This window comes from Chiloscyllium punctatum, chromosome 1, assembly GCF_047496795.1.
Source record: "Chiloscyllium punctatum isolate Juve2018m chromosome 1, sChiPun1.3, whole genome shotgun sequence".
In the NCBI taxonomy this organism is placed as follows: Eukaryota; Metazoa; Chordata; class Chondrichthyes; order Orectolobiformes; family Hemiscylliidae; genus Chiloscyllium; species Chiloscyllium punctatum.
The window spans coordinates 67,332,150-67,466,685 of NC_092739.1; the positions used below are offsets into that span (position 1 = coordinate 67,332,150).

The 134,536-nt window shown below is 40.3% G+C and overlaps 1 protein-coding gene across 1 annotated transcript; it reads left to right on the forward strand.

Moving 5' to 3' along the window:
* The first annotated feature begins 19,141 nt into the window (after positions 1-19,141).
* On the forward strand, positions 19,142-120,277 carry ube2kb (ubiquitin-conjugating enzyme E2Kb (UBC1 homolog, yeast)). The gene is made up of 7 exons (XM_072567815.1): positions 19,142-19,316; positions 50,704-50,797; positions 90,705-90,763; positions 93,919-94,001; positions 104,038-104,137; positions 106,828-106,956; positions 119,138-120,277. Exons 1-7 carry the CDS (start codon positions 19,254-19,256, stop codon positions 119,210-119,212), a joined length of 603 nt encoding a protein of 200 aa, XP_072423916.1. The 5' UTR covers positions 19,142-19,253; the 3' UTR covers positions 119,213-120,277.
* The last annotated feature ends 14,259 nt before the right edge of the window (positions 120,278-134,536 follow it).

A 134,536-nucleotide genomic window follows, 5' to 3' on the forward strand; every position in this document is an offset into this window, starting at 1 on the left:
TTTCTGAAGACTAAGATTCATACAGCACAGAAGCAGACCCTTCAGTCTAATCAGTCCGTGCGAATCATAATCCCAAACTAAACTAGCCTCACCAGCCTGCCCTTGGCCTATTTTGCTCCAAACATTTCTTATTCATGTACTTATTTAAGTGACTTTTAAATATGTACCTGTACATACATCCACCACTTCCTCTGGAGGTTCATTCCACACATGAACCACCCTGTGTAAGAGAATTGCCCCTCATGTTTTTATTAAATCTTTCTCCTTTCATCTTAAAACTATGTCCCCAGTCTTAAAATTTCCCATCCTAGCGAATGACACCTGCCATTCACCTTATGTATACCTCCCATGATTTTATAAATCTGTATAAAGGTGACTTCTCAATCTCCTACATGCTAGTGAAAAAAATCCCAGCCTCTCCTTATAACTCAAACCCTCCATTCCCAGCAATGGCATGGTAAATCTCTTCTGCATCCTATCCAGGTCAATAACATCCTTCCTATAAACAGGGAGACCAGAACTGGGCACAGTACTCTCGAAGAGGCCTCACCAAATTCCTGTACAACCTCAACATAATGTCCCAACTCCTATACTCAAAGTTCTGCTCAATGAAGGCAAGCATGCTAAATGCCTTCTTAACCACCATACCTATGTGATGCAAACTTTAAAGAATTACGTACCTGAGTCCCTAGGTCTGTCTGTCCTATAACACCAGCGAAGGCCTTACTTTCAATTGTATAAGTTTTTCCTTTATTGTTTTATCAAAATGCAATACCTTGCATTTATCCAAATTAAACTTCATCTGCCACTCTTCAGCCCATTGACCCAACTAATCAAGGTATATTTGTAATCTTAGATAACCTTCTTTGCTGTCCCCTAGACCACCAACTATACTTTACACCCTTGTTAATAAAGATATTCTGAAAATCCTGAGGCCACATTAAAAATATTGAAAACATCACTTGTTATAATCCATCATTTAGAGAACAAACCTTCTCTCTCCAATCTCCCAACTATGTATCAGTACATGTCACATGATTACCTCCAATCCAATGTTTCTATTTATTATATTTGCAATAATCTTATAAGTGGAACTTTATCAAATATTTTTGGAAATCCACATAGACACTGCCTTATCCACTGTACTAAATTTGACTGGACGTTTCTGTTCAAAAACTAATTGAAGGGAAAAATCAAAATGTTGATAGAAAATATTACTACAATATTTTTAAATGAATCATCAGATCTCTCATGATGCTGTTGGTTAGTTGGATGATACATTGTTTCATAACAATGAGACTGTTCTGTTATATAATGTGAAATGTTTTGTTTTCCTGCAATGTAGCTGAATTTAATTGACCTTAACCTTTAAGGTCACAAATATAATTATTCCAACTAGACACACACAAATGTCAATTTAAAATTAAATGTTGGCATTAGAAATTTCAGAGTAACTACTGTTTCTAAATTTAGAAGAAGCCAACATACAATGAATTAATTTCTTTCTTTTTGTATTATTCTTCCAACATTCTGAAATAAAATGTCTGAATTCTGATGGACAACACAAGACTCAAGCGTTTGCTATATAAATCGAGAAATGGTTTAAAGTTCTGCAACAATTATCATGATTTGTGTTTTATGAATATGATAAAACATTGTCGCACTTCACGAACATTTTTTTCCTACAGCCAGTAGATAGTAAGGACGATATTCAAAAACCTATATATAGAAATAAGAGGTAATGACTCAGATTGTTCCAAAAATGTATGATAAATTCAGGATGCTCTTAGGAAGGAGATTAAATTCAAGGACATTGACACAAACATATCAAGTGGACAGAATAAACATTGGTGGCTTTAAATAAAAATTACTAAAAATACAAAATATGTTTGCAAAATATTATTAAAAAATGTTTAGTGATAGGGTTCCACAATGAGTATTTGGGGAACCAAATTGTGTTATAAAAAAGTCGCAATATTTGTCATGTATTCACTCTGAGGTGTCTACTTCCTAGTTATCATCTTACTTCCAGTTTGGAAACTTCAGGATGTTTAATCACTGATTTTTTTTTTCACCAACATCTTGTCACCACTGAAATCAATGTGAAACACTACGTTTGAGAAATCAACATTATCCTTTTTTCAAAGCTGAAGAAAATGAAAATAATGTGTTATTAATAATCAAAGCAAAATATGACAGATGCTGGAAATCTGAAACAAATAACAGAGAATGCTGGAGAAACTCACTTGTGGAGATAGAAACTTCATGATTTACTTTTAACTTGACTTTTAACACAAATGTTCCTAGATCCAGCATTCTTTTTGTTTGTTTCACTGTACTGTATTAGCCGGGATTCAAGATTAACAGAAAAATATCATTTTTGGTACAAAAATGAGAATGTGATATATGCTGGAAATCTAAAATAAAAACAGAAAATGCTGGAAATACATTCCAGTAGTATTGGTGGGAAATGAAAAGGAGAGAACATTTCAGGTCAATGACTTGTCAATAGAACATTTTCAGTACATCAGTAATGAAAAAAGATGCAGACATTTATTTTTCGGACATGATTTTTAAGTCATTTGTATCAATAAAATGCAGTTGTCTACCCAAACATTGAAAGAATGACCAGATAACAAGGATAAATAGTGGTGCATAGACTGCATGGACGAATACATACATGTTGCAGACACTATAAAACTTCGGGAAAAACTATATGGAATTTTGGCCATCATTCTTCTCAAAAACGACAGGCAGAGGAAAGGACACAGAAAGAGGAATGGAGAAATTCCCAGGTATTAGACCATTGGAAATGGTTAAATATTTTAAAATATTTTAAACACTAAAATTCAATCTTCTATCTACAATTTGCAAAATAAATTATTGGAAATATATTCCGCTCTGAAGAAGTGGCATCCTTTATTCTGATGTGTTTAATTGTTAGTCATCAGAAAGCTACAGAAAACATCATAGATGCTGGTTGTTGATAGAGGATGCTACATTGTTTGGCATTGTTGAGACAGAATATGCAAAAAAAAGTTTCTCCAGCCAGTGCTGCATGATAGTAATTTTCCAATAGTAGGGATGGTGGCAGATTGTCCTTTTATCTTTTTTTTCTTTTTTTCTTTTCTTTCTTTTTTTTTCTTTTTCACAGTCCTACACTGATCCAATTTCTCCAAAAAGGGGGAAAACACTCGAGTGGCCAGTCACAACTCCAGATTGTCCTTTTACCCTGAGACCAATTAAGCCACTGAATTAGTTAATTAATGGTCTCATCCCACCCCCACTATGTTTCACTTAAAATAGGGGGTACTTCACTGCATGGGGTTACCTGCCAAGTAAAACCTGGTGGCCTCCAGGCCAAGTAGTCTTCCTTATCCAGCTGTCCTTGGCTTTCCAATGTACAAGGCTACCTCTATATTTTCACCCCATTACCAAGACCACCCAATAACTCCAAACTTTTGTGGGCTCAACTTTACAGGCCCAGATGCCTCCAGACCCCAGTTTGTTTGTTGTGGTATGCACATTAATTGATATGTACTCTTACTCCAGATGCAGCCCCAGCAGTGGCCATTGATTCTAAGGGCTCTGTTCAGGCTGCTGGTCCTCTGACTGACTATCACTTCTTGGGTGGGATGTAGCCAAGCCTTGCTAACTACCAAAGTTGGTTTTGTCCCACCATCCCCAATTTTGGACCTGATTACTGGAGTTCCTAAATCCAGGTGTCACAATATATCAGATAGAGAGTTTACTGCCCTGAAAAGCATTGGCATTCCTTAATGTTACTTTATCTGTCTAATTTTACCTTGTAACAGTCCTCTAAAATTCTTTAATGTTTTATTACCTTGAGAAGTTTTATATTAGCGATGATGCCACTTTGACAAATGAGTATTCAGAAGGGAGATCAATTGTTCTCTCATGTGATATCGTAAATGTGACATTTAAGGTACAGTTGGAATAATGAGTGAAGGCACTGGTTTTGTTGCTTACTCACCTGTCCCATAGAGCTCTGATTCTGTTATCCTCAAATCTGAGGTTGCTTGATGACAGAGATTTCTCCATTTGAATCAGTCCAGGCTTTTTCTCCCCACGTAGAGTATCCAACCTAAAGGCTTTGTGATTTGGTTTCAGAATGTCAACGTATACAGATCGTTCTGCTGTAACGCGTGTTTTGTTAACGTGAATTCGCTGTAACACGATTGATGAATTGGGGACACTTTCTAAAGACTTTCAAACTTTTAAAACGTGTGTTGGCTATAACGCGATTGTATCGCCAACACTTTAAGCGCTGTTTCTAAAGCACAATTTTTCTATAATTCGGGGTTGCGCAAGAATGCAACCATTGTGTTACAGAAGAATTACCTTATGAATTTGGGATATCCTCGGGTGCAGGTGATTATGCTTTCTGACCATAAAATACCACCTTTGGAATGTGGAAATCCTCCAAATGAATAAGACTGTGACCCAGCAGAGCTGAGTTCTGATATATATGTTCTTTATACAAGGTATGGAACATCCTGCAAGAACTTTAGTATTCTATTAATTGATGTTGCACATAGATCTTCAGCAATCTCTCCTGTTGTCTTTTGAGATCAAGGTACATTTTCCATGTAACACAGCCAGATGGAGAATTTTTGATTCACTCAGGTTATGTGGCTGACTCTTGTGGGGTCATAATTTATTGCTCATCCACAATTGTACTGGAGAGTGTGGTAGTGAGCTACCTTTTTGTAAAATGCTGAAGTCCTTGGGATGTAGGTACATGCATAGTTATTTTAGGAAGGGCACACCAAGATTTTAATACAGCAACATTGAAGGAATGCTGACATAGTTCCAGGTCAGGTGGTGTGTGGGATTATGGGGGAATTTGCATGTGTTCCCATGCAGCTGCAAAATCAAAAGATGCTGTTGAAGAGCCACAGTTAGTTATTGCGTTGTATCTTCTGGATAGTATATGCTGCTGCCGCATATTGGAGGTGAAGGGCACGAATGTTGAAGGTGCTATGAAAACACTCAAGTAAATCCATGTAAATACTAGGTTAAATAAAACTCAAACAGTTCAAGTCTCTATGGTTCTGGCCAATTACTGAGTATCCAGGCAGGGTTAAACCTGCATTCAGAAGTTTAAACATCCCTTATATGTACTGTAGTTGTACTTTTTATGGTACCAAGACTGATCAGTGATAGAAGTTGAATTGGAGGCTTCACCCATATTGGAAAAATGGGCAATCACACTTTGCACTCAAAATTTTGGAGCTTCATTGAGTTTATTTCTTTCCACTGTCCATGTGACTGTTGGATAAAAAACATTGACCCTGATATTGCAACAGCCAGATAGTCTTTAGATCAGCACAGTGTGGAGTTTCATATAGGGACTGTGCAGCAGCTCATAGGCAGCCGATTATCTAGAAATTGCCTGGGAAATTGAAGATTCTGATGGACAATTCTCCTGAATCAGGAACTCGCCAAATAATCAATTAAAGATGAATTTGAGGTTTCTACTTCAGTTAACCTAATGGTTACCCAGAAAATGTTACATGTTTTAAAACTTAAGTCTAATACCTAGATAATTGTTTTAGCTAACCACTGACTCATGACACGCCATCACAATAACTCCTCCAACTGCACCCCTCCCAATCACTTTCCCACCAAGACCCTCCACATGTTTCTACCCCCACCCCAAATTAGCTTATATCTCCAGGACCCCAAATCCTTCCCCAACCTTTGCTGCTGGTTTGGATTCCCACTGGTCTCAACATTCTCCTTAGCTGCTGCTGGCCCCAGAACCCAACGCTGTCACTGGCAGTCCAGATATCACCCCTCCCCACTACCCCAACCACTGCAAGTCCTGGCACTACCATCTCCCTAACCGTACCTACCTGGCTTCCTAAATCCTTAGTCAACTGCCATTGTAATCCCATACTTAGGTTACATATTTAGCCTTTCACATCAGCTGTCAAAGTGGCTGGCTGAACAGCTGGACATTTAAATTTCAGTGAGTTGAGGTATCTGGTCGGTATGGATGAGTTGGACGAAAGGGTCTGTTTCTGTGCTGTACATCTCTATGACTATGATATGGCAGAGTGATTGCTGAAAAAGAGGTTGTGATTTAACTTTCCCTTAATGTCCTGCATTTTTGGGAGAACTGTTTGATTTCACATACAATTCCCATTTCTCAAGAAGCTAGGATTGGGATTTCCGGTTCGAAAGGCAGAGCTCACTGCCAATGGAAATGTAATGGGAGAGGAATCTGACTGTGATTGCTATTCCTGTAATATCTGGATTATTGTTACTTGACACCTGACTGCAATGCCATCTCAGGATATATATTCACGCAATTAGTTCCTTGTTCTTTTTGGATAATATGAACATCCTCCTTTTAAAAAAAAGTTTCCTCTAAATCAATATAATTGTTCCAATCATTAACTTGTGAATACACCGAACATATTAACAGAGTGTGGTGCTGGAAAATTCAGCAGGTTAAATAAACTCAGTTCAAGTCTCCATGGTTCTGAGGAGCAACAGAATTGACATTTCAGACATAAGCCTGATGAAGGGCTTATGCCCAAAATGTCAATTCTCCTGCTCCTCCAATGCTGCCTGACCTGCTGTGCTTTTCTAGCACCACACTCTTGACTGTAATCTCCAGCATCTGCAGTCCTCATGTTGTTCTAGAACATATTAACAGTCTTTTTTAGTTTGTTTTTGTTTCCTTCCTTACATTATTCACAGTATCACTTAGGTAGTTAGATGTTATGCTAAATTTTGCAAATTTGACATTCATTTCTCCCAGTGGTGTGTTAACATAAGCATTATTTTGCCTGTTGCTCCTTTAAGGAGTTGGAGAAACATAGAAACTAGGAGTGGGAGTTGACCAATAAGCCATCGCGTCTGCCCTGCCATTCATATGACCCATGGATGACCATTGAACTCAATATCCTGTTCCCACTTTTCTTCCACATCTTTTGATCCCTTTAGCCCCAAGTGCTACATCCAACTCCTTTTTGCAATCGTAAATGTTTTGATCTTGACTGCTTTCAGTGGTAGCGAATCCCACAGGCTGACCATTCTCTGGGTGAAGAAATTTCTCCTCATCTCAGTTCTAAATGGTTTATCTTTAGACTCTGGCCCCTGATCTGGACTCCCCCACCACCAGGAATGTCCTCCTGCATTTACCCTGTCTAGATCTTGTAGGTTTCTATGAGATCAGCCCCCTTAATTGTTCTGAACTCCAGTGAATATAATCCTACCAATTCAATCTCTTCTCACCCTGCCATCCCAGGAATCAGTCTGGCAAACATTTGCTGCACTACCTCCATAGTAAGAACACCCTACCTGAGATGAAAACTGACAATTCTCATGTGGTCTCACCAAGACTCTATAATTGTAGCAAGATATTCCTGCTCCTCTACATGTATCCTGTCACAATGATGGCCAACATACCACTTGCCTTCTTGGCCATTTTCTGCACCCTGCATGCTTACCTTCAGTGACTAATGTATGAGGACACCTAAGTTTCATTGTATATTTCCTTTTTTCAATTCAGATAATCCTCCATCCTGATTTTGCTCCCAAGGTAGATAGCCTCATTTTAACCAAATTGGACTGTGTCTACCACGCATTTGCCCATTCACTCATCTTGTCCAAATCATTGAAGAATTTCTGTCCCCTCCTCACAGCTTATCTTTTGTGTTATTTGCAAACTTGTAGATATTACATTTAGTTCCCTCATTCAAATTATTGTATATATTTTGAATAGCTGTGGTCCTAGCATGGATCCCTGCGGTACCCACGAGCCGCTGCCTGCCACTCAGAAAAAGACCAATTTGTTCTTAGTATTTGTTTCCATCTGCAAATCCGTTTTCTATCCATCTCAATGTGCTACCTCCAAACCCATGTACTTTAATTTTACACATGAATTGCTTATATAAGACTTTGTCAAAAGCCTTCTGAAAGTCCAAATGAACCACCTCCACTGGCTCCCCCTCATCAACTCTGAGTCATATCCTCAAAGAATTCCCATAGATTTGTCAAGCATGGTTTTGTAAAACCATGCTGATGTGTCCGATCTTGCCACTGTTTTCCAAGTGCTATTAAAGCTTTTATAATTGACTCTAGAATTTTCCCCTACTGATGTTAGGCTGACTGTTTATTATTCCCTGTCTTCTCTCTCCCTCCTGTTTTAAATAGAAGAGTTACATCACCTACCCTCAATTTGTAGGAACTTTCCAGAGTCTATAGAATCTTGGAAGATGAGTGCCAATGTATTCAATATTTCTCAAATTACTTCCTTAAGTACCTGGGATATAGATGATCAGGCCCTGAGGATTTATCAGACTTCAGTGCCATCAATTTCACTAATATCATGCCCCTATTAATTAATATCCTTCAGTTCCTTCCTCTCACCAAACCCTCTGTTCCCCAACATTTCTAGTATGTTATTTGTGTCCTCCTTTGTGAACATGGAACCAAAATGTGTACTTAGTTGGTCAGGTATTTTTCATTCCCCATTTTCAATTCCTTATTTCCGACTGTAAAGGACATACATTTGACGTCTCCAATTTTTTTCATGCTTGATGTTGCTAATATTATTACTTGTTGATATTGCACCACTTTTGGTGATACTTTTGATATTATCTCACTGGTTAGTAATGTTGCTCATACTGTTAATGATCTTTTCAGTCTTTCCAGCTCAGGTGTGGGTCAAATGGCCATTGTTCCATCTTAGTTCATTACTGGTTTCAAACTCGGTGATGTATGACCATGGATCTTCTACTTCACTAACTATATTTACTAGGTCCCAGGACTGTCCATGTATGACATGATCTGCTCATATTTAAGCTCTGACCTCTCCTTTCTGCTGTGTGCATAAGGCATTCATTGCATGTAGACATAATTCTTATGATTCTTTGTAGATGCCTATCCAGTACACTGTTGATCTGACTGTAAGCTTTCACTCGCTATTACCATATAGCCTTCAAGTATCTTCTACTGAGGTTCTTCCTGCATTGTTTTGGGAATGATTATTCAGGATTCAAAAAGGAGTCAACTCATACTTCTGAGTTATCAACTCTAATAGACCATTACTGCAATATTGTTGGCTGTGTTGTACCTTATCAAGTATCCCTGAATCACCTGTTGAGAAACCATTTGTAACTCTTCATTTTTGTTGGTTACTTCACTAATTTGACACCGACTTGGTCATGTTATATCCCCTAGGTAAAGAAACTTTATACCTAGACCTTTTCTCTCTTGATTTAAGTTCCAGGTCTTTGTGACTTCTCAACCCTGAAACAGCAGGTTTCAATGGTTCATTTTTCAGTGATTCTTTTGCATATCCCTCTAATTTGGGTTGTTCCTAGTATGCTGTTAGAATGGCATTTCTTGGTTTCAAAGCATATTTCCTTGGATAAATACTTTCTTTTAATTTTTTGGCAAAGATCATCTGGTACAGGCTGACTCAGATGATGTTAACCTCTGCTCCAGTTTCAAGCTTTAGATTTATGGATGTTGAAAATCTGCAACAAAAACAAAGTGCTGATGAAACTTTATGGGTCTGGCAGCATCTGAGGGGAGAAAGCAAAATTAATGTTTTGAGTCTAGTGATTCTTCATCAGAACTGAGAGCAGCTAGGAAAATGTGGTATTTATACTGGAGGTGAGGCAGCAGGCAGTAGATAGGTGGAGATGGAGCCGAGAGAGAGAAAGATATGAAAGGGATAGGCAGATGAGACGATTATTGATAATAGGCCAGGATAGAAGAGAAGCAATAACAATAACAATGAGAGCTAAGTGAGGGAGAGAATGGGTTGGCTGTATTGAAAGCAACCCACGTCACATGTTAATAGAACTCAGAGCAAGTGAGAATGGGTTGGTTGTGCTGAGAGCAATCCATATCATGACAGGACCAGGGTGTGGGATGAATAAAAAAAAATGGAGGGAATAAATCAAGCTCTAAAGTCATTGAACTTGATGTGGTGTCCTTGAGACTGCCAGACCAGCTGAGTTTCACCAGCAGTTTCTGTTTAGATTTATGTCCCATCCTCTTCCTGATTAAAGTGACTGTGTAAATGTATTTTCCCAGAAGCTATCCCATTTTAAATGATTGTATGTTCCTATTCCCATTGTGTCCCCATATGCTCTGTAATTTTCCAGGGCATTAGTGATTTGATTTCATTTCCTTCTTCTTTACCCACTTACTTTCTGGTAATTTGTTGATCCTTTTTGTTCTGCATATATAATTTTCCCAATTGATCCACAAGTGGGACATTTTCTCCTGCCTGTGTATTTATGCGATCATTCACATTTCTTGCTCATCTTTATCTGTTTGGTGTGTACTCTTTCATTGCTGTTTCACTGCAATAACCCTTCTGCCTTTCCCTGACTTAACTGGAAAATAGCTGTTTGAATTGTTAGCATCTTCATCTGTCAACTTGTGGCTTCATGTATTTTGGCAGTGTCTATAGCCTGCAGTATTGTGAACTTGCACTGTCCAATTAAATCTTTTGTGCAGCAAGGTATGCAGAATCCCAAAATATGGTGATCAGCAGCTTTTAATCTGTCCCCTTAAGTTTATATTTTATGGGCTGGACTTTTTAATCTTGCGATAAAATTGTTAACAGGCTCACCTGATTCCTGCCTTAGACCTTGAATTTTAAATTGGCAACTCCAATTATTTGACATTGGGTGGAGGTATGTGCTGAGTCTTCCAAAAAATTGCCTGTGTTTCTGCTGTCATCTTCACTCAGCTCTCAGTTACTAAACAAATTTAGCATTTTCTCTCATGCTCACGTAAGGATGTTGCTGACCCTTTCCTCTTCATAAATGTCTTTTGGAAAGAAACTGAATGCCAGTCTTCACTTTTGTGTGAGTTTCTGTTATGCTTTCAAGAACTATCCTCTAATTCATCATGGCTAGAGGTAATTAATTAATGAGATGCCTCTTTTGATTAGATTAGATTACTTACAGTGTGGAAACAGGCCCTTCAGCCGTACAAGCCCACACCGAACCTCCAAAGAGCAACCCACCCAGACCCATTCCCCTACATATAACACTACGGGCAATTTAGCATGGCCAATTCACCTAGCCTGCACATTTTTGGACTGTGGGAGGAAACCGGAGTACCCGGAAGAAACCCACGCAGACAAGGGGAGAATGTGCAAACTTCACACAGACAGTTGCCTGAGGTGGGAATTGAACCCGGGTTTCTGGTGCTGTGAGGCAACAGTGCTAACCACTGTGCCACCCTTTTGTTTTTAAAAGATTCACAGTTTTTCTAATTTCTCCATCTAAAAGCACAAATTTGGAATTTTAAATATTTAATTCAATATAATTTTTAAAAAATGTTTAGCTTTACAATACAGCAAATTATGCTGCCAGAATGGCAAAAGAGGAGCATAACTGTAAGCATGCAACCCACTATTTTGTGAGAATATTGTAAAACAAAATTCTTGCTGTTTCAACAGCAATTTTATGATTTCTATTAATAAAGTAATATTAAATGCACCATAAAAATACTTCATTTTAGCAAAAGTAGTCCCTTTTCCTTAATTATACAAGTGATATCAGAAGTGTGCATGATAACTTAAATATAGGTGCAGACGTGGATAGGGTTCTTAATGAGTACTTTGTCTGCATCATCCTCTCCTTTGTGAAGAAAGAGACATTTGAGTTAAAGAGGGCTAAGGTGATTAAATAAACATAATGAGAGGGAATTAATGGAGGGACTAACTTCCTTGATAAATCACCAGGGTCAGGTGAATTGCATCCTAGACTGTTAAAAGAAGCCAGGGAGGAAGTGCTATGAGAATAATTTTCCAATCCTTGTCAGACAGTAGTAAGGTACTAGAAGATTGGAGGTCCGCAAATATTATACCATTATTCAAAAAGGATGCCAGGCAAAGGTCAAATAAAATTATAGGATGGTCAGTCTGACTTCAATGGTGAACAGCTTTCTAGAATCAATATTGGCTATATCATTAACAGTAACTTAGATGGTTACAGATTAATTAGGGACATTCAGCATAATTTGCCTGCCTTACTAACTTAATATAACCTTTTTTGAGGAAAAAGTGAAGAGGATTCATGAGAGTAGTGCAAAGGGTGTTAGATTAGATTTCCTAATGTGGAAACAGGCCCTTCGGCCCAACCAGTCTGCACAGACCCTCCAAAGAGTAACCCTAACAGACCTATTTCCCTCTGACATTTGCACCTAACACTGTCGACAATTTAACATGTCCAATTCACCTGACCTGCACATCTTTGGACTGTGCAAAGAAACCAGAGCACCCAGAGGAAACCCACACAGACACAGGGAGAATGTACAAACTCCACACAGACCGGAGTCTGAAGGCTGGAATCAAACCTGGGATCCTGGAGCTGTGAGGTAGCAGTGCTAACCACTGAACCGCCATATCTAGATTTTTGAATTTTTATTGAATTCAATTTTCACCATCTGACATGACATTATGGACCAGGCCAGACCCCCTCAAAACATTTCAAGAAAGTAGGCCAGACCCGAACTTTGCTAGTTGTTTTAAGCAGATGTAACATGGATATTCCAGGAGGAGTGCAGTTGGTCAAACAACGTAGTTTTAAACAAAACCGAATTTATTTACAAGATTATCAAATGAAACACAAACAAAAGAGAACAGGTTATTGAATAACCTAACCCATCCGAAATCCCAACAGATCATCCCAACTTAAAGATGTTGTTCCAAATACTTGCAACAATCCCCATGAACAGCCCTTGGAACAAAAGGTAGAATCAAACAACGGGTCTTACAGGAGAAAGGAGGATCAGCCTGGACCTGTTTCTTTGGGTCCAGCAGCTTTGACAATTGCCTGACTGCTTTCAGTGAATAGCCACACTGCTAAAAAACTAAATCAAACCAGAAAAAAGCAGAGCTAGGATAGCTGGCCACTCATTCATTGTACAAGTGTTGTTTTAAAACCTGGATGCCTTTTGCCTGAGGCAGTATCCGTTAACTATAATCAAATTGGCCCATCCAAGCCCAAACTTTTCAGAACCTGTGTTTTTATCTCCTGAAAAAAACCCAAGGACAACATAACCTCGTTAAAGGAGCAGCATTATCACAGACAGGATTCGAACACAAATGATGAAAGGATTCTGCATTTATGGTCCAAATACATTATCTCCATGTCATTGCCACTCAAAAATGTTAGCCTGGGATTCTGGATTGCTAGTCCACTACCCAGGACCCAGGCACCCCTCTCCACACTACCACCTCCCCCCCCACAAAGGATGTTGTTGACATGAATTTAGTAAGGCATTTGACAAGATCCCATATGGCAGACTGATCCGAAGAATTAAAGTCCATTGGATAAAGGATTATGTGGTGAATTGGATTCAAACTTGGCTCAGTAACAGGAAACAAATGCTAATGGTTGATGGATAATTTTGAGAATGGGAAGCTGTTTCCAGCTTTGTATTGGGTCCCTTGCTGGCTATGTAGTTGAAAATGAAAAAGGATGACTGTCAACTTTAGGATGATATCAATGCTTGGTTTGTGGGTGGAAAAATGGTAAATAGAATTCAATCCATACAGGATTATGTGTTTGGGGAGGGCAAATAGAGCAAGGGAATACATGATAAATAGGAGGATATTGAAGTGGAAGTGAGAGATCTTGGAAAGCGTGTTTATAGTTCCCATAAGGTAGCAGGGCAGTTAGATATATGATAATGGAGGTATATGGAATGCTTTCCTTCACTAGACAAGTATCGAATATAAGAGCAGGGATGTAATGTTGTACCTAAATATGAACTGTTTTGGTCACCACATTACAGAAAGGAAGAATGTTGCCAGATCTGAAAATTGCAGTAATGATTAAAGATTAGAAAGCTGGAGTTATTTTCCTGACAACAGAGCAGGCTGAGGGGTGAGTGAGGTGTACAAAATAATAAAGGACTTGGTGGAAAAATCTGATTTCCCATGGGAGGGGAAGTCAGTTATCAGAAACATAACATTAAAATGATTGGTAGGATTAAAGAGGACATGACAAATGATTTTTTCATTCTGATGGCGGTGGGTATCTGGAATTTGCTGTCAAGTGTGATGATGGTCATGGATACCCTGAATTCTCTGAATTCAGACAGAGAGTCATAGAGATGTATAGCATGGAAACAGACCCTTCAATGACAACTCATCCATGCTGACCAGTTATCCTAAGTTAATTCTGTCCCATTTGCCAGCACTTGGCCCATATCCCTCGAAACCCTTCCTATTCATGTACCCATCCAGATGCCTTTTAAATATTGCAATCATAATAGGTCCTCTAAACCAGGTCCTCTAGCAGCTCATTCCATAGATGGATCACCTTTTGCGTGAAAAAGTAGCCCCTTAGGCCCGTCTCACCCTAAACCTATGCCATCTAGTTCTCGACACCCCCAACCCAGGGAAAAGACCTTGTCTATTTGCCATATCCATGCCCCTCATGATTCTATAAGCCTCTATAAGGTCACTCCTCAGCCTCCAACGTTCCAAGAAAAACAGCCCCTGCCTAAATAGCCTCTCAAAAATAGCTCAAATCCTCCAACTCTGGCAACATCCTTGTCAATCCTTTCTGAACCCTTTCATGTTTCACAACATCCTTCAGATAAGGAGGGAAACTAGAATTGCGTACAATATTCCAAAAGTGACTTAACCAATGTCCTGTACAGCCGCAACATGACCTCACAACTCCTGTACTCAATGCTCTAACCAATAAAGGAAAGCACACTAAATGCCTTCTTCACTATCCTATGATCCTCCTTCATCTATCTGTGACTCTACTCTCTTTGTTCAGCAACACTCCCCAGGACCTTACCATTAAGTGTATAAGTCCTGTCCTGATTTGTTTTTCCAAAATGCAGTACCTCACATTTATCTAAACTCCATCTGATCAAGATCCCATTGTACTCTGAGGTAACCTTCTTTGCTGTCCACTACACCTTTAATTTTGGTGTCATCTGCAAACTTGGTAACTATACCTCCTATGTTCACTTCCAAATAATTTTTATTAATGACGAAAAGCAGTGGACCCACCACCTATCCTTGTGGCATACCATTGGTCACAGGGCTCCAGTCTGAAAAGCAACCCTCCACCACCACTCTCTGTCTTCTATCTTTGAGCCAGTTCTGTATCCAAATGGCTACTTCTCCCTGTATTCCATGTTATTTAAGCTTGCTAATCATCTACCACAAGGAACTTTGCCGAATGCCTTACTGAAGTCCATCTAGATCACGCCCACCGCTCTGCCCTCATCAATCCTCCTCATTGCTTCTTCAAAAAACTCAATCAAGTTAGTGAGAGGTGATTTCCCACGCACAAGGCCATGTTGACTATCCCTAATCAGTCCTTGCCTAACCAAATACATGTAAGTCCTGTCCGTCAGGATTTCCTCCAACAACGTGCCCACCACTGACATCAGGCTCACCAGTCTTTCAGTTCCCTGGATTTTCCTTACCACCTTTCTTAAATAGTGGCACAATGTTAGCCAACCTCCAGTCTTCCAGCACCTCACCTGTAACTATTGATGATACAAATATCTCAATAAGGAACCCAGCAATCACTTCCCTAGCTTCTCACAGTGTTTTAGGGTACACCTCATCTGATCCTCGGGATTTATCCACTCTTATGCATTTCAAGACATGCAGCATTTCCTCCATTGTTATATGGATATTTTTCAAGATGTCACCATCTTTTCCCAACATTCTGTATCTTCCATGTCCTTCTCTATTGATGCAAAGTACTGGTTTAGTATCTCCCCCATCTCCTGCGGTTCCACAAAAAGGCTGCCTTGCTGATCCTTGAGGGGTTCCATTCTCTCCCTAATTACCCATTTGTCCTTAACATATTTATAAAATCCCTTTGGGTTCTCCTTAACCCTATTTGCCCAAGTTATCTCATGTCCTGTTTTTGCCCTCCTGAATTTCCCTCTTAAGTATACTCCTACTGCCTTTGTACTCTCCTAAGGATTCACGTGATCTCTGCTGTCTATGCCTGACATATGCTGCCTTCTTTTTTAAAAGAAACCTGTATCTAAACTTGAAGAACTATAACTTGTAAAACACAAACCATGTGTTATAAAATGAGATTAAAATACACAGCTAGGGTGCAGATATGATGGGCTGAATGGCCTTTTCTTTGCAAAATGTTTCTATAGTCCTACGTTGATCTACAGACATTCCTATTGTTACAAACAGGAGTGTACTGTGTATTGTCAGCTAAGTCCCACATCAAAGTGAAAACCAACAGAGTTCAGATACTAAATGTATGGCTGACCAATCTGCAGTAGAGCTCAAGGAAGAAACACAATACTCCAGAAGAGTCCTCATCAACGTCCTGTACTACATCAACATGACTTCCCAACTCCAATTCACAAAAGTCTGAGGAATGAAAGCAAGAGTGCTAAATGCCTTCTTAACTATCCTGCCTACATAAAAAGCTTCAAAGAATTATATCCCTGAACCACTGGTTGTGTCTCTTCTACAACACTACCCAAGACACTACTTTTAATTGTATAAGTCCTGCCCTTGTTTGTTTTACCAAAATTCCTCACATTTATCCAAATTAAACCCCATCTGCCACTCCTCAGCCCATTGATCCAATCGATCATGATCTCTTTGCAATCTTCGATAACTTTCGTCACTGCCCAGTATTAAAAAACAATTTTGATGTCATCCGTAAATCTACTATGCATGCTTTCTATATTCTCATCCAAGTCATTTCTATAAATGACAAACAAAAGTGGACCTGGCACCAATCCCTGTGGAACATTGCTGGTAACAGGCCTCCAGTCTGAAAAACAACCCTCCACTACTACTCTCTTGTTTCCTGCCGTTAAGCCAACTTTATATCCAATTGATAAGCTCATCCTGAATCCCATTTGATCTAACTTTACTAACTAGACCACCATGCGAAACCTTGTCAAAAGCTTTACTAAAGTCCAAGTAAACATTTACCACTCTGCCCTCATCAATTTTTTTGTTTACTTCCACAAAATCTCACTCAAGTTTGTGAGATATGATTTCACAAAACCATGCTGACTATGCTTTATCATTCCTTGCTTTTCTAAATGCATATAAATCCTATCTTTCAAAATCACCTTCACCAACTCATCCACCATTGAAATCAGACTCACAGGTCTATAGTTCTTAGGCTTCTGCATTTAACCCTTTTTAAAGAAGGGCACAACATTAGCCAGTCTCCAGTCAAGCTTGACCTCACCCTTAGTTTCATATAAGAATTTTTGAAAAGGACGCTACAATTTCCTAACTTCCTAAAATGTGTTGGGATACACTAGATCAGATCCTGGAGATTTATTCAATTTTATATTTTCTAAGCTCTCCAGCACTTCCTTGAAGTGTTTTCAAAATGTCAATATTTATTTCCCAGGGTTCTCTAGCCTCCATTTCTTTCTCCACAGTTAAAACTGACATGGCATACTCATTTAATATCCCTCCCATCTTTTGAGGTTCAGCACAAAGACAATTTCTTTCAGGAGCCCTACTCTGTCTCTAGTTGCTGTCTTAATATACGGTCTGCTCCATTCAACTTTTGAAAGTTCTTATCTCATACCATTAAAATTTGCCTTACTCCAATGAAAAACTTTAAATTTTATGGAAGGATTATCCTTTTCCATGAACATTTTAAAACTAATAGAATTATGATCACTAGACCCACAGTGTTCCCCTATTATCTGGTCAGCATGGACGAGGTGTACTGAAGGGTCTGTTTCCATGCTGTACATCTCTCTGCCAATGACTCTTACTATCACCTCAGTCATTTGCCCTCCATTAATGTCAAGAAGTCAATTTTTGGTCCTTCTGTAGTAGGAACATTTACATATTTATGAAGAAAAATTTCTTTAACACAGTTGATAAATTCTTCACCACCCAAACCATTACCATGGGGAATTCAGGGTTGGAGTCTGAGTGGGATGTTCATCAGAAGGTCAGTGTGGAGTTGATAAGGCCAAACAGCCTGCTTCCACACTGTTGGGATTGTAATGAAACTATGGTAGTCCCAGTCAACGTTTGTAAAATTAAAATCCCCTACTATTACAACTTCATTATTCTTACATCTGAGATCCCTCTCCATGATCATTCTTTTTTTATTTCTAATTTCGACCCATATACTTTCATTGGACGATTTTTCAGAAATATCTTCTCTAGATACAGCAGTAATGTTTTCCTTAATCAAAAACACCATCCCTCCTCCTCTCTTGCCTCCCATTCTATCCTTCTTATAACATCTAAAACCTGGTACATTGAGCCTCCAGTCCTGTCCATCCCTCAGCCAATTTTCTCTAATAGCTATGACGTCTTGATCCCATGTTCCCAAACATGCTGAGCTCTTGCAAGACCTCTTGTATTGAAATAAATGCAGTTTAATACTTCAGACCTACTTCTTTCTTTGGCTTGCTCTTGTCTATCTTTTCTAATTAGCTTGCTCGTTTCAGATTCATAACCATCCTCACACATATTTCTATTTACGTTACTTAGCCCCCTCTGTAATAGTTCATAGTCTCCCTTAATAGAACTAGCAAACCTCCCTGCTACGATATTGGTCAATTTCCAGTTCTGGTGAAATAATCCTTTTTGAACAATGTCAATATAAACGTTGATATATTTCTCTTAATTTTTCAAAATGCAAAAATCCACACCCGAAGAATTCTTACACCAATTAAACTGAGTTTACAATCCAGAATATATGGGGCATGAAAGGATGTTACTTCCCAGCAGAAAATCGTCATGAGCAAACTACTTTCTTTTCACAAACGCCTTGAGACAAGAGTGAGGCTGGGGAGTTCAGATGGGGAGGGGAGGAGGGGTTTGCAAAGATGGACGTTAGTTAATGTATATGGCCCCCTCACAAGAGACCTAACATATCCTCCTCAGTGAGCCGCAATAATACGCCAACAGGTCGGGGAAATAAGTGGGTGAGCATTATGACAAGTAGACTTGCAGGGGATGTCATTTGACGCGTGTGAGGGGTAAGGTTTGGCCCTGTCCAGGTGTACACGGGTCAGTAGTACTGACAGCCTCAGTGTACTCAATGAAGATTACAGCCGAGCAGGTCCACACCGTTCCAACGTTCGCCGTCACCACCACCCGCTCGCGCTTTTCGCCGACCCCATTCGCCCGCCAGAGCGGTTGGAGTGCGCCTGCGCGGAAGCGCCGCCATTTTGGCCGTGCTGATAGTCTGATGTTGTAAGGAAGGCTGAGCCGAGGCCGAGCAGCGCGTCGCGAAATGGCCAATATCGCAGTGCAGCGAATTAAACGAGAGTTTAAGGAGGTTTTGAAGAGCGAAGAGGTAAGAGTCGCTCCCAACCTTATCTCTCCTAATCTGTTTATACCTTCTCTCCTTGGTTGGTTGGCCGCCGACGGGAGAGGAGAGTCCGGGGAGTTTCATGGTGATGGACACGGGACCGGGTGATGGACAGGCGCCAGAGGCGGTTTCGGGAAAGTCCAGGGAGCGGTTGCGGGATTTACTACAAGTAATTTTTTTTTTAAAAAAGCTATAAATGTCGAATCTGCCATTTATCAGTGTCGTGGCAATGGCGTGGTTGATGTGAAGCGCTTCAAATGCCGGATTTTGGGAGGTCTGGGTGATACCTTGAGCATTCAGGTTGTTGCTAGGCTTGTAGGCGTGTAACATTCTTCCACCACCGTGCGAGACACCTACCTCCACATCGATGTACAGGGGTACGTTTTGTGCGGCTGAGTTCATGTTGGATGGAATTGAGATGTACAATTTTATTTCATGTTATTGCTAAGGTTTATTCTTGTACTTTTCTTTGTTTAGAACTGTATTGGTATCGGATGATATCGTTTGGTTCGGTGATATCTGGTTTCCACAATTGACATTTGGTTATTTTGCTGTGTTAGCATGTTTTTGATTTCAGATTTACATTTGCTCTATCATATCCACCTTTGTTTTTGACAGAAAAGGGAATGTAGGATCTGTGGTAACATTAAGCTAAATGGCTGATAAAATGTATAATGTTATGATTTTAAATTGCCTTAGTCACTGAGTTGGTCAAATATTAGTTGTCTGCACATGGTTAGACTCCAGCTGGCAGGTCATCTTTCTGAAGATTGCACTTGTTCATCAGGCATAAAACATTGACCAATTGTTTTATCATCTTGGAATACTAATGCTAAAAGTAAAATTCTTTCAGAAAACTATGTGCAATTCAAAGATGCTCAGTCCGTACCTACTGTGAACAGATTTTGCAAGTACTTTTTAACATAGGTACACAAGTATGGCATTGCTACATTAAAATTAGTGCTGCACTCAGTTCGTTAGTAGTAAAATAATATTATATGTTATTGACCCCCTCAGTCCTCTGGATAAAAATTATTTTCCCCAAATTCCCTCTTGTCTTTCACCTTAAAATTATGTCCCCTTGTTGACTTTTCAACTAATGTGAATAGCTGCTTTTAGTCACCATGTTTATGCTCTTCATAACCTTATACACCACTATTAGATTCCATCTTACTTTGTGTTCTAAAGAAAACAATTTCACATTATTCAGCTTTTCAGCATAGCTGAAATACTTCAGCCTTGGCAACATCCTAGTGAATCTTCTCTGCACCCTCCACTGTAATCACATCCTTCCTATTGTGTAGTGACTTGAACTGCATATGATGCTCTAGTTGTGGTCTAACCAAACTTTTATACAGCTCCAACATGATCTCCTTGTGCTTATAATCATTGCCATGACTGATAAAGGCAAGCATCATATATGCCTTCTTAACTACCCTCTTAACTGGTCCTGCCACCTTCAGTGCCCTGTGGGAAAGCACCCTTCAGTGCCCTGTTCTGGGCTTCCCAGTATCCTGTCATTCATTGGGTATCCCCTTGTCTTGTTTCTTCTTCCAAAGTACATCACCTTACGTTTACTAGTGTTAAGTTCCATCTGCCATTGACCGACTCATCTGACCAGTCCATTTATATCCTGTGACCTAACAACTTCCTCCTCACAGTCAATTACCTAAACAATCTTTGTGCCATCTGTAAACTAACTTATCACCTCACCCCCTGTCAACTTTCATGTGTGTTCTCATCTGCAGCATTTTTGAATATCAAAACAATAAAGCTTCCAGTGCTAATCCTCACTTATGCCACTACATACTGGACTTCTATTAAAACAAATAGCTTTCTAACACCACCTTCTGTCTCTGGAGCTGCTACAGTTCATGTGGTATAGATTCATCTGTGATGATGACAGAGCCAGTTCCAGGATTTTTAACCTGATGGTGATAGACATGTAACCATTCTGTGTCAGAATGATGTGTGGCGCAGGAAGGGACTTGTAGTTGGTGTTCTGTGCATCAGTTACATTTATCCTCCCAGGTGGTACAGGTTTCGTGTTTGAAAGTTGAAGGGTTTGTAGTTGTTGTCGTACACATTCTAGTTGTAACATTTTGTCACTGTGCATCAGTGGTGGGGAAAGTGAATGTTTAATAAGTTGGTTAGAGGGCTGGTCAAAGGATGTACTTTGTCCTAGATTGTGTTGAGCTTCTTAACTGTTTTGGAGTTGCACTTGACTGGGAAAAATGAGAGATTTCTATCACACTCTTAACTAATCCCTTTTTGGTGGAAGGGCTTTGGGCTGTCAAGATTTGAGATACTTGTAGAATTCCCAGCCTCTGACCTGTTCTCATAATCAATGTCTGGTCATTAAAATGTTGATGGTAGGAATTTAGAAATGGCAGTGCCATTAAACCTTGAGATGGTTAGATTCTGTTTGGAAGTCATAATTATCTAGCATTTGTGACATTAGTGTTATTTTCCATTTATGCCTGAATTTACCCAGGTCTGCCTTTAAGAAGGCATGGCTGTGACCATATCTGAGAAATAGCAAAGGGTGCTGAACAGAATACTTCCAATTTCTGAGCTGTTTTAATTGAGGAATGTTGGTGATGAAACTGCAGGAAATATTTAGGGATGACTGATTTTTTTTTCTCTTCCCAGCGCCGCCGCCCCCCCCCCCCCCCCCCCCAAAAGAATCTTCTGTATGCTAGGTATGACTCCAGCATGTGGAGTGTGTGTTCCCTGGAATGCCATTGAGTTCAATTTTGCAACACCTCATTCACGCCACACTCTGCCCTGGAGATAAAGGCAGTACTTGACAACCATTTGCCTTGCATCTGAAATTCAGTTCTTTTTCCAAATGTTTTGGCCAAGACTAATGATGTCTGGAGCAGAATCCCAACTAAACATTGGTGAGCAACTTATTGCTGAGTAAGTCATCTTCCACCATGTCAGTAATATCTTTCCATCATTGGTGCTGATGATTAAGAGTAACCTTTTGGGAAAATAATTGTGTTGACTGGATTTGAGCAGATGGTACTTGGGATGAGTTTTGATTTTGTTTTTTGATCATTACAGGAATGTAAGAATTGGAGGTGATGGTGTTCCAATAGATTTGTTGCCTTTGTCCTTCTAAGAAATAGTGGTTGTGGGTTGTGCTGAGGAGTTAGGTGAATTTCTGCAGTGCATCTTCTAGAGAGTACACAGCTTCTACTCTATGGATGGAGGGAGTAAATATTTGTGGATGTGGTGCTAAGCAAGAGGGTTGTTTTGCTTTCGATGGTGTTCCATTGAATTGATTCCATACAAATTGATTTTGACCCACTTGTCAGCATTTATGCACCTGCACACCTAGGTCTCTGTTTAATAACATTCCCCAGAGACCTACTATTAACTGTATAAGTCCTATCCTGATTTGCCTGACCAAAGTGCAACACCTCACATTTTCTAAATTAAATTCATATCTACCACTCTTTGGTCAATTGGCCCATCTCGTACAATCATATAGATGTATAGCACAGAACCAAACTTCACTCCAACTTGTCCATGTCGACCAGATATCCTAAACTCATCTAATCCCATTTGCCAGCATTTGGCCTGAAACTCCCTCAAACCTTCCTATGTGAGTACCCATCCAGATGCCTTTCAAATGTTGTTGTACCAACATCCACCCCCTCTGGCAGCTCATTCCATACATGTACCACCTTTTGCATGGAAAACGTTGACCTTCAGGACCCTGTTTTTATATCTTTCCCATCTCAGTTTAAAACTATGCCCTCTGGTTTTGGACTCGCCTGGAGAAAATTCCTTGGCTATTTAACATATTTGTGCCCCTCATAACATTATAAACCTCTAGAAGGTCACCCCTCAGCCCCTGACGCTACAAGGAAAATAGCAGCCTATTCAGTCTCTTCCTGTAGCTCAAACCCTCCAACCCTGGCAACATTCTTTTAAATCTTTTTTGAACCTTTTCAAGTTTCACAACATCTTTTCTACAGTTCGGAGACTAGATTGAATTCCAGAATTGGGCAAACCAATGTCCTGCACAGCTGAAACATGACCCCCCAACTCCAAAACGCAATGCATTGACCAATAAAAGAAAATGTACCAAATGCCTTCTTCACCAACCTATCTACCTCAGAGACTTTCAAGGAACTACATACCTGAACTCCAAGGTCTCTTGGTTTGACAACACTTCCCAGGATCCTGGCATCAATTGTATAAGTCCTGCCCTGATTTGCCTTTTCAAAATGCAGCACCTCACATTTATCTAAATTAAACTTCATCCTCCGCTCCCCAACCCTTTATCCCATCTGATCAAGATCCCGTTGTACACTGAGATAACCTCAGCTGTCCACTACACCATCTATTTTGGTGTCACTTGCAACCTTACTTCCCTACATTCACATACAAATCATTTATACTAATGACAAGCAGTGGACCCAGCATTGATCCTTATGAAACATTACTGGGCACAGGCCTCCAGTCTGAAAACAGCCCTTCACCACCACCCTCAGTCTCTTACCTTCAAGCCAATTTTGTATCCAGTTGGCGAGCATCCTCTGGATTCCATGTGATCTGACCTTGCTAACCAGTCTATCATGCGTAACCTTGTCAAATGCCTTGCTGAAGCCTATATCGACAATGTCTACCACACTGGCTTCATCAGTTGTCTTTATCACTTCTTCAAAAAACTCAATCAAATTTGTCTTGTTGGAGTTGCGCCCATCCAGGTAAGGGGGAGTATTCCATTACACTGCTGACTTGTGCCTTATAACTGGTGGATAGGCTTTGGGAAGTCAGGAGGTGAGTTATATGCTACAACGTTCCTAGCCTCTGACCTGCTCTTGCAGCCAACATATTTATGTGTGAGTTCATTTGATTTTCTGGTTAATGTAACTCTAAGGATGTTGTTAGTGCGGCATTCAGTGATTGTAACATGATTGAATATTAAGGAGAGAAAGGTAGTTCAACTCTAAGGAACTCCAGAGATATCCTGGAGCTGAGATGACTGACCTACAACTACAACCTTTTTCTAATGTACTAACTATGACTGACTAGCCAGTGATACTCATTGACTCCAGTTTTGCTAGGGCTGTTGGATGCCACACTCAGCCAAATGCAGTCTTGATGTCAAAGGCTGTCGCTCTTATCTCTGGAATTCAGTTCTTTTGCCAAGGTTTGAACCAAGACTGAAATGAGGTCCGGAGTGAAATGGCCTGGCGGAACCAAAACTGGGCATCACTGAGCAGGTACTGCTTGATAGCACTGTTGATGACACCTTCCATCACTTTACTGATGATCAAGAGTAAACTGATGGGGTGGTAATTGGCTGGGTTGGATTTGTCTGACTGTGTGTAGAAGACATACCTGGGCAATTTTCCATATTGAGTGGATGCCAGTATTGTAGTTATACTGGAGCAGATTGGCTAGGCGACTGGTAAGTCATAGCTGTCAGCATGGAAACAGGCCCTTTGGTCCAACCTGTCAGTGCCACCAAGTTTCCAAAACTAAATCAATCCCACTTGCCTGTGTTTGGCCCATATCCCTCTAAACCTTTCCAATTCATATACTTACCAAATGTCTTTTAAATGTTGTAACTGTACCTGCATCTACTACTTCCTCTGGCAGTTCATTCCACATATGAACCACTCTGTGGAAAAACTTACCCCACAAGTCCCTTTTAAATCTCCTCTCACCTTAAAGATGTGCCCCCTAGTTTTGAGCTTTTCCACCCTAGAAAAAAAATCTTTGCTGTTCACCTTATCTATTCTCCTCATGATTTTAAAAATCTCTGAGGTCACCCTTCAACTTCCAATGTTTCAGTGAAAAACATTCTGGCCTATCCAGCCTTTCCCTATAACTCAAATCCTGCTGTCCTGGCAACATCCTGGTACATATTTTCTGAGCCCTCACCAATTTAAGAATGTCCTTCCTATAGCAGGAAAAGCAGATCTGTACACCATTCCAAACATTCCGGAGCACAATTCTTCAGTACTATTGCAGAATATTGTCAGCACCCATAGCCTTTGCAGTACCCAGTGCCTTCAGCCCTTTCCTTGATATCAAGTGGAGTGAATTGAGTTGGCTGACGATTGGTATTTATAATGCTATGGACTGCTGGAGGAGGCTGCAATGGATCATTTGCTTGTCACTTCTTGCTGAAGATTGCTGAAAATGCTTTAGCCTTACCTTTTGCACTAATGTTTTGGGCTCTTCCATTATTAAGGATGGAGAAATTTGAGGAACCAACTCCTCCAGTGAGTTGTTTAATCGTCTAACACCATTCATGATTTGAATGTGGCAAGACTGCAGAGCTTAGATCTGATTGGTTGTATTTGAGATTGTTTCATTCTGTATATCACTTGCTATTTAGCAAGCAAGTAGTCCTGTTTAGCTGTTTCAGGTTGACGTCTCATTTTTAGGTATGCCTGGTCCTGCTCCTGCTATACCCTACTTTACTCATCATTGAACCAGGGTTGATCCCTTATATTGAGTGGCGGATATGCTGGGCTATGAGGTGGCAGGTTGTGCTGGAATACAAATCACTTGCTATCGATAACCCCCAGCTCTTCATGATGCCCACTTTTTAGTTGCTAGATATGTCCAAAATTTGTCCCATTTAACATGGTGATTGTACCACACAATATTATGGATGGTATTCTCAATTGTGAAGGTGGAATTTGGTCTCCACAATTACCATGCGATGGTCACTCTTTCCCACACTGTCATGAACAGATGCATGCAGCCTACAGATTGGTTAGTATGCGGTCAAGCATGGTTTTCTTTTCCCCTTTGTGGTCCCCTCACCACCTTGCACAGACCCAGTCCAGCAGCTGTGCCCTTTAGTTTGATCAGCAGTGCTGCTGTTGAGCCACTCTTGGTGGTGGACATTGAAATCCCCCACCAAGGATTGTTCAACATGGAGGAATACTGATTCATCAGCAAAGGAAGGATGGTATGTAGTAATCAGGAGGTTTCCTTGCCCATGTTTATCTTGAAGCCATGAGACTTCGTGGGATCTAGAGTCAGTGTTGAGGACTCTGAGATAACTCCTGTTTGTGTACCACTATCACCTCTGCCAAGTCTGTCTTGCCAGTGGGACAGGACATATCCAGGCATGGTGATAGTTTCTGGGATGTTATCTATCAGTTTGATAAGTATTACTATGTCAGGCTGTTGCTTGACGAGTCTGTGAGGCTGCTCTCCCAATTTTGACAGTAGCCCCAGATTTTGGAAAGGAGGATTTTGCAGGGTTGACAGGGCTGTTCTTGTTCTTTCCGGTGCCTAGTTGCTTCCAGGTGGTCTATCCAGTTTCCTTTCTCTGAGATTTTAGAACGATTGATATATTTGAATGGCTTACTAGGCCATTCAGAGGGCACTTAACAGTCACTTTGCAGTGGCTCTGGAATCACCTATTCACTAGACAAGATGAGGAGGGTAAATGAACTTAGGGCTTAGATTGGTGCCTGGGAGTATGATGTTATTGTGATCAGAGATTTGATTGAAGGCAGGGCATGATTGGCAAGTAAATGTTCCAGGGTATAGACACTTCAGACAGGATAGGGAGGGAAGTAGGTGGGGAGAGGATTTCATTGCTGGTCAGGGATGATATCACTGTTGTGCTAAAGGAGGACATTATGGAGGGCTTGAGTAGTGAGGCGTTATGGGTGGAGCTGAGAAATAAGAAGGGTACAGTTACATTGTTGGGGCTGTATTACAGGCCTCCCAACAGTGAGTGTGAGGTAGAAGAACAAATAGGTAAACAGATTATGGAAAGATGTAGAGGCAACAGGGTGGTGATGATGGGAGATTTTAACTTTGCCAACATTGACTGATATATACTTAGTGTCAGAGGTCTGGATGGGGCAGAATTTGAAAGAACTATCCAGGAGAGTTTTCTGAAGCAGTATGTCAATAGTCTGAGGGAAGTCGCCATATTGGACCTGGTGTTGGGGAATGAGCCAGGCCATGTGGTAGAAGTTGTGGTGGGGGATTTCTTTGGGAACAATGACTACGATTCTGAGAGTTTTAGAATACTCATTGACAAAGATGAGTGGTCCTAAGGGATGAGTATTAAACTGGCCCAAGGCCAATTATATCAAAATTAGGCAGGAGCTGGAAAATGTGGGTTGGACACAGCTATTTTAAGGTAAGTCCACTTAAATGTATGGTTATCCACTTTGGTTGCAAGAACAGGAAGGCAGATTACTACCTAAATGTAATCAAGTTAGGTAAAGGGGCAGTACAAAGAGACCTGGGTGTTCTTGTACATCAGTCAATGAAGGCAAGCATGCAGGTACAGCACGTAGTGAAGAAAGCTAATAGCATGCTGGCCTTCATAACAAGAGGGATTGAGTATAGAAACAAAGAGGTTCTTCTACAGCTGTACAGGGCCCTGGTGAGACCGCACCTGGAATATTGTGTGCAGTTCCGGTCTCCAAATTTGAGGAAAGACATTCTGGCTATTGAGGGTGGCAGTGTAGGTTCATGAGGTCAATTCCTGGAATGACGGGACTATCTTATGTTGAAAGATTGGAGCGACTGGGCTTGTATACCCTTGAGTTTAGAAGACTGAGAGGGGATCTGATTGAGACATAAGATTATTAAAGGATTGGACACTCTGGTGGCAGGAAACATGTTTCTGCTGATGGGTGAGTCTCGAACCAGAGGACACAGCTTAAAAATAAGGGGTAGGCCATTTAGGACAGAGATGAGGAGAAACTTCTTCACCCAGAGAGTGGTGGTGTGTGGAATGCTCTGCCCCAGGAGGCAGTGGAGGCCCAGTCTCTGGATTCATTTAAGAAAGAGTTGGATAGAGCTCTCAAGGATAGTGGAATCAAGGGTTATGGAGATAAGGCAGGAACAGGATACTGATTGAGGATGATCAGCCATGATCATAATGAATGGTGGTGCAGGCTTGAAGGGCAGAATGGCCTACTCCTGCACCTATTATCTATTGTAGTGCAGGATAGGCATGTATGGTTGAAAGCAAAGGATAGGAAGGGCAAGATTTGTGAGTCGTGAATGACAGGAGAAATCATACAACTAGCCAAGAGGAAAAGGGAAGCGTACATAAGGTTCATGCAGCTAAGGACAGAATGGGCCCTGGAGGAATATTGGGCCAGTAGGGCCAGTCTTAAACGAGGAATCAAGTGGGCTAAAATGGATCATGAAATAGCTTTCGCAAGCAGAATTAAGGAAAATCCCAAAGCCTTTTATTCTTATATAAGAAGCAAGCGGGTAACTAAAGAAAGGATTGGTCCACTAAAGGATAAGGAAGGAAGGCTGTGTGTTAAAGCTGAGAAAATGGGTGAGATTCTGAATGATTACTTTGCATCAGTGTTCACCTGAGGAGAGGGACATGATGAATGTTGAGATTAGAGATAGAAGTTTGGTTACTCTGGATCATGTTGACATGACTAGGGAAGGTGTGTTGGGGAGGCTAGAGGTTATTAAAGTGGACAAATTTCCAGGACCAGGTGGTATCTCTCCCAGGTTGCTGAGGGAGGCGAGAGAGGAAATAGCTGGGGCCCTGACAGATCTCTTTGTGGCATCCTTAAATACAGGTGAGGTGCCAGAGGCCTGGAAGGTTGCTCATGTTGTCCCCTTGTACAAGAAGGGTAGTAGATATTCTACAGACCAGTGAGTCTGACATCGGTGGTGGGAAAGTTGCTGGAGGAGTACTGAGGGATAAAATCTATTTATATTTTGGGGGGAGAAAATGAGCTTATCAGTGATGGGTAACATGGTTTTGTGCAGGGGAGATCGTGCATTGACAATTTAAGAGTCCTTTGAGGAAGTGTCCAAGTTGATGAATGAAAGAGGGGCTGTAGATATCATATACATGGACTTTAGTAAGGCATTTGATAAGGTTCCCCATGGTAAACTAATGGAGAAAATGCACTTACATGGTGTGTAGGGTGTTCTAGCTAGGTGGATAAAGAACTGGTTTAGCAACAGGAGACAGTAGTTGAAGGGAGTTTCTCGAAATCGAGAAAGGTAACTAGTGGTGTTTCACAGGGATCAGTGCTGGGGTCACTGTTGGTTGCAATATACATAGATGTTCTGGAAGAGGGCACTGTTGGTATGATCAAGTTTGCAGATGACACCAAGGTTGGTGGAGTAGCAGAAAGCATAGGGGGACTGTCAAAGAATACAGGAAAATATAGACAGACTGGAGAGTTGGGCAGATGGAGTTCAATCGAGGCAAATGTGAGGTGATGCATTTTGGGAAGTCTAATTCTAGAGCGAACTATACTGTAAACAGAAGAGACTTGGGAAAAGTTGATGAGCAGAGAGAGCTGGGCATTCAGTTCCATTGTACCCCGAAGGTGGCTGCACAAGTGGATAGAGTGGTCAGGAAGGCTTATAGTATACTTTCCTTCATCGGACAGGGTATTGAATATAAGAGCTGGCAGGTTATATTAAAATTGTACAAGACATTGGTTTGGTTACATTTAGAATACTGTGTACAGTTCTGCTAGCCACATTACCAAAAGGATGTGGACGCTTTGGAGAGGGTGCAGAGAAGGTTTACGAGGATGTTGCCTGGAATGGAAGGCGCTAGCTGTGAAGAGAGGTTGAATAGGTTAGGATTGTTTTTATTAGAAAAGAGGAGATTGAGGGGGGGGAACCTGATTGAAGTCTACAAAATCATTTGTAAGCAGGGTAGATAGAGATAAGCTTTTTCCCAGGGTGAAGGATTCAGTAACAAGAGGTCATGCTTTCAAGGTGAGAGGTGAAAAGTTTAAGGGGGATACACGCGGCAAATACTTTTACATAGAGGGTGGTGAGTGTCTGGAACACATTGCCAGCAGAGGTGATAGAGGCAGGCACGGTAGATTCATTTAGGATGAGGCTGGACAGATGCATGGGCAGGTGAGGGATACAGATGCTTAGGAATTGGGCGACAGGTTTATACAGTAGATTTGGATTGGCTCAGGCTTGGTGGGCTGAAAGGCTTGTACCTGAGCTGTAAATTTTCTTTGTTCCTGTTCTTTAGTAGATTTTCTTCCCTGAAGGACAAGAGTGAACCAAATAGGTTTTCCTGACAATTGACAGTGGTTTTGTGGTTTTCAGTAGATTCTTGATTCCTGATATTTTATGTTGAATTCAAATTCCATCTTCTGTCCTGACGAGCTTTGGATCTGGGTTCCCCGAGCATTAACTGAGTTTCTGGATTAATAATGTAGTAATAATATCACTTGGCCATCTGAATATTATGTAATCATCAGCAAATATCAGCAATTGACCTTATAATGGAGTGCACGTCATTAAAGCAGCTGAAGGTGGTTGAACCTATGACTCTACCTTGGGTAGGCGATGACCTAGTGGTATTATCGCTGGGCTGTTAATCCAGAAACCCAGGTAATGTTCATAGAACCTAACAGCGCAGAACAGGCCCTTCTGCCCTCTGTTATGCTGACCTATTAAAATAATCTGATGATCATCTGTCCTACACCATTTCATTATTATCCTTATGTATGTCCAATGCCAATTTAAATGCCCTTTAATGTTGGCGAGTCTACTACTGTTGCAGGCAGGCTGTTCCACGTCCCTACTACTTTGTGAAGAAACTACCCCATATATCTGTCCTAACTCTATCACCCCTCAATTTAAAGCTATATCCCCATGTGTTAGCCTTCACCATCCGAGGAAGAAGACTCTCACTGTCCACCCATCTAACCTGTTTATCTTATATGTATTGACTAAGTTACTTCTCAACCTTCTTCTCTCCAACGAAAACAGCCTCAGTTCCCTCAGCCTTTCATCATAGACCTTCCTTCCATACCAGCCAACATCCTAGTAAAATTCTTCTGAACCTTTTCTAAAGCTTCCTCATCCTTCCTATAATGTGGTGACCAGAACTGCATGCAATACTCCAGGTGTGGCCTCACCAGTGTCTTGTACATCTGAAGCATGGCCTCGTGGCTCTGAAACTCAATCACTCTACCAATAAGTGCCAGTGCACCATATGCCTCCTTAACAACCCTATCACCTTGGTGGCAACTTTCAGGGATTTATGCAGCATGACACAGATCTCTCTGTTCATCTACACTGCCAAGAATTTTACTATTAGCCCAGTACTCTGCATTCCTGTTACTACTACCGAAGTGAACTACCTCACACTTTTCTGCTAAACTCCAGTTGCCACTTCTCAGCCCAGCTCTGCATCTTACCTATGTCCCTCTGTAACATCCTTCGGCACTATCCACAACTCTGCTACCTTAGTGTCATCTGCAAATTCGCTAACCCAAACTTTTACGTTGACATCCAGATCATTTATAAAAATGACAAATAGCAGAGGCCCCAAAACAGATCCTTGCGGCTCACCACTAGTAACTAAGCTCCAGGATGAACACTTCCCATCGACCACCACCCTCTGTCTTCTTTCAGCTAGCAAATTTATGATCCAAACCGCTAAATCACTTTCAATCCCAAAACTCTGTATTTTGTGCAATACTGGATTAGTGGTGCTGGAAGAGCACAGCAGTTCAGGCAGCATCCAACGAGCAGCGAAATCGACGTTTCGGGCAAAAGCCCTTCCTGATGAAGGGCTTTTGCCCGAAACGTCGATTTCGCTGCTCGTTGGATGCTGCCTGAACTGCTGTGCTCTTCCAGCACCACTAATCCAGTATTTGGTTTTCAGCATCTGCAGTCATTGTTTTTACCATTTTGTGCAATAGCCTACCGTGTGGAACCTTATCAAATGCCTTGCTGAAGTCCATATACGCCACATCAACCACTTTACCTTCATCCACTCGTTTTGTCACCTCCTCGAAGAACTCAATAAGGTTAGTTTGATATAACCTACTCCTCATAAAACCATGTTGATGATCCTCGATCAAATTATTCCTTTTCAGATGACTGTAAATCCTACCTCTTCTAACCTTTTCCAACAGCTTACCCACAACCGAAGTAAGGCTCTCTGGCCTATAATTACCAGGGTTATTCCAACTCCCCTTCTTAAACAAGGGAACAACATTTGCTATCCTCCAGTCTTCTGGCACTACTCCTGTTGACAATGATGACATAAAGATCGAAACTAAAGGCTCTGCAATCTCCTTCCTGGCTTCCCAGAGAATCCGAGAATAAATCCCATCCAGCCCAGAGGTCTTATCTATTTTCAGATCTTCCAAAATTGCTAAAATCTTCTCTGTCGCCTCAATCCCGTCTAATTTTGTAGTCTGTATCTCCATATTCTCACTAACAATATCCTTTTCCAATATGAATACCGATGAAAAGTATTCATTAAGCGCTTCCCCTTTGTCCTCAGATCCCACATGGCCCTAATCTTATTCCAGTCGTTCTTTTATTCCTGATATAGAGACCGTAGGATTTTCCTTGATCCTACCCACTAACAACTACTCATGTGACCTCGTGCCTCTTCTTAGTCCTCTCTTCAGAATTTTTTTCTGGATAACTTCAAAATCTCTCGCCCTGTAACTGAGCCTTCACATCTCATGCTCACATAAGCCACCGCCTTCCTCTTGACGAGAGCTTCAACTTCTTCAGTTAACCACGACTCCCTCTCTTGACCATTTCATCCCTGCCTGACAGGTACATACTTATCAAGGATACGCGGTAGCTGTTGCTTGAATAAGCTCCACATTTCAATTGTGCGCATCCCCTGCAGTTTCCTTCCCCATCCTATGCATTCTAAGTCTTATCAAATCTCATCATAATTGCCTTTTCCCCAGTTATAACTCTTGCCCTGCAGCCTATACTTATCCCTTTTTGTCACTAAAGTAAACATAACCGAATTATGATCACCATTATCAAAATGCTCACCTATCTCCAAATCTAACACCTGGCTGAGTTTATTTCCAGCACCAAATCCAATATGGCACCTCCCCTTGTTGACTTGTCTAATAAGCATCAAAGATGTTGTGGGGACCTAAGTTCAAATCCTATCATGGCAGGTGTGAAATTTGAATTCAATTTTAAAACGATTTCTAGAATTAAGAGTCTGGCCATGAAACCATTGTCAATTGTCAGAAAACCTCAACTGATTCACTAATGTCCCCGAAACGTCGATTTCGAAGCTACTTGGATACTGCCTGAACTGCTGTGCTCTTCCAGCACCACTAATCCAGAATCTGGTTTCCAGCATCTGCAGTCATTGTTTTTACCTCGTTGATTCACTAATGTCCTTGGGGGAAGGAAGTTGCCATCCTTACCTAGTCTAGCCTACATGTGACTGCAGACCCGCAGTAATGTGGTTGGCTCTGAACTGCCCTCTGGGCAACTCGGGATGGGTGATGCTCTCGTTCTGTGAATGAATAATAACAAAGATGTCCTGGATCTGAGATAATGACAAGCAAAGGAAGAAGACTGTGGTTTTTACTATGTTGCACCTATTCTAAAATAGCTTTTGCAAATAAAGAACAAGAACAAAAAAATTTACAACACAGGAATATAGGCTCTTCGGCCCTCCAAGCCTGCACTGATCCAGATCCTCTATCAAAACCTGTTGCCTACTTTCCAAGGATCTGTATTTCTCTGCTCCCTGCCCATTCATGCACCTGTCTTGATGCATCTTAATTGATGCTATCATGCCTGTCTCTACCACCTCCACTAGCAATGCATTCCAGACACCCACTACTCTCTGTATAAAGAACTTTCTACGCATATCTCCCTTAAACTTTTCCCCTCTCACTTTGAATTCATGGCCCCTACTAATTGAGTCCCCCACTCTGGGGGAATCCACGCTGTCTATACCTCCCATGAGTTTGTAGACCTCCATCAGGTCTCCCCTCAACCTCCATCTTTCTAATGAAAATAGTCCTAATCTACTCGACGTCTCTTCACAGCTAGTGCCTGCCATACCAGGCAACATCCTGATGAACCTCCTCTGCACTCTCTCCAAAGCATCCACATCCTTTTGGTAATGTGGCGACCAGAACTATACGCAGTATTCCAAATGTGGCTGGACCAAAGTCCTATGCAACTGTAAAATGACCTGCCAACTCTTGTACTCAATACCCCATCCAATAAAGGAAAGCGTGCCGAATGCCTCCTTGACCACTCTATCGACCTACATTGTCACCTTCCCTATACAATGGACCTGAACACCCAGATCCCACCATCAGTTTTCCTCAGGGCTGTTTCATTTACCATATAATTTGCCCAGATTGTACTCCATCTGTCATTTCTTCGCCCAACTCTCCAATCCATCTATATTCTGTTGCATTCTCTGACAGTCCCCTTCATTATCTGCTACTCCACCAATCTTAGTGTCATCTGAAAACTTGCTAATCAGATCTCCTGTACCATCCTCCAGATCATTTATGTATATCACAAACGACAGTGGTCCCAACATGGATCCCTGTGAAACACCACTGGTCACAGTTCTCCATTTTGAGACTATTCCTTTCCACTATTACTCTGTCTCCTGCTGCCCAGCCATTTCTCTAGCTAGCATACGCTGGACGCCACACACTTTCTCCATCAGCCTACCATGGGGAACCTTATCAAACACCTTACTGAAGTCCATGTATGTGACATCTACTGCCCTTCATTCATCAATCAACTTTGTCAATTCCTCTAAGAATTCTATTAAGTTGGTAAGACATAACCTTTCTGCACACAACCATGTTGCGCATCACTGATAAGCCCATTTTCTTCCAAATATAAATAGATCCGATCCCTCAGTATCTTCTCCAGCTTCCTTACCAGTGATGTCAGGCTCACTGTTCTATAATTGCCTGGATTATCCCTGTTACCCTTAAACAAGGGGGCAACATTAGCAATTCTCCAGTCCTCCAGGACCTTACCTGTGTTCAAGGATGTTGCAGAGATATCTGTTAAGGCCCCAGCTATTTCATCTTTCTTCCCTCAGTAACATGTGATAGATCCCATACGAACCTGAGGACTTGTCCGCCTTTAATGCCTTTTAGAATATGCAACACTTTCTCCTTCCTTATGCCACCTTGACTTGGAGTAATCAAACAGCTATCCCTAACCTCAACATAAGTCATGTCCGTTTGTTCTGTGAATACTGACGCAAAGTACTCATTAAGAACCTTACCCATTTTCTCTGACTCCACGTACAACTTACTTCCCTTGTCCTGAGTGGGCCAACCCTTTCTCTAGTTACTCTCATTGTCAATACTCCTGGGTCGCAAGTTTTCAGAATGATAGATGTTGACCTGACCTACAGCCTTTTGCTGTATCCAGCGCCTCCAGCTACTTGATGATCGTATTTGAAGTTTGGAATCCAAATTGATTGTGTGCATTGGAAGAGTCCACGATGAAACATACACTGAGCTCTTTTGAAAGAACATGGTTTCAAAAGCTTCAGTCTTGTTCTGTGCAATGACTTGGTAGGCTCTCACTGCATTCAGAATTGGGGATATTTATGAACAGCTTCCAGTTTACATTTGATTGTCTCGCCTCATTCAAGACTAGGTCTCCCTCCTATCGGAAGGATGTTGTGAAACTTGAAAGGGTTCAGAAAAGATTTACAAGGAAGTTGTCAAGGTTGGAGGATTTGAGCTGGAGGGAGAGGTTGAACAGGCTGTGGCCATTGTCCCTGGAGTGTTGGAGGCTAAGGGGTGACCTTATAGAGGTTTATAAAATCATGAGGGGTGTGGATAGATAAATAGGCAAGGTCTTTTTCCCTGGGGTGGGGGTGTCCAGAACTAGAGGGCATAGGTTTAGGGTGAGAAGGGGAAAACTTAAAAGGGACCAAAGGGGCAACTTTTTCATACAGAGGTTGGTGTACGCTTGGAACATATATATATGGAGTAGGTTTTTCCTGCTGGCTGGTTCCTTCAGTGTCTGCCAGAGGAAGTGGAGGAGGCTGGTACAATTACAATATTTAAAATGCTTCTGGATGGATATATGAATAGGAAGGGTTTAGAAGGATATTGGCCAAGTGTTGGCAGATGGGACTAGATTAATTCAGGTGGACGAGTTGGACTGAAGGGTCTGTTTCCGTGCTGTACATCTCTGACTGAATGACTAGATGTAGCAGGGCTGCACAGCTTTGAACATATGTTTGTTGTGGAATCACCTGCCTCTCTTTTAACCTGTTATGGCTTCTATTTAGCATTCAATAAGTCATGTATTATATCTTAACAAAGTTGACACTGCGTTTTCAGATGTGCCAGGGTGCTGCTGGCATGCTGTCTTTCATTCCTCACTGAATCAAGGTTGGTCTTCCATCTTGCTGATAGTGCAGGATATGAGATTACAGATAGTGGTTTAATGTAATTTTGTTGCTGTCAATAACCATGAAGCACTTCGAGCTTTGAGTTGCAGTTCAGATTTGAGTCTGTTCCATTCAGCGCTGTAGTAGTTCTGCACATCTCATGGAGATGTACAGAAAGGCAAAGGACCCTTCGGTCCAACTCATCCATGCCGACCAGGTATCCTCAGTTAGTCCAGTCCCATTTGCCTGCATTTGGTCCCTATCACTCTATTATACATTTTTGTTGTGTTTATGAAGATAGATATGAGGTGGTCACTTCTACCAACTCACTGGCTGACGAGTGCATCAGAAACTCTTATATGGAGTAGGTTTTTCCTGCTGGTTGGTTCCTTCAGTGTCTTGGCAGATATGTCTTTAAGGATTGAGGCAGCACTGCTCTCATTTTCAAATGGAAAGTCATTGCTTCTTTTGAAAGTACTTAACAACTTTGAAAATTTGTCAGAATTTTCCAGAGATGTTTGTCTGTTCTGCCTTTTGTGTAAAATGTACATTAACTTAAAATCTCAGCAGCAAAGGTTTCAACAGAAAATAATTCTGTTTTACATTGCAAAACTTATTTATACATCTCTATCATACTGACTTTCCAGCTCTTTTTAATGACTAAAGTTAGATTTTTATCCAGTTTTCTCTGGTTCCAACCTGTTTAAACATTAGCTTACCCAGAATATTGCAATCTGTATACTTGTTCATATTTTCTGTATTGCTCACCTTGGCCAAACGTCTTCATGCTCATGGAGTGATCTCAATCAAAGCTTACCCTGAAATCTACTAGTTGCTTGTACATCCACTGATTCTATGTTTGCTTGCTTGTTCTCTAGTTTACCATTACTGTCTAGAACTTCAGCATATTGACCGTGGCATTTTTTCCCTTTTAAATAACCTTGGAGATATTCCTCTTCAGTTGTGTTTTTACCTCTCTTGCTCCTCTTTTCCTACCTCTCTTCTAATTGAGGTCTACCATCATGCAGAGACATTTTTTACTTGAAATGTAATGGACGTGTAAGACATAGAACATAAACATTATAACTTCGGCCCTTGATGTTGTGCCGACCTGTGGAGCCAATCTGAAGCCTGTCTATCTTGCCCTATTCAATTTTCATCCATCTGTTTATCCAGTGACCATTTAAATACCCTTAAAACTGGCGAGTCTATGACAATTGCAGGCATGGCATTTCACGCCCCTGCTACTGAGTAAAGAAACCACCTCTGACATCTGTCCTATATCTATCACCCCTCAATTTAAAGCTATGACCCTTCATGCTAGCCATCACCATCCGAGGAAAAAGGCTCTCACTGTCCACCCTATCTAATCCTATGATTATCTTTTTATGTCTCAATCAAGTCCCCTCTTAACCTTCTTCTCTCTAATAACAGCCTCAAGTCCCTCAGCCTTTCCTCATAAGACCTTCCCTCCATATTAGGCAACAAATTGTAAATCTCCCCTGAATACTTTCCAAAGTTTCCATATCTTTCCTTTTAAATCATTGACCAGAACTGTACTCAATACTCTTTAAGTGTGACCGCACCAGAGTTTTGTACAGCTGCAACATGACTTTGTGGCTTTGAAACACAACTAAATCCCTCTACCAATAAAAGCTGCCATACAGTATGCTATCTTAACAACACTGTTGAACTGGGTGGCAACTTTCAGGGATCTATGTACATGGGCACCGAGATCTCTGTTCATCTACACTGCCAAGAATCTTGCCATTAGCCCAGTGCTCTTTATTCCTGTTGCTCCTTCCAAAGTGAATCGCCTCACACCTTTCCGTATTAAATTCCATTTGCCACCTCTCAGCCCAGCTCAACAGCTTATCTATGTCTCTCTGTAACCTGCAACATCCTTCGGCAGAGTCCACAACTCCACTATATTCCATGCTTTCGTAGTTTGTGCAATAACCTACCATGGGGAACCTTATCAAATGCTTACTGAAATTTATATACACCACATCAACTGCTTTATCCTCATCCACCTGTTTGTTCACCTTCTCCAAAGAACTCGAAGGTTTGTGAGACGCGACCTACCCTTCACCAAACCATGTTGACGATCCCTAATCAACTTGTTCCTCTCCAGATGATTATAAATCCTACCTCTTATAACCTTTTCCAACACTTTACTCGCAACTGAAGTAAGGCTTACTGGTGTATAATTGCCAAGGTTGTCCCTACTCCCCTTCTTGAACAAGTGGACAACGTTTTCTATCCTCCAGTCTTCTAGCACTGTTCCTTTAGACAATGATGACATAAAGATCAAAGCCAAAGACTCTGCAATCTCCTCCCTAGCTTCCCAGCAAATCCTAGGATAAATCCTGGCCAGCCCAGGGGACTTCTGTTTTTTCCATACTTTCCAGAATTGCTAACACCTTCCCCCTAGTGAACCTCAATTCCGTCTAGTCTAGTAACCTGTATCCCAGTATTCTCCTTGACACCATTGCTATTTTTCTAGTATGAATACTGATGAAAAATATTTATTTAATGCTTCTCCTATCTCCTTGGACTCTGGGCGGCACAGTGCTTAGCACTGCTGCCTCAGCGCCAGAGACCAGAGTTCAATTCCTGCCTCAGGGAACTGTCTGTATGGAGTTTGCACATTCGCCCAGTGTCTGCGTGGGTTTCCTCTGGGTGCTCCAGTTTCCTCCCACAGTCCAAAAATGTGCAGGTTAGGTGAATTGGCCATGCTAAATTGCCCGTAGTGTTAGGTGAAGGGGTAAATGTAGGGCAATGGGTCTGGGTGGGTTGCTCTTTGGAGGGTCAGTGTGGACTTGTTGGGCCGAAGGGCCTGTTTCCACACTGTAGGGAATCTAACCTAATCACCCACAACTTCCCACTACTGCCCTTGATTGCCTAATCTACTCTAGTCATTCTTTTTATTCCTGATATTCCCTATAGAAAGTCTTATGGTTTTCCTTGATCCTATCTGCCAAAGACTTCTCGTGTCCCCTCCTGGCTTTTCTTAGCTCTCTCTTTAGGTCTTTCCTGGCTAACTTGTAACTCTCAGGCCCACTAACTGAGGCTTCATGCCTCATCCTCACATAAGCCTCCTTCCACTTGACAAGGTTAAACTTCCTTAGTAAACCACGGCTCTCCCTCTCGACCACTTCCTCCCTGCCTAACAGGTACATACTTATCAAGGACACTCAGTAGCTGTTCTTTGAATAAAGCTCCACATTTCAATTGTGCCCATCCCCTGCAGTTTCCTTCCCCATCCTGTGCATTCTACGTCTTGTCTTAACGGCATCATAGTTGCCTTTTCCCCAGTTATAACTCTTGCCCTGCGGTCTATACTTATCCCTTTTTGTCACTAAAGTAAACATAACCGAATTGTGGTTGCTATCACCAAAGTGCTCACCGACCTCCAAACCTAACACCTAGCTGGTTCATTCCCCAGTACCAAATCCAATGTGGCCTCAAGCCTCGATAAACCTCCTGCACACATTGGGCAAAAATTGACCAATCTAAACTACTTGAATTATAGTATTTCCGGTCAGTATTTGGAAAGATAACAACTATCCTGTTACAGTTGCTCCTATCCAGAATCATCTTTGCAATCCTTTCCTCTGCATCTCTGGAACTATTCCTGCTGGCTGGTGCACTTCTGCGACCTTCAAATCATATTTCTGACGCCTGGACACTGGAACTACAATTTAACTTCCCATCCCCCTGCTGAAATTAGTTTAAACCCTCCCGAAGAGCATTAGCAAATTCCACCCCTCAGGATATTGGTACCCTTCTAGTTCAGGTGTATATCATCCTGTTTGTAGAGGTCTCACCTACTCCAGAATGACCCCCCAATTATCCAGGTATCCGAAAACCACCCTCCTGCACTGTTCCTATAGCCACGTGTTCAACTCCTCTTTCTTCCTATTCCTTGCCTCGCCAAACTTTGGCATGAGTAACAAACTAGAGATTATAACGCTGTTTGTTCTAGCTCCAAGCTTCCACCCTAGCTCCCTGAATTTCTGTCTTAAAGCCCCATCACTTTTACTACCTATGTAGTTTGTTCTCTTGTGGACCACAACTTGGGGCTGCTGCACCACGTCCTCCCACTCGATGATCCCAGAAGCACGAACCCTGGCATCTGGGAGGCAACACACAGTGAGTCTTCCTCGTTCCCACAGAACCTCCTATCTGTCATCCTAACTGTGGAGTCCCGAATGTCTAATGTTCTGCTCCTCTATCCCCTTCACTTCTTAGCAACAGGGACAGACTCTGTCCCTGATACATAAACTGGAAGAAAATAACCTTCTTTGTCAAATTTAAGCCAGTCTGGTATTTTGGAACTATTTTTGTCAGTTGACAGGTACTGTTGTATAGTAATTTGACTGTTGCTTGTGGATTCTGAGTTTCAGTTGTTTTATCTATGGACATGATTCTGATTGTGATTTCAAATGTAACTTGCAGCATAGAATTCTGATTCCTCTACTTTGGAGTCCCAATTATGTTTTGGGCCCAACATAACCTTTTCACTTACAAATTTTTGTCAAAATAACTTTTTGCGTGAATAAGTTTCACTCAATAATAGAATAATACTCTAATTTTAATGGGAATTCACAAGGGAAAATGAAATTTGTCCCTTGCAAATTTACCTATACAGCAAGTTGGATGTTCTGTTGGTCAAAACTTTCCAGCAATGTCACCATATTCTTCATGTCACTAAGCAAAGGGAAGACAGTAGCACAGTTACAATTTCACTGTCCTAGTAATCCAGATTCCAAATAGGTTTAAGCCCCCCGATGGAAGCTGGTGGAATTTAAATTCTATTAATCTGGTATTAAAATATAATTTCGTAGTCAACATTAGTGATTATCGCTGACATTAAAAATTCACCTGGATCACAACTGTCCTATGGGGAAGAAACCTGTCATCCTTACCCTGTTGGGCTTATGTGACTTCAGATCCAGTATAATGTGATTGACTCTTAACTGCCCTATCAAATCACATTTTCTTTCCAACCACAGACTGGGACTGCCATAGTGTTAAGGGTTTAGATGGAGTGGAATTTAAGTGTATACAAGACAATTTTCTGATTCAGTATGTGGATGTACCTGTTAGAGCAGGTGCAAAACTTGACTTACTCTTGGGAAATAAGGCAGGGCACGTGACTGAGGTGTCAGTGAGGGAGCACTTTGGGGCTAGCAACCATAATTCTATTAGATTTAAAATAATGACGGAAAAGGATAGACCAGATCTAAAAGTTGAAGTTCCAAAAGCTGAGAAAGGCCAGTTTTGACAGTATTAGGCAAAACTTTCGAAAGCTTATTGGGGGCAGATGTTCGCAGGTAGAGGGACGGCTGAAAATGGGAAGCCTTCAGAAATGGTATTCCTGTCAGGGTGAAAGGGAGGGCTGGTAGGTATCGGGAATGCTGGATGACTAAAGAAATTTGAGGGTTTGGTTAAGAAAAAGGAGGAATCATATGTAAGGTATAGACAAGATAGATAGAGTGAATCCTTAGAGTATAAAGGAAATAGAAATATACTTAAGAGGGAGATCAGGAGGGCAGAAAGGGAACATGAGATAGCTTTGGCAAATAGAATTAAGGAGAACCCAAAGGGCTTTTACATTAAGGACAAAAGGTTAACTAGGGAGAGAATAGGGCCCCTCAAAGGTTAGCAAGGCGGCCTTTGTGTGGAGCCGCAGAAAATGGGGGAGATACGAAATGAGTATTTTGCATCAGTATTTACTTTGGAAGAGGATATGGAAGATATAGACTGCAGGGAAATAGATGGTGACATCTTGCAAAATATCCATATTACAGAGGAGGAAGTGCTGGATGTCTTGAAACTGGTAAAAGTGGATAAATCCCCAGGACCTGATCAGGTGTACCCTAGAAATCTGTGGGAAGCTAGAGAAGTGATTGCTGGGCTTTTTGCTGAGATATTTGTATCATCGATAGTCACAGATGAGTTGCTGGAAGACTGTTTAAGAACAGTGATAAGGACAAGCCAGGGAACTATAGACCAGTGAGCCTGACGTTGGTGTGGGCAAGATGTTGGAGGGAATCCTGAGGGACAGGATATACATGTATTTGGAAAGGCAAGGACTGATTCAGGATAGTCAACATGGCTTTGTGCGTGGGAAATCATGTCTCAAACTTGATTGAGTTTTTTTGAGGAAGTAACAAAGAGGATTGATGAGGGTAGAGTGGTAGATGTGATTCATGTGGACTTTGCTAAGATGTTCCACAAGGTTCCCCATGGGAGACTGGTTAGCAAGGTTAGATCTCATGGAATACAGGAAGAACTAGCCATTTGGATACAGAACTGCTCAAAGGTAGAAGACAGAGGGTGGTGGTGGAGGGTTTTTTTTCAGACTGGAGGCCTGTGACCAGTGGAGTGCCACAAGGATCGGTGCTGTGTCCTCTGCTTTTTGTCATTTACATAAATGATTTGGATGCGAGCATGAGATATACAGTTTGTTAGTTTGCAGATGACCCCAAAATTGGAGGTGTAGTGGACAGCGAAGAGGGTTACCTCAGATTACAACAGGATCTGGACCAGATGGGCCAATGGGCTGGGAAGTGGCAGATGGAGTTTAATTCAGATAAATGCGAGGTGCTTCATTTTGGGAAAGCAAGTGTTAGCAGGACTTAGACACTTAATAATAAGATCCTAGGGAGTGTTGCTGAACAAATAGACCTTGGAGTGCAGGTTCATAGCTCCTTGAAAGTGGAGTTGCAGGTAGATAGGATAGTGAAGAAGGAGTTTGGTATGCCTACCTTTATGGTCAGAGTATTGAGTACAGGAGTTGGGAGGTCATGTTGCGGCAATACAGGACATTGGTTAGGCCACTGTTGGAATATTGCGTGCAATTCTGGTCTCCTTCCTATCAGAAAGATGTTGTGAAACTTGAAAGGGTTCAGAAAAGATTTACAAGGATGTTGCCAAGGTTGGAGAAGTTGAGCTATAGGGAGAGGCTAAATAGGCCGGGGCTGTTTTCCCTGCAGCGTCGGAGGCTGAGGGGTGACCTTTATAGAGGTTTACAAAATTATGAGGGGCATGGATGGGGTAAATAGGCAAAGTCTTTTCCCTGGGATTGTGGAGTCCAGAACTAGAGGGCATAGGTTTAGGGTGAGAGGGGAAAGATAGAAAAGAGACCTAAGGGGCAACTTTTTCACACAGAGGGTGGTATGTGTATGGAACGAGCTGCCAGAGGACGTGGTGGAGGCTGGTACAATTGCAACATTTAAGAGGCATTTGGATCGGTATATGAATAGGAAGGGTTTGGAGGAATATGGGCTGGGTGCTGGCAGGTGGGACTAGATTGGGTTGGAATATCTAGTCGGCATGGACGGGTTGGACTGAAGGGTCTGTTTCCATGTTGTACATCTCTATGACTCTATGGCTCAAGGGCAATTAAGGATGAACAACAAACGCCAGTCTTACCAGTGCAGCCCACACCTTGTGAAAAAATAATGGGAGAAGAAAAGACATTTTACGAATGCAGTTTACAGGTTCTTGTGTTATTATTTTCAATATTTAACAGTAGAAAAATTTCTCAAGAAGTAATCGTGCAATTGGCTCAGTTTAATAAGTAATGATTTAATTTTACCTAATTTGTTGTTACCATCTTTTCTCCCTGGTGTGTAAAGCTCAGTTGTGATGTTCAATTGCTAATCTGTTTCTGTTCAAAAGGCAGTTGAATAAGCACACCAGGTTGGCTAAAGGCTAATTACTGTTAGAAATTTTCATAAGTTGGTAAGTGCTTGCTATCTCTTGAAGAGATGAGATTATCCTCAAGGTCAAATAATCACAAAAATGCCTGGTTTTCATTAATGCTGTGCATTGATGTTGTTGAGTTGTGACTTGATATTTTAAAGTGTTAGATGTAGTCTATGAACAATACATTGGAAAAACCTTGCAAGGTCCCATGGTTGCATTCCTCCCCCACGTTTTTGCTTTGAACTATGTTTCAGCACTACTACTTTGCCTTGCAGCAATGTTTAAGAATGTGAGTAAAGTGTACCAGTGATGGTTGACATTGATCTGTAGACCTTATTTGTCTAAACAACACTAAGTCGTTCAGACCTAAAATGTGAATCTTTGACCATGGGGCAAGTGAGGAAATATTTTTGAGTCTGTTTTTGTTGCCTTGTTTGTTTTCTTACTTCTGTTGTAATGTTTAAAAAAAATTCCTCAAAATTTGTTTATTTTGTGGCATTACAAAGTGCACATAACTAACTCCTTCTATGTGAGTTTAAATTTGTTCTCCAAGCCACCATGTAAATAAGGTCTCCAAATCCAAATCAAACTTGATAGTTTGTTCTGTTCCTATCACTGTAGGATTAGTGCCCCTGTAAGCAAACTGAGGATATGTCAATAGTAGTTGACATATTTTCTAAAGTTTTCTGAAAATTATTTTAGTATCTTCCTAAATTATTTGACGATCAGACGGAGATGAATGTTTTGAGGTGCCGTACCATACAAGGCTACAGGCGAAGACCTAAAAAATGGGATTTGAAAAGATGGATATTTAGAGTCATTTAGAGTACAGCATGGGGACAGACCCTCTGGTCCAACCCATCCATGCTGACCAGATATCCTAACTAATCTAGTCCCATTTGCCAGTGCTTGGCCCATATCCCTCTTAAACCCTTCCTATTTTAAACCCTTCTACCCATCTGGAAGCCTTCTAAATCTTTAGCCTCTGGCAGCTCATTCCATAAATGCACTACCCTTTGTGTGAAAACATTGCTCCTTAAGTCCCTTGTAAGCTTTCCTCCCCTTATCCATAACCTATGCCCTCTAGTTCTGAACTCTTCCACCCCAGGGAAAAGACCTTGTCTATTTAGTCTATCTGTGCCCCTCATGATTTTATAAACCTCTCTAAGGTCACCCTCAACGTCTGACGCACCAGGAACAACAGCCCCAGCCTATTCGGCCTCTCTCTATAGCTCAAACCATCCAACCCTGGCAACATCCTTGTAAATCTTCTCTGAACCCTTTCAAATTTCACAACACCCTTCCGATAGGAGGGAGACCAGAATTGCATGCAATATTCCAAAAGTGGCTTAACCAATGTCCTGTACAGCCGCAAACTGACCTGCCAACTGCTATACTCCATGCTCTGATCAATACAGGAAAGCATACCAAACGCCGCCTTCACTATCCTATCTAACTGCGACTCCACTTTCAAGGAACTATGAACCTGCGCTCCGAGGACTCTCTGTTCAGCAACACTCCCCAGGACCTTACCATTAAGTGTATAAGTCCAGCCATGATTTGTCTTTGCAAAATGCAGCACCTCATATTTATTTAAATTAAACTCCATCTGCCACTCGGTCCATTGGCCCGTCTGATCAAGATCCTCTTGTACTTTGAGGTTACCTTCTTTGATGTCCAGTACACTTCCAATTTTAGTGTCGTCTGCAATCTTGGTAATTATACCTCCTATGTTCTCATTTAAATTATTTATATAAATGACTAGAAGCAGTGGACCCAGCACCAATCCTTGTGGCACATTGCTGGTCGCAGGCCTCCAGTTTGAAAGGCCACACTCTGTCTTTGAATCAGATTTGTATCCTAATATCTAGTTCTTCCTGTATTCCAACTGATTTAATCTTGGTAACCAGTCTATTGTGAAGAACTTTGTCAAATTCCTTACTGATGTCAAATAGATCATGTCCACCGCTCTGCCCTTAACAATCTTCTTTGTTATTTCTTCAAAAACTGAAATAATTGCGATGTTGGAATGCAGAAATTGCTGAAAAATCTCAGCATGTCTCATAGCATCTGTGGAAAGAAATCAGAGTTAACGCTTCAGATCCAGTGACCCTCAGTTCTGAGGAAAGGTCACTGGACTCTAAGCGTTAACTCTACTTTCTCTGCGTAGATGCTGCTAGACCTGAGCTTTTGTAGCGATTTCTGCTTTGGTTTGTGATGAATATTTGAAGACTGGTGTGGACGTGATGAGCTCACATGCCTCTTGTTGTAAAGAAGAAAAAACTCTGACTCTCTATGACTCTATGGACTATGCTTCTCTATAGGCAGCACCTTGCCCTGACTAATGATAGAGGCATTCTCATGTGAAGTTGAGGCTGTAGGTGTTGATTGGTGCTAAAATGGGATGTATGATGTCTAACAACTTGGCCAAATAGTATCTCACTCTTAAAAACCAAAGAACTGTAGATGCTGGAAAATAGAAACAAAAACAGAAATTCCTGGAAAAACTCAGGATGTCTGGCGACAGGGCAGAGTTGATGTTTCAGGTCCAATGAGCCTTTTCCAAACAGGTTCTGATGACTGGTCATTGGACCTAGAGCAGAATTATTGCTTCGTCTCCAGAGATGCTGCCAGTCCTCCTGAGCTTTACCGGTAATTTGTTTTGTTTCTAATATCCTATTCTTGCTATTCGTGCTTCATGCCAGTCAGTGCGTAAAATGTTTTAGAATCTATTGTTGAGACTCCTTTAACAATACATTAGGAAGTCACACTGGGAGCCAAGTCTGAAACTGATGCAAACTGTTCTTATGTATACTGCTGTGACAAAGGCAGGTCAGAGGTAAGTGTTCTGCGCCAAGTAACACTCCTTCTGTTTTCTACGTACCAGTTCACTGTCTGCAATGCACAAATCTGGAGTATGATAGAATCCTTTCCACTAGTCTGGATGGATGAGGCTCCACCAACACTTGATGTGGGACAAAGCAGGATAAGTCTGCTTGTTTGGCACCCTACTCATCACTGTCAGTGTTAACTTTCTTTGCCACTGCCACACAATGGCAGGTGAGTGTGCCATCTGCAAGATGCACAGCAGAAATTCATTAAGGCTCTTTTTAACAACACCTTCCAAATCTGTGACCTCTACCACTTGGAAGGGCAATGTAACAGATGCGTGGGAACACTATTGCCTGCAAGTTTCCCTCAAAGCCTCTCACCATCCTGACTTGGAACTATTTTATCATTCCTTCACTGTGACTGGATCAGAATCCTTAAACTTAGTGTCTAATAACTCTGTGAGTGAGTCTCAAGGATCGCAGTGGTTTCGAGAAAGATGCTCACCACCATCTATAGGGCTATTAAGAAAGAACAGTAAATGCTTTTATGCTAGAGGTATCCACATTCCCATGGATTAATTTAAAAAATCAGCCTAATGTTTACAAAACACATTAAAAATTTTGTGACAAAACTACTAGGAGGTCAAGGAAAATAGTATAAGACTTGAATTTTCAAAAAGCGTTTGATAAGATGTGGTGCAAAAGGTTAATGTGCAGCATTTGGGCTTATAGAGCTGGGATTACTAATTTAGCATAATTGGGGGATTGATTGCTGGCAGAGTGCAGGAGAGTTTCCTGACACAATATGTAGATAAGCCAACAAGAGGTGAGGCCATACTGGATTTGGTTCTGGGTAACGAACCAGGCCAGGTATTAGAACTAGAGGTAGGTGAGCACTTTGGGGACAGTGACCACAATTCGGTGATTTTTACTCTAGTGATGGAGAGGGATAAGTGTGTACTACAGGGCAAGAGTTATAGCTGGGGGCAGGGAAATTATGATGCGTTGAGGCATGACTTAGGATGTGTGGATTGGAAAAGTAGATTCCAAGGCAAGAGCGTAATTGATATGTGGAACTTGTTCAAGGAGCAACTATTGAGTGTCCTTGATAAGTACGTACCTATCAGGCAGGGAGGAAAGGGTCGTGTGAGGGAGCCGTGGTTTAATAAGGAGTTGGAATCCCTTGTTAAATGGAAGAGGGCGGCCTTTGTAAAGATGAGGCGTGAAGGTTCAATAGGGGCGATTGAGAGTTATAAGGTAGCCCGGAAGGACCTGAAGAGAGAGCTAAGAGCAGCAAGGAGGGGACATGAAAGGTCCTTAGTTGGTAGGATTAGGGAAAACCCTAAGGCTTTCTATAGGTATGTTAGGAATAAAAGAATGACTAGGGAAGGAATAAGTCCAATCAAGGATAGTAATGGGAAGTTGCGTGTGGAGGCTGAAGAGTTTGGGGAGGCGCTGAATGAATACTTTTCGTCAGTATTCACTCAGGAACAGGACATTGTTGTCGATATGAATACTGAGGCACGAATAAGTAGAATGGATGGCTTTGAGATATGTAGAGAAGAGGTGTTGGAAATTCTGGCAAGGGTGAAAATAGATAAGTCCCCTGGGCCTGATGGCATTTATCCTAGGATTCTCTGGGAAGCAAGGGAGGAGATTGCAGAGCCATTGGCCTTGATTTTTGTGTCCTCTTTGTCGACAGGAGTAGTGCCAGAGGACTGGAGGCTAGCAAACGTGGTTCCCTTGTTCAAGAAGGGGAGTAGGGATAATCCTAGTAACTATAGGCCAGTGAGTCTCACTTCTGTTGTGGGCAAAGTCTTAGAGAGAATTGTAAGGGATAGGATTTATGCACATCTGGATAAGAATGATGTGATCAAGGATAGTCAGCATGGTTTTGTGAAGGGCAGGTCGTGCCTCACAAACCTTATTGAATTCTTTGAGAAGGTGACTAAGGAGGTAGATGAGGGGAAAGCGGTAGATGTGGTATATATGGATTTTAATAAGGCGTTTGATAAGGTCCCCCATGGTAGGCTACTGCAGAAAATACAGAGATATGGCATAGAGGGTGAGTTGGAGGTTTGGATTAGGAATTGGCTCTCTGGAAGAAGACAGAGGGTAGTAGTTGATGGCAAAGGTTCATCTTGGAGTGCCGTCACTAGCGGTGTTCCGCAAGGATCTGTTTTGGGACCATTGCTGTTTGTCATTTTTATAAATGACCTGGAGGAAGGGTTAGAAGGTTGGGTGAGCAAGTTTGCGGATGATACGAAAGTCGGAGGAGTTGTAGACAGTGAGGAAGGATATGGTAGGTTACAGCGGGATATAGAGAAGCTGCAGAGCTGGGCAGAAAGGTGGCAAATGGAGTTCAATGTAGTTAAGTGTGAAGTGATTCACTTTGGTAAGAGTAATAAAAAGATGGATTACTGGGCTAATGGTAGACTACTTGGTAGTGTGGAAGAGCAGAGGGATCTTGGTGTCCATGTACACAGATCTCTGAAAGTTGCCACCCAGGTAAATAGTGCAGTGAAGAAGGCATATGGCGTACTGGCTTTTATTGGTAGAGGAATTGAGTTCCGGAGTCCTGAGGTCATGCTGCAGTTGTATAGGACTCTGGTGCGGCCGCATCTGGAATATTGTGTGCAGTTTTGGTCGCCATACTATAGGAAGGATGTGGAGGCACTGGAACGGGTGCAGAGGAAGTTTACCAGGATGTTGCCTGGTATGGTAGGAAAATCCTATGAGGAAAGGCTGAGGCACTTGGGGTTGTTTTCATTGGAGAAAAGAAGGTTTAGGGGTGATTTGATAGAGGTGTACAAGATGATTAGGGGGTTAGATAGGGTTGACAGTGAGAACCTTTTTCCACGTATGGAGTCAGCTATTACAAGGGGGCATAGCTTTAAATTAAGGAGGGGTAGATATAGGACTGATGTTAGGGGTAGGTTCTTCACTCAGCGAGTTGTAAGTTCATGGAATGCCCTGCCAGTAGCAGTAGTGGACTCTCCCTCTTTATGGGTATTTAAGCAGGCATTGGATAGGTATATGGAGGATAGTGGGTTAGTGTAGGTTAGGTGGGCTTTGATCGGCGCAACATCGAGGGCTGAAGGGCCTGTACTGCGCTGTATTCTTCTATGTTCTATGTTCTATAAGAGTATGAATAAATTGTGCATTTCAAATTGGCAAGCTCAACATCCCTTTTCCTCCCCTCTCTTCTTGCTCTTGTTCCCCTTGCTGTCCTTCCCCTGACTTTGTAGTTTTATTTTCTGTTTTCTGACATTTTATTTTTAGCTTACTTTATCACAATCCAAAACTTCACAGAATCTCTGGACAGCATTAGTGCAAAATAATGCAACTTCCAAACACACTCTTGTTTGAAGTTGCTTCTCAATTATTTCAGTAAAAATACACCCTAAAATGATGCAACTGTGTTTCCTTGTTAATCATCAATAAGTCTAAGAAACATGTTGCAGTTTATTCATTTAATTAGTTTCTGAATTCCTGTTGCATTCTCTTCTTATTTATGAATAGTTGGATTATATTAACATGATCTGTGTGCTGCTGGCCTTCTGTGACTGAAACAAAAATCTTATGAGTACAGAATAAGAAAAATGTCATTAAAACATGCTTTTTCATTAATGTTTTGGAATTTTAACTTTTATCTTTTTTTTGTGTTTTTAAGACGAGCAAAAATCAAATCAAAGTAGAACTCGTAGATGAAAACTTTACAGAATTGAGGGGCGAGATTGCAGGGCCTCCTGACACACCATATGAAGGTAAATGCCAGTGGTATTCTCTGAATTGTAAGTATGGATACTAAAGACTAATTAAAATTAGTTGATATGTTTGTACCCTATTCATCTGTATGTAAAGAACACTGAAGTTTTTCCCTGATGTTTGATGGAAATAAAAGGTAACTCTTCAGTGACTCATTTTTGTAGAAGAATAGGTTGTTAAATTGTTGAAATTAATCTTAAACAAGTTTATGCTGCTTTTTGGGAAGACCTCTTTGTGGCTTCCTTCTTCTAAAAAAAAGGATGTTTTTAAGGAAGGAGGCATTTGGTACGCTTGTCTTTATTGGTCAATGCATTGAGTAAAGGAGTTGAAAGGTCCTGCTGTGGCTGTACAGGGCATGGGTTAGACCACTTTTGGAATACTGTGTTCAATTCTGGTCTCCCTGCTATCGGAAGGATGTTGTCAAACTTGAAAGATTTCAGGAAAGATTTACAAGGATGTTGTCGGTTGGAGGGTTTGAGCTATAGAGAGGCAAAATAGGCTGTGGCTATTTTCCCTCGAGTGTTGAAGACTGAGGAGTGACCTTACAGGGGTTTATAAAATCATGAGGGGCATGGATAGGATGAATAGCCAAGGCCTTTCCCCGAGGTAGGTGGAGTCCAAAACTAGAGAGCTTAGGTTTAAGGTGACAGGGGAAAGATTTAAAAGGGACCTAAGGAACAACCTATCCATGCAGAGGGTCGCACATGTATGGAATGAGCTGCGAGAGGAAGTGGGGAGGTTGGTACAATTACATGATTTAAAAGGCATCTGGATGGGTATGTGAATAAGAAGGTTTTAGAGGGATATGAACCAATCGCTGGTAAATGGGACTAGATTAATTTAGGATATCTGGTCGGCATGGATGAGTTGGACCAAAGGGTCAGTTTCTATGATGTACAGTTATATGACTCAAATAGAAAAGTCATTAGGCCGCATGATACATGTCCAAGGAGATTGAAAAATGTTTGAGGATGAAGAGAGAAGCAATGGCGGAGATCATATATTTTCCAGAAACTTTTGAAAATCTGAAATGACGCATTGAACTAGAGAATGGCAAATATTACATCTGAGTAAACACGAGAAAAGGATAATCCTGTCATCCATCGGCCAAATTAGTCTAGTTTTCATTGTGGATAAGTATCAATATTCTATAAGGAAATTAATAAGCATCGCTTAAAAATAAAAGCTAATCAGATTTTTAAGAGTTGTTGTTTTTGGTTCATATTTTTTCAGAAAATCTTGTACAAATGTTCGCATTCCCCAAATCCTTGATTCATGGTAACAGCATATAATGTAGGCTGAAAAGTCTGTGTAATCCTGAAAGAGACAGGTGCTGTGCTGTCAGCAACACTGACTTTTTGGTGTGACTTCAAACTGAGGGATATTTAGTGAGTTTTGAGAAGATTTGTAGCTCAGCTTGATGATAAGTTAGCTCGCTGAGCTTGAAGGTTTGTATTCAGACATTTCTTCACCATATTAGGTAACATCATCACTGAGAGGGACTGTATCTTGGTGTCAGTAGAAGACCATCTGGCATTATACAAAGGCGACCAAAGGAATGTTCAGTGTTCTGGCCAACAGTTGATTCTTGACAAACATCGTCAAAAATTAGATTGACTAGTCATTTATCTCATTAAGTCATTCTGTTCAGTCAGTTATGATGAATGATTGTAAGATCTTCAGGACAAGTAATAGGGGAAGCTAGAGATATCCTAAAATTATTAGAACACGAAACTATTTTAAGCAGATAATACTGAAATTCTTGCATCATTTACAAAGAGAACAAATGTATGACAAAAGGCAAAGGAATTGGTTTGAGTAGATATTTCCACTTGAAGAGATGCCACAAACATGCTTGAATGGCTGTTCCTTGAACTGGAATTGTATGTTTGCACTTAACAGATACCTTCTTTGTGGGTGCTGGGTGTTTGAATTTGTGTTTAGCTTTTAAGATTACATTCTAAGCTTCATCCTCATCCCCAGCCTAATTATGAATGTGTACAATGAAAATTATGCATAATTACTTTTCAGACATCCAAATATTTAACACATACGGAAGGTTATATTCATTGGGGAGTAAACTATGCAAAGCACCAAGCCCTGTAGTCAGGTTGATTTGAAAGGGACAGAAAAAAGGAAAGCCGTAGACTCCGATTTAGTCTACAGTATGTTCTTAGTTTTATCTTCCTGATGTGAAACTGACTACCAAACGACCTAAAGGGCCCACGTTTCATCTGTGATCTAAGCTAAACTAGCAATCTCGTCATCTTGGCTCATTCTGCCTTACATGTAACAGTTTATCTCATGAGCCTGGTAAAAAAACTTTCTCATCAACTTGTTCAGAGATAACATTACACACCTCTGGAGCAGGTGGGACTTGAACGCTGGCCTCCTGGCCCATAGCTTGAGATACTACCAGTGCATCATGAACTCTTTTTAGTTGAGTATTGACCCACTAGAAGATGAAGAAAATCCCAAGTTGCTTCAGCTTGTACTGAGTTAATTGATCTCACCAGGTGCAGTAATGTAGCTCGGATTTCATCAGCTTGTATTGTTAACTGATCTTTACTAGTGTGGTACTTAACTCCACACACAATAAGGTGGTGCTGCAGTTCATTCTCTGTGTTGAATGAGGATTGTTTGGACACTGAGTCACGTGGATTGGACAGATTCTATTCTCAGCCTTTGCAGAGTTATCTGACCTTGGATGCTATTTAAAAGAATGTACAGGAGAAGAAATATTTTTAGGTTCCAATTCTGATTGTTAATATACTGGTTTTGGAGCCAATGGGCTTAGTGGCAAGATCTGTACAAAATTATTTTGGAGGAAGGGGAGAGTAATCAAGATTTAATAGTTTTTGAGTGAAATATGTATTGACTTCCCTTGATGTTGACATTGGGACCATTATTTTTGATATAAATATAATCACCTGGCCTCTCGGTATATAGACAAGAATTTCATTTGATACAAAATTTGTAGTTGAAGTAAATAATGAAGTATTGACACATTTCAGTTGATAAAAAGTGGAAAGAAAGATTGTTGGGACATGAGGAAAATTTTCTTTTCTGTTCTCCCGTTTGCAATTCATTGCCTGAAAGTAGCAGAAACTCATTTTGAAGGTGTCTGGATATGCAGCTCAAGTTCAGTAACAAGTAGGGGTACTGACCAAAAAAACCCAGAATGTGTGATTGGGCTGGCAGGCTCATTTTTCAACTGTGCAGACATGATCCAACTGGAAACTTGGATTATTTCTAAGTTTTAATTTGTATTAGTTAGTCTGACAGATGTGTTCTCTTTTTTGAAATTTGATGGAACTTCACTGGATCTTTACTTTGTGTTGTTAATGCTCCTAAATGTGTTGTTCCAATCATGAAATATGTAAGGCTGAGCATGTCCGCACGTAGTACCTTCTAGCCATTGTTGTGGTTCTGTTTGCCGAGCTGGGAATTTGTCTTGCAAACATTTCGTCCCCTGTCTAGGTGACATCCTCAGTGCTTGGAAGCCTCCTGTGAAGCGCTTCTGTGCTGTTTCCTCCGGCATTTATAGTGGCCTGTCTCTGCCGCTTCCGGTTGTCAGTTCGAGCTGTCCACTGTAGTGGCCGGTATATTGGGTCCAGGTCGATGTGTTTGTTGATAGAGTCTGTGGATGAGTGCCATGCCTCTAGGAATTCCCTGGCTGTTCTCTGTTTGGCTTGCCCTATAATGGTAGTGTTGTCCCAGTCGAATTCATGTTGCTTGTCGTCTGTGTGTGTGGCTACTAAGGATAGCTGGTCGTGTCGTTTCGTGGCTAGTTGGTGTTCGTGTATACGGATCATTAACTGTCTTCCTGTTTGTCCGATGTAGTGTTTTGTGCAGTCCTTGCATGGGATTTTGTACACTACATTAGTTTTGCTCATGTTGGGTATCGGGTCCTTTGTTCTGGTGAGTTGTTGTCTGAGCGTGGCTGTTGGTTTGTGTGCTGTTATGAGTCCTAGTGGTCGCAGTAGTCTGGCTGTCAGTTCAAAAATGCTCCTGATGTATGGTAGTGTGGCTAGTCCTTTAGGTTGCGGCATGTCCTTGTTCCGTTGTCTCTCCCTTAGGCATCTGTTGATGAAATTGCGAGGGTATCCGTTTTTGGCGAATACTTTGTATAGGTGTTCCTCTTCCTCTTTTTGTAGTTCTGGTGTGCTGCAGTGTGTTGTGGCCCTTTTGAATAGTGTCCTGATGCAACTTCGTTTGTGTGTGTTGGGGTGGTTGCTTTCATAGTTTAGGACTTGGTCTGTGTGTGTGGCTTTCCTGTAAACCTTTGTGGTGAATTCTCCGTTCGGTCTTCTCCCAAACTTTGAACCTTCTAGCCATGATAGTAGGCGGTGTGATTGATCTTTAGGATAATTTTTTTTCTTGCACACTCCAGTATAGTACTGTTGTTCACTGCTACCACTACTCTCGACATTTGCATTTATCTTTACATTGTCAGATGAGGAGAAATTACCTTAACTTAAGTAAATATTGGGAACACTGAAGCCACTGCTTTCAGTTCCAATCACAAGCTTTGCTCCCTAGCTGCTGATGCTGCCCCTTAACCCGAGCTACTGTCTGAGCTGAACCATTTCATAAATACAGGGTGAACTCCAACCACATCTGTACAGTTACTAAGGTGGCCAATTTCCATTCCGCAACCCTGTTGCTCCACTTGTTCTGCCTCCACCTTCAGTTCATGCATTGAAGCCCACCTTTATGCTTTTGCTACTTCTGGCTTTGGTTATTCTGATGCTGTCCTGGCAAACGTCCCACATTCTATCCTCCTATAAATGGGAGGTCATCCAAAACTCAGCAGCTATGTTCCTACTTGCACCAAATTCTGTTCACCCAGTCCTTGCTGACCTTTCCTTGGCTCCAAGTAAATCAATGTTTTGATTTCAAAATTACTATCAATGTTTTAAAATTACTACTGTACTAGTATCTCTAATCTCCTCCAGCCCTAAAACTTCCAAGATGTCTGCATGCTACCATGGGGTATTTGAGGGAAATGATTTTCACAAGGATTAATTTTTAACAACTGTTTTGGGGAGTGGCTTATTTTTTATTTTCTCTAACTATTATGTGATGCCATTTTGTGCACAACTCCTGAAAGTAGAAAATTTGATAATGCCATTTATTCTGTTTTCAGATTGTGCCCTTAATTTGGATGGTGAAGGGGAATTAATTTGTTAAGGATTTGGTGATGCAACATTTTTTTTCTCGTCATGGTCTATTTCCAACCTATGGCTTGTGGAAGAGGTGCTCGACCTTTCTCTTGGCTTGAACAGTACTCCACAGAACAATAGTTGAGTAGCCTTAAATCCAGTTTTCATTGTAATTAGGGTTTGATAGGCCTGCAAATACAAAACCAGATTGCCAATCTTAATCAGATGGGCCACTTGTATAGTAGGTGGGTAAAATGAAAACATCACATTATGCCAATATAGGTAGTTCTTCTATAATGTTCTTGTGCAACCCTGCATTATAAAAAAATCGTGCTTTAGAAACAGCGCTTAAAGTGTTGGTGTTGTAATTGCGTTACAGCCAACACATGTTTTAAACATTTGTGCTCGAGAAAGTGTCCCTAATTTGGCAATCGAGCTACAGCGAATTTGCATTAATGAAATGCTCGTTATAGCAGAGCGACCTTTAGTCCTTACTTGAAATAGTCAGGCTCCAACTCTACTTATGTAAAATTTGTTCACTGATGGATAGTTGCCTATATATGTGCTTTGATTAGATTTTCTTCGGGTTCCTTCTGTGGGGTGAAGACAAGAGAATGGAGTTAAGAAACAATTATTATTGAATGGTGGAGCAGACTCGATGGGCGAAATGGCGTAATTCTGCTCCTGTATCTTAGTCTTATGTACTATGGTTGCAGAAAGTGTTAGGATTAAGATCAGCTTTTACAGTGGTTGTTGAACCAAGCATTAGCAGAATACTCTGAATAAGACCTGGAGTATTTTATAAGCAACTGAAGCAACATTTCTGAGGGTTTGATCCAGCATTGTAGTATGTGAGATGACCTGCACCATGACCTGAGTGACAGGGTGGTTAAGTGGGTAGCACTGCTTTCTCAGCACCAGAGATCCACGTGTGATTCCACCCTTGGGTGATTGTGTGGAGTTTGCACTTTCTCCATGTGTCTGCATGGGTTTTCTCAGGTGCTCTGGTTTCTTCCTACAGTCCAAAGATGTGCAAGTTAGGTGGATTGGCCATGCTAAATTGCCCATAGTCCAGGGATGTGCAGGCTAGGAGAATTAGCCATGGGAATTTCAGGATTCCAGGGGTAGGGCAGGGGGATGGTCTGAGGGGGATGCTCCTCGAAGGGTCGATGTGGACTTGATTGGCTGAATGGCTTGCTTCCATACTGTGGGAATTCTGTGATTCTATTGCACAACACTCCAGAAGCCCACAATCTGCAATATGGACAATTGTCTCCTCCAAACAAGAAGAGAAATATTCAAGAGCAAAAGCTGTATTTGCATCCTGGCTGGTAATGGGGAGAAAACTTAACCTACGTTATCTACAGTCAATCTGCTTTTGAATGAGATTTGAAGTGGGGCAGTTTCATTGGAGCAGCAAGCACTGAAAAGACACAGTCTGTCTTTGGTGGATTAACTTCCTCACTGACCTTTATCTCCTGTGCTTGTTACTCTATCCATCAAAAGACTACTAATTTTAGCCTCTTAAACATCCCTATTTTTAGTAGCTATACCATTGATGAAGGACCTTAAGCTGCTTGGGCCTTAAACTCTGGAAACTGCATTCCAAAGCCCCCTAATTGTTTGCCTGTACATTTTTGATGCTCCTTAAACTTCTTATCGATCAAACCTTTGACTTCTTCCTGAGTATGACCGTAGAAGGGTTGATGTCTACTACAGCATGAAGAAACAAAATGAAAACACCTTGGGGTGTTCTATTCCTTTTAAGGGCTACTATATAAATGTAGTTTGTTACCTCTATGTTTGATTATTCCAGTGCACTCCTGCTCCACCAGCTACTTTCCACACTATGTAAATATCTTGTCATCCAAAGCTCTGCTCTCTATGCTGGAATTTGGAGCAGATCCTTGATATCTGACAGTACTTTGGTTATAACCTCATATGTTAACAGTGCAGGTGGAAGTCATTTGGCCCATGCCCATGTCAATCAATAAGGATTGGACTATACTAAGTCAGTTCAATACACAGGCAATGAGTTCCAGACTCTCTCCATACTAAGTGAAAGAAAAGTTCTCTTCATTCCTCATAGTCTTCTACCTACTTAAATGGATGCTCTCTGGTTATTGACCCCTCTATGAATGGAAAAAATTGACTTCCCGTTCACCCTATCTACACCCCTCATGCTCTTATAAATGGCTGTCAGGTCTTGTCTCAACTTGCTGTGCTCTGAGGAGAATCTAAACAAATATTTCCTCATAGCTCAGGCCCTCTAGCCAAGCAGCGTCCTTGTAAATATCCTTTGAACCTTTTTAACTGCCATCACACACACTTTACAGTATGACTGGACTGTGCGTACAACTCCAGTTGTGGCCTCACCAATGTTTTATCTAGTTCTGGTATAACTACTCTGCTTTTGCATTTTATTTTTACTTCAGCTATTAAAGGAAAGTATCCCATGTGCCTTCTAAAACACCTTGTCAATCTGCCTTGCTGTGTTACCTTAAGGGATCTGTGGATGTGTTGGTTCCTGGTTCATCAATGCTTTGATTTTAAAATTCTAATTTTTCACAAATTCTTTCATAACCTTTCCTCTGCATCCTTCTCTAACCTTTTCCATAGCCCTCTTGAGATGTTTGTGGTGGTGTGCTTCAGATTACTTGGAATCAGAGTTATGTGCCAGCATGCTGTCTTATGTACATCTTGTAGTCTGGAGGTATGGATGGAGGTGGTAGGGGCTAAGCTGATTCATTTTGACTAACCAGGAATTTTTCTCACTCTTGGTGCCAGCTGTTGGTGTGTTTTAAAAGGATTTTCACATTTGTAATTGACCTGTTTGGACATCCAGTCCTGGGATGGGACTTGAGCCTGGAACTTCTGACCCAGGCAAGGATGCTACCCATTGACCCTTAAGATGCCCACTTGAGATATATGTGCTTTTAATCCTGGCTTCTTGTGCATCTGTATTTTAATCACTACGCAGTTGGTGACTGTGTCCTCAACTGTTTGACTCCCAAGTTCTGGAGTTTCCTTCCTAACTCTTTGTCTTAATGTCTTTCTAATATGCTTCTTCAAGCCCATCTCTTTGACTAAACTTTTGGAAATGTACCCTAGTATCTCTATGTGGTTTGTTGTCAATACAATTGTACAGTATTCAATACAATAGAATGCAATTCAGCACAGGAACATACCCTTCGGCCACTAAACCTGTGCCAGTTCCTAATCCTCATTTCGATCCACTATTTATTTACTATAAAAGCATGGCTTTTATCCCTCTGTTCATATGTCTATCAAGATATACCTTAAACATTGCTAACATGCCTGCTTCCACCGCCTCCACTGTGTGTTCCAGGCACCCACCACCATGTGAAAAATTTTCCCTGCACTTCTCCCCTAAACCTTTCCCCTCATCTTGAACCTGTGCCCTCTTGTAGTTGATCTTCCCCTGCCTCCCAGGAGAAATGCCTCTGACTATCCACCATATCTATGCATCTCAGACTTTTGTAAATCTCTATCAGGTCTCTCTCTTCCCCACTCCCTGGTCTCCGTCTGGAGAACAATACAAATTTATCCAACCTCTCCTCATAACTAAAACTCTCCCAGGCAACAAACATCCTGGTAAACCTTGTCTGAACCCTCTTCAAAGCATCCAAGTCCTTCTGGTAGTGTGGCACCCAGAACTGCAGGCAGTATTCCGAATGTATTCCTAACTAAACTTTTGTGCAGCTGTAACATAATTTATATTCAATGCCCTGGCCAATTGAAGGAGAATGTGCTGTATGCTGCCTTGACCACCTTGTCCATCTGTATTGCCACTTTAGAGGTCTGGGACCTGTACACTCAAATCTCTCTGTCAGTGCTTCTAAGGGTTCTGTCATTTATTGGCACCTGAATTTGATCTTCTAAAACGTATCATCTTGCATTTGTCCAAATTAAACTCCACCTTTCATTTCTGTGCCAAAAATCTGCAATCTATCTATATCCCATGCTTTGACAATCCTCCTCACTATCTGCAACTTTGCCAATTTTGGTGTCATCTGCAAACTTGTTAATCCTACAACCTACATTTTCCTCTAGGTAATTATATATATTGCAAACAACAAAGGCCACAGTACTGATGCCTGCGGAACACCATTAGCTACTGATCTCCATTATGAAAAGCACCCTTCCACTGCGACTCTGTTTTCTATGACCAAGATGTGGAGGTGCTGGTATTGGACAGGGGACATAGTTAAAAATCACACAACACTAGATTGTAGTCCAACAGGTTTATTTGGAAGTACATACAACAATCTTGGTTTGTTCAATATAATGCTTTGGTTGCTTGACACTGACCTTATGCGATAAATTCTGTCTTCTGATCCTGCTACAGCTACCTGATGAAGGAGCAGCACTTCGAAAGCATGTAATTCCAAATAAACCTGTTGGACTGCAATCTTGTGTTGTGATTTTTAACTCCTATGACCAAGCCAGTTTTGTATCTATCGAGCCATCTCACCCCGGAACCCGTGAGACTATACTTTTCGATACCAGTCTGCATTGAGGTACCTTATCAAAAGCCTTACTGAAGTCTATATAGATAACATCCAGTGCCCTTCCCTCCTCACTCATTCTCGTCACTTCAAAAAACTGAATCAAATTAATGAGATAGGACCTTCCCTGCACAAACCCATGCTGTCTATCAGTAACAAGACCATTCGCTTTCAAATGTGAATAAATCCTATGTCCCATTACCTTCACCAACAGCTTCCCAACCACTGATGTCAGGCTCATTGGCCTGTAATTACATGGATTATCTTAATGAGAAACAACATTGGCCATTCTGCAGTCCTCTCGAGCCTCGCGTGTTTTGCATTGCCCATGAAGTGCCTCAAGGCATTTTGTTATATTTAAGGTGCTGTATAAATAAATGTCTAGTTGGCTCCACCTCATCTCTGTTTTAAATGTGTGACCCCTTCTTGTGAGATAGTGCCCTCTGGCCCTGGGCTCCCTCACAAGGGTAAACAGTCACTCAGCATCTAATGTGTCAAGTCCCCAAAAAATCTTGTATGTTTCATTGACGTTGCCTCTCATTCTTCTATATTCCAATGAGTATAAGCCCAACCTACTCAACCTTTCCTCATTAACCACTCCCTGCATACCTGGGATCTGCTTAGTGTACCATCTCTGAACTTCCAGTGCCAGAATATCTTTCCTTTGATATATGGGCCGAAAACTGTTTACTATCTACCAGCTGTGATCTGACCAGTGCCCTCTATGGTTTTAGAAAAACCTCCTACTTTTATATGCTATTTCCTTTGAAATAAAGGCCAATATTTTATTTGTCTTCCCTATTACCTGCAGAAGTTGGATGCTAGCTCCTTGTAATTCCTGGGCAAGTAGTCCCAAATCCCTCTGTTCTCTGGCTTTCTGCAACCTTTCCTTATTTAAATAATATTCAGCTCCTCTATACTTGCTGTCAAATTACATGACCACACATTTTCACACATTATGTTCCCATCTGCTAAGATTTTCCTCATTCATTTAACCTGTCTCTCTCTCTGAGTCTCTTTGTTGTCCTCTATATAGATAACTGGATGTTATCTATATAGACTTCAGTTAGGCTTTTGATAAGGTACCTCAATGCAGACTGGTATCGAAAAGTATAGTCTCATGGGTTCCGGGGTGAGATGGCTCGATAGATACAAAACTGGCTTGGTCATAGGAGTTAAAAATCACAACACAAGATTGCAGTCCAACAGGTTTATTTGGAATTACATGCTTTCGAATAGAAATAAACATTCCTATTTATTTTTGTGAAATCTGTCTTTATCCAACTTGGCCTATATCTTACATGAGACCGACAACAATGTGATTTTTCTCTTAACCAGTCACTCAATTATAGCCAAGAAAGCTGACTTGCCACCACTTTCTCAAAGATGCCTCATGCTATAAACATTCAACAATGTTCTAGAAAAAAAGGTTTATTTCATAAAAGTAATTTGAACAGATTTTTAATCTTTATCTCGTTGGAATATCTCATACCAATGAAGTTAACTAGAGCATCTCTAAAGCATGGAAGACAATCTGTGATTCCACATTGCAAGTTTCTTAAGGAAGGTTTAGTATATAGTTATACCTAATAAAAACTGAAAGAACTGAGGACGTTCTGAGGATGGGTTACTGGACCCAAAATGTCAGTTCGGATTTCTCTCCACAGATGCTGTTGGATTTGCTGTGCTTTTCCAGTAATTTCTGTTTTTGATACAGTTATACCCCTTTCCTCACTTGACAGCTATAAATATTTTGACTAGTCGTTCATAGCTGTGAGATTAGCTGTTTTCAAGGATGCTATATTGAAATGCTTTGCTCACTTTTTGCTGTCCTCCAGCTCTCTTTATGTTTTGGGTCACTTCCTCTGTGCTGCAACTGCTGGTCCCCAAATGTTTTGCACTGCCTTTAGAGACAGTGCCATGAATACACATTTTTTTTATGTGTACCCCTCATATACTCTTTTCTACGTGCACAACCTTACAGGATGCATCAGCTACTTTTAAACCGTTCAGCTTCTGCTTGAGAGTTTTCGTGCATCATCTTTGGGTGGAGAAACATTTCAGATGTTTTGAGAAAAAATCATTTGCTGTTTAAATTCATGTGAGAAGGTTCTAGTTTAATTTAAATTATCATGTTTTACAGTTGCTTTCCCAATTTTACCTCCTGTTCTGCAAATTGTGTAATAAAACATTTAAATGTAGAGTACTGGGCTACTTTTTTGCTTGATGTTTTTTCTTAGACATGGGAATTGTGGCTTTGTGTTGCGGAGAGTAGAGAATAACACGAGTTGGAGAACAATGAAAACAGAGGCCTTTTTTGATCCCACTGCTCTTCTTAAACCTTGCAGTATAAATATGACCAGTTTACATAATTTTGTTTGAACCCCTCTACTATGGATAGTCAGATATAGTGGAATGCTTATCAGAAAACTGGTGCTTTGCAGCTGTTGTTTTCATTAATGGTCATAAAAATAAAACTGTGGCCAAAGCTGAATTCTCTGCTGTGTTTAGGTTGTGACTGGAAAGTTCTATCTATGAAAAATGGAACGGTGAAGTATTTGAACTGTTCATTGTTATATTAGTCATGGCAAATAACTTGTGTTGATTGTAAAATACTCAAATCTGACTAGATGAGCCAAACTTATTTGGGAAAGTAGTTATGTAACTGACCAAGAAATAGTTGCATGTGTAGTTTGGCCATGGGAAGCATTTTTCAATGTCAGCATTATCAATTCCTGTTAATTCAAAGCTACTTGAATTACTGAATACTGTGAACTTTCTAGTGCAAAGTATTACTTTGGATTACTATATTATGCTTTCAACTGTTATCACACTCAGTTTCCCCCAGGTACTGCACAGGTAAATAGTCAAGTTGGTTTACTGTTTGGAAATAGTTGAAACTATTGTGCTTTAATGCGAACTGTTTAATTGGGTTGTTAGCTTCCATAAAGTGCAAGTAAGAAAAGGTAAGGTTAATATAGTTTTTGCTCTGTGGAAGGCAACTATATTATTTTCCACAAATCGACTAATATACATTCCAGTCAGAAAATTGATTAAATTGACATGATGAATAAATGAAATGTCTCTGTTACTCAGTTATTGACTTAACGGTCAATGGGCAATATATTTTTCCCATGTAAACCTCAGTTGTAGCTAGTTAGCATAAGCTAAAGTCTACGATCTGTGATAACATCTTAATCTTCTGCACTTTCTTAATGCCTGTGATTGTCTTTTTATGTCATGCAAACAAAAGAAGCTATGTTCTAATTGTGGTCTAACCAATTATTTGTGTATATATTTAATATTACTCTTTGTATTTTACGTTCCCATTTAAAAGTTGTGCAGTCTTATCTGGTTTTTATACTGATTTGTTTTCTCACTTATTGCCAATGTCATCCTCAGATTTTCTCTTTTAAAATGTTATCATTTAAAGTACTTCCTAGAGAATACTGAAGTTTGTCAGACAGCTGTATTAATTTTAAGTACTTGCTGTCCTTTATGGCTGAGTTTCTTATGAACACCACCTCTAGCTTGCACAGAGCAGAAAGGAAACTGATGTGTTGTGAGGCAGTGGAAGTGGCTGTCTGCCTAGAGATGGCGCTGCCAGATATAAAATAGTTTGTACGGCAGCATAAGATGAGTTTATCTTATCTCAGCAACCTTGCAAAAGTTGTTTCTGTTTTTGTATATTCCACTGCCTAGGTTGATGCCAGTGGTCCATCTGGTTTCATTTTTTTTTTGTTGAGACTTTGTAATGATTGATACAACGGAGTGGCTTGCTAGGCCATTTCAGAGAGCAATTGAGAGTCAACCACATTGCTGTATGTCTGGAATCGCATGTAGGCCAGAGCAGGTAAGGATGACCGATTTCTTTCCCTGAAGGATATTAGGTCCATTAGTCAGGGGTAAATTATTCGGGGATTGGGTGTGGGTGGGTTTCTTTTCAGAGGGTCAGTGTGGACTTGTTGGGCCGAAGGACCTGTTTCCACACTGTTGGGATTCTATGATTCTAGTGAGCCAGATGGGCTTTTCTGACAATCAACAGTGATTTTTTTGGTCTTCAGTAGATTCTTAAAACCAGATTATTTTTAAAATTGATTTCAAATTCCACACCTACTGTCGTGGGATGCTAACAGTGGTCCCCAGAACATTAGCTGAGTTCCTGCATTACCAGTTGAGTAATCATTCAAATAAGCCACTGCCTTCCTTTTAAGTACTATGTCACACTGTATATACTTGGCATGTGTGAATTGTGATGTTTTCGTAATTTTCATTAAACCAATCCTAATGGTCCAAGGACAGTATTTTGTGACACAACCACCGTCTATGGGTATTCTGGCATTGAGCTTTGATTGTTCTGAAATTGATTTGATTTTTAAACCAAGTCATGTCTGTCAGTTTAGATGTATTGATAGGAGCTCTGATGGTTTTTCTTTTGTGCCGAGTCAGAGCAATTTGGAAGTTGAATTGCTTTGTTTTAGTTCTGATAGAGAGATTGTCTTTACACCATGGCGTTAAGCACTATTTCTCCTTCCTGTACTCCATCTCGTTGATCTACAGCAGTGCCGTCAGCAAGCTTGTAAATGGAGTTGGTGCAGAATGTAGCCACACAGTATATGTATGAGGGATATAGTTGGGGGCTGAGTACATAGTCTTGCGGGTTACCAATGTTGAGGATTATTGTGGAGGAGGTGTTGTCACCTGTTCTTATATACTATTGGTCGGGAAGTCAAGAATCCATTTACAGTTGGGGGAGCAAACATAGGTCCTGGAGTTTTGAGAAACCCGATCCAGCATGTGCAATGGTGATTGAAGGTACAGGTGCATCCGAGGTTGATGGGACAGGTGATATTGTTTCATTGACCTTCTGTTCATTGCACGAATGCACCGGGTCGAGATGTACTGTTGCCCGCAATTCTATTTGACTTTGCTTTGTAGCCCGTAGTTTGTGGCAAGGCTTGCACAACATAATGGGTGGCCATGTGGTTAGTCTGAGTCTCAAGTTTAGTTTGATGTTGCCTTTCGGCATCCCTGATGACCTTGCAAAGGTCATACCTGGACTTCCTGTAAAGGTCAAAGTTGCCTGATTTCAATGCCTCAGACTTGGACTTCAGTGGGGAGTAGATCTCCCTGTTCATCCACAGTTTCCCGGTAGGGGATTAGCTTCTTCAAGACACCGCTATCGACGCGCTTACTAATGAAATCTGTAATGGGAGTGGCATACTTGTTCAGGTTAGCTGCTGAGTTCTTGAATTGGACTATTTCACTGACTCCTAAAAAGTTCTGTAGAAGCTCTTCAGTTTCCTTCGATCAACACTGCACTACTTTCTGTCTTGGGCCCTCCCATTTCTATTTCTGTTTGTAAGCTGGGAGGAGGAGCACAACATTGTGGTCTGATTTTCCAGAATGCGATTGGATGGTGGAATTGTTTTATGGTTGTGTAGCAATGGTCAAGGATGTTTGGACCTCTGGTGGGATAGATGATGTGTTGGTGAAATTTTGGTAGCACAATGTTGAGGTTGGCCTGGTTGAAGTCATCAACAATGAGTATGGCTTCTGTCTCAAGACTCTTCATATTGTATATTTCAGCAAGTGTACTCTTCACCTCCACATGGGTGGATGTAGACCGCTGTCAGGACAGTGGATGTGAACTTGCATGGTAGGTAGAATGGATGGCATTTCACTGTTAAATATTCTAAGTGTGGGGAGCAGTGACTTGCCAGGGTCAGTGCCTGAGCACCAAGCGGTGTTGATTAAAAGGCAAACTCCACTGCCCCTTGCCATGCCTGAGGATGCTGAGCGGTGCATTTTGCTGAATTGAGAAACTCTCCAGTTGCAAGGCACGGTCAAATTTAGCAGAAGTGAGCCATGGCTCTCTGAAACAGAGCACATACCTTCCAGAGAGAATTGAGGGACAGTTAAGTCTAGTTTTAAGTCCATCCACTTTATTCTCAATGGCTTGGAGGTTTTCCAGGAGTATGTTGGAGTAGGGGGTCTAAAACCTTTGGCGTTTCAGTCTCACCTGAAGTCTGTTTCATCTCCCATGTTTCCTGGGTTGGTAACTGCTCCTAATCAATCCTGGATCCTAGTAATTTTGACACAAAGAATCTACCCACGTGGAAGTGAAGAGTACACTTGCTTAAATATACAGTATGAGGAGTCTTGAGACAGAACACTAAAAAGGATTCTGGGTAATCCAAGGTGGAGGATGGGAAAAACTTCTGGCTGTAACAGCTCCTTTTTTTTTGAGGTATTTTAGGTGCTGCAGGTGATTTCCTTGAATTGCAGGAGCAGCGATTACTGTTTTATATGCTGTGTTGCATTGTTTTGGAACTTGGGGGGAGAAAAAGTTAAAACAACAGCAGTTTTAAAAGGGAGAAGAACAGACAAAGGAAGCACATGGTGAGGTCATTGCAGGCGAGACCGAGAGAGCTAAAGCTATTGGGGTGGGTTTAAACTAATCCAGCAGGGGGATGGGAACCAAAATTGTAGTTCGAGTATAGAAAAGGTTGAGAGTAGAGAGATCTGAAGTCTAGTTTCAGGGACGCAAGATGGCACCGGCAAGCAAGAAGTTGGTTTGAAGTGTGTCTACTTCAATGGCAGGAGCATCCGGAATAAGGTGGGTGAACTTCCAGCATGGGTTGGTACCTGGGACTTGGAAGTTGTGGCCATTTTGGAGGCATGGATAGAGCAGGGATAGGAATGGTTGTTGCAGGTTCCAGGATTTAGATGTTTTACTAAGAACAGAGAAGATGGTAAAAGAGGGGGAGGTGTGGCACTGTTGGTCAATGACAGTATTACATTTGCAGAAAGGATGTTTGGGGACTCATCAACTGAGGTAGTATGGGCTGAGGTTAGAAACAGGAAAGGAGAGGTCACCTTGTCGGGAGTCTTCTATAGGTCTCTGAGTAGTTCCAGAGATGTAGAGGACAGGATAGCAAAGACAATTCTCAATAGGAGTGAGAGAGACAGGGTAGTTGTCATGGGGGACTACAACTTTCCAAATATTGACTGGGAACACTATAGTACGAGAACTATAGATGGGTCAGTTTTTGTCCAGTGTGTGCAGGAGGGCTTTCTGACACAGTATGTAGACAGGTACTGGGTAATGAGCCCAGCCAGGTGTTAGACTTGGGAGTAGGTGAGCACTTTGGTGATAGCGATCACAATTCTGTTATGTTTACTTTAGTGATAAAAAGGAGTACGTGTATACCATTGGGCAAGAGTTACATCTGGGGGAAAGGCAAATACGATGCGATTAGGCAAGATTTAGGAAGCATAGGATAGGAAAGGAAACTGCAGGGAATGGGCACATTAGAAATGTGGAGATTATTCAAGGAAAAGCTCCTGAGTGTCCGAGATAAGTATGTACCTATCAGGCAGGGAGGAAGCTGTAGAGCCCGGGAGCTGTGGTTTACGAAGGAAGTGGAGTTTCTGGTCAAGAGGAAGAAGGCGGCTTATGTTAGGATGAGATGTGAAGGCTCAGTTAGGGCGCTTGAGGGTTACAAGGTAGCCAGGAAAGACCTAAAGAGAGAGCTCACAGCCAGGAGGAGACATAAGTTGTTGGCGGATAGGATCAGGGTAAACCCTAAGGCTTTCTATAGGTATTTAAGGAATAAAAGAATGACGAGAGTAAGATTAGGGCCAATCAAGAATAGTAGTGGGAAGTGGTGTGTGGAGTCAGAGGAGATAGTGGAAGCACTAAATGAATATTTTTCGACAATATTCACTCTAGAAAACGACAATGTTGTCAAGGAGAATACTGAGACATAGGCTACTAGACTAGGTGGGATTGAGGTTCACAAGGAAGAGGTATTAGAAATCCTGCAGAGTGTGAGAATAGATAAGTTCTCTGTGCTGGATGGGATTTATCCTAGGATCCTCTGGGAAGCCAGGGAAGAGAATGCTGAGCCTTTGGCATTGATCTTTAAATCATCATTGTCTACAGGAATAGTGCCAGAAGACTGGAGGACAGCAAATGTGGTTCCCCTGTTCAAAAAGGGGAGTAGAGATAACCCTGGTAATTATAGACCAGTGAGCCTTACTTCAGTAGTTGGTAAATTGTTGGAAAAGGTTATAAGATATAGGATTTATAATCATGTAGAAAATAATAATTTGGTTAGGAATAGTCAGCACAGTTTTGTGAAGGGTAGGCCGTGCCTCACCAAACTTATTGAGTTCTTTTGAGAAGGTGACCAAACAGGTAGATGAGAGTAAACCGGTTGATGTGTATCTGGATTTCAGCAAGGTGTTCGATAAGGTTCCCCACAGAGGAATGGGATTGTGGGAGGCATAGCAGTTTGAATCAGTAATTGGCTTGCAGAAAGAAGACCAAGGGTGGTGGTTAATGGGAAATGTTCATCCTCGAGTCCAGTTACTAGTGGTGTACCGCAAGGGTTGGTGTTGGGTCCACTGCTATTCTTTATTTTTATAAACGACCTGGATGAGGGTGTAGAAGGGTGGGTTAGTAAATGTGCAGACGACACTAAGGTTGGTGAAGTTGTGGATAGTGACGAAGGATGTTGTAGGCTACAGAGAGACATAGATAAGCTGCAGAGCTGGGCTGAGAGGTGGAAAATGGAGTTTAATGCGGACAAGTGTGAGGTGATTCACTTTGGTCGGAGTAACTGGAATGCAAAGTACTGGGGCTAATGGTAAGATTCTTGGTAGTGTAGATGAGCAGAGATATCTCGGTGTCCAGGTACACAGATCCTTGAAAGTTGCCACCCAGGTTGACAGGGTTGTTAAGAAGGCATAACTTTTATTAATAGAGGAATCGAGATCCGGAACCATGAGGTTATGCTACAGCTGTACAAAACTCTGGTGTGGCCGCACTTGGAGTGTTGTGTACAGTTCTGGTCACCGCATTATAAGAAGGATGTGGAAGCTTTGGGAAGGGTGCAGAGGAGACTTACTTGGATGTTGCCTGGTATGGAGGAAAGGCTGAGGGACTTGAGGCTGTTTTTGTTGAGAGAAGAAGGTTAAGAGGTGACTTGATAGAGACATATAAGATAATCAGAAGGTTAGATAGGGTGGACAGGGAGAGCCTTTCTCCAAGTATGGTGACAGCGAGCATGAGGGGGCATAGCTTTAAATTGAGGGGTGATAGATATAGGACCGATGTCAGAGGTAGTTTCTTTACTCAGAGTAGTAAGGGTATGGAATGCTTTGCCTGCAATGGTAGTAGATTTGCCAACATTTAAATTGTCATTGGGCAAGCATACAGGGCCCTGGTGAGACTGCACCTGGAATAGTGTGCGCAGTTTTGGTCTCCAAATTTGAGGAAAGACATTCTGGCTATTGGGTTTGTGAGGTCAATTCCCGGAATGGCAGGACTATCTTACGCTGAATGATTAGAATGACTGGGCTTGTATACCCTTGAGTTTAGAAGGCTGAGAGGGGATCTGATTGAGACGTATAAGATTATTAAAGGATTGGACACTTTGGAGGCAGGAAGCATGTTTCCGCTGATGGGTGAGTCCGGAACCAGAGGGCACAGTTTTAAAAAATAACGGGTAGGCTGCTTAGAACAGAGTTGAGGAGAAACTTTTGTACGCAGTGAGTGGTGGGTGTATGGAATGCTCTGCTCCAGAAGGCTGTGGAGGCCAAGTCTCTGGATACTTTCAAGAAAGAGTTGGATCGAGCTCTTAATGATAGTAGAAAAAAGGGTTGTGGGGACAGGACACTGATTTGAGGATGATCAGCCATGATCATAATGAGTGGTGGTGTTGGCTCGAAGGGCAGAATGGCCTATTCCTGCACCTATTGTCTATTGTCATATGGACGTACATGGAATAGTGTAGGTTAGATGGGCTTCAGATTGGTATGACAGGTCGGTGCAACATCGAAGGCTGAAGGGCCTGAACTGCGCTGTTATGTTCTATGTAAAGTTAATCGTTGTTTTTAAGTGTGGCCTACAGAGAATCTGCAGTAGTGAGTAGAGTAGGTTCTTTCTTGATTATATGTCTTTGGAGATATGTCTCTTGATTAAACTAAAAATGTAAGCCATAACTATTCATTTAACCTGGGGCAATGTTTGTAGAGAAATAAGACGGTGTTATTTTCTGGGTCTGTAGATTGTGAAGAAGCAAAAATGGCCTTTAATAGAGTGATATGTACTTAGAGTCATAGAGATGTACAGCATGGAAACAGACCCTTCGGTCCAATCTGTCCTTGCCGACCAGATATCCCAACCCAATCTAGTCCCACCTGCCAGCACCCGGCCCATATCCCTCCAAACCCTTTCTTTTCATATACCCATCCAAATGCCTCTTAAATGTTGCAATTGTACCAGCCTCCCCACACATCCTCTGGCAGCTCATTCCATACATGTACCACCCTCTGCGTGAAAAAGTTGCCCCTTAGGTCTCTTTTATATCTTTCACCTCTCACCCTAAACCTATGCCCTCTAGTTCTGGACTCCCTGACCCCAGAGAAAAAACTTTGTCTATTTATCCTATCCATGCCCCTCATAATTTTGTAAACCTCCTATAAGGTCACCCCTCAGCCTCCGATGCTCCAGGGAAAACAGCCCCAGCCTGTTCAGCCTCTCCCTGTAGCTCAGATCCTCCAACCCTGGCAACATCCTTGTAAATCTTTTCTGAACCCTTTCAAGTTTCACAACATCTTTCCGATAGGAAGGAGACCAGAATTGCAAGCAATATTCCAATCGTGGCCTAACCAATGTCCTGTACAGCCGTAACATGACCTCCTAACTCCTGTACTCAATACTCTGACCAATAAAGGACAGCACACCAAATGCCTTCTTCACTATTCTATCCACCTGCGACTCCACTTTCAAGGAGCTATGAACCTGCACTCCAAGGTCTCCTTGTTCAGCAACGCTCCCAAGACCTTACCATTAAGTGTATAAGTCCTGCTAAGATTTGCTTCGCCAAAATGCAGCACCTCGCATTTATCTGAATTAAACTCCGTCTGCCACTTCTCAGCCCATTGGCCCATCTGGTCCCATCTGGTCCCATCTGATCCTGTTGTAATTTGAGGTAACCCTCTTTGCTGTCCACTACACCTCCAATTTTGGTGTCATCTGCAAACTTAGTAACTGTACCTCTTATGCTCGCATCCAAATCATGTATGTAAATGACAAAAAGTAGAGGGCGCAGCACCGATCCTTGTGGCACTCCACTGGTCACAGGCCTCCAATCTGAAAAACAACCCTCCACCACCACCCACTTGTCAGATGTGGAAGTTTAAAGAGAGTTTAAGGGTTGCTGCGGATTATATCTGCTATAAATGCTGTGAATCTTATCAGAGCGAGTTGATCGGTTGGAGAGACAGTTAGAAGCGATGAGGAATTTGCAACAGCAACAGTATGTGATGGATGGCAGTTATAGGAAGGGGGGAAAAGTCTCCGATACAGTCACAAAGATGGATTAACTCCAGGAAGGGTAAGAGAGGTAGGCAGCTAGTGCAGGAGTCTTTTGTGGATATACCCATTTCAAACAGGTATGCTGTTTTGGAAAATGTAGGGGGTGATGGATTCTCAGGGGAACAAAGCATGAAAAGCCAAGTTTCTAGTATTGAGACTGGCTCTAATGCAACAAAGGATATGTCAGCTTCCAAGAGATCAATTGTGTTAGGGGATTCTGTGGTCAGAGGTACAGACTGACCTTTCTGTGGCCAGCAGAGAAAAAGCAGAATGGTGTATTGTTTCTCTGGTGTCAGGATCAAGGATGTCTCAGAGGGTGCAGAATTTTCTCACGGGGGAGAGGGGCCAGCAGGAGGTCATTGTCCACATTGGAACCAATGATATAGGAAGGGAAAAGGTTGAGATTCTGAAGGGAGATTACAGAGAGTTAGGCAGAAATTTCAAGGGTAGTAATATCTGGATTATTCCCAGTGCTACGAGCTAGTGAGGGCAGAAATTGGAGGATGAATGCATGGCTGAGGAGCTGGTGCATGGGAGAAGGATTCACATTTTGGACCAGTGGAATCTCTTTTGGGGTAGACGTCACCTGGACAAGAAGGACGGATTGCACCTAAATTGGAAGGGGGCTAATATACTGGCAAGGAAATTTGCTAGAACTGCTTGGGGGGATTTAAACTAGTAAGGTGGGTGGGTGGGACCCAGGGAGATAGCGATGAAAGAAATCGATCTGAGACGGGCACAGCTGAGAACTGAAGTGAGTCAAACAGTCAGGGCAGGCAGGGACAAGGTAGGACTAATAAATTAAACTTGCTTTTATTTAAATGCAAGGGGCCTAACAGGGAAGGCAGATAAACTCAGGGCATGGTTAGGAACATGGGACTGGGATATCATAGCAATTACGGAAACATGGCTCAGGGGTGGGCAGGACTGGCAGCTTAATGTTCCAGGATACAAATGCTACAGGAAGGATAGAAAGAGAGGGAAGAGAGGAGGGGGAGTGGTATTTTTGATAAGGGATAGCATTACAGCTGTGCTGAGGGTGGATATTCCCGGAAATACATCCAGGGAAGTTATTTGGGTGGAACTGAGAAATAAGAAAGGGATGATCACCTTATTGGGATTGTATTATAGACCCCCCGAATAGTCAGAGGGAAATTGAGAAACAAACTTGTAAGGATATCTGAGCTATCTGTAAGAATAATAGCGTAGTTATGGTAGGGGATTTTAACTTTCCAAATATTGACTGGGACTGCCATAGTATTAAAGGTTTAGATGGAGAGGAATTTCTTAAGTGTGTACAAGACAACTTTCTGATTCAGTATGTGGATGTACCTACTAGAGAAGGTGCAAAACTTGATCTACTCTTGGGAAATAAGGCAGGGCAGGTGACTGAGGTGTCAGTGGGGGAGCACTTTGGGGCCAGCGACCATAATTCTATTCGTTTTAAAATGGTGATGGAAAAGGATAGACCAGATCTAAAAGATGAAGTTCTAAATTGGAGAAAGGCCACTTTTGACGGTATTAGGCAAGAACCTTCGAAAGCTGATTGGGGGCAGATGTTTGCAGGTAAAGGGACGGCTGGGAAATGGGAAGCCTTCAGAAATGAGATAACGAGAATCCAGAGAAAGTAGATTCCTGTCAGGGTGAAAGGGAAGGCTGGTAGGTATAGGGAATGCTTGATAACTAAAGAAATTGAGGGTTTGGTTAAGAAAAAGATGGAATCATATGTAAGGTATAGACAAGATAGATCGAGTGAATCCTTAGAGTGTCAAGGAAGTAGGAGTATGCTTGAGGGAAATCAGGAGGCAAAAAGGGAACATGAGATAACTTTGGCAAATAGAATTAAGGAGAACCCAAAGAGTTTTTATGAATACATTAAGACTAAAATTGCGCCCTTGAAGACAAACAGGGGAATATATTACGGGGAACAAAGAAATGGCAGAAGAATTGAATTGGTACTTCAGCCACTGTTACCTCAGGGAGATTGCTTGTGTCTTCCCCAGTGAACACAGATCTGGAGGACCTGCACTTAAGGGAATTTATATTTGCCAGGAATTGGTGTTGGAGAGATTGTTAGGTCTGAAGGCCGATAAGTCCCCGGGGCCTGATGGTCTACATCCCAGGGTACTGAAGGAGGTGGCTCGAGAAATCGTGGATGCGTTGATGATTATTTTCCAGAGTTCGATAGATTCGGGATCAGTTCCTGCAGATTGGAGGGTGGCTAATGTTGTAGCGCTTTTTAAGAAAGGTGGGAGAGAGAAAGCAGGAAATTATAGACCAGTTAGTCTGACCTCAGTGGTGGGGAAGATGCTGGACTCTATAATAAAGGATGAAATTGCGACACATCTGGATAGTAGTAACAGGATAGGTCAGAGTCAGCATGGATTTATGAAGGGGAAATCATGCTTGACTAATCTTCTGGAATTTTTTGAGGATGTAACTCTGAAGATGGACGAGGGAGATCCAGTAGATGTAGTGTACCTGGACTTTCAGAAAGCTTTTGATAAAGTCCCACATAGGAGGTTAGTGAGCAAAATTAGGGCGCATGGTATTGGGGGCAAAGTACTAACTTGGATTGAAAGTTGGTTGGCTGATCGAAACAAAGAGTAGTGATAAACGGCTCCATTTTGGAATGGCAGGCAGTGACCAGTGGGGTACCGCAGGGATCAATACTGGGACCGCTGCTTTTTACGATATATGTTAATGATATAGAAGATCGTATTAGCAATAACATTAGCAAATTTGCTGATGATACTAAGCTGGGTGACAGGGTGAAATGTGAAGAGGATGTTAGGAGATTCCAGGGTGATCTGGACAGGTTAGTTGAGTGGTCTGATGCATTGCAGATGCAGTTTTATGTAGATAAATGTATGGTTATCCACTTTGGTTGCAAGAACAGGAAGGCAGATTACTACCTAAATGGAGTCAAGTTAGGTAAAGGGGCAGTACAAAGAGATCTGGGTGTTCTTGTACACCAGTCAATGAAGGTAAGCATGCAGGTACAGCAGGTAGTGAAGAAGGCTAATAGCATGCTGGCCTTCATAACAAGAGGGATTGAGTATAGAAGCAAAGAGGTTCTTCTGCAGCTGTTCAGGGCCCTGGTGAGACCACACCTGGAGTACTGTGCGCAGTTCTGGTCTCCACATTTGAGGAAAGACATTCTGGCTATTGAGGGAGTGCAGCGTAGGTTCACGAGGTCAATTCCTGGAATAGAGGGATGACCTTACACTGTAAGACTGGAGTGACTGGGCGGCACGGTGGCCCAGTGGTTAGCACTGCTGCCTCACAGCGTCAGTTCAGTTCCCGCTTCAGGCGACTGACTGTGTGGAGTTTGCACGTTCTCCCCGTGTCTGCGTGGGTTTCCTCCAGGTGCTCTGGTTTCCTCCCACAGTCCAAAAGATGTGCAGGGTCAGGTGAATTGGCCATGCTAAATTGCCCGTAGTGTTAGGTAAGGGGTAAATGTAAGGGAATGGGTGGGCTGCGCTTCGGCGGGTCGGTGTGGACTTGTTGGGCTGAAGGGCCTGTTTCCACACTGTAAATCTAATCTAATCTAATCTAAAATCTAATCTAATCTATACCCTTGAGTTTAGAAGACTGAGAGGGGATCTGATTGAGACATAAGATTATTAAAGGATAGGATACTCTGGAGGCAGGAAACATGTTTCTGCTGATGGGTGAGTGCCGAACCAGAGGACACAGCTTAAAAATACGGGGTAGACCATTTAGGACAGAGATGAGGAGAAACTTCTTCACCCAGAGAGTGGTGGCTGTGTGGAATGCTCTGCCCTAGAGAGCAGTGGAGGCCCAGTCTCTGGATTCATTTAAGAAAGAGTTGGATAGAGCTCTGAAGGATAGTGGAATCAAGGGTTATGGAGATAAGGCAGGAAGAGGATACTGATTAAGGATGATCAGCCATGATCATATTGAATGGTGGTGCAGGCTCGAAGGGCAGAATGGCCTACTCCTGCACCTATTGTCTATTGACAAAAGGGTAACTAGGGAGAGAACAGGGCCCCTCAAAGATCAGCAAGGAGGCCTTTGTGTGGAGCTGCAGAAAATGGGGGAGATACTAAATGAGTATTTTGCATCAGTATTTACTGTGGAAAAGGATATGGAAGATATAGACTGTAAGGAAATAGAGGGTGACATCTTGTAAAATGTCCATATTACAGAGGAGGAAGTGCTGGATGTGTTGAAATGCGTAAAAGTGGATGAATCCTCAGGACCTGATTAGGTGTACCCTGGAACTGTGGGAAGCTAGAGGAGTGCTTGCTGGCCTCTTGCTGAGATATTTGTATCATCGATAGTCACAGGTGAGGTGCTGGAAGACTGGAGGTTGGCTAACGTGGTGTCACTGTTTAAGAAGGGTGGTAAGGACAAGCCAGGGAACTATAGACCAATGAGCCTGATGTCAGTGGTGGGCAAGTTGTTGGAGGGAATCCTGAGGGACAGAATATACATGTGTTTGGAAAGGCAAGAACTGATTAGGGATAATCAACATGGCTTTGTGCATGGGAAATCATATCTCGCAAACTTGAATGAGTTTTTTTGAGGAAGTAACAAAGTGGATTGATGAGGGCAGAGCAGTAGATGTGATTTATATGGACTTCAGTAAGGCGTTTGACAAAGTTCTCCATGGGAGACTGGTTAGCAAGGTTAGATCTCATGGAATTCAGGGAGGAGTAGCCATTTGGATACAGAACTGGCTCAAAGGTAGAAGACAGAGGATGGTAGTAGAGGGTTGTCTTTCAGACTGGAGGCCAGTGAGCAGTGGAGTGCCACAAGGAGTGGTGCTGGGTCCTCTACTTTTTGTAATTTACATAAATGATTTGGATGAGAGCATAAGAGATACAGTTAATACGTTTGCAGATCACACCAAAATTAGAGATGTAGTGGACAGTGAAGAGGGTTACCTCAGATTACAACAGGATCTTGACCAGATGGGCCAATAGGCTGAGAAATAGCAGATCAGATAAATGCGAGGTGCTGCAATTTGGGAAAGCAAATCTTTACAGGACTTATACGCTTAATGATAAGGTCCTAGGGCGTGTTGCTGAACAAGGAGACCTTGTGTGCAGGGTCATAGCTCCTTTAAAGTGTAGTCGCAGGTCGATAGGATAGTGAAGGTGGCATTTGGTATGCTTTTGTTTATTGGTCAGAGTATTGAGTACAGGATTTGGGAGGTCCTGTTGCAGCTGTACAGGGCATTGGTTAGGTCACTGTTGGAATATTGCGAGCAAGTCTGGTCTCCTTCCTATCTGAAAGATGTTGTGAAACTTGAAAGGGTTCAGAAAAGATTTACAAGGATGTTGCCAGTGCTGGAGGATTTGAGCTATAGAAGCTGAACAGGCTGAGGCAGTTTTCCCTGGAGCGTTGGAGGTTGAGGAGTGACCTTATAGAGGTTTAAAAAATTGAGGGCATGGATAGGGTTGTGGAGTCCAGAACTAGAGGGCATATGTTTAGGGTGAGAGGGGAAAGATATAAAAGAAACTTAGAAGGCAACGTTTTCACAGAGGTGGTACGTGTATGGAATGAGCTGCCAGAGGAAGTGGTGGATGCTGGTACAATTGCAACATTAAGAGGCATTTGGATGGGTATATGAATAGGAAGGGTTTGGAGGGATATGGCAGGTGGGTCTAGATTGGGTTGGGATATCTGGATGGTATGGACGGGCTGGACCGAAGGATCTGTTTCCATGCTGTACATCTCTATGACACTGTGATTCTAACACCCTGAAGCCATGCTCGTTGTTAATACTTCAACTAGGCCAACCTCAACATTGTGCTACCAAAATTTCACCAACACATCATCTATCCCACCAGAGGTCCAAACGTTCTTGACCATTGCTACACAACCATAAAACAATTCCACCATCCAGCCGTATTCTGCAAAATCAGACCATAATGTTGTGCTGCTTCTCCCAGCGATCCTAGTAATTTTGACACGCTGAGAATTGAGTTTTAAAAGAGCAGAATTGATTAGAAGACTGAAGAACATCTGCTGTAGACAGCTCACAAGATGTCGTCACACTTATCATGCAACATCATGCTCCGACTCGGAGGATCGAAATAAAGTTCATTTTTCACCTAACCTGATATTTTCTCCCCTCATCTTCTGTTTTTACTTTCAATTTCACCTTCAGTTGCTGCAAGAACAGCAAAGGGTGCCAAGCAAAAAAAAGCTATTTAGAAGAACTGGCAAGGGGCATCAAAATCATTGCAATTTTTACAATTATTTTGGGTAAAAGTGATTGAGTATATCCATTATCAATGAAAATAAAGAATTTCAATACACTTTATTTTCTTTCATACAGCATCACTGGCTATGGGTTAGCATTTATGGCCCTTTCTTTCTTGGCTGGAGGTGGTATGGTAGGTTTCCACCTTCAACCACGAGTTCATTGGGGATAGGTGTACCCACCCTGCCCTCTCCTGCCCCATGCTGATGGAATGAGAATTCCAGCATTTTGACCCAGCAAGTGAACAAATGTTGATATATTTCCGACTCTGTATGGCAAGGAGCTTGCAGGTTTTGGTGCTCATTTGCAACTGCTGCCCTTCACTTTTGAAGTGAGTGGTTGTGGGTTTGCAAGGTGCTGTCGGAGGCGTGTGGGTGAGTTAGTGTGCCAGTGATGAAGACTACAAATTTTAAAGTACACTGCTCGTATTCAAACTCGATGCAATCGATGACAAACCGCTATTCATTGATTCATTGCTCAGGGCATTTCCCTGAGAAATCAGCACAGAGCAGTTAGTTTGATAGTTAATTGTCAAAAGGCATTCACGCATGCATTCTCTGTGGCAACACCTGTACCAATCAGGGTCCTCTTGCCATCTAATCACTGTCGTCGTCTTGTGCAGCATAAATGTTGGTTTTTCTAATTGAATTGTTTCTTACGAGTTATGCTGAGAAGAAATGTTTTGTTAAAACGTTGCCGGGGTTGGAGGATTTGATCTGTGGGATTGGATTTTATTTTTTTTTGTTTGGCGGGTGGGGGGTGCAGAACTGGAGGGTATAGGTTTAAGGTGAGAGGGGAAACATTTTAAAAGGGTGCTGCATGTAGGAATAAGCTGCCACAGTAAGTGTTGGAGGCTGATACGATTGTAGCATTTAAAAGGCATCTGGATGGGTATATGAATAAGAAGTGTTGAAAGGGATATGGGGCTACATTAATTTAGATACCTCGTCGGCATGGATGACTTAGATTGAAGGGTCTCTTTCCATGCTGTACATCTCTGTGACTCTATCTCAGGCTGATTAGAATACAGAAGTGATGATTCAGTTATACAATGACCTGTTCAGATTTTATCAGGTGCACTGAGGATTGGGCCATCTTGGGGAATCGGTCGATAGAAATCTCTCTTGGTGTGCTGCTGTTGCTATGGTGTTTAATGTATGGCAGTTGTGAAATAAATTCATAAGCATTCTCACTGTGCCAGGTATTGAATTTAAGCGCACATTTCTTATTCAACATGATTAGTGTCATACTCCAACTTGTGTATCAAAGTTAAGTTTAAAAGAAGAAAGTTTATACAGAGGGGAAAAAAAACAACTGAAAGTGCCTCCATTGACAGAATTCAGCAATTCTAAATTCGAGATTTTAAAGAAAAGTGAAAGAAAGCCAGAATTCTGAATGCGACATGAACATTCAAACTTTAAGCCTGACTAATGGGCACTTGGAAGCGCTTCAGGCTTTGTAATCTCAAGTTATGCAGCTTTTCAACAACAAGATGTCACTGATGATCTGTTCATTTCTGAAATACCATGTCCTCTGACTTGGCATCTACGTCACATTTTAAGCATATGCTAGTGTTCATTTTGTATGTGTTTTTGTTATGCCTTTTTTGGCTCATTAATAATATAATTTTGAGTACTTGATTTTAAAAAAAATCTTGCTTCACTGTCCCTGGATAAAAAGCTCAGCACATGTGTTTGACAAATTTTGCAAAGCCAAGTAAGCTTTGTGTAAATATTATTACTGAGTGGTTTGGCAGCAGCTGTTCTAATTGAGCCAGTTGAGAACATTCCTCATAGGTCTGCAGCAGGTGGGAGGGAGCCAACAAGAGGAAAATGTACTCTTTTTTTTTTACCCCCGCATGCCCCCCTCCAATCTGCTAGTAGCAGTATCAGTAAGAGTTACCACAGCACAGTTATCATGGACACACATTCCTGTTGTCACCACTGATAAAACCTCAATTTGTGCTGTGTGACCAATTTAAATGGGCAGACTTGGAGCAGATCCAGCAACTCAAGATTGACATATGTTAGCTGCTATAGTCCATCAGCATAATCATAGTTTAATGCAATCTTTACCTTTACCATTAGACCAGGAATTTGATCCTTCATCAATGGAAGTGCAGGAAAGCATGCCAAGTGTTGCACCAGGCAGACCTGAAAATGAGGTGTCAAACCTGATGAAACTACAAAACAGGACTACTTGCATGCCATAAAGCAGAATTGGCAAGTGATGGACAGAACAAAGCAATCCCACAATCAGTGGGTCAGATCTAAGCTCTGCAGTCCTGCCACATCCAGTTGTAAATGGTGGGGACAATTAAACAACTCACTGGAGGAGATGGCACCACAAATATTCCCATTCTCTGATCGAAGAGTTTCGCATTTCAGTGCAAAACATAAGGTTGAAGCATTTGTGGTGATTTTCAGACAGAAGTGTTAAGTGGATGATTTATCTTGTCCTTCTCCAGAGGTCACCAGCATCACAGATGCCTTTCTTCAGCCAATTAATTCAGTCCATGTGATATCAAGAAACCATTGGAGGCACTGAATACTGCAAAGGCTTTGGGCCCTGACAATGTTCAAAACTCCAGAACTTGCTACACCAAGCTGTTCCTGTACAGCTGCTGGTATCTACTTGATAATGTGGAAAATTATCCAGATATGTTCTGGATGCAGAAAGCAAGACAAATCCACCGCAGCCAATTAGTGTCCCATAAGTCGATTCTTGATCATCAGTAAAGTGATGGGAATGTGTTATCAACAGTGCTATCAAGCAGCAACTGCTCAGTAGTAACCTGCTCACTGATGCTCAGTTTGGGTTCTGTCAGAGCAACTCAAAATGTTGAATTCTAGAGGTGAGGTGAAAGTATCAGCCTTTGACTTCAGGATTATGTTTGAAAGAGTGTGGCATCAAAGAACCCCAGCAAACTGGAGTCAGTTGAAATCGTGGAAAACACACTGCTGGTTGGAGTCAGTCTTGGCACTTGGGTGGATGGTTGTGTTTGGTCAGTCATCTCGCTTCCAGGATATCTAACAAGAGTTCCTCAGGGTAGTGTCATAACCCAACCATCTTCAGCTTCATCAATGACCTTCCCTCCTCCATAAGGTCATAAATGGGGATGTTTGCTGCTGATTGCACAATTTTCAACATCATTTGTGACTCCTCAGAAATTGAAACTTTTCATGTCCAAATGCAGCAAGATCTGGGCAGTTTCCAAGCTTGAGCTGGAAAATGGGCAAATAACATTTGTGCTCCTCATACTGTGTAATGACTACAATAAAAGTCAATCTAACCACCATATCCCTCGATATTCTTTGGCATTATTATCACTGAATTTCCCTTATCAGTATCCTAAGGGCTACAATTGACCAGAAATTGAATGGACTAGCCATAAAAATACCATGTTACAAGATCAGGTTAGAGGCCTGGAATGCTGTGGCGAATAGCACTCCTCCTGACTCCAAAACCTATCCAAGATGCAAGTCAGGAGTGTGATTGAATACTTCCCACAAGTCGAGATGAGTGCAGCTCCAATAATACTCAGGAGGCTTGACTCCATCCAAGACTAGACAGCCTCTTGGCAAGTCACTTGCAAACATTGTCACTCCTCTACTGATGTTCAGTAGTAGTAGTAGTAGTGTGTACTAATCTACAAGATGCACTGCAGAAATTCATCAAAGAGCCTTAGTATATTCCAGACCCATGACCACTCCATCTAGAAGGACAAGAGGAGCAGATACATGGGAAGACCGACACTTGCAAGGCGATTTACTATCCCGATATGGAAACATATCATTGTTCCTTTGACACTGGGCCAAAATCCTGGATTTCCTTCCTCAATGGTTTTTGTGGATCTATTTACACCAATTTCAAGGACCTCTAACAATGGGCAATAAATGCTGGCCCAGCTAGCAATGTTTATGTTAAGTGAAGTTTTAAAAAAAATTAATCAGAGAATGCAACTGATAGCTGGTCAAAAATGTTTCTAACGAGTTAAACTGCCTTCTAAAAAATCTTGTTCTGCTTGAATTCAGTATCAGGTCAGTCTCTCTCACTGGCTTCACTTGCATTAAAAATTGCATTAACGCAATGAAAAATACTTTCTCCACGATGCAGTAGGTATTATGTAAAATGCACCATAAAGCACTACTTTTCATATTCATTTGCCAGAGTGATGCTGTCTCTGCTTTAAACTGCTCTCCTGAAAGTAACATTGAAGAGTTAACTTGCCCATATATTCCTCAATATGCACATGAAAATGTCTGTATCTGATATTTTATGCACAATAACTTATTTATTGAAGTAATCATCTGTTTTACCTATGATTATCTATGAAAATGTTTAATTCCAGCAATAAATCAAAAAAATTAGTTCATTGCCTGTGAAGTGATTTCTTCAAGACCTTTTTGTAAATTATTCCACTTTATACTGCCAGAGCTTACAATCCCCACTGCAGTCCAACTAGGTTTATCCTGGCCACTAATTTGTTGTTTATCCTTTGCTTTAATAAAGCCTAAGAGACACAAAACTAAATACACTGGAAAAAGAATATTTTGATAGCTGTATGACAAAAATTGAAATAATTATCAAATTAGTGAATTGATTTTAAAAAAATTCCAGAATGCTACTATGGTGGTCAATGTTAAAAAATCTCAGCACCAAGTTATAGTCCAACAGGTTCATTTTGAAACACTAACTTTTGAAGCGCTGCTTTTTCCCAGGTGGTTGTGGATAATAAGACACAGAATTTATAGGCAAATGAGTACAGTGTCATGGAGATGTGATGATACATTAAACATTTGTGGGCGGCACGGTGGCACAGTGGTTAGCACTGCTGCCTCACAGCGCCAGAGATCCGGGTTCAATTCCCGCCTCAGGCGACTGACTGTGTGGAGTTTGCACGTTCTCCCCGTGTCTGTGTGGGTTTCCTCCGGGTGCTCCGGTTTCCTCCCACACTCCAAAGATATGCAGGCAAGGTGAATTGGCCATGCTAAATTGCCCGTAGTGTTAGGTAAGGGGTAGATGTAGATGTAGATGTAGGGGTATGGGTGGGTTACGCTTCGGCGGGGCGGTGTGGACTTGTTGGGCCGAAGGGCCTGTTTCCACACTGTAAGTAATCTAATCTAATCTAATCTAATTTTAAATCAAGTCTTTCATCTTTTAGAATGGTTAGTATTAGATTCTGTTCTTTGATATGTAAATCCCAGAACTACTATCAAATTACATTCTCAAATAAGGTCCCACCACCAAAATGGACCCCATGGGTCTAGCAGCAGACACTGAGGAATTCATCAAACAGATGAGACTCTGGGAACACTTTCAAGATGTAAGCAGTGATCCCAATGAGTCCACCGATGAACCGGAACAGTTATCACAGGGATCCGTAGAGGAGTGACCAAAGAAGGGGACCACCTGGATCCCACTAGAAGGCTGCTGCCCTGGGCTTGATTTGTGTGCAAACCATCTGGAAATATGTTAGTGCCAGATTCATCAGCTGCACTCATTAGGTACAGCAAAACATCTTCTGATCACTACACAGTGCTATCCATACTCTCAAAACCAATTGTAACGTTGTCATCAAGCCAGCAGATAAAGGAGGAGCCATCGTCATTTAGAATTGAACAGATTACTACAAGGAAGTGTACTGACAACTGAACAGCCAGGATCACTACAGGCAATTACTGGCAAATCTGATCAAAACAACACACCATGAACTAGAAATATTGATCACTTTTGATCCAGTCCTTCAGAGTTCCCTACGTGTTCTCAAACCACGTACTTCTCACGTAAGTGACTCCTTCTGCCTTCTGACGATGCAAAGTCCACACACCAGAATGTCCCATCGTGTCAGGTCCCTCTAGCTATGTTGAAGGCATCTTTAAACCCATTGTACAGGGGACTGCCAGCTTCTGCCGTGACACTACAGATCTCTTGCAGGAAATCAGCACCTACAGACCAGTCGAAGCGGGAACATTTCTTGTCCCATGGATGTTTCAGCACTCTACACCAGCATCCTCCACAATGACGGCATCACAGCAACAGCCTCCGAACTTAATACCAACAATTGTGAATGTCTGAGCACTGTGCTACAGCTCACCTGCTTCATCCTTGACCACAACGTTTTTATGTTTTGACAAGCCATTTCTTTATTCAGATGCACAGAATAGTCACGGGGACCAAATGTACATCTCAATATGCCAACATTTTCATGCACAGGTTTGACAAGACTTTTCTCCACTAACACTCTATACCAGACATGTTGACAGCATTTTCTTCCTCTGAACCCATGGCAAGGAGTCACTGAAACAGCTACACAGTGATATCAATGAGTTTGATCCCACCATCAGACTTAGCATGGACTACTCTCTTTAGTGTCTGTCTCATTCTTGGAAGCGTGCATCTCCATCAAGGATGGACTCCTCAGCACCTCACTCAACCATGAACTCCTGGATAACCTCACGATGCTACACTTCTCTAGCTTCCACCCGAAACACATTTAAACAGCCATCCCCTGTGGACAAGCCTTCTGCATACACAGGATCTGTTCGGATGAGAAGGAATGTGACGGACATTTGAAAGTGCTCAAGGATGGCCTCATAAGAATGGTATGATGCTCAGCACAGATTGCCAGTGCTGATGTGCCACAGCAAGAAACCATAATGACCTTCTCAGGAGACAGATGCAGACTTTGTTGTCCAGTACTTTCCGGGAACGAATGACTATGTCATGTTCTTCACAGCCTGCAACACATTATCGATGATTTTAGCACCTCACCGAGACCTTCTCTACTCCTCCACTTCTTGCCTTTGAACAACCACCAAGTCTTAAACAGATCATTGTTCACAGCAAACTGCCAAGCCTTCAGGACAACACCGTAAAACCCCGTCACGGTAGCCGCTCCAAGACACATCAGTGTCGACCTGGATACCATTATTACATGTGGGGACACCTCCCACCATGTACGTGGCGAGCACTCGTGACTTAACCAATGTTGCCTATCTCTTGCATTGCAGGCAAGGATGTCCTGAGGCACGGTACATTGGCAAGACTGAGCAGATGCTACTATAACTGATGAACGGACGTCACTCCATACTCACCACGCAGGAGTGTCCCCTCCCAGTCGGGGAACATTTCAGCAGTCAGGCCAGTCGGCCTCTGACCTTTGGAACAGAGGGATCTTGGAGTTCAGGTTCACAGTTCTATGAAAGTGGAATCACAGTTGGGCAGGGCAGTGAAGAAGTTTTTTGGCACATTAGCCTTCAATCAGGGCATTGAGTAAAGAAGTTAGGAAGTTGTGTTGCAATTAAACAGGACTTTGGTGAGGCTTCACTTAGAGTATTGTGTTCAGTGTTGGCACCTTATTATAGGGAGGATGCTTTTAAACTGGAAAGCATGCAGAAAAATTTTGCAAGAATGTTGCCTGGTCTCAATGGTCTGAGTTGTAGGGAGAGGTTGGACAAACTAGGGCTTTTGTTTTAGAGCATAGGATACTGAGGGGGGATCTTTCATAGAGGTATATAAGATCATGAGATGCATGGATATGGTGACAGTCTTTTTCCCAGAGTGGGGAAATCGAGGACTAGAAGGCATCAGTTTGGGGGTTAGAGGGGAAAAGAATAAAATGGAACCTGAGGGGCACTTTTTATAGAGAGGGAGGTATGCATATGGAATGAGCTACCAATTGAAGTGGTTGAGGCAGGTACATGAACAACATTTAAAAGGCATTTGAATAAATACATGGATAGGAAAGCATTAGAAGGAAATAGGGTTAGCATGGATGGGCATTTTGGTTGGCATGGACTAGTTTGGGCCAAAGGGCCTGTTTCCATGCTGTATGATGGCTCCTGTCCTCCCCTCTCTCGATCTATTTTGATCAAGATTTTTCCATAAGTTATTAGTTAAATCATCCCATTAATTGATCACAGTAAAGCTGTGCTGTGCCACCACATCCAGTGGTTTGTGGTGGAGGAAGATTTATGAATGTTCTCTCGTTATTATGCTCAATAATGGTTGAGCCCAGCCTGAGTGTATGATACAACGTTGAAGTAATCTTTTTATCTTAAGTCATAAGTGCCAGAAGGATGAATGTTTCTGTGCCTGCTCCTGAGGTTTCCTCTATCAGGCATGCCAGTTTCAGTCAATTTATTTCATGCTATATCAAGAAACAGCTGTTTTGGATAGAGCAAAGGTAGTGTTCTCTGTTGGCATTCTCACTGTGGTGTTGAAACCTAGTGTACTGAAGTAGCTGTGTTTTTAACCAGTCTGTTCTCATACAGCTACAATATTAGCATTGATGCAGTTCGGTTTGAGATTGCCAACGCATAACACCTCAACAAAAAAGCAAGATATATCCTATCCATCAAAGTACTGTTTGATTGGTATACTTTTAATCCCAATAGTGACAGTGCTCTCAACACTTGCTAGCAACTTGTTTGCCAGAATTTAATTTGGATTCCACCTGGAACACTCCAACCTTTACCCATATAGCTTTGGTTTAAATATGGACAAAAATTCTGAATCTAAGTGGCAGGTGAATGTGACTAACCTTGGCATCAAAACAACAATTGAGTGTGGTATCAAGCAAACATAATAAAATTCAAGTCATTGGGAATTGAAGGGGGGAGAAAATACTTTCACTGGCTGGGGTCAATCACCCCCTCAAAGGAAGATGGTTGTGGTGTTGGAAGCCAGTCATCCTGGTCACTGAACCTCAGTTTAGGATTTCTGCAGGGCTTACTGTGGATCAAGTTATTTCTGGTTGATGACTTTCCTTCCATCATAAATTCAGAAGTAGGGACACTTGCTGTTTGCACAGTGTTCAGTATGATTTACAGTTAATCAGATACTAAACCAATCTATTCTCCCCTATATCAAGACTGGACACCATTCAGTCTTCTAAATGATAATTGACAAATAACCATTTTGCCACATGTTTCAGAATATAACCCAACAATAGTGTTTATATCTCTTCATGAGTATTGGTGTGATTTTCATAATTGAATCCTTACCCATTAGCATCCTTGGAATAGCCATTAGCAATAAGTTTAAGTGGACCAGCTATATAAATACTATAAGTCTGAGAGAGAATCGGGTCTTATGTATTCTTGATTGACTTCCCAAAGCCTTTCCATCATGTATAAGGGACAAGTGAAGAATGTGACAGTACTCAAGTTGCCTCTGATTGCTGTTACCACAAAACTCAAAGTAAAAATGCAAGATCCAGGACAAAGTTTGCTTGATTAGCATTCCCTTCCCATTCAGTTTACTGTGTCTGCAATTTGTATATCTTACAAGATTCACTGCAGTAACTCAACAAAGCTTCTTTATCAACACCATCTAAGCCCATGCCTTTGGTTGCCTTAAAGGCAGCGGATACATGGGAGGAACACCACCTGCAGGATTCCATGTAAGATGCACACTATCCTGATGTGCAAATATGTTGCTATTTATTCATTGTCATTGGGTCAAAATCATGAAAAGTCCTCTCTAGCTCAGTGAGAGTACTTGTACTACATGGATTCAGGGGTTCAAAAAGGCAACTCAGCTCACCACCAACGCTTTGGATGCAATTGGGGATGAGCTAAGAATGCAGTGACATAACAACGTTTCCTGAGGGCGTTAAAGTGTGACTTATCAGTTTGTTTATTCTTTTTGTTTTGCACCTTGAAATACTTGGTACATTAAAGCAGATATAAATACGTGTATTCTAATTTTAAAAGCAATACTATGTGGAAAAAAATCCAAAAACTTACAAACTTCCACAATACTAAACAGAATTAAGCAATTTTTTTTGTGTTGAGCTTGTCATTGTAGAATGTGTATTTAAGGTGGCAGGATATGATTCAAGTCATCTTGTTCTCTTGGATGATAGCTTGCTGAAGGTAGTCACATTGTCAGGGCTGCGATCTTGACACCTGTATATGGCTGATGTGAAACTGGAGATCAGCTGTGCAAAACTGAGTCTTTGGCTTGAGCAGGTACTGGGACCATCAGGATGGAGCTGCTGCAGGCTTTGTACTCTTTGTTCTGTACATGCCCTTCTGTTGACAAAGGCTAACTAGACACAGGTGGGTCCTGATTGGTCTGCAGGCAACTAGGTCTAGATGCATCTTCAGTTGTGGTGGATTTGCTCCTTGGCACTGACTGGCACTGATGGGCAGAAGCCCACATGGTTTGATTCTCACTGTGGAGGGTTTTGGAAGGAAGGATCCTTAGAATCCCCACAGTGTGGAAACAGGCCATTTGGCCAAACAAGTCCACACCAACCCTCCCATCCCCTTACCCATTTCCCTCTAACCCTGTATTTCCCATTGCTAACACATTTAACCTACACATCCTTGAGTACTATGGGCAGTTTAGCAAGGCCAATCCACCTAATTGCACATCTTTGGACTGTGTGAGGAAACTGGAATATCCGGTAGAAATGCACGCAGACGTGGGGAGAATGTGCAAACTTCACACACAGTCACCCAAGGCTAGGATCGAACCTGGGTCCTTGGCGCTGTGAGGCAGCAGTGCTAACGATTGTACCATCGTGCTGCCCGATTAGCAGATTGTCTTGTGGTTTTGCTTTATTGACTCCTATTTTGTATCTTGGCGCTTCAAACTGATATTTCTGTTTTGTGACAACTTGTTAAAAATTGCAAGGATATTATTTATCCTGAACTAAGGAAACATTCAGAGTTAAAGTTCAGTGGGGTTAAATTTGTGATTAGATTGTAGCCTTGTATTGGTTCCTTATATTAAATGTTTTTCTATAGACTTGCACTTGAATTCTCTCTATATGTGCTGCAGTTTCTGAAACTTTACATAGTTTCAGATTTGGATAATCTGATCTTTAATTATCACTGTAAATTTGGAATTATATCTGGAATCAAAGTTGATGGAGCTTTATCAGTGGGAAGCGGTTCCACATCGATCTGCAAAGCTCGCTGTCCTGGAAGCCCAGAGACAGTTTAGCCAAGTTAACTTAAAAGCATTCAGTAAGCATTAAAGGTAATGTTAGAAATGTCCAGAGCAGGTCACTGTAACGGAAAGGGGTATAACTCAGTTGTTTCTGTTAGAAGTGGGCATGTTTATTTGAGTCATCAAATTCTTCAACACAGAAACAGACCTTTCGGTCCAACCAGTCCATGCTGACCATAATCCTGAACTAAGCTGAACTCACTTGCTTGTGGTTTGGCACATATCCCTCCAAACATTTTTTTTGCTCTTACTTATCCAAATGTCATTTAAATGTTGTAACTGTATATATTTTCCCTTGGACAGAAACTGCAAAGTTAGTTGCAGTTTAGAGCTGGGAAAATGCTGAAGCGAAGGTGCTGATGTTTGAAGGCAGTCGAGGTTCAATAGAAGTCCCAGGGAGTGATTGATCTGGACTGTGGCATTAGGCTGAAGCTCAAAAGAAGCCCTGAGAATCATTGCTAGTTCAGGGAGCTGAGAGTGGATTAACAGAAGCCCTCACTCTACAATGGAGCTTGGGGAAATTCCGTGGCGGTTCAGTGTAGCTAATGTTTGATACAAGTATGCTAGTAATTAGATGTTTTGGAACAACTTTCGGAGTTCTGGGAGCTCTCTTTCTGTCAGGAGAGATTGTACTATTAGGTTGGAGAGACTTTTGAGGAATTCTGAATCCAGGTCTTCGGAAATGAAGTACTTGAATTCTTTGCTCTAATGAGATTTTGTGGACAACAGTATCACTAGTGTCTGAGAGGGATGTCGTCTCGGCTGCGTGTCATTTAAAGTGAGGGCATTCAACAGCGGTTTGTCTGCTAACTCAAAATTTGCCTTATTAATCTTAGTGTTGAGTCTAGGTTGTGTGTACTCTAATAGATTTTGAATCATTACCTTGTTCAATGTGCCAATTTAGTAATTATTTTTGTTTATTTGAAGTTTTTATTGTAAAAGTTTTATGTATCAGTTTAACCCTGCAATCCTTCTGCTTGTTTTCTTTTAGTTCTTCCATATGTTTTGTTTGTGATTATGGTCTATCAATCCAAATCCTAACAAAGATCTGGTTTGTCCAGTATTCTTATTATTAAATGATAACAATTTTACCATCTTATCTGAATTTAACCAAAGTAAAAATGTAAAAGGAGTTGCTAAAACTCAGAAGCACTCAAAGACCCTTTAAGCAATACATGAGGACAGGTAGAAAATGATTGAAAATTGAAAAGTTAAAAGGAATAACATTCTGAAGAGTTCAGATCTTGTTTATCATTGAATCTTCTGGGAAAAGAGGTGGGAATAAAGTTGAGTATCAAAATGCCCTTAAATTATTATTATCTGGGTCACTCCATTTCTCCCAAAGGTAACATTTGCTTATTTGAAGGAAGGTATTTGGCAAGTTGAATGACCTTTTTTTTTCCAGTTATTTGCTTCTCTGACATTCTGGTTAATTATTGATTTGAGTAAATTATATTATGTGCAGTGCTTGGAATTGTATGATCACAGCCAGTAGTATTTAAATTAAGGAAAAATTTGCAGTATAAAACCCTGTATTTATTTAATTGTAAGATATATTTCAAACGCAATGCAAATTACTGTTAAATGACTTTCTAATGTATCTGCTTTGTATTTATGCAGGAGGGCGTTATCAACTAGAAATTAAAATTCCAGAAACATATCCATTTAATCCTCCAAAGGTGAGACGTGTCTGTATACATGTGTTTCTGGATAAAATAACAGACAATGACAACTAAATTTATTGGCAATATTAAAATTAGGAATGAGTGACACTCAGCATGATATTTGTTACCAGCTAAAATTTAAATGAAAGCGTTTTGAACTATTGTAGCTATCCGTTAAACGCTGTCGATGTTTGAACCTTTTCAAACAAATCTTGTAGTTTTGTAAAAGTTTGAGAAGCCTTCATGGCAGTACCTTGTTTTAAAACCTTCCCTTTTATTAAAAATAGCTATAAAGAGTTGTTGAACCTCATTTGGTGCACACCTTTTCTCATTGGTACCTCCCTTGGCTTAGTGATAGTATTTTCACCTTGAGTCAAAAGATTGTGGGTTGAACTCCTGTGCTGAGACTTGAACACATATTCCAGGGTGATCTTTTATTTCAGCACTAAAGTGGGGTGTTTTTTTTAGTGCTGTCTCTACGTTGGGGCAGTAAACCATGTGCGAACCTTAATCGTTCTTATTGCCTCAAATGGATGTAAAAGGACTGTTTCATTATTTGAAAATGAGCACTAGAGCCTTGGTCAAAATTAGTCCCTGCAAAGTTTGGTAAAACTAGCATTGCTAAAACACCTTATTTGAATATTTATTTCATTGTCGTTTGGGTTCTTGTAGTCTTCAAATTAGCTGTTGTTTTTTGGGCGTTAAACAAAATACTTCGTTGATTGTAAAGTGTTTTTAAATATCCTGATTTAGAAAAGTTGCTAAATGTATGGTAGTCATTCTTTTTTTTTATTGTTCAAATTGTATTGCACTTTTTTTCTGTTACTGGGGTAGCACCATTTTATTTCGACAAATTTCTGAACCTGCTTTTCTTTTGTTTCATATTCACTCTGCTGTCCGTTGTCTTGGTGGCAAAATGTTTTATGACATGCTGGAAATCATTTGAGAGGATATAATCTAGTTTTGTGATGGAAAACTCTTAAGTGCATTAAAGAAGTGTGATCATAATCTTGTAGATGGATGTTCAGTCTGCTTATTATGAGGAAGTGAATTTGTATCTTGGAGGTAGTTGTAAAAGATATGAAGGAAGATCTCTTAGTGTGTACCATGTATTCTGTGTATCCAATGGTGTTTTCCAAAGCCTTGAGTCCAGCATTTAGTGCATGGGAATAACCCATGAAATGTATATAGTGTAGTCTGTAAATTTTGAATTGAAGAATTAGCCATGCCTATTTATCCCATGTCCACTTTGTGAGAATACAAGAGTATTTCAGTGTTTGACCTTTTTAAAAAATGCTTATTTTCTCTATTAGTTTGTTACTGTCATTACCTTTATTCTGACAGAAAAATCAACGTGATCCTGAAGATTAGGAGTGTTTTGAATGGGCAATGTTGCTTTATATTTTGGGGTTTAAAATAATTGAATGCACTTGCAAGTTCAGGATTCCTCACTTTAGTGTTTTGTTTAGAATTTGAAATTTGATCCAAATCAGGGTTTTGTTACAGCAATTGTAGAATCTGTATTTGAGTTTTGTGACAGTGTAGTCTCCTTATCTCTAGGCCAGAAGTTCATGTCCGTCCTGCTCTGGTGGAATGACATAGCATGTTTCAACAGCCAAGTTGATTTTTTTTCCAAACAGTCAGTATTTCCAGCTAATTAGAAGATATCTTAGCTGTTGTCCATAAGTAGAATGACTATCATATTATTGAGTTAGCAAAATCATTTGGTTTGATAGTGACTAAGATGTCCATTTTGGCATAAGTTAAGCAGGCTGCTGGGTTGGACTTGAATGCTGCTGAGTTGACCAGTCAAAAATTTGGTCTTCATGCATTAATTAGTAATCAGCAAAAGTAAATTCTGCGTCACAAGTTTTTTTTTATGCTCGTTATAATGGATGGCTGACTTGCAGCGTAAAGTGATGGCAGCAACATGAGTTCATCCCACACTAGCTGCGGCTACCATGAAGGCCCTCACTTCTCACTCTTGCCCCCCACCAGAGGCTTGGTGATCTTGGGTTAAACACTCCACTAGTTGTGTCTCCATAATGAGAGAGCAGCCATATGGTCCTTTGGAACTTACCTGAAACAAACATGTTTTGTTTTCTAAAATTAATCCCTGTGGACTAGTATGAAATTGAATGTATGAAATATGTTCTTGGATTTCCACCACCACCATGATAGAGAGAGCCATTTTGGGACAACAATCTGATGTATTACCACCAACAGAAAACTGGGTGTTGGGCTGGGATCAGGCTGCTCATTGGGGTGGATTTGGGATGAATTTGCGGGTTTTATAGAACTTTAACACCAGTCCTGAGCCATGGAAAATGTTTCGCCTCTTTACTTCAGCCTCCAAAACTTCAAGGTATAATGTGTCTCACTGACAAGACAGGGCTAAAGCCTACAATTAAAGGCCACATCTAATCCTTTGGTGGTGGGGAGGGGGGAATTCCCCTCCATCCCAAACAGTTATCCCAGCTTGAGTTTGAGAGTGCACCCTCCTCACCAATGCAGCTGCTAAGACAGTGGAACTGCCCCACTGTGCATGCAGTAGAAGTGGAGGTGGCCAATCAGGCGATTGTGCATTGATCTTGCTGTGAATATCTGTGGGCTCGAGACATCATTTGGTTCCAGTGTCAGGATTCTGGAGCTTGCAGGAAAATCGATAAATCATCTTTGAATTTCGGGAATGGAGTTCATTCGTGTCCAAAATATCGGTCAAAGTACAGACTATTTTGGTAATCGAAAGTCCAGTTGATTTACCTCAAACTTTTGCCAATTTAATTTGAGAATCATTGAGATGTTATCTCATACAGATTGTAGAGGGTGTTTAGAATACTCTGTGTATTTAACATTCTGAACTAATCTGTTGTAACAGTTTTCGCCCAATCTAAACAACAATTGAAGATTCAAGAACTTGATGAACTTCTTGAAAACCTTAAAACTTTGCAATATAGACTATTTAATAAAAATGGCGTAGTTTTAAAAATATATTTGCAAACACTGGAGGAATCCATCTCTTCCACTGCAGAAATTGGATATTAACTTGCCGCATTTACAATTCTTCATTTTGTATTCAGGCAAATTTTTCACATTATTCATGACACAACGGGAATCTTTTATTTTCAATTATCTATTAAAATGTTAATGAAAATGGTTCTATCTTTCAGGTTCGGTTTATTACAAAAATCTGGCATCCAAATATTAGTTCAGTAACAGGAGCTATTTGTTTGGATATTTTGAAAGATCAGTGGTGAGTTCCCTGTACCTTTCAGTTTTGCATTGCTTCCAATCTCTAATTTTTAAAAAGATTAATCTTGAATTGCATTTGCAACATTATGATCCCTATTTTAGGGAACTGTACAATAAGTAACTGTTTAAGTTTCCCTGTTTTAAGCTGTTAAAGGGGTTGGTATTTGCATTGACTGAGGGCATTTTGTTTTGACATTTTATTGCACCAAGTCTGATGGATAGTCATGTGACTTAACCAGCTCCATTTCGGATTTGCTGCCCTGACCCTAGCTCCATCTTGCTGCTTACTCCAAAAATCTGCACCTTGAAACTGCTCATGTTCTAAATCTGCTTTTCCACTCTTTCATTGTTCATCTCCTGAGCTCTTGTTTGTGTTGAGATTTTGGAGAAGGAAGCAGTGAGTGGGATGTTGGCTGAGTGCGAAGCTCAAAGTTAGTGTGGTGAATGTGAAGTTTGACCAGGAGGGCTAGCAAGCTGGACTGTCATAAGCCAACATAAAATTAGAAAGAGGTTGCATATTTCTTTTATGGTTTTAAAAGTTATTTAAATTTCAAATACAGAAATTCACAAAATACAGAAGAATGTATTTCTACTTGCGGGATATAATATTTTGTCTGTTTTCTGCTGAAACAATTTATGTTTGAATAGGAAAATCTGATTTGCTTAATGTTAATAAGTTGTATTTTTCAGAGAGACAACTGCAGTATTAAGTAAGAACTTGGTATCATTTTATTCTTACATTAATGAATTACATTAAATTTGATCAGACGTTTTGTATGATTTGTTTACAGATGAATAGTATGAAGGATCCAGTCATACAAAGTGACCTAGGGGTGCAGGTGCATAGTTCATTGAAATTGGAGTCAGCGGTAGACAGGGTGGTGAAGAAGGCGTTTGGCATGCTTTCCTTCATTGGTTAGAGCATTGATTATACAAGCTGACATGTCATGTTGCACCTATGCAGGACAATGGTGAGGCCAATTTTAGAATACTGCATACAATTTTGGTCACTCTTCTACAGGAAGGATGTTGTTAAATTTGAAAGAGTGCAGAAAAAATTTACATGGATGTTGCTAGGACTGGAGTGTTTGGGTTAGAGGGAGAGGCTGAATATGCTGGGGCTTTTTTTTTCCCCTGGAGCATCAGACGCTGTAGAGGTTTGTAAAATCAGGGGAGCATGGATAGCCAAGATCTTTTACCCAAGGTGGGGGAGTCCAAAAGGAGAGGACATAGGTTTGAGGTGAGAAGGGAAAGATTTAAAAAGAACCTGAGTGGCAATTTTTTCACGCAGTGATGTGTGTTTGGAATGAGCTGCCAGAGGAAAAGGTCCAATTACAACAGTTAAAAGTCATCTGAATGGATATATGATTAGGAAGGGTTTTAGAGGGATACAAGCCAAATGCTGGCAAATAGGACTAGGTCAAATTAGGATGTCTGATCGACGTGGACCAGTTGGACTGAATGGTCTATTTCCATGCTGTATGTCTCTGACTCTATATCAAAGTAAAAAGTTCAAATGCACATTTGCATTAAAACATATTAAGGGAAAATATGTGGTGTGGTCATTGATTTGTCTGCATAGTTCACTGTTATGTCATTCTGACAGACCTGTTATGTCTGTGTTGATCCTTTTGAAAGACCTTACTCAATTAGTTCCATATCTTTCTTTTTCAGCCCTTGAAAACTATGATTGAATCTTTATTTTCATTTAGCACATTTCTGATCCTAATAACTGGCTGTATGTATTAGAAGGGAATTGTTTGTGCCCAACTATATTTTAATTTTTCCCATTTGTTTTAAATTCATTTCTTCTAATTACCCCTCATGCTAGTGAAAATAGTTTCTCCCTATCCACTTTGGCAAAACCTTCCGTAAGTTTGAACAAATCTGTTAAGCTGCTCTTTAACCTTCCCTGCTCAATGGAGAACAACCCAAGCTTCTCTAGTGCCACATGCCTTATTCCTGGAGTTTTCAAGTAAATTTCTGCCTAATTTTAAGGCCTTTATGCCAAATAGCTGCTTATTATGTTTTTTACTGCCTCCTTTTGGTAATTAAAAGTCTGTGAATTAACAATAATTGCAGTTCTTTAGCAATATTGCTGCAATAGAATTGTAACTTTCTACTGTGCTGTTGCCGTGTGACCATTGCTGCATAGAACAAAGTGCATAATAATTGTGTAGAATATTCTGCGTGCCAATTTTGCTGCCCATGGACTTTGACTTCTATTGTGATGTTTGTGCTGATCTAGATACTATTAGAAGTAGTTGGCTTAGTGTTTCTAACTGGATAGAATTTGTTCTATGTTGCATTTGTACTCTAGCTACTAATCCAAAACCAATAGTTGCAATTTTATTTAATATGTAGTTCCTATGGACTGGATGGAACTCTGGCTCAGCAGAAAGTTCTGCTTTCATTCTGTTGTTGAGATAAATGCCCTTCCTCTCCTGGGTAATTACAAACTTTGTTTCCAGGAATTCATGCCTGCATTGTCTGAGTTTGTAAATTGATCAAGTGGTTCACAAAGCATGCTACTTTTTCTTTTATATCTTCTTGACACTACACTGCAGTTGCATTCTATATATGTACTGTAAGACTAACCCTTCACAGCACCTCTTTCTACACCTTGGTTTGGCTGCACCAGAACTTCACATTTATAAGACCATAAGATATAGGAGTGGAAGTAAGGCCATTTGGCCCATTGTGTCCACTCCACCATTCAATCCTGGCTGATGGGCATTTCAATGCCACTTATCCGCACTCTCCCCATAGCCCTTAATTGCTTGCAAGATGAAGAGTTTGTCAGTCTCTGCCTTGAAGATATTTAACATCCCAGCCTCCACTGCACTCCATGGCAATGAATTCCACAGGCCTACCACTCTTTTCCATTCTAAATTGACCCCCTCTAATTCTAAGGCTGTGTCCATGGGTCCTAGTATCCCCACCTAACTGAAACAAATTCCCAGTGTCCACCTTTTCTTAGCCGTGCATTATTTTGTAAAGTTAAAAATCACACAACACCAGGTTATAGTCCAACAGGCTTAATTGGAAGCACACTAGCTTTCGGAGCGACGCTCCTTCATCAGGTGATTGTGGCGGGCTCGATCGATTTATAGCAATTCTGTGTTACGATCGAGCCCTCCACAATCACCTGATGGAGTGTCGCTCCGAAAGCTAGTGTGCTTCCGATTAAGCCTGTTGGACTATAACCTGGTGTTGTGATTTTTAACTTTGTACACCCAAGTCCAACACCGGCATCTCCAAATCATTATTTTGTAAGTTTCTATTAGATCTCCGCTCAAACTTCTAAATGCTAATAAATACAATCCCAGGATGCTCAGCTGTTCATCTTATGTTTAGACCTACCATTCCAGGGATCATCTATGTGAATCTCCACTGGATACACTGCAGTGCCAGTATGTCCTTCCTGAGTTGTGGGGCCCAAAATTGAACACTGTATTCTAAATGGGGCCTAACTACAGCTTTATGAAGTCTCAGTAGCACATCGCTGCTTTTACATTCCAACCATCTTGAGATAAATGACAATATTACATTTGCTTTCTTAACCACAGACTCAACCTGCAAGTCATCCTTTAGAGAATCTTGGGCTAGCACTCCCAGATGCTTTTGTACTTTGGCTTTATGAATTTTCTCACAGTTTAGAAAATAGTCCATGTCTGTATTCTTTTTTCCAAAGTGCAAGACCTTGCATTTGCTCACGTTGAATTTCATTAGCCATTTCTTGGACCACTCTCCTAAACTGTCTAAATCTTTCTGCAGCCTCCCCACCTCCTCAGAACTGTCTGCCTGTCCGCCTAACTTCCTATAATCAGCGACCTTCACCAGAATGCCCCCAATCCCTTCATCCAGATCATTAATATATAAAGTGAACAGTTGCGGCCCCAACACTGAATCCTGCGAGACACCACTTGTCACTAGCTGCCATTCTGAAAAATAACCTTTTATCCCAACTCTCTGCCTTCTGCCAGACAGCCAATCCTCAATCCATGCCAGGAGCTCTCCTCAAACACCATGGGCCCTCACCTTACTCAGCAGCCTCCCGTGAGGAACCTTATCAAAAGCCTTTTGGAAAACTCGGTGGATAACGTCCTGGTCTAACCTACTTATTACCTCTTCAAATAACTCTAACAGGTTTGTCAGGCATGACCTCCCCTTACTAAATCCATGCTGACTTGTTCTGATCTGACCCTGCACTTCCAAGAGTTTAGCAATCTCATCCTTAACAATAGATTCTAGGATTTTTTACCTACAAGCAATTATAGGCTACCTACAACAAATTATAGGCTAATCCATTTTTTATCTTGATTCTTACATGAACAAGGGGGTTACAATGGTGATTTTTCAATCATCTGGGACCTTCCCTGACTCCAGTGATTTTTGAAAGATTACAACCAACGCGTCCGCTATTTCTTCAGCCACCTCCCTCAGGACTCTAGGATGTAACCCATCCAGACCAGGAGATTTATCAATTTTTAGACCTTTTAGCTTTTCTCGCACTTCCTATTTTGTAATGGCTACCGTACTCGGTTCTGGCCCTTGACTCTCCTTAACTGTTGGGATATTACTCCTATCTTCCACTGTGAAGACTGACACAAAGTATTTATTACGTTCTTCAGCTATTTCCTTACCTCCCATCACGAGTCTTCCTGGAGCGGCCCAATTTCTACTTTTGCCTCTCATTTGTTTCTTATGTATTGAAAGAAACTTTTACTATCATTTCTAATATTACTGGCTAGTTTACCTTGATATTTGATCCTCTCCTTCCTTATTTCTCTCTTTGTTACCCTCTGTTTTTTAGTCTTCCCAGTTTTCTGATTTCCCAGTGCTCTTGGCCACTTTATAGGCTTCCTCTTTTTTTTCTATGAAACATTTCCTGACTTCCTTTGTGTGTGTGTGTGTGTGTGTCTCTCTCTCTCTCTCTTCCCAACCCCCCCCCACAAAATTTCTTTTCTTTGAGATGAACCTCTGTACTGTGTCCTCGATTACACCCAGAAACTCCTGCCATTGTTGCTCTCCTGTCTTCCCCACTCGGCTCTGCTTCCAGTTGATTTTCGTCAGTTCCTCTCTCATGCCCCTGAAATTACCTTTATTTAACTGTAACAACATTACATTCAATTTTGCCTTCTCTCTTTCAAACTGCAGACTGAACTCTACCAGATTATGATCGCTGCCTCCAAAGTTCCCTTACTTTAAGGTCTTATATAAAGTCTGGCTCATTGCATTGCCCTAAGTCCAGAATAGCCTGCTCCCTTGTGAACTCCATCACAAGCTGTTCCAAAAAGCCATCCTGTAAGCATTCCATGAATTCCCTTTCTTTAGATCCACCAGCAACATTTTTCAGCCAGTCCATTTGTATGTTGAAGTCCCCCATGATCACCGTTACCTTGCCTTTCTGACATGCCCTATTTATTTACTGGTACATCTTGCGCCCCTGGTCCTGACTGCTGCTGGGAGATCTGTACATAACTCCCATTCTGGTTTTTTTCCCTTTGGTGGTTCCTAAACTCCAACCACACAGACTCCACATCATCTGACCCTATGTCATTCAGTGCCATAGATTTAATTTCATTCTTAACTAACAAGGCATCCCCACCCCCTCTGTCCACCTCCCTGTCTTTTTGATAAGTTGTAAATCCTTGAATGTTTGAATTGCCAGTCCTGAACCCCCTGCAACTATGTTTCAGTGATGCCTACTACATCATACTCATTCACAATGATTTGTGCTGTTAATTCATCTACTTATGTTACAACTTGGATATGAATTATTTTGCATCAAAGGTCAAGCAGGCATCTGTGGTTGTTGGAATTCCACATTTTATATGATGTTGATCACTTTTAGCATAATTCATATTTTAAAAATTTCGGTGCTCTTGTGATTTTGTAAAAAAATGTTATTGTCAAAAACATTAGGTGCTTTAAATTAGAAATACTGAAGTTAGTTACGAAGTATTTTACAGACATAAGTAATTTCAGGGCACTCATAAGTTCTTGTTAATGATTTGTGCATTTTACTTTCAAGTTTTTGCACCTTTGCACGGTTAGAATTGTGGTATATAAACTGCAGGATAGAACATCTGTAATGGTGACGAAATCTTGAAAAGGAACACTACATAAAGGAGCCAGTCAGCATAAACCTTTTCTTTCTCCACATCCTTCTAATAATTTTCTTATATTTTCTGTTTGTGAGAATCCATATTTGTTTTCAGCTCGATTTCTTTGAGTGAGAAGTGGACCAAGCGCAATAAATTAAGGTGAAATAAAAAGGAAAAGTATAGAGTGAATATGCAAATAGAGTGGTAATTAACATTTTGGCAGAAAGATTAGGAAGAAGGCATAACAATTAGTACAGTTCTAAAGATCTGTAGGGACAGTGGGATCTTGAGATCAATGTGAATAGATCCTTGAAGATGGCAGAACATTTTGAGCGATTAGATAGTAAAGCTGTTGCGATGTTGAGCTTCATCAATCTTCACCAACAACTTTACAGTCCAAGTTGTTCCACTAGAATGCATGTTTTGTTAATGCACGTTTCGTTAACACAAATTTTCAATAATGCTATTGACGAATTGGGGGCACTTCCTAAAGTGTGAACTTTCAAAGTGTGTATTGATTCCAACATGATTCTGGCCCCATTAGTTTCAATGGTGCTGCTATTACACGATTTTCTTTTATCACTGGATTGCACAAGAATGGAACTACTATGTTATAGCAGAACCGACTGTACTGTGCCCAATTCTGGTCACCATACTTGTGTTATATTCTCAGCTGATGGTAATACTGAAGAAGTCAGATCTCAGAATGGGACCAGGTTTGATAGATCCTAAGGTTTTTTTCTATTTACTTTGGAGATTAGAATCTCTTGTGAATGTATGTGACTAATATACCTTTTTAAATAAGGGATGAATATTCCTTATCCAAAAAAAGACTACACAAATGCCGTACAAGAGCATTTGAAGCAGTCTTATTACAAATATGAATGAAAGATTCCACCTTTTTACCTCAACAACCATGTTTAGATCCACCAACATTAGTCAAAAGTCATCCCTGCCTACACACCAAAGACTCTTGCTTAGCTGGGATTTAATTATTTTCTGGAGCTTTCTTCTTAGTGATATTTAATCACCTTCAGAGCAAACATATATCTTTTCCCAAACACTCAGCTTCCAGCAGTTTTCCGGCCAATCGTCTTACTCGATTTAGCGTTTTAGACTTCATACTCTAGACTTCCTGGATATTCAGTCTTTGTCTCTCTGTCACTGGGCAGCTTAATGTTAGGCAGCAGCTCAATATTCTCTACCCTTTTTTAATTCATTGAATTGTTAATTCCTCGTTCTATTCCAATGCCGTAAACCCTTATTAAAAACTAAGTCATGGAGACGTACAGCATGAATTCAGTTGGACGTGTCCATGTCAACCAGATATCCTAAGTTAATAGAGTCCCATTTGCCAGCACTTGGCCCATATCTCTCTCAACTCTTTATATTCATGTACCCATCCAGATGCCTTTTTAAATGTTGTAATTGCATCAGCCTCCACCACTCCCTCTGGCAGCTCATTCCATGCACACACCATCCCCTGTGTGAAAATGTTGCCCCTCAGGTCCCTTTTTAAATCTTTCTCCTCTTTCCCCCTAATCCTATGCGCTCTAGTTCTGGACACACTAACCCCAGGGAAAAGACCATGTCAATTTACCCTATCCATGCCACTCATGATTTTATAAACCTCTGTAAGGTCACCCTTTAGCCTTTGACAATCTAGGGAAAATACCCCAGGAATTTAAGTATTCTAGTGTGTGAATTATAGGCATGGCATGTAATCAAAAAAGCTAGTGGAATGCCATTCTTTACAATGAGAAGAAATGAATGTAAATGCAAAGTTGTTTTCATTCAGTTATACGAGGCATTGGTGAAACTACATTTGAAATGCTATGCAGTTTATCATATTTGAGGAAAGATGCAAATGCATTGGGATGGTTCAGAAGAGAATAACTACATTGATATCCTGAATAAATGGGTCATCTTATGAGGAAAGATTGCACAGTTTGGGTTTTTTCCACTGGATTTTAAAAATGGGAGGAGTGACTTGATTGAAGTCTATAAGATCCTGAATGATCTTGATAAAATGGATTTGGCAGGGATGTTGATGCTGTGGGTGAGTACAGAGTTTGGGGGCATTGTTTTAAAACTAGGAGTTTCCTCAAGACAGATGAGAATTTATTTTGAGTTGTGAGATTTTGAAACTCTCTACCTCAGAAGGTAGTCAAGGATATGAAGCATTTTTAAGGCAGTGTTAGGTGCATATTCTGACAACAGTGGTGAAGGATTATTCTGCAAAACTTGTGCCATCTTGCCAAGCTGTTCCAGTAAAGCAATGTCACTTGCATCCTCCTAACAAGTTGTCCTGTATGCACACAGCAGGACATGGTCAATTTGGCCAATTACTGGCCCGTCACCAGTAAATGTTGGAAAGTGTTGTCAACGTTGCTTTCAGTTGTCACTTACTTACGAATGACAACGGCCTTACCTCCACTGAGGTCAGATGTTGGGATGTTAGCTGATTGTGCATTGTTCAGCACCATTTGTGACTTCTCAGATCTGAAGTGATTCAGATTGAAATGCAGCAATGTTCAAGTTTAGACTCATAAGTGGCAAGTAACATTTATGCCACACAGGTGCCAGGCAATTGCTATTTCACCCCTTAACATTGCCATCACTGTGTTTCCTCTCTATCAACTGAACTAGACTAACTATACAAATATTGTAGTTAGAAAAGAAGGTCAGAGACTAGGAATCCAGCAGCGAGTAAATCAACTTCTGACTCCCCAAAGCCTATCCACCATCTACAAGGCACAGTCAGGAGTGTGATGGAATATTCTCCACTTGCCTGGATGAATAAGCTTCAACAACCATGAAGCTTGACACCATCCAGAACAAAGTAGCCTGGTTGATTGACAGACATTGTCAAACATTTAATCCCTCCATCGTTGACACGAAGTAGTGTACACCATCTTTAAAAGCACTGAAGTAATCACCAATTACTGAAGTAATCCTTCAACCAAACCTTAAACTAGCAACAGCTATCTTCGAGAAAGACAAGAGCAACAAATATGTGAACATCACTACCTGCAAGCCACTAACTATCCTGACTTGGAAATATATCACCATTACTTCAGTACTGCTGATTAAAATCTTGGCAGTCCCTATCACAAACAAACTGCAGTAGTTCAAGGTGGCAGCTTGAAGGCACCACCACCTTGGAGGACCACGAGGAATGAGCAGTAAAAAGCTAGTCCAGCCAGTGATGCTGATGCATCACATCCCATGAATAAACAAAATTATTTATACTAAAAACCTATACAAAGTTGCTAACTGACATACAGTTTTTATAGTAGCCATATTCCTTTGTAACTCACTAGAAATAATTTAATGCAGTGTTGGCTGAGAGTCGTATGCTATTAACTATGACCGATGCGGACTGGATTGAGTTTAATGTGAAGAGATAAATAGTTGACATTTCGAGTCCAGTGACTGTTCTTGGATCTCCAGCACCCGCGTTTTAGCTTCCCCTTCCTCCAAGCAGAAACCCCTACTTGAAGTTGACTGCAAGTTCAGATATCGTCAGAGATGAATTACACCTTGTATGAGATTTTACAATCAGTTGTGCAAACAGTATCTTCACCAACTTATGGTTTTCCATTCGGCCAGTAGTGTCTCAATAACAATCATGTTATTGTCTGAGCACCTTGTTAATTCTTGCTCATTCTAGGTCACATTAGAGTACCATATTCTCTACACTGTAGATAAATAATCTATTCTCAACCTTTGGTTCTCCATTTTCATCCACTCAGAGAAGGCCAGGAAGCAGTGTTGTTTAATGTTGCCCTTCTTGCTTTTCACAATTTAAAAAGAAATTTGTATTATGTTGAAGTGATTGTACAAAGAAGGGTTATCTATAGAATGTGAACTTTCTGGAATTTTGTACTCTGCTTGGAGACTGACTTTGTTCAATTTTCTTTTTAGGGCTGCTGCAATGACGTTAAGGACAGTTTTATTATCATTACAAGCCTTACTGGCAGCAGCAGAACCAGATGATCCACAAGATGCAGTCGTGGCACAACAGGTTAGAATAGGATTGGCAGCTGCAAGCCTGATGTAGAAAGATATATACTTGGGTTTATGATCAATATATATATTTATTTTTCAAAAGTGCAAATAATATGGATAATTTATCAGAACAGAATTTCCTGGCAGTACTGCTATGTGGCACATAAGTATATTCTTCGGTGGCAGGGGGGTGACCATAAGACCATCTGAAAACTTGCAGAGTTTAAAAACGTTTACAGATTGCTGTTGCAAACAATTTAGTTAGAACGAATTGTGCGATTGTTCAAATTGCTCTTTATTTTCCTAACATAAAATTGTACAACATTGCACTTTATGCAGTATGTACATGCTGTGCCTGTCTCAGGCTAACAAAATAGGGCAATGCCTTCAATAATTCAAGTCAACCTGCCTGTTTTAAATTAAAATAAAGCTTGGCCTTTAACTGTCCATCATTATTTAACAGGTGTATTTTCCTATAACTGACCCCATTTGCTAATCAGGCGACGGGCACTTCTCTTTTTCATAAAAGTAAATTACTGCGGATGCTGGAATCTGAAACCTAAAGAGAAAATGCTGGAAAATCTCAGCGGGTTTGGCAGCATCTGTAAGGAGAGAAAAGAACTGACATTTCAAGTCTAACTGACCCTTTGTCAAAGTGGCCTTTTCTCTCTTTTTCTTTCTCCCCCCTCATACTTTGGTATTTATGAGAAATGTTTTAATGAGCCAAAATGGGAAGCTTCAATAACCACTGCCGGCCTTCCAGCAGTGCTCAAATTATTAACATCCTATGAGAAATTGGGTTAATGCTTATTCATTTTAAATAGTTGATATTTTAATTTACATTGAATTTGAATGAAAATAGCGTTAATATACCACACCAAAATGGCCTTTAAGAAGTCCTTGCAGAAGAGACATTACTGTAACAGTAATTTATTAGTCTAGGTTTTCATTTTTTTCACCATTAAAACAATGAAAATTAAAAGTTTTATATGACATTTAAACTGTCATGAATTTGCTTGTAAGCATCAAGTGATTAAAAAAAACACACTGTTTATAAAAGGAATATGAAAATAAATGCAGCATACAGATAATTGTTCAGGAATTTGAAATTCCTCCTTAAATATACTCTGAAGTAACATTAACCTATGTGAATCAGGAGCCCTGATTGAGCTAAAAATGTAGCAGCAGTAGGCTTGTTGCATCTGCTCTTTATTGTTCAGATTAAGAGAAGGTGGTGGGTGAAATTAACCAATATTTCTTTTGGATTACAATCCAAGAGCGCTCATTCTGTAAATTGTGGATCTGAGGCCATAATTGAGCATAATTCTTAATTATTCCTTTTTCCCCTCCTTCCTATCACCATCTGTTAATCATACTCTGATTTGGAGAATACCCAATGCAGATCACTCAAAGACTGCTTCTGTTTCTCGATACTGAACATTGCCTTTGATAGAGAGCAAGGAAAAAATACATTGCTTGTATTCCTATTTGTTGTAACAAAAAGACGTTAAAATAATCAAATTGATTTCACCGAAGAATGTCATTAGCTATCTTATCGCAGTAATAATACCATTGTAGATGCATTATATTTTAACTGTGAATAAATAATTGCCAATAAGAAAGAAATGCCTCACAATATATCACCTTTCATGATATTGGGGCATCCCAAAATCCCCCCCCGCCTCAATTTTTTTTGACATCTCTGCAGGAATTTCTCACAGTAGTGTCTTAGACCCAACCATTGTTTTGTTGTGCAGGATATGTGGCAGCCAGTTTACAGACAGCAAACCCCGTGAATGTCATCAGTGTGATAAATGACCAGCATGTGGAAGTGCCCATGCCAGTGTTGGACTGGAGTGGATGAAGTTACAAATCACAGGTTACTGACAGACGGATTTATTTGAAGGTACAAGCTTTCAAAGCACTGCTCCTTCATCAAGTAGCTCGTGGGGCAGGATTCACTAGATCCACTAGCTACCTGACAAAGGTGCAGCGCTCCAAAAACTTGTACTTTCAAATAAACCTGTTCGACTATAACCTGGTGACTTGTGATTTGTAACTAAATGACCAGACCATCTGTTTCATTTCTGTTGTTTCAGAGATAAAGTATAGGCCAGGACACTGCTGTTTTCCTCATTAAAAGTACTTATTGATCCTTTACATCCACCTGAGAAGACAAATGATTGATATGTATCTTTTGGATAAGACATTAATCTGTCACTAAATTTGCAGGCTGTGCTGTGAAGTTATTTCTAGTCTTTAATCTTCAAAGGTGTTAAATTTTGCCACTTTCATTTTTAAAAATTTAACAGAGAAATTTTCATTTTTTTTTTGACTAAAGATGGAGGGCTGATAACCCTCTTGGAATTTATAATTAATCATTAGAATGAATACTAGGATTAAGTTAACAGAAATTATGTAATTTGTTTTGGTAACTTATTTTTTTTACCTTACCCCATCTTACCATGTTTTCAGAGGCTGAAGGGATGGATGGTCTGGCCCCTGAAAGCACCATCTGTTGCTTTCTCTATCTTAAATTTTATGAAACCGCTTGTGTGCATTTTTAAAGTACATTTGTATCAATTTGTTTTTTCATGTTGAAATTTGTTTCCTTTTTAAAATATTTAATTCATCACAACAAACTAATGTAATTTTCTTAAAGCCTCTACGTGTGCAATATATTTATGCAATATATTCTGTTTGCAGTACAAACAAAATCCAGAGATGTTTAAACAGACAGCCCGACTCTGGGCGCACGTATATGCTGGAGCACCTGTTCCTAGCCCCGAGTACACTAGAAAGGTAGACAAACTGTGTGCTATGGGCTTTGATAAAGTGAGTACTTAAAGTAATTTTATTTAGCAAATGCAGTAAGTGCTTGTTCATAAAATTTAAGTCAGAAGTGCAAAATTTAAACACAATCACGATTGTAGTAGTCTCTGAATTTTTAGTTTGCCACAAATGGTTCCTCAACATATTGAATTTTTTCAAGTTGCTTGACAGTGCATTTAGAATGGAATTTACTATGTCTTACAGATAAAATTGTAACCACATTATATCACTGCTGTCCCACAGACAGTAATGAAATAAAAGATCAGTTAATCTTTTTGTTTAGGAAATGGTTTAGGGAGTAATATTGGTCAAGACAATAGGGAACTCCTGGCTTCTTTGAATAAAACCAATGGATCAGAACACCCATCTGAATAAATGGTGCAAAGTCAGTTTAACATCCCATCCAAATGTAAGGACAGACTTCAGTTAAGTATGTGCAAAGTCTGTTGAGCAAATACATGGGTTGCATATTCCTGTCCTAGGAGGAGGATGTACTGAAAACCAAATTTAAAAAAACATCTGCAACTATCTTGTTCATGTATTAAATCCCATCTGAGTCCTGGTTCAATTTCTACTAATGAGTTATCATTGCAGCTCTCAAATGACCACTCTTCTTGTTCCTCCACCTCCAGGGTTTGAGCATCTGTCATCAGTATTTTATTTCTGTTGAACCATAAATTATCTTAATTGTGTCGTGCTGCTGTTGAGTGGCTCTGCCCTGCTTGCTACTCTATGTGAACCAGTAATTCATGATCTAGATTGTGTGAACTGAATTTCAATGCCAGATTGTAAAGATTACTAATTTTGCTTTCTTCTACCTCTTCAATATTTTCAGCTCCGCTTCACCTCCACTCCTGAAGTGAAATATTGATGCATATCTCTTTCATTTGCACACAACACTATTCTAACCCACTACTTATTGGCCTTTAATAGCTAGACACTTCAAAATTCTGTCACAGCAATACGGAAGATGCGTGAGAATGGCAGGCAAGCCTGCCCCTAACATCTCAATTGTTAGTGTTAGGAATGGAATGTTCTATGAGAGCCTTTACTTCATTGTCGACACTTGTCAAGCAACACCTCTCCTTGTCCTACGATCTGCCCTAGGTAATAAACTCTTGCTTTCACAAGTACACTTTTGGTTAAATTTATTACTAAGCCAGCCAGCTGTAATTGTTCAAGCAAGTGTCCTACTTGTCTCGTGTTCTGTCTGTACGTTACTATACACCTCAACATCATCTAAATAAGAGTATGCCATTTTGAATCTCAGCTACAACTTAATTCATAAGCCTGTAGAATGTAGCTGAAGTGCTTTTTTTAATTCAGATGACATCACTCAGCAATGATGTTATCCATTTCATGTAACAAAAACTGATATTTCTTTAGCCATTCATGTTATTGGCACTTTAATAAATTAGTCTTAGAAATGAATGCTGCCAATTCTGTCAGTGGAGTTTTCTAACTGGAAGTGAGTAGAAATCTGTCTTTATGACACTATTTATCAATCTATACAGAATCTCATTGATCCATCAGTGGATTTCCAATTTGTCTCTGTTTCCACTTGAGCTTATTTTTCTGGCTTTAACCAACAAGTTTGCTATTTTGACAGTCCTGACTCTTCCAAGTCCACATCATGAATAGCTAATATAGTACATTTGGGTTATCTTATACTTCCATTGTCCGTCCTTTTTAAATGCGGACAGTGCCTAATTGTCCTAGTATTTCTGTTAATTAGTCAAATTGTGGGAGGTTTGCTTTGAGAACTGTCTATTTCGCATTCCACCTCACTCTTACTGTCTCTGTCAACTTCCACTAGTCTGACCACCTGACACATTTGTTCCCCCTTGTCCTTACAATATTTTTTAATGAGTGAATGAATGATTTAATGTTCAGTATGTTTGTGACATTACTGATTATTCTTCCCCTCAATCAAGTATTTATGAAAAGTTGCTTTACTAACCCTCCTAACTGCTTTGCATAGATCACTGAATTTTGTTTTGAGGTTCACCTTGCAAAGGCAATAATACCAATACTTTGTCCTCCACTTGAAAAATTCTAGTTGCTGAATATTTATCTACCCATTCTTTCATTTTCACTTGTCAAAATTTCGAATGTTCTTGTGCTATCCTACGTGCTCCTGTGAATCTTTCTAGAAACAGCTATGTAAACCAATACTGAGGATCCTACCTTCTATATTTTAAGAACTCCTCTTTAATCAGTTTCATAGACCTCTAATCTTTTAAATTCAAATGGAATAAAACCAGTAGATTGATTTGGAGGATCTCTAGTAGTCAATAATAAGAAATGTAATACTTTGTCCCAATCTTTGCGGGTATTCATGACAGAATGCCTCAATCATGGTTTTGAAAGTATTTCTCCAAAGCTCCCCTCCCCCCCCCCCCCAGATGTTTGTAGATGATATCCAGTTGACTTGAATTGTTTTTATGCCCAAATTCCTCTGAAAAGGTTAGTCAGTGGAAGGTTCATCAGGGTTCTAAGTTTCTCAATTTGAAGTTAATGGAGTGTGAAAATAGTTAGTTAACATGTCCATGAATACCCTAACTATATTTGTCGTTAAATGATTAGCTTCTGGGAACTGGGTTGTTATATCAATAATTGTAAGGATGTTCTGATGTCCTGCTTTTGTTTTCTTTAATGATCCTACACAATCTACTAATACCAGTCTGAACAATTCTTCAAAAACTAGTATGGTGTCAAAGGTGCTGATTTAATTACGTTTTAAAGCTTTCCTACCACCTGTCATGTAAGCCATGTTTTATAGAACAGCACTGACTTTATGAAGTCTTGGCCATGTTAAATTATTTTGTTTATCAGTGTCTATGTTTTCTGCATTCCTCCAAGTGTTGCCATGAGAATTTAATGTACTACTTGCAGTATTATTGTTATGATACAAGTGTGATATCACTGCTTGATGAACAGCCATCCCGTCTTCATCTACAGGTCTGTGAGGGTGTCCAACTTCTCTATCAGAACTCCATTTCTAATACAATAGCTCTGAAACTCCTTTAGCCTCAGCTTCTTTGAAAGCTGGATGTGTTAATGTATTTAACTCTGGATCTGCTTCTTGAGCCTCAATAATCAAAGATATTGCCAAAAGCATGCTTTGAATTATCCTCACTCTTAAATAGAGTTTCAGTTACACTAATATTTGTTGCTGTATTATTATGATCTCTGCTGATGGACTTTGTTTAGCTATTGCTCTGATCACTGCATATGATGGAAAAATACCTGGAACCCATTCTTACAACTGTTTGTTTCCTTCAGTTTCCATAAGACTTTTTATGACTTTTAATAAAGCTTTAACTTGCAGTCCTAAATCATTTGGTGAGAAATAAATCAACTCTGTCCACAGGTAATGTCTTCACCACCTCAACTACCACTAGTCTAGACAAAAATCAAACTCTAATTGGACTTTGTACAATAGAACCAGGTTATTGTCTCCACCTATCCAAATAGCCCATACGTTTGCTTTCAATGAACTCTGTGGAGAAAAAAAACTAAATCCTCTCCAGTAAATGAGATGGAGTAGCCTTTGTATCCCTTAGTATAGTTATGGGCTCGAATGTTTCATTTGAAGAAAAAGGTGTTATCTTTTCTGAGACAAAACCTCTTTTATATTCTCAAGTTATCTTCCTACGCATATCTACACAAGCTGTGTTTACCTCAAGTCTCTTAGTTATAGTTAAAGCCGTAATCTGATCATTGGTCCTTTTTTTTCTCCTTGAGTTTCTTTTTTGGACTTTTTTTTTACAAATTCAAGTAAAATTCTGTGGATTTCCCCTGCAACTTCCAGTATTCTGAATGTATCTGTCCCGCCGCCTTAGAATGGAAATACTTCAGCTTCCTATTTACATCTCCACCCTCTGTACTTTTGCTTCTGATATGTGGTGGAGACCTTGAGGCATTCTCAGCCATCCATTCTGTGTGCTCACTACTTCCCTTCCTTTCAGACTCCTATTTTATTTCCCTCTTGAATTTGAGGGTGTTGGAAAAATGGTACAGATTATGGATTAGCTCATTTTTGTCAGCCAGTCTATTGCTGCCAGTCTAGCAGTTGCAACTCTTTGATCCTCTTCATGTTTGTATTAGGAAAGGAGTGAGTTTAAATTCCTCAAAGAATTGTCTCACTAAGAGTTTCACCTTTTAATGCTTGCATCTGCTTGTCACAGTTAATTGCTTAATGCTGTGAATTCTGTATAGGTTTGCCTGTGTTGTTATCTTAAATTTCAGAACCTTTGCTTATGTGCCTTGGGCACTACTTACTCGCTAATGTAGTTTTTTTTTGTGTAGCATCCTAATCTTGAAAATGTCTGAAGTGTAAACTTCCTGTGCTTTACCTGTCAACTTACTCTGCTTGACCGTTGTCAACTCCAATTTACTCAATTAATTTGTCTTGCCATTGTCTCAAATTACAGAAGACTACCTTCATATCCTTTCTCTCAAAGTTTGGAAAGCCCTGTGCAAACTGAAACATTTTCTTGTTGGACTTGAAATTTATAACTCCGATTAGGGCCTGCATCAGCATCTGACACTGTTGCAGCTGCAAAATTTTAATTTTATGTTCATATTCCCTTTGCTTTCTCTTTCACAGTTCTTCTAGTTTTCTCATGTCCATTCTTTTCATTTCCACTTTCCTTTATTTTCTCTGCTCTCTCTTCCCTTTAGTTTCTTTTCCTCTGAATGCCAAAGCTGATTTAACAGTAGTTGATTATCACCTGATTCCTATGTTTCACTAACTGGAGTATCTGGTATCTCTTCTACTTCCCGTAAACCCAAATGCTGTGCCTTAATTACATCCCCCTCCTTACTTCTGCCAGGCAGGGCCAGGGCCAGTTTATCGCACAATTCAGTGTTTCCTGAAGGCTGTCAACACTGTCCTCTGCAGGTAATCCTTTCCTGTTTCCAGCACCATGTCTTAAATATAGCACAGGACATGGCATTTTCCTTTATCTGTATTATTTACGATATCACACTTAAATCCTCGTCTGTTTCAAAACTGAACCTGGATGAGTCAGTGAACTTTGTCACGTCTGAATGGGACGATGTGCTGGAGAGTGAGCTCTGTTCTGTGTACGCAAAATTCCACAACTTACCTGACTTGGAGCCAGTTTAACAAGATTGACCAAATTTCTAATTTATTATAAATAGAGGTAAACAACATTTTAGACATATATCATTGTATTAAAAATCTGGTCCCCTTACATATAAAAAGAATGGTATATTCTGTGTAGAGGGACTACCTTGTCCTCAAGGTTCTGAGATGATCCTTGCCAGGACTTGCTGCTCCTCAATCTCTATTCTTCAGTTACTTTGTCTTGACAGGTTCACAACTTTTAAAATCTCTGACTTGTAGATAGAAAGAAACAATTTACAGCAGTGGGTGATGGAAAATTAGCCTGCTCTCTTCAGGTTTCAGGTATCTTTTGGTGCAGTGATGAGGACACCACCTCTCCTCTGCTTAGCAGTCTGAAGGCTTCTGGTTATCATGTTCACAGCCAGGAGCTGTTCACCTACTTGGGAGCCAATCACATAGTTATTGGCAGGCAGAAGACCTTTGCCATTGGTCTGTGGAGTGATAACCAGTTTTCGATCAGCAGCTTGTCAACCATATCTCTCTTTGTGAGCACCCTGTTGTTGTAGCTCATCTGCATTAATCCAGCAATGGTGTAAAGAGCATTTGTGATAAGTGTCAGTAGCTTGTTTTCAAAACGTGCAGCAATGCCTTCCACAAACTTTGATTTTCAGAATTGCTCATTTGCCATTTCAACCGACCATGGAACTTTCAGATAAATAAAAAAGATGATCTTTGCAGAACAAATACACAGTTTAAATTAAATAGCTGCCCCCCCCCCCCCAAAAAAAACCAAAATGTAGCCATCCAGAAAATCTTATGAGGAGGGCCGCGGATGAAAAATACTTTTTGCACTGTCACAAGTATCCTTTTCTTCACATTCACCATCGTTGCCCTTTCTTGTTAATACAGTACCTGTCCTGTAATGCATTAAATTAGAGATAGTTGTCTTCCCTATCCTTTCTCCACACTAACCAAACTATGTCAAACAATGCATTTTAGTTGTTTCGGTCTTGTTCTTTGAAATTTCCTCCTCCATCTGTACCTTTTCCTCTACTTTGGATCTTGTCACTTAGACACAGGCTACCATCGTTCCTCTTAACAACTGCCTACTAAGAATAATAGGATTATACAGCAGAGGGAGGCACTTCAGTGTGTTGGATCTCTGTCACCCTCTGCTAGAATTACCTAATTAGAACTGTATGTTCATCCAGTTCTTTTTCTTGTATGTGGCTATTATACTTGCTTCCAATATGCTTTCACTGTTTTCTTGATAATCATATCATTTTTACCTTATCCTCCTACCAAAATGTAGAATTTTACATCATTCTATTATACTGTACCTGAAGGAGGGTCTTGGTATTCTTTCCCTTCTGTGTTGGTATTTTCATTTGCTGATAACTTCCTTTAATTTTTAAGTGATTCAGCATTAATATTACCTTCCTTGTCTTCCTCTTTTTCTTTGAAATCTCCTCTCCATCATGGCTCTTACAGTGAAAAGGCAATGACCATTGGTATTTTTATTTAGATTATCAATCCAGAACATCCATGTTCTGGGGACTGTGGTCCAAATTCTGCCAAGGCAGAACTCAACTCTTCTATTGAGATATATTCTATTTTCTATTTGGTTCACATTCATTTGTTACTTAGCAAATTGATGCTTTCCATTTTTCTGAGTGTGAATGTTGAAACTGCTAGCAATTTAGCCTTCTCTATCCTTTACACATCTCCCATTTACATTAATCCTACTCTGGATGTAGCCATCAAGGACACTTGAAGGAATTGGCTAGACCATAAGGTTAAGGAGCAAAAGTAGGCCATTCAATGAGATCCTGGCTGATATGATAATCCTCAACTGCATTTTCTTGTCTTTTCCCCAAAACTCTGATTCGTTTACTGATTCTGTCTCCCTAGGTCTTGAATGTTCTTGATGACTTAATCTCTACAGACCTGTGGTAATGAATTTTCACAGATTCACTATTATTTGAAGGAGAAATTCCACCTCATCTGGTTCTTAAATGAATTATCCCTTTCTCTAAGATCTGATCAGAGACTCCCCTTCAAGCAACCTCTGCATCTACTTTGTCAAGCCCCCGATGAATCTTATTTGTTCCAATAAGCCTTTGTCTCATTCTTCTAAATTCTAGTGAGTACTGGCCCAAACTATTCACTTTCCCTGATGAGACCAGTATCAGTCTAGTAAATCTTCTTCGGACAGTATATCTTTCCTTATATAGAAGGCCCAAAACTGTTTACAGTATTCCAGGTGTCTGACCATTGCATTATATAGGTTTAGAAACAATTACCTATTTTTATATTCAGTTTCCTTCAAAATGAGCACCAACAATCCATTTACCCTCATGATTTCCTGTGGACCTTGTTCCATGGTCTCTGCTTCCCACTTCTGATGTTGAGATGATGTTTCTTTGGCTAGCCAGGCCATTGGTGTTCATTTATATTTTTCTGGAAGCTTCCATTAGTTTAAGAAGTTTAGAGAGATTGATGCGTGAGGAAATGCCTTTGATTTATCAATTCAAAAATTACAGCTCTTAGCAACTGCCGCAGGAAAGCTAACTGCTTTTCTTGAAGTTTAAACTGTTTTACACAGAATATGATGTGGACGTGCCAGTGTTGGACTGGGATGGAAGAAGTTAAAAATTGCACAATAATAGGTTTATTTGGAAGTACTAGCTTTCAGAGCACTGTTCCTTCATCAGGTAACTAGTGGGGCAGGATCATCAGTCACAAAATTTATAGCAAAAGATCAGTGTCATGCAATTAAAACGATATATTGAACAAACCTAGATGGCTGTTAAGTCTGTCTTCTTTTAGAATGGGTTGCAGGTTTGGTTCATTAATATGTAACTCCCAGACTACTTTCAAGTCACATTCCCAAGATAACTTGACATCTTAGCTCAAACAGTGCATGAAAGATGTGAGGTTAGAGTCTGTCTGCATTCCGATTTTGAGTCAAACTGGTCCTGTTTCCAAAGTAGTAAATTATAAAATGTTATATGGATTGATTGCCTGCAATCCAATAACTACATGGTGAATAGAAAATACACTAATGCATCTGTGCCCTCGCTATCAAGCTCCACTGTAATTGATATATAAAATATACATTCATTTTCTCCTGTGTTTCAATTTCCAAAGTATACCTCTAGTAGTGTTTACTAATTGTTTGTGTAAATTGTTATTCATTAGTGAAGGAGTTTTCATTTTTTCTGTTTGCTTGGATGAAACTTTAAAAGCTGCTGGAGAGTTTCTTCATGAAAGATGTTTTTAATCAGTTTTTAACTGTTCAGACATCATTAAGGCTTTATTAGTTACCAATGTTTCAACAAGCCAAATGAGCTATAATTTTGGCACATATTATTAAGTATTTTGAGATGAAATACTTCGAACAAAATAAAGAGGTATGTGCAGCAACTAGTAAAAAATGTGAATATTGTTGGCCATTCAGAACTGTAGTCTTGAGCTACAACTGAAATTTATTAATTTCTTGGTGAGGATGCATCAGCAGAGGAGGTAATAAGTTAAGTGGCAGCTACGGAAAGGGTGAGTGAAGGATAAATATATATTGAACTGTCTGATACTGAACAGGTTAAGACTACCATTAAAGTCAAAGCAAATACTCAGATTTATTTCTGCAGTGTCAGAATTTAAGTAGTAGAGAACCAATGATAAACAGATTAAACTTCAGTTAGACCATTCTAGTCAGTATTCTAAAAATATAGAGGCATTACAGAAAGTACAAAATGTTGTTTTTTCAAGAATGATGCCAGAATACAGGGTTGTGCCTATCAAGAAAGTATGATGTTGCTGGGTTTATGAAAATAGAAAGTTAAGGGCTGCCTTCGTATACATCGTGTAAATTTTGCAGAGTTTTAAAACTTGTTGGCTGAATGTCACTGGCAAAGCTAGCATTTAATGTTTATCCCTAATTGTCCTCGAGAGGTAGAGTGCCTTGAAATACTGAAGTATTTATGGTATCGATAGAATGTGGTATTGGTCTTTTCATGTTGATTTGAGCTAGTTTTTTTTCCCAAAGGTGCAAAATCTAGCTTAATGTCCAAATATTAATGCTAACTGTGTTGTACATACATATTCATTCTTGAATTATAGTACAAGTACTCTTGTTATAACATCATGATAACCATATAGCAACAAAGTGATAGGAGCGAACCCCATAACACTGAAATGTACAACCTTGAATAGAAATAAGTGTTAAATTCTACTCGGATTTTTGTTCTCTTTTCATTCTCTCATCCTCATTTATTTATTTAATTATACTTGTTCTTATTAATTTTTACCACATCTAAATCACTTTAAATTAACTTTCACTTCCTTTCTCCTGGCGTTTGCTGTGCTGTATGAAAATCCAAGTAATTAACTAAAAACAAGCTTAAGGTTTTTTTCTTTTACAGCCAATGGGAATCCTATAGACTAACAGTGCAGTTATATAGATGTGACTAGAGGGTTGGTTTTTTAAAAAAAATCTAAAAAATTATTGACATTACCAGAAGTTTTGCCAGGTGAGTCAGCTCATCATTGGAACCTCCATCCTTGTCCTGCATGGGAAAGCAAACTTGTCTCTAATGTTGCATGGATTACTGGTGATAAGTCAGTTTGCCATTTAGCTCTGATCCTGAAGCATTATGGAAATGGAAGATTCTACTTATTTTCCAGGTGAGAACAGGATAATCTTGAGTTTTGTTCAAATTGTTATTTCACATGAAGTGAATTCACTTATTTGCTTTACTATACAGAGTCTAATTTTTGGTTTTATTATATGGCAGAACCTGATGTGGAGTTTGGTGGCTGCAGTGCATCTTGTGAATGTTGATGAAAGTGGTTGGAGTACCAATCAGTGAAATTGCTTTGACTTGAGTGTTGTTATAACTAAATCCATCGAGGCCAGTACTGTGCTTAATTTCCAGAAGGCATTTAATATAGTACCACATCAAAGGTTATTAAGCAATATAAAAGCTCATTGCATGGGGTTGCATATTGGCATTGAAAGATGATTGTCTGGCTAACAGGAAGCAGAGAATAGGCAAACTGATCTCTTTCAGTTTGGGAAGATGCATTAAGTTGTGTGTCTTGGGGATTATAACGCAGTCAAAGATTTGAGGATTAGGTATAAATGGAAGCCATTTTTAGGGCAGTCAGATTGTGTAACTCCGACAGGAGTGTTGGAGGACCTGAATATAGTACAAATCATATAAATGACTTGAATGAAGAGACAGAAGGAGAAAGTGAGGACTGCAGATGCTGGAGATTAGAGTCGAGAGTGTGGTGCTGGAAAAGCTCAGCAGGTCAGGCAGCATCCGAGGAGCAGGAACTTGTGCCCAAAATGTTGGTTTCCCCTGCTCCTCGGATGCTGCCTGACCTGCTGTGCTTTTCCAGCACCACACTCTTGACACTGAAGGGACAAAAGGTATAGTTGCCAAATTTGCTGATCGTACAATGGTATAAAGGAAAATACGTTTCGGAGAAGTCATGAAGCTACAAAAAGATATAAATAGGTTAAGTGAGTGGGCAAAGATCTGGCAATTAGCATTGTGGAAAAATGCAAAATTGTTTATTTTGGCAGAAAGAATAAGTGAGCATGTTTTAAAATACAGTGGTATGTGAATGTCATGGGAAAGAAATTACAAAGGGGTTAATGTGCAGGTATGTCAAGTAATCAGGAAAACTAATGGAATATAATCATTCGTTGAGAGAGGAATGAATACAAAAAATTATCCTTCACTTATGCAAGGCACTGATGAGACCACATCTTAGCGTGTATTGTGTTGGTCATCATATTAAGGAAGAATACAAATACATTGGAAGCCGTTCAGAACCTGTTTACCAGACTAATGACTGGAATTGGGAGTTGTCTTATGAGAGAAAATTAGAAAGAGATTAGGCTTCTATCTGATGGAGTTTAGCAAATAAAAGGGCAGCACAGTAGCTCAGTGCTTAGCACTGCAGCCTCACAGCACCAGGGTCCGAGGTTCGATCCCAGCCTCGTGTGACTGTCTGTGTAGAGTTTGCACATTCTCCACGTGTCTGCGTGGGTTTCCTCTGGGTGCTCCAGTTTCCTCCCACAGTCCAAAGATGTGTAGGTCAGGTGAATTGGCCACGCTAAATTGTTAGTGTTAGCTGCATTAGTCAAAGCAGTTACTCTTCGGAGGGTCTTTGTGGACTGGTTGGGCCTGTTTCCATACTGTAGGGAATCTTTCTAAAAAAAACTCGAGTAAAATGAGTAGGCCATTTAAAACAAATGAGACAAAATGTTTTGAGGATTGAGAATATTTGTAACTCTCTTCCTGAAAAGTTGGTTGAAGTAATTTCCAAATATTTTTAAGGCAAAGGAGAATGGATAAGTGAGGTGATAAAAGGTTATCAGTATTAAGTAAGAATGTGAATTTTGTGTTGCAATATGAACACTAGCTCAAGAGGTTTAATGGCCCATTGTTACTGTGATCACAATCCTTTTTGATAAAGGAAATATATGGAGTCTGGCCACAGATCATTTTGCTAAGTGGTGAAACAAGCATTGGGGACAAAGTGGCTGACTTCTGTTCCAACACTCCTGTCAGAGTTACACAATCTGACTGTCCTATAAATGACTACCATTTATACTTAATCCTCAAATCTTTGACTATGTTATAATTAAGGTTTGGGCCATTGTGCAGCAAATAAGGTTCTAAAGTTAGAAAATTTGTACATATTACAACAATTGTGGTATTTTACATCGGTGCAATCCAGAAATATCCTCAATGTAATTTCTAAGGCAGATAGTGTGGAATTATGCGACTATAGTAGATTTGATTTGTTCTAGTGTTGAAATTTTCCTTGCATCATATTTTCAAGGTGCCTTGGAGTTTACATTGATCTGTTTATGTTAACAAGCTGTTTTGTTTAGTTATGGACTATGTATTAACTTGCTATCATCTGATCTTGGCTAAATGCACACTCTGGAATAATGCCATGCAATTGACCATTTGTGGGAGATGCACTACTTCTGTAATTATAGAAAATTTAGAATTAGAAAGTGTAATCTGGCTGCTGCAGATTTTAACTTTTGTATTTCTTCTACAGAATGCAGTAATAGTGGCCTTGTCTTCACAATCCTGGGACGTGGAGTGTGCAACAGAACGACTTCTCAGTAACTGATGAATTTGGGATCCCTTCTGTACCCAGATGCCCTTTCATTGACAAACACCTCTACCCTTTGTTCTTTCTGGGTTCTGCATAGATTCCATTTTAAACATCACTGTAATATGTGATAGTCGCTATAAACGAGACTGGATTCGATGCTCTGTAAATAAAGCTCTCAAAAGATCTGTGTAAATTAAAACAAAGGGGAAACGTGAAATACATTTTAATTTTTTTTCCTACTCACCATTGTAAGGATCCTGAGTTTGAGTTGCATTCATCCCTGAAGATGACACACACATCTGCTTTAGTACAGTTTAACAAAGTGACCAAGGCTTTTGATTGCATCAGTTTGTTTTTGATAATAAAGACATGTAATGTGGCCTGCATCTTAGAAAATGGTTGTTTTCTATTTTTTGAATGTGTCATGGCTTCTGCAGCCATTACTTGTGGTAATACTTCTGATCAGAGATAATATTTAGGCTGCTTTACTCTTTAATCGTGATATTAATACACAAGTTAATGCAAAGACATTCATGAATGTTAATTTTCATGGTTATTAAATCAAAGGTTGAAGAGTATGCCTGATCATGACGGGATTACTTGAGTATTCTCCCATGGCTGCATTGTTCTCTGAAATGTTTTGCTATGACACAATCAAAAAGAGTTTGACAGGCTAGGTTTTCTTAAATTATTACGGCTGTTAAATAATGCGATCACTATTTTAAATTACTTAACAGCCGCTTGAGTATTCACTCCCTGCTTGTGATTCACAATTTCTGTAATCAACTTTGGAGGCTGTGGTGGCTCTTCTTTTCTGTATATAATTTAAAGTTCACGTAGAAATAGAGGTGTTATTGATCAGATTGTCTGCACTCTGTCCAATTTCTCGGAACATTCAAATAATGGGATTTTCCTGTATATACAGCGAAGCTTTCTATTCGTATTAAAATGGTGTTTCATCCTAAGTTTCAACTAACGTCGGGGTCATTTAATATAATAGTTGATATCTCAAAATTTGAAACCTGTATTGATCTTATCTTTGCTGAATTGAAAGAGATTATTTTTATTTGATATGACAAATAGATGAACAGTTATTGGCTGTTAAAATGTGCCACCTTGAAGCATATAAATATTCATACGAGAAACCGTGGTTTCTAAAATTTCATATCTGCTAATTTTTAAAGGTATATTTGTGTCTCTTCAGAAGGGTTTGCTGTTTTGCTGACAAATGTTGAGTATTTGAGAAATAGAACAGCTCTATGCATTTTGAAAGTGCCTGCACTTTATTTAATTTTGATGCTGTTCACTGTTAAAACATTATAACCATGGAACTATGGTTTAAACACTTCCAGATTCTGACTTTAGGCGCTCATAATTTGGAATAGCAAAAAGCTTTTCAGCCCACATGTTCTGTATAGTTGTCTGATGCATTGTGACTTAAATTTATCCTCTATAACTCAGCTTTCTGTAAATCAATTGTTTTAATGCAACTGATGTGTTGTCCCACAAATCCCTGCCCTTGTCCAAAGTCTTCCAAGCAGTTCTCATGGTGTGCTTGACTATTAATAGATTCCTGTAAGCATCCGGTATTGATTTGTTTTACTCATTTCCTTGAAAAATAGTGCGTCAACAACCTTCACTTTGTTCATGAATTTCTACTGTGAGAAGAGGACCATTGAACCAATGTTTGTAAAAGGAAATTAGTTTGTTTTCCTATCATGTCTTCACTTAAATATATTATTTCATGCTGGTGTACAGTTCTGGGTCATAAACAGATACAGAGGTCTTTGGCTCTGCCCTCCCTTCAGCAAGGAAAACTGAAACCAATTTTAAAATGGCAGTGCAATTAGCAGATGTGTCATAGACCACAAATCTCAAGTATACTTAATTATCAGGTATCTTATTTACTGAAATCTGCTGATGGAGTCATCAAAGTTAAAATGTCATGTGTCACAGCATAGAAATGAGAACATTTCAGCAACTTAAACAAATTAAGATTAGATTACTTAGTGTGGAAACAGGCCCTTCGGCCCAACAAGTCCACACCGACCCGCCGAAGCGCAACCCACCCATTCCCCTACATTTACCCCCCTACCTAACACTATGGGCAATTTAGCATGGCAATTCACCTAACGTGCACATCTTTTGGACTGTGGAAGGAAACCGGAGCATCCGTGGGGAGGAAACCCATGCTGACACGGGGAGAATGTGCAAACTCCACAAAGTCAATCGCCTGAGTAGGGTATTGAACCCAGGTCTCTGGCGCTGTGAAGCAGCAGTGCTAACCACCGTGCTGTCCACAAAGACATTAAGTTACAATGCCTTTCTAATTTTCCTTCAGTAAATATGGTTATATACATTATATGGACTTGCAGAAAGCAGAAGTTCATTGGAATTGAGGGAAATTACAGACTTAGGAAATTAGCAAGGCATTGAAAAATGGAAGTAGAGATAAAGGATAGGAACGCAAATCACATCAGACAGGATTGTTTGCAAATCAGAGAGGACTGTGGTATGCTTAAAGAAATTAACATAGAGAGGAGGTTATGAGTGGTCTGACAAGCTTAAAAGTAGATAAATCTCCAGGCTGAGAGGCAAGACAGGAAATAGCAGGGGCGCTGGCAATAATTTTCAGTTCCCCTCTGGGAAGCGGTGTCACAGAACTGGAGGACAGCCAGTGATGTTGTTAAGCAAGGAGCAAAGGATGAACCAGGAAACCTGTCAAATCTAACCTCAATGGTGGGGAAATTATTGGAGGGACAGAACTAATCCAGAATAGTGAGCATAGTTTTGATTCAGAAAAGTTACATCTGACCAAATAAATTAAATGTTTTGAAGAGGTAACCAGGTGCATGGATGAGGGCAATGCATCTGATACAGTCTAATTGGAGTTCAGTAAGTCTTTTGACGAGGTCCTGACTTGGAGAGTGACCACAGGTAAGAACCCAGTGGATCTAAGGAACTTTGGCTAATTGGCTGAGTGGCAGGAAACGGGGTGGTGGTCAAGTTGTGTTTTTGTGACTGGAAGCCTGTGCACTGGGTATTGCTGGGACCAGTGCTGAGGCCTTTGCTAACCCCACTGGTTGGATGGGGCTGATCAGATTGAATTCCATTTGTCACTGTATACATTTGCGGTGATGGGCTTGGGAAGGCAAGGCAATATGTGATGAACAGTATGACCCTGGGAAGCACAGAGGATCAGAAGGACCTTGTGCATGCCCACTGGTCCCTTGACTGAGCAGGACAGTAGACAAAATGATCAAGAAGACATGGGATATCAGTCAAGACATAGAGTTTTAAGAGCTGAAAATATATAGGAAGTTTATTAGGCCACAGCAGAGTTCCAGAATGCACGTTATGGAAGGGGTGTGTTTTGTGCAGAGGAGATTTACCAGGATTTTGCCTGAGCTGAAGAGTTTGTTATGAAGAGAGGTTGAGGTGGTTTTTCCCTGAGTAGGGGAGGGGCAAGAAGGTACATGATTAACATGTATAATATTTGAGGAGCATGGCAGCGTAGCCAGGGAACAACATTTCCCATTGGTGGAAGAATGAATGACAGGGAGCATAGACTTAGGAGATGAGAAGCGGCAGCGGGATTGAGAGGAAACATTATTTTCATCCAGAGAATGGTGGAAATCTGGAACTCACTGCCTGTAAACATTGTAGAGATAGAAACCCTCCTAACATGTAAGAAATATTTAGATGTATATACACTTACAGTGCCATGGTATACAAAGCTATGGGTGAAGTGCTGAAAAATGAGACCAGACTAGTTAGGTGGTTGATTTTGATTGGTGCAGACTCAAAGAACTGAAGGATCTTGTGCTGTAAACTATGACTCTAAGTGGTGTTCCTCAAGGATCAATTATTCACCATATTAATAATGACTTAGATAATGGTTTAGTGAGCTCCATGCCCTTTACGTAGCATAGAAAGAAGCATAAATTGGAGATATTGATAGGTTAAGTGAATGGACAAAACTGGCAACTGTATTTCTATACAGTCAAATGGGCGTGTGAGAGTATAAAACCAGGTACATTCCAAATGTAAGACTAGAAATAGTTGAGGTCTGAAGGAATTTCACATGAAGAGATTATTAAAATTTAACAGACTGGTGGAAACTTATTTGGAGAACTAGAATACATGGGTGAAACAATTACATTGCAGCTGTACAAAACATTGGTTAGACCCCACCTGGAATACAGCACTGCATGGTAAGAGGAATACATTGGCTTGAGCTAGGTGAGTATGGCATCAATTTACTTATTTTACTCTTGTAAGATTTTAGTTTCCATATCTAAAGGTTGGAAGGTATTACAGAGACTAAAGTTGTATCTCCTGCAGTTCAAAAGATTTATTGGTGATTTAGTGAATGTTTTCAAGATACATTGCATTGGGAATGTTATGATCTCCATCGATACAAATGACTTTAAAACATATGTCCCAAATTACCAACTTTAACTGAAGAAGCATTTGTTTTAAGTTTTTCATTGTAACAAGCTAAAATCAACAATGTTTGATTTTAACAGGCAACTAATTTATTAAACTATAAATGTACTTTCCCCTTAAATAACTAATGTGACCAGATGTGTCTTTTAACTGTGCATTACACCCCTAGTTGTGGGACCAAGTCCCAGATAATGCTGAAGGAACCTTGCAAAATCTTTTGAAAATTGTTGCACAGTGTGAATATTCCAGAATTGCCTTTTATCAACAAGGCCCAGTTTAGTGTTTCTTAGAACAAATTGAATGTTTTGACGGGTTATCTTTTGAAGCAGAGAGCAAGCTCTGAGTATCATCGTGCTTGGGTGCTGACAAAATGAAGTCTTTTCCTGTTTTCATTGTAGTTGCTGCATTATTTTCATATCTCATTTAAAATAAAAGCTGCCCTTTTTTTCTTTGCCAAGGTGTGAAAACACTCCTGATTTTCAAAAGGTTTAGGTTTTGGTTTTCTCAGGTGACTGCGAAGTCATATGAGTCCGTCTTCCAGCAAAGATTGATATGACTACCATCAACCGACCACTCCCTACAAAAATGAAAACTATCCTGAATATTCGGTTTTATTTTCAAGTATAACTACCTTAAACTGCTGTATTTTTAGCAATTCCCTTTGCAGAGTCTAGGACTTAAGGGAAATAGCATAAAAATTAGTCACACCTTTCAAGAGTGAATTTTAGAAATTGTGGAGAGGACTGGACTCCCCTTTGTGGTTGATGCTCAGTCAATTAACTTTGTTTGGCAAACCAAATATATTAATTGACCTTAGATATATGGATTTAGGTCACAGATCATTAAATTGCAGAATCAGCTTGAGGGATGGATGACCTATTTCTTTACCTATGTTTCTCCTGACAATCTTAATACTTTTGTTCTAAATACAAGGCCATTATATCCTGAAGTGTGGTACTTCAACTGAGTGTGGTACTCTAGATGTTATTTAACCAAAGCTTTATGAAAATCTAAGCATAACGTGCGCCTCTTTGTATTTCTGCCCCTTCAGCCATTTTAACTTTGTATTTTTTTTAGATGTTTTTAGATACCCTCCAGTGTGGAGACAGCCCCTTTGGCCCAACCAGTCCACACCAACCCTCCGCAGACCCAAAACCCTCTGATTAATGCATCTAACACTACGGGCAATTTAGCATGGCCAATTCACCTAAGCTGTACATCTTTGGATTGTGGGAGGAAACTGGAGCACCCGGAGGAAACCCACGCAGACACAGGGAGAATGTGCAAACTCCACACAGAGTTGCCCGAGACTGGAATCGAACCTGGGACCCTGGTGCTGTGAGGCCGTAGTGTGAACCACTGAGCCAGCATGCCACCCTTTTTATTTGCTAAATTTAAGATTGAGATATGAGCCTCAAAATATTTGCTCCTCTGCAGTTGCTAGCTGCTTACCATCAACCGACCACTCCCTACAAAAATGTTCTTCTGCATTGTGAAGAGCAAAGTTATTGTTCTGGATCCTTTCCTCAAACTTTGCTTTTTCAGTCTTGTTTTCGTTCCTTCATGCTGTAGTGGCAGAGTGAAACTTCACAACTTTGTCATATTTAATCCTGAGAAGAACTTCAAATCATACAGCGATGCTTTCATCAAGACTGCTTGCTTTTCTTTTGTCATTTCCTTCAGCCCTCTTTCTAAAATGCCTTTGTACCCACCAGACTTGATGCTTGGCTGGCCACTTATGAGGTCATCCAAAATGCCACTGCCATGTCCTGATTGTGCGTCAAAATCAAATACATCCATTACCAGTGTTCACTAAACTGTAGTGGTTCCCATTTACTCAACTCAATTTTAAAATTCTTCCTCTGGAATTTTCTTCAGTTTTTAAACTCCTCTAAGATACCAGTTTTTCAACTTCCCAGCTTCCTTTCATCCATTGTAATGGCAGAGCCTCTTAAGCTGCAAAGCCTTAAGCTTTGACATTCGCTCCTTAAATCCACTCCCACCCATTTGCTTTAAACTTCCCCCTTTGATCCATCATATCATTGCTTGTAAGGTGCTATTTCTGAGCCACAAAGCCCAAGGTCAAGTCTCACCTACTCCAGAAATGCATTATGACTGAACAGGTTCATTAGAAAATAGGAGCGGCACAGTGGTTAGCACTGCTGCCTCACAGTGCCAGAGACCCAGGTTCGATTCATCTTGGCGACTCTCTGTGTGGAGTTTGCACATTCTCCCCGTGTTTATGTGGGTTTCCTCTGGGTGCTCCAGTTTCCTCCCACATTCATTAGTCAGGAGTGAATATAGGGGAATGGATCTGGTTGGGCTGAAGGGCCTGTCTCCACCCTGTAGCCTCAAACTATCCTGTTAATGCATTGATCAGACCTACAAGTCATGGATATAATGATACTTATACAGTTGGTACATAACCATCTTGCTGAGGGAATGCAGTGGCCTAGTGCTATTATTGTTAGGCTATTAATCTAGAAACTCAGTCAAATGGTGCAGTTTGAATTCAGTAGAAAATCTGGAATTAAGAGTCTAATGATGACTATGGAACCATGGTTGATGATTAGGAAAACCATCTGGCTCACTAATATCTTTTAAGAGAAGGAAACTGCTAGCCTAACCTGGCCTGGCCAACATGTGACTCCAGACCCACAACCATGTGGTAAGGATAGACAATAAATGCTGACTTAGCCAGAGATGCCCAGATTCACAATATATCCCACGTGCTACCTTAACCTTATTACCTGTCTTGCCAGCATACATTTACTCTAATACTCTAAATTTCTTAGGATAGAGAAATGTAGACATATCAATTATCGTGTATTCCCTTCGTGTATACATGTTCTACAGATCACATTACCCTAGTGAGCAGAAAGATGGCAATCCATTGATAAACTTAATCCTTTTTCTAGTATTCCTTCTAATTTTTGAATCCTCTACAAAGAACTTAAAAGTTTGACATATGAGTCTACAACTATCATTTGGAATTGACTTGAAGAAAATGTATTTACATAATGGATATTAAGTGATAATCAATGGGCCACCTCATTAACTTGGGAGGATGGTCTTTTAATTACTACATATGTTTGGCATACTTTGAGATCTGGTGTATTCTATTTAGTGGTATAAAGCAGGTTTCAGCATTTTATTTTGCACTTAAGAAATGGCAGTACAATACTTTTTAAACTATTTGTACACTCTGGCTTGTAGGATTATCAGTGACATTATAACTTACTACCCATGCAATATATTAATTTAAAATGCTATGAATGAATTTTGACTACAACTAATTTTTTTATATTATTGTTCTTTAAATTTACTTTTCAGAATCCGGGGATAGTTAGCACACAAAGAAAAATCAATCTACTCCTTTCAAAAGCTGACTTGTTTCTTTTACTTCACATTTCATTTTTCAACTATTAAATTATTTCTGCATCACAGTTTTCGGTTTGTAATTATTTGATTTTTGAATCTTGTGTGCAAGTCCTTTTTGACAATTATTCTTGATTTTTAAATGATCTTAATATTTGGGAAAGTATATAATACTATAAACTTGTTCAAACAAAATATCCACACATTTCCAGGAGTAATAGAGCTTTTCTTTTGGTCCTTTTTAAAACTAATACACACCTCTTGGAAACAAAAATATATTCCTTCTGAGAGATCAATTTTTTTTTCCATCCCTTTAGGACACAGTTCTATTGTGTTAACATTAATATTTAGTGAGCTTAATTTATTTGTTGTACCGTTTTTATGCAGAGGTTTTTGAAAATATGCTGTTTTTGTTCTGCAATATGGTATGGTAGTTTTTCCACTATCTACAAATTAATCCGTTAACTCTTGAGCTCTTCTGTAATACTCAGTGTCATGATTTATGGATAGTTCCCAATTTTGAATTAGGCTGCAAAGCACTACTGGTTTTGTTAGTTTTGGCACTGTTGTTAGTCTTCAACATTTCCTGCAACTCTGTACTTAAAAGCTTTATCACCATCAGCTTATACTTGCACAATGCCTTGAATATTACTAAGCCTCTTGGGATGCTTAATTGGAACAAAACAAAACTAAAAACAGTGCCATGTTAAGGGATCAATTCAGATGATCAGAAGATTGTTTTAAACAGGTAAGTGTCATAAAGGAAGCAAAGGTGGGCGAAGGGAGAGCAGTTCAGTGTGTAGGCACAGGTAACAAGTCACAACCAAAAATGTACAACAATTAGCATTGGGGATGCTTGAGAAGTCAAGAGAAACAAAATGACTGTACACTGATAGATGTCAGAATTGAAGGTCTGAAGAGGAGCTGAGAGTGAATAATTGTCCAAATCCAGACACTGACTCACTCTCAAGCAATGTAGATCAGAGAGAAAAGCTTCCAACTGCACCTGTGCAATCATTAAACCTGCCTATTTATTTCATCTCCATAACATGGTTCGACTAATGGAAGCTTCAGTGAGGGCTTTGCTTCCTGAGTTTAACTATATTACAATGACAGCTCCTGTTGAGAACAGATTGGTTTAAATTCATACTATTGTAAGAGAGATGGCTAGAGTCAGTAACTGAGAATGAGTTTGGAGCAAGACTTACACTTTGATATTTAATTGGAGGAAATTTAAATTTCTACTCCTCTACTGGATGTGAAGGACATTCTATGTAGTCCCCCACAACATGTACCAAGTATGTCAAAGTTCTTATGTTGAGTGATGTCATTCAGGGGATAGCTTGTGAATGAGAATCAGGGAGAGCTTCTCTTGAAATTGAGCAAACCACAAATGAAACAAAACATTTTCATACGAACCTTAAAAAATTTTCAAACTAAGTATTTAATAGTTGTCTATTTGAATCTGCAATGACTTAAAAGCATTCTTTGGAAAATCTGTGGCTGGGTCAATATTCCCAATTTTAGTCATACTTGGTGCAAGAGGAGGAATCAGTTGTCAAAGGGCCAACAGTCTTCAGTTACTTCATCTGTAAACTTTCCCTCTATTAGGTCAGAAGTGGGGATGTTTGCATAACATGTAGGACTATTCAGAAGTCTTTGAATACTGAAAAAGTTACTGATAAGTGTCAAATGACATTCGTGCCAGGTGAGGACAGGTTCCCTGAAGGAAGAATTTAATCATTGCTGTGACAATCAATGGCGATTGCCATCAGTGAATCCCCACTTTGATCCGTGAGACATTTAAGAAAGTCTATCCGCACCAGTCAGCTAGGAACTCTGCAGCAAGCAATGAATTGGCACTCCCATCCAGAAACTGCAACATTCACTCTTCTTCAACATAACGGCACTTGTACATATCATCAACACACTTCAATACAGCACCTTTCAAATCACCAACCTTTTCCATCTAGGACAATGGCAGTTGATACACCAACACCACAAATTTCAAGTTTTCCTTCAAATCACAGGCAATCCTGAGACTGAACTATATTGTAATTTCTCAAAATTGGGAACTCCCTTTCTAACAGCACTACCTATGCATGTCCAAACATTCCTAGGGATTGCAACAGTTGAAGAAAGGAGCTAACAATTCCCTCTAGGGCAATTTGGAGTGGACAAATGTGCTTGCCAGTAAATGACCAAATTCTATGGATAAATTAAAAAGTATCATTAGTTGTGCACAAATGAGAATATTCAGTAAATGTTGTTATAGAACATAGAAGCATGTTACTTGCTCTTACCAAAAGATTTGCTATTTAATAAATACCAAATTAGTTGGGAAGATATTCTCTGTATTTGACCACCTCATCTGCCAGTATGGTCGTTATAACTGGTGAAAAGTAGCAGTTTAATAGTTGAAATTAAAGAGAGGTATATTTAAAATATTTCAAATCGCACAGTAATCGGAGACATAGTAATGTGAAATGAAACATTATTACACTGACAGTCGAGATTGATCACTCATTCAAGTCTTCGTATTTGTAACCAGTGGATCTGATCCACCAACTAAGCTAAAAGAATATAAACAATGTGGCACTTCTGAAGATTATGGCTAGAATTACAAGTTTATTTCATAAATACCAATACATAATTGAACATACACTAAACTGGAGGAACAGTTCAATCTGCACTATAATTTCGTGCACTGGACAGAATGACCAAATATGTTCAAAGATGTCTTAGTATCACAAGATAGGATTTAAAAATATGTGGGGATGGGGTGGGGTGAGGAATGATGGCATTTTAATGTTTTAAGAAAAAATTGCCATCACCTGATTTTTTACCTTGAATGTGCAGAATTATCCCACCCAAAACTCAATGCTCAGTTGTCTATACTCCACACAAGACTTTCAAAATACTTCATAGCAATATACAAACACCCTATTCCTTTCTCCAGTATGTGTTCATCTGGGTCCCCTTAAATACATATGCTATTGACTTCAACCTGTGTGGGAGTCATTCAAAGTTACAACCACTAATTTCTCCAGATTGCTGTAACAGGTGACTTATTTGTTGTAACCGTTTTTGAATTCTTTCACAACTTGAATTGTCATTGCTATAACTAATTGAATCTAATCATTTTAAAGACTTTTAAGGCAAATGTGCTTTTTTTAAAAAAAAAGAGAACACAGCCATCTCCTCTTCAGGCTTTCCCAAGTTCTTGTGTCAGCCTTGTGATTTCTTTTTCACCTTCTCTAGAGACTTTATATATATTCTACTCTATTTAGATGCTGGGGGTGTCCTTATTCCTATCAAAATGCATTTAACATTGGTATTGAAATTACTTTTCCAGTCATACTTGTATTCTGCCTATTCTTTTTGTATTATTTATACGTATAATTATAAATCCCAAATTTTGAAATTGCACCTCTAATTCCAGAGTCTGTGTTGGTCTCAGTGGGACACTATTCCTCATTTTAGTAAATAGCTGTAATCCTTACTGTTTTTGATTTCACAGTAACCTTCTTATAACTCCATTTGTTCTCACCATAAATGCTAATATGTACTAAACTACTGTTTTCTCCATCTTTACACATTTACTTGCCACTTCTGTATTGTTATGGAATCGTTTATGAACAGTTATGCAGACATTTTTAAAAAAAGTTTCTATTCTCAAAGGTTGGCTCTGTAAGTGCTCACCCTGCAGGTTTATAAAGCTAAGGCATTCTAGATAGGTAAATGTGTTGACAGACATAGTCAATCTTGATCGGCCAATTCAGGAAGAGGCACTGTTGCTACATAGCTACCACAAATCACCACAATGGTGTTCTTGATTATACGCAATGAAATATATTTGAACTAATCATTGAAATAAAAGCAAAATGGAGAAACTCAGCAGATGTAACTACATCTGTTGAGAGGGGTACTGGTTCTTCCTCACAGATTCCGCCATACCTACTGAGCTTTATTTAAAAACAAATCTCCGAACTAATACTATTTTGAAAAGGTACAGTTATTTTAAAGAAGCACAAACATGATTTGAAAACACAGACAGTTCTTGATAATTTTAAAAACTAATTTGTGGGCATGGCCAGCTTTTTTTTTGCCTGTTCTTAGTTGCCCTTGAGAATAGATTAATTTTGATCAAGCAGCCCAAAATATTTTTAAAAATTGAGAAAGTGGAATAGTCATCTTTGATTATTAAACAAACTGAAATGCTAACTGCAGTTACAGATTAGTTCTACCAAAAGTTGAATTCAGCTCTATACTCTCTTCCACTCTAAATATCATTCTCTAAAAATAACAGAATAAATTACTACTTGTATAACAATCAATGTGCCCAATGTTATCCAAATTACTTGTAATCTACCTCTTTGGCTTTTTTAAAAGTATTAAATTTGACATTGCATATAATGTGCATACATGAAAGATCCCATGATTGAAACAATCCCAACAATGAGTATTTGTTTTCTTTCTATTCAAAGACTTGCAGCAATTTCACAAAAGTAGACAAGGTATGTAAGTTGTCTGTCTTAATGTAACATGAACCATTGTCTGATTCATTTTGCATTGTGTATCTCCTCGATACCTCCACCCTGCTCAATTTATTCATAGATGGGAATGCAGATTTTGCTGGCAAGACCAGTGTGTCATTACATCACAAAATGCCCTTAGAAAATGGTGATGAACCTTCTTGAACTGATGCAGTCTCTGTGGTAAAGATACTCTCGTGTGGCAACAGGGAAGAGGTTCCAGGATTTTGGCCCAGAGAAGATGGAGGAGTAGCCTATCCTTCCAAGTCAAAAGTGAGATATTGAGGGGAACTTGCAGTTTATGGTGTTCAACAAAAGAGAATCTAACCATTATCTCTCAACATTCAATTACATTACCATCATCAAATCCTCATCAGCAACATCCTAGGGGTTACTATAGACCAGAAACTGAACTGGACAAGTCATATAAATACCATGGTTAAGAGAGCAGGTCAGAAGCTTGTCACCTTGTGGGGCAAAGCAACCAGTTTTGTTGACATCATGTCCACAAGCATTCCATCCCAAGGCTGACAGTCAGTAGCAGCAGTGTATACTAACTACAAGATGCACTGCAAAAAACTCACCAGCTTCCTCAAACATCATCTTCAAAACCCACAACCACTTTGACAAGGGCAGCAGAGGCATTGTAATACCAATAACATGCAAGTTCCCTTCCAAGCCACTCACCATTCTGACTGAAACATATCATTGTTCCTGGGTCAATATTCTTCAGTCCCTCCCCAACAGCAACTAAGGAGTAGCTAGATCAAATGTGGTTCAAGAAGGCAACTAAGTATCGTCATCTCAAGGTCAACTGGGGATGAGCAATACTGGCCTAGCAACATATGCTAGTTAACAATGATGAATGCACCTACCAATTTTCAATGATTAACACTGAACACCAAGCGCAGGTGGTTGTTGTTTTGAGCTAGCCATTACCTGGTAAACCACAGCAGAATTTAGTTGTGTTGCTGCATTTCTGCACGGTCTGTTTATTATTTGAAAAGTTGTGAATGGTGGTGAAGAGTCATCTTCACTGCTGACCTTTTAACAGAGAAATCAATGACGATATAGTTGAATATGGTTCAGTGAAGGACACTGCTCCAAGAACTCAAGCAGCAATGCCTTTTGGCTAACATCAAATGATGACACAATTAATCCTGCAGTATTAAAAGGTAATGCACAGAGTCCTTTTTGATTTTTGTCTTCTCCATTTGATGACCACTTTGAATAGGTAGATACATGATACATGGAATACAATGTCATTTTTAATTTGTCAGTTCATTTATGTTTTCTGTGTGATAATAGAATGTTAGGTAAAGACTTGTACTTGATATCTATAAAGGACCAGTCCTGTTGTGTTAAAGCTTAAAATGGTGCTCATTGCTTTGGACAGCTAGTCATAAAGGGTATGGTAATTTTTAAAATGCTGTTGATAGAAGGAGGGGGAATAGGGGATGAGTGGCAAAGATTTATAAGTTCTGAAGTTATACTGGCCTTGTAAAATTAACTCCATTTTACTTTCTCCACACCTGACTTAACCCAGTATTTTCTCATTTACTTCACATGTACAGCATCTGTAGTAATTTACTTTTATTTATCAAAAGGTACTGGAATCAGAGTATCATTTGTTGCTTCTAAAGTAAAGCAGCTGTAAATGACCATGATTTGGAGATGCCGGTGTTGGACTGGGGTGTACAAAGTTTAAAAATCACACAACATCAGGTTATAGTCCAACAGGTTTAATTGGAAGCACACGAGCTTTCGGAGTGTCACTCGTTCATCAGGTAGTAGTGGAGGACTCAATCCTAACACGCAGAATTTGCAGCAAATATTTACAGTGTGATGTAACTGAAATTATACATTGAAAAATTGATTGTTTGTTAAGCCTTTCATCTGTTAGAATACCATGACAGTTTCACTTCTTTCATGTGTAAATCACAAAACCTTTTTTTAAAAAGTTGCATTCTCAGGTTAGCTGTTAACAATGGTGTTAGCTAGACAATATGTTGAAGGTGTTAGCTGAAAGAGCGACGCTCCGAAAGCTAGTGTGCTTCAATTAAACTTGTTGAACTATAACCTGCTGTTGTGATTTTTAACTTTGTAAATGACCATCTTTGGTTTGGATTGTCACACTTGCTCAGTTTTGAGAAGACAGGGAAATGTGAAGGAATAGACTCCTCCTTGACCTCCTGTCTGAGTAAAACAGGACAATTCCAAATTTGTTTGGCCTTAATTAAGAATTCAGCAGTGGATACTTCAAAAAATAAAGATTCTTGACCATTAATAATGTGGCAGACTAACAAGCATATTAGTTAGTCCATGGTTCAGGAGTAATTTATCAAAGTTGCTTCCAAGTAGAACTATAAAGGAAAATTACACACTAGGTGATATGAGGGCTACATTAGAATAGATGGCTAAAAACTTAGTCAAAAATACGTTTTAGAACTAACATCTTAAAAGGAGGAATGCAAGATAGCGAGGCAATGTATTAGAAATAAAATTCTAGATCATTGCAAGTACTGATGATTTAAAATCGGGGATGCCCAAGACACCAGAATCACACCAGTACAGCTGCCTGAGGTGGTTTGTAGGACTGGAAGAGATTAGACTTAGTTAAATGTGAGGTTGTGGAAGAATTTGAAACCAAGGATGATGAGAATTCTTTAATCAAGGTGTTGCTTAACTGGAAGCCAACATAGTTTGAGGTAGATGAATGCAACTTGGTGCAAGTCAGGACACATGCAGAGCTTTAGATAATCTCAAGTTTTTGAAGGACAGAATGTGTAAGGTTAGCAAAGATTATGTTTAAATACTCAAATTTAGCAGTTTAAAATTATAGCAGCAAGACAAAACATTATACAATGTAGGAACACAGATTTTGTTGGGATTTAGATATGTATTTACTACTACTCTTCATGGGAATTCACCTATTGTTGAGGTATCATAAGCACTAATCATTTAAAGCTTCACCAGG

Excerpts from the sequence above, each read along its gene's own strand:
- ube2kb (XM_072567815.1), top strand. The coding sequence starts at position 19,254 with ATGGCCAATATCGCAGTGCAGCGAATTAAACGAGAGTTTAAGGAGGTT. Across the intron at positions 19,317-50,703 it reads AGGTTTTGAAGAGCGAAGAG|ACGAGCAAAAATCAAATCAA; the intron begins GTAAGAGTCGCT and ends TGTGTTTTTAAG. Across the intron at positions 50,798-90,704 it reads TCCTGACACACCATATGAAG|GAGGGCGTTATCAACTAGAA; the intron begins GTAAATGCCAGT and ends GTATTTATGCAG.